The sequence below is a fragment of the Chenopodium quinoa genome, unplaced genomic scaffold, assembly GCF_001683475.1.
Source record: "Chenopodium quinoa cultivar QQ74 unplaced genomic scaffold, ASM168347v1, whole genome shotgun sequence".
NCBI classification, from domain to species: Eukaryota; Viridiplantae; Streptophyta; class Magnoliopsida; order Caryophyllales; family Amaranthaceae; genus Chenopodium; species Chenopodium quinoa.
In genome coordinates, this window is record NW_018743937.1 from 774,354 (window position 1) to 913,303 (window position 138,950).

Sequence of the window (138,950 nt, forward strand, 5' to 3'; positions counted from 1 at the left end):
AAATCATGATATAAAATATTTTCAAGACAATTAAATAAATTAAAATAAACCTTTAATTATAATAAATCTTTTTAAAATTAATAAAATACCATAAATAATTTATTTTGAATTATTTAAATACTTTATAAAATACAGATTTAAATTAAAATATGCATGTATAAAAATACGGGGTATTACAGGGGGTGGGTTGACTGGAAATGGAGGGCCAATATGGCCAATCGCTGGGGTGGGGAAGGGGTTGCTGGTAAGTAAGAGGGTGGTTGGGTGGTAAATTGGTGGTGGCCGGGGTTGTGGAAATTGAGAAAAAGGTGAAGGTGGGGTGAGGGTTGTCACCAGTAGGGGAAAGGTGATGGGCGCCGACCAGCAGAGGGTGGATGTTAGTCCTGGCCTAGGGTCAGCGGTGGCTACTGACTAGGTTAGTGGTGGTTTTTTTTTTAAAATAATTTTTTAAAAGTATTTTAATTAATTATTTAAGTAATTAATTAAATAATAATATTTAAAAGAACCAATAAGTGACGGCCACGTGGCACAATTAACCTTAATGATTTACAGAGTTAATGAAGTGTGTTATTAATTAAGGGCATATTGTGACATTTTCATGAAACTAAGAGCATGTTCACTTCATCTTAATTTCAGTTCAGTTCACTTCAGTTCAGCTCCAATCAGTTCATTTCAGTTCAATTTAGCTCTAATCTGTTCAGTTCAGTTCAGCTTCAATCAATTCTATTCAATTCAGTTCTGTTCAGTTTAGCTCCAATCAGTTTAGTTTAGTTTAGTTTAGTTCAGGCAGCTCCAATCAATTCATTAGTTCAGTTCAGCTAAGTTCAGTAAATGTGAACAGGAGCTAAATGGTATATGGTGAATTTGAAACATTTCGTGGAAATATGGTGAATAAAGGTTAAATTAAGGGTATATGATGAAAAAATCGTAAAATTAAACAATCACATTTTACTTGCACAAATTTAACAAACCCCTATTTAACTCATAAATTGCTACTAATTATAATTTTCTTTTGAGTGAGAGCGAGGTAGGGGTGTCTATTCGATTTTCGGTTTGGATTTTGGTTAAATCGAATCCGATCCGAAATAAAATTCGTTTTTAATTTTCAAATCCAATTTGATCCAATCCGAGTTACAATTCGGTTATTTGAATCCAATCCGAATATCTGAATTAAAATACATTGCAAATTTTTAAGGTCTAAAGTTATTATAAAAATAAAAAAGCAATTATAAATCTATACATTATTAATACAAGTATTGAAAACATAGTTTTACATAATTTATATTAATGTAATTATCAACATAATTTTACATGATTAATATAAACAATAAAAATTTGTAAAAGTATGGTTTCATATTTCGGTTAATTCGATTTTTTGGATCCAAACAAGATCAATCCGATCTAATTCGAAAATTCAAATTTTCAAAAAAATCAATTCGACCGATCCGATTAATAATTCGATTTGGATGGAATTGATTTCAATTTTTATCCGAATAATAGACACCCCTAGTAAGAGACTAGAAATTCAAATCTTAGCCCCTCGAATATGTTTAGCCAAGATTTGCCATGAGGTTGAACTCGAACTTGTAAATTGAAATAGCTGAGTGTGCATACAATTTAAGGAAGAGAAAAATTAAAGGGTGATTTTTGTAATAATATGAAGTATAGTTCTTACAAGTTAAGGTAAATGTAACCATTACCCAGTGGTGGATTTAAGATTTAACGAATAGTGTGTCACCAACGTGTATCAAATACATATAATTTTTTTTTTTACACAGTAAGGAGAACCTTGACCGAACCTTAACCCTCATGATTTTTTTGGTCCGGTATTTGCAGGTCTGATACTATAGAGTGAGGGGAAAAGGATAAGGGATTCCTTCCCTCAAAGTGCCTCTAGTGGGGATTGAACCCCTAACCTCAAGGTTTTAAGGTGCAAGTCTTACCGCTAGACCAAACTTAACTTGGTCCGACTACATATATATCAATTACAAAGGCATGGATAAAATTTATAAATTGAGACTTATAGCTCACAACTTTTCATACTTGTCTATCTTGATAACATCCAAGCTAATACTTCGTATCTAAAAACAAATTTGAAATATCCCACGAAAATTTGCTTTTTAATGATGTTTAAGTCTTAATATAAAGTAGATATATCAATGTAATTTTTTCTAACAATAAAAAAATTATTGAATCATTCAATCAATAGTATCAAATTAATAATACATTATATTTATTTATTTTTTGATACAAAATAATACATCATAATATATATTAATTACTGCAATCCCTTTAAAATAAATAAATATATAAATAAATTGGTGTTTCGGGGTTTTCTGATGTCCTGCGGGAGAGTTACAATTCCGAGACTGGAACCGGACGCCTGTACCTGCAAAACAAACGGATGCTCCGGATGATTGGAGATCCGCCTCCGACGGTCAAGTTAGTACTTGATTAAGGAGTAATTAATGCGGAAATTAAAGTGATTGGGTCTCTCTAGGTGAGAGTGTTTAATGTGTGTAATCTGCGTAATCTCCCTTAATGAGGATTAAGGGAGGTATTTATAACCTCGGGAAACGTGCCAATCTAGGTTTAGGTTAACCTTGGGCTGATTGGGCTTCCCTCGGAAGTTGGGCCTGGGTGGCCGACTTCTCCATTAGGCATGGAGTATGCCACGTGTCATGACATAATAGGTCCAAGGCGGACGAATAAGCGTGTGCCACGTGGCAAGCCCTGAGAGGTCCAACTGGGGAACACTTGGCAGGACCTGATTGGCCCACGTGGCGCACTCCGATTGGTGGAAGCAAAATCTCCTAATCATTTGCCCCTCACAGGTGGCACGTGACTGGTCACGTGTTACCTGTGACAGGTATCGCCCTGTAACAGGCGACGGCCTGCTACAGGTGTCACTCGGCGAGAGGCCGAGAGATTCTCCCGCCAAAATTTTGAATTCTGGAAGTGACCCTTCGCCTTCTCACTTCCCCTATATAAAGGAGTGTTGACTTCGGTCATTTTCACACTTGAAAACTTTGTGAGAGAACATTCAGACCCCTGAACTTGCTCTGACATTTTGGACCCTTTCTGCCTACTGCCTGCTCTGACAAGCCGACTGCAAAGGATTTTCAGAACTTCATCAATCGTCACTCGTTCAGGTAACCGTCGGTTCTCTTACTCTTAATTTTCTCTTTACTTTATTCTTTTTTGAAATGGCACCACGGAAGCACACGACACGACCTAGGTTAGTGATCAGCCGGTCACCGGGGACGGCTGAATCTAGGACTAGGAGTGCCGCCTGCCCTTTTCTGGACCCATCTTTGCCCTTTATACAAAGTCCGACTGTATCTGTGTCTATGCAGAGCATGATGGCCAGAACAAAAAAGACTGCCAGGATCTCAAACTCAGACGGCTCCTCCCACAGGGTGCCGATTAGTGAAACATCTGACCAGGCGCCAGATGTGGAAGTGAAACAAAGCGGCTTGAAAGCCGGCAGTTCTGAGGGAGGAGTCAAAGTGACCCCTTCCCATTTTACAGTTGACAATTCTAAATTCTCTCCTACTCCATTTAAAGGAGAGGAGGCGGGCCCCTCCGGGAGAGGGGAGGAGTCGTCCTCTTCGGACTCGTAAAAGGACGATTCCGAGTCTAGCTCTTCTGGCCATGCTTCTCTGACACAGAAGAGAAAAACAGTCGCCTACAAGAGGCGAGGCTTTATCACGCAGTTGAGAAGGGGGACGATTGGGCGGAGCCATCCGCCTCTCACCGAGACCAAAATACCCCCTACTACTTCACGGTACCTCGGGGCCGGATCACAGCCATGCAAGAGAAAGTGGAGAGCTTTATCGCAAACCACACAATGGGCCCCGGCTTTTTAGTGTTCGTGCCGGATCCAGAAGACACAGTCGTATGGCCGGCTGGTACCAGTTATGATGGCGCCTGCTTTGGCTGCTACGAGGCGGCCATCAAGGTTGGGCTGCGCTTCCCACTACATCCGGCTGTTCAGCGGATCTTGGATGGGTATGAGTTGGGGTTATGGCAGTTAGCCCCGAACTCCTGGGTCAACGTACTCGGCTATGTGGCCGGGTGCGAACTACACGGGGTGGAGCCGAACTTCGAGGCTTTCACCCACATGAACTACCTCAGCCGGACCCCTAAGGCAGGCGGTACCGGCTGGTATCAATTGACGAGCCACAGGGGCTACCTCATGACGAGAGGTAAAGCAAACAAATGGAAGGACTGGCGGAGCACCTTCCTTATCATTGAGAGTTCAGACACAGAGCTGAACAAGCGCTTCAATAGGTGGAACATGAATCCGCCCCTTCTTGCAGGCGGCCGCAGCATGTCGCCTGTTCCCCCCAAGGCTAAGAAAGAGATCCTAGACAAAGGACTCTTCAAAGTAGAGTCGAAGGTGAACTCTACTTCAGGGATACGAGAGCAAGTACCCCTGCACTGCGTCCCGAGCTTCAAATGGCCTCAGCAGTCGGTGCTCAAGAGGTAGCCGGCCTGTCGACTACTCTGTTGTTCCATGCATTTCTTGTTATGACTTTTATTAACTTTGCTATTTGTTTTTGCAGCGGACGCCATGAGCAAAATTACCGCCTCCAAGACTGCGGCGGCCATGTTGCGGGCCTCCATCATGCAACAGTCTTCAACTGACTCCCCCAACAAGGGGGCACCCTTGGTGGGCTTCGAACCTTTCACCCTCTTTTTGGAGTTGTGTTTATGCATATACTGACTCTTTTCTTCTTTTTTAGACGGGCGCTCCAAGAGCTTCTTCTTCCCAACAGCCGGACCCCAAGGCCCGGAGGACGACTGTTGCGAGCTCTCCTGGTTCTGCCAGGAAACATGCGGCGGCTGAGAAACAGCCGGCCACTTCCTCTAAAACTCCAGCTGGGCCGCCTAGAAGTATAAAGTTGTCCTTGTAAATTTTAGACTTGCTCCCTTTTTTACTAGGTCTAATCCGTTTGTTTATGCTTGATGCAGCCGGCCCTCAGGAGCCTGACTTGGTAGAGGTGGCCAAGTCTATGATCAAGGCCGTCCCTCCAGCTGAAAGGGAGGCGGTCAGGGGTGTCGGCACCCTTGACCTAGACGGGATTGCAGGGGTCCTTGCTGAGGTATACTTAGCATATTTTTGAGTATTTGAATTCCAGGACGCCTGTTTTCTTTTTTGTTTGGAAACTGACGCCTGTTCCCCTTTTTACTTAGGCCCTGCTCCGAGTGAACGGCCTTCGCAAGCCGCTTGACCGGAAGAACAAAGAGGTAAAGGCTGCAAAAGCTATGGCCGCCTCTGACTTTGATAAGGCAATGTTTCAAATTGCCCAAAATGAAGTTATGACCATTGATATTCTTTATTATCAGGCGCAGGCTACCGCCGCTATTCGGGCTCAGTTAGAGGCGGCCCAGAAGAGGAATGGCGAGCTGGAGGCGACCATCAACAACCTCAAGGCCGAGCTGAGACCTCTTCGCCACAAGATGTCCTCATACGAAGCCTTGGAGAAATCCTTGGCCAACGTAAAGGAACGCCTGGTGACCCAGGAGAAGAGTCTTACTCAGGAGCTCTCGGAAAAGGCCGAGCAAGAAAAGAAAGATTTGGTCCGGGAGATGATGGAAGACTCTGCTCAAATCCAGCGCATGACTTGGGGCCGCCTCTTCCCCAATGCTGACTTTGCCTCATGGGAAAAAACGTACCGCCAGTGTTCTAACACATATAATCAAGAGATCCTGGCGGCTGCTGAGGAAGAGGCACTGGAGGAGGAGGAGCAGCCGGTGGTGGCGCTTGTGCCGCTTGGGGGTAATACATCACAGAAGGATGCAGCTGAAGCCGAGTCCAGCAAAAAGAGTGCTGACCAGGCGGCAGCTGCTAATATTGAAGATCTGCCCCCTTCATAAGCTTTATGTCTTCTTTCCACGGCCTGCGTGCCGTTTGTTTGTATTTACCCGGACAGGGGGCCGGGGCTCTGAATATTTTGCCGGTCTTTAATGACCGGCTTCTTTTTAATGAATATTTTTGTTTTGCTTCAAATTTGTTTAAGTATTACATATTCTGATATCTAATTGTACACTATACCGACTGTTTTACATGGCCGATAGTTGCAGACAGGTACGGATAGTTAGTCACGCCGCCTATGCCCCTGGACGACTGGTTGTCTGTTTCCAGGCTAGACGATCAGTCGGCCATTTATCCAATCGGTATTCGAACCATTTTAAAGACTGGATCCCCTTTAGGCAGGCGGTCCTGTCATTTGTAAAATTAACCAAGTAGGAAAGTTGTTTCCTACTTGTCATGTTTTTAGGCTAGAGACTTTTGGCCGTCTAGGCCGACTGTTTCCCGCCATATTTAATCTAGTGTGAACAGGTGCTGTATGAACACATTTTTAGTTTCATACTAAATTTTTAAGGAGTGACCAAGTAAACATGATTGTTACCTAGTCTCCAAGTAACTGAGTAGTAGAGGTATCAAGCGGTGGGTACCGGTTGTTCCCCTTTATTCGCCAATGTTTGTTGGCTTTTAACTCATAGGTTGTTAACCTAGCAGGAGTAGTGGTTGAGAGCCCCTGTTTGCTAAAAACAGGCAGACGACTCATACCTTTTAGGCTCCATACTAAGTTTGAGAGAGTGACTATAAGTTAACTTTGGTGTTACTTAGTCGCCGTCACTCTTGCTTGAGTAGTAAAGGTACCAGGCGGCGGAGGCCGGCTGAACCTTTTGATTCGCCAATGTTTGTTGGCTATTAACTCAAGAGGTACCCCCTGCATTTATCCCAAGTAATACAGGCGGTCATTTGACTCAGATGCCAACTGCTACCACTGGTTTGGTTAGTGATAGAGTTATCCTTGTCTCAAAAACGGCTACGTGGTTGCCCTTGGGGACAGTCGTATAGGTGCCGTGTAATTAGTTTATAGAGCAATGTTCCACCCAAAAGGGAGCTGCTCTCTGCGACGAATTTCATCCGGAGGGATGCCGCCGGACGCCTGCTATGATGTTGGGACAGGTCGAATTAGTTTAAAGATTGGATCAGTTGGCTTGGCGCCTGGACTGATCATTCGGCTTGTGGAATTGGTTAGTTCTTGGTGAACGTCGGTGCTAAGTAAGAGGAGGGTAGCCGACTGTTTAGGCACAGGGTCGGCCAGGCCCTGATCATTTTTAGCTAAGTATAAGGGGGGTGGCTGTGTGCTTTGGAACCAGTCGACCCTCTTCTATGGAGAGTAGCCGACTATATATCCAGACGGCATGCCCCTATGGTGATAGAGTAAAATATTCAATGGAGAGTAGCCGACTGTAAAGGTACAAGCGGCATGCCCCTTTGAAGATAGAGTAAAATACTCAAAGGAGAGTAGCCGACTGTAAAGGTACAGACGGCATGCCCCTCTGAAGATAGAGTAAAATACTCAATGGATAGTAGCCGACTATAAAGGTACAGACGGCATGCCCCTCTGATGATAAAGTGAAATACTCAATGGAGAGTAGGCGACTGTAAATGTATAGGCGGCCTGCCCCTCTTAAGTAAGAATAAAAATTAAACATGGAGAGTAGCCGACTGTTTGTCAGTAGGCATGCCCCTCTTAAGTAAAAATGAAAACTGAGTATGGAGAGTAGCCGACTGTTTGTTAGTAGGCGTGCTCCTCTTAGTACAAAATTGAATATTAAGTATGCAAACTTTTATTAAGTAGCCCTTGACTATTTATATCATTCAAAAGAAATATTTCTTAAGATTATCTGCATTCCAAGTTCGAGGCAACGGTTAGCCGTCTGGTGTTTCCAGACGGTAGGTACCGTCCCTGACCTCTTCACAGATTCGGTAGGGTCCTTCCCAGTTGGGAGTTAGTTTGCCAGACTCATTAGCCCTTCCAACTGCTTCCATTTTTCTAAGTACAAAGTCCCCCACTTTGAGTGGACGCGTGTGTACTTTTTTGTTGTATGATCTAGTCATTCTCAGGCGGTAAATTTCATGGCGCAAGACAGCATTGCCCCTCCTTTCAGGAAGTGAGTCTAATGCCAGGCGCGTGGCTTCCCAGTTTGCCTCTTCGTCATAAAGCATTACTCGAAGAGTCGGCTCGTAGTGTTCTATTGGAAGAACAGCTTCCGCACCATAAGTTAGGAGGAATGGAGTTTCTCCAGTCGCTCCTTTTTCAGTCGTCCTAATGGCCCAGAGAACATGTGGTAATTCATCCGCCCATAGGCCGCCTGCTCGTTCAATCTTTTTCTTGAGACCGTCTGAGATGATTTTATTAAAGGCTTCTACCTGGCCGTTTGCTTGTGGACGGCCGACAGATGCAAAGTAGTGTGCAATTCCTTGGTCACCCAACCAGCTTTTGAGAACAGGCGTCTCAAATTGGGGACCATTATAAAAAACCATAGACATGGGAACCCCGAACCGAGTGATGACATTTTTCCAAATGAATGAAATTACATCCTTCGTCTTGATTCCCTTTACAGCCTCCGCCTCTACCCATTTAGTGAAGTAGTCGACGGCAACAAGTATGTACCTCCTTCCGCTTGTAGCAGGCGTATATGGACCCAGAATATCCATGCCCCACTTAGCAAACGGTAGTGGGCTATGAATGGTAGTGAGGTCAGTAGACGGACGGTGAATTAGTTTGCCAAACCTTTAGCACTTGTCACATTTTTTCACCATCTCCATTGCATCTGCTTTTAAAGTAGGCCAAAAGTAGCCCTGCCGCCTTGCCCGTTGAGCAAGCGTCCTACCGCCTATATGGGAAGCACAGTAACCAGAGTGAAGATCGTCTAGTATCTCTCGTCCCTTTTCTGGAGTAACACACTTTAAGAAGGGATGAAGGTACCCCCTTTTGTGAAGTTCTCCCTTTATTATTTCAAAACTGGTTGCTCGTTTTTTCAGTGCTGCCGCCTGTTGATGATCATCCGGCAGGGTACCGTTTGTCAGATATGCCCTGATTGGATCCATCCAGCTTGAGCTTCTGTCTAGGATTCCAATAGGGTCTTCCTCGATGCTTCTCTTCTCCATTACTTCCCAAAAAACAGTTCGAGGACTATAACAGGAGGCGGATGATGCTAATTTTGAAAGTGCATCCGCCTGGTTGTTTTCTGATCTCGGCACTTGGGTCAGATGGAAATCCTCAAGGGAGCCGACTGCTTGTCGGACCTCCTGTAAATACTTGATCATGGCCGGATGGGTTGCTTCGTATTCGCCATTGTACTGACTCACTATCAATTGTGAATCGGAACAGGCGTCTATTTTTCTTGCCCCTGCCGCCTTGCACATGCGGATTCCGGCTAGTAAAGCTTCATATTCTGCCTCATCGTTTGAGGCCTGAAAACTGAAGCGTAGAGCATACTCGTACCTGTCGCCCTCTGGTGACTGACATATGACGTCTGCTCCACAACCATTTGAAGTAGAGCTTCCGTCCACATATACCTTCCAGACTTGGTCTGGAACTTGAGAGTCAGGAGGACGAGTCATCTCAACAATAAAGTCAGCAAAGGCTTGCCCCTTCACTGCTTTTCTAGGCTCGAAGGTAACTTCGAGGCTCTGTATTTCTATGGCCCATTTGATCATTCGTCCTGACGACTCCATGATGGTCAGTGGCCGCTTGATAGGTTGGTCTGTATACACGACGACTGCATGTGCCAAAAGTAGGGCTTCAATTTTTTAACAGCCATGAAGAGTGCAAGACCAAATTTCTCCACTAAGGGATATCTCAACTCGGCATTTTTCAGTACATGACTGACAAAGTAGACCGGGAGCTAACAGCCGTCTCTTTCAGCAAGGAGAACAGCGCTTAACGCATGATCAGAGACGGCCAGGTACATGTAGAGTACTTCTTTGGGCAAAGGGCTGACCAGCCTCGGCAAGGAATGCAAGTGAACTTTCAATTTCTGGAAGGCCGCCTCAGCATCCGGCCCCCATTCAAACCTTGCCTTTTTCTTAATTGCCTGGAAAAAGTATAGGCATTTGTCGCCTGATCGGCTTAGAAATCTTCCCAAGGCCGCCATACAACCTGTTAACTTCTGAACCTCTCAGATGGTACGAGGCGACTGCATGTCGATGACCGCCTGCACCTTCTCAGGGTTCGCCTCTATTCCTCTCTGATTGATAAGGAATCCGAGAAATTTCCCAGACTCAACTCCAAAGACACATTTCTTGGGATTGAACATGACATGGTGCCGCCTGAGTGTGGCGAAAGTTTCTCGGAGGTCCGACAGATGATCTTTCTGAAGTTTAGACTTGACAATCATATCATCAATATATGCCTCGACATTTCTCCCAATCTGATAAAAGAACACAGTGTTTATCATTCGCTGGAAAGTGGCCAGGGCATTCTTAAGACCAAACGGCATGACCGTGTAACAGTATAATCCCTGATCAGTGACGAAGGCCGTCTTCTCCTGATCTTTCTTCCATAAAGGAATTTGATGGAAACCAGAGTAGGCGTCCATAAAGCTCATCAAAGCATGGTCGGCTGTTGAGTCGACCAGGTTATCAATTTTAGGCAGAGGGTAACTGTCTTTGGGGCACGCCTTGTTTAAGTCTGTGTAGTCTACACACATTCGCCAGGTGCCATTCGGCTTTTTAACAAGCACCACATTTGCAACCCAGTCTGGGAAGTAACATTGCCGAATGAACCCTGCATCAAGTAATTTTTTAACTTCGGCGGCTGCCGCCTGACTTCTTTCTTCGCCATGGTTCCGCTTCTTCTGCCGTACCGGCTTCTTTTTCGGATCCACGGACAGTTTATGTACCGCCAGATAAGGACTAATGCCTGGAAATTCATGGACTTCGAATGCAAAGATGTCCTTGTATTCTTTCAATAGTTTGTGAAAGTCGTCACCCAGGTCCCTTAGAGCAGTCGTCCCAACCTTGATTGTTCTGTCAGGACGCGAGTCATCTAACATCAGGTCCGTATGCTCACCAGCTGGCTGAGGGCGGAATTCATCCGACCGCTCCTCTGCCAATGATTGCTATTTTCTGTCTTTTCTTGCGGCCCCTGTCTGGGATGCCTTTCTCTTCTTGTCGCCTGCTTCTTGAACAGGCGCACTCTCCTTGACATTGTCAAGGTCTATTTTTCCACCGCTCGACATAGTGGCCATAACAGTGGGCTTGACATCCGAGAGATAGCACTCTCGGGCCATCCTCTGATCTCCCCTTAGGGACCCGACTGTTCCATTATCCCTCTCAAACTTGAGCAACATAAAAGATGGGATTATAACAGCCTTGGAATTATTCAGGGTTGGTCGTCCCAGAATCATGTTGTAGGTCGAGAGTTCTTCTACTACCAAGAACCGGACTACCATGTGTCGTCCTTCCCCTTTTTCACCCAGGCGGATGGGTAAATCCACTCGTCCCACTGGGTGGACGACTCCTCCTCCAAACCCTACTAAAGGGTGGGATGCCGGATGTATGCAATCAGTCTGATATTTTAGTTTCGACAGACATTTGCCACTGATGAGATCTGAGGAGCTTCCGGTATCTATGAGGATTCGGCCAACTCTCTGGTTGGCCACTTTACATTCAATAACGATAGGATCGTCATGCGGCCCTCTTACCCCTCCTAGATCTTCTTTAGTGATGACAATCTCAGGAAATGAATATTTGGAGGGCCGTTCTTGGTGAACGGAATTTACATCTAACCGTCTGATATTGTCTTTGTTGCCCCTAATAGTGGGGCCGCCTCCTGAGAAGCCGCCTGCAATGGTGTAGACGACTGCATCATCTGTATCGGAGCTGTCGGCCTGTTGATTCTTTTTTGCCGATTGCTTTTTCGAGGAAGTGTTCCCCGTAGATTTCTTGACATAAGTGTCAAGATCACCTTGCTCAGCCAGACGGTCCAGATACCGCATGAGACTGATGCATTCATTGGTGTGATGACCAACATCTTCATGATAATCACAGAATTTTTCTTGGTTCCGGTTGTTTGCAGAACCCTTCATGGGGACCGGCTTCTCAATTGAGATCCGTCCCTTGATTTCTTTTAGGATAAATTGGCTATCCTTGTTAAACGCATACTTTGGGGAGTATGGTTTGAATTCTTTTTTCTTTTTCTGGGCCGGCTGTTTAGAGGAATCAGCCGCCCAGACCTCTTTTCTCTTCTCGTCTTTGTTTGACGACTGTTTCTGTCGTCCTTCTCTTTTGTCGGACCTTCTCCCGTCTGACTGTTTTACCGTACTACAAAGATCAGTCGCCTGTATATAAGCTTCCGCTTCAATCAAGGCCTCTTGAAGAGTCGCCACCCTCTTTTGGACCAAATCAAATTTGAAGGTCGACCCGTCTTTGAGACCTCTGAAAAAGTCAGTATAGGCTACTTCATCCGGTAACCCTTGAATCTGTATTCTCATCAGGTTAAACCGCCTGATGTAAGAACGAAGCCCCTCCTTCTCGCCCTGCTGAATTGTTCCTAAATCAAGGGTCGTCTTCTTCGCAGGGATGTTCATGGCGAAGTTGGAGGTGAATAAGTAAGCAAGCGTCTTGAAGTTATTTACACAACCAGTCGGCAGGTTGCCGAACCATTGTTGTGCGATTCCTTTGAGAGTCGCTGGGAAACACTTGCACCAAGTGGGATCATCCAACCCTTGAAGGTACATCAGGTTGGTGAATGCCATCAGATGGTCTTCTGGGTTAGTAGTGCCGTCATAGGCGCCTACTAATACATTTTTCACTTTGGCCGGCTGAGCGGCTTCAATAATTTCCTTGGAGAAGGCCGACGGCTGTTCACCAAGTCTAAGCAACCGTAGCTGCCAGTCCATAGGTTGGACATTTTTTGCTGCATGTCCACCAAACGGAGGTGGCTGTAAAAAATATTGTTGTTGCGGTACAAACGGTAAAATTGGTACCGCCTGGTCGCTATGAAAGTCGGACTGACGGGAGGTGCCGCCTGACTGACTCTCATGATACGACTAAGTATGCCTCATCGAGGAATTTCGCAGACTGTCTTGGAAGTATGAAGTAGAGGCCGACTCTGACAATCGGTCACTCTTCTTCTGCTCTAGCAGTAGCCGAGCGTCTATGTATGTTTTCCTCGACCCGACCGCCTGAATATGACGAACAGGTTTCCTATTTCTTGGAGTAGGAAAACGGTATTTTGTGAAATCAAGGGCAGGTGGCTCCCACTTCCTAGATTTAGGATGAGGGGTCGCCTCTCGCCCTTGAACTGGCTTCCTCTTCCGTGAAGTGGAGGGTTTCTTAGCCGACTGCTCCTTGTCCAGAGCAGGCGGCTTCTTGTTGATCAACTCTTGAATTTCTCCCTTGAAGTCCCTCATGAAGGTCATGAGTTCGTTCCTTGTGATGGGAGCAGACCCATCAGTCGGCTGCTGCCGAACAGGCGGTGCGCCTGCTGGCTCGCTTCCAGTTTGAAGATGTTCCCGTTCCCTCCTTTCGGTATGACGGGTACGTCAGGCCCTTAGGGTCCCGTCTGAAGCTGTGTGAGCTTCAACTTCAAATTCATTCTCAGTATCGTAGTCCGACTGAACTAGAGGGTCGTCCAGGGGACGTCTCTCTTCAGGAGCCGGTACAAACGTGGATGCCATCTCAGAAGTACTCTCCCCACAGACGGCGCCAAAATGTTTCGGGGTTTTCTGATGTCCTGCGGGAGAGTTACAATTCCGAGACTGGAACCGGACGCCTGTACCTGCAAAACAAACGGATGCTCCGGATGATTGGAGATCCGCCTCCGACGGTCAAGTTAGTAATTGATTAAGGAGTAATTAATGCGGAAATTAAAGTGATTGGGTCTCTCTAGGTGAGAGAGTTTAATGTGTGTAATCTGCGTAATCTCCCTTAATGAGGATTAAGGGAGGTATTTATAACCTCGGGAAACGTGCCAATCTAGGTTTAGGTTAACCTTGGGCTGATTGGGCTTCCCTCGGAAGTTGGGCCTGGGTGGCCGACTTCTCCATTAGGCATGGAGTATGCCACGTGTCATGACATAATAGGTCCAAGGCGGACGAATAAGCGTGTGCCACGTGGCAAGCCCTGAGAGGTCCAACTGGGGAACACTTGGCAGGACCTGATTGGCCCACGTGGCGCATTCCGATTGGTGGGAGCAAAATCCCCTAATCAATTGGGATGGGTAGTTATTGTCCTTAATCCTTATTGATGTTTTTTTAAAATAATTAAATAATATAGTGGGATAGGTACTTGGGTAGTTATTGGTCTGTAAAAGTAAAACTAAATAAATAAATAAATAAAAAACTAAAAATTTGAGATTTGAGTTTTGGGGATTTGAAGGACTGTGGTGAATTGATTCTGCAATCATAAAAAAGTAACAACAACAAAAAAAAAATTATAAGCTTTGATCTATTTAAGTTTTTATATAGCATAATATATAATATGTTTGTTGCGTTTGATTTGTTTATTCCCTCATCATCATGCTTATTAGATTTGTTTTTGAAATTTGGCTTTATGAAGATGATATTTGTTGGTCAATTAAATTAGCGGTTTAACAACTTGAGTCGGGTCAATCCGGGTTAATGTCGTAACTTATGCAGGTCGAGTTTATATACGTAACATGTAATAGGAGATGTGAAAGTTATTAGAAATAATGGAGAAGTGGATATTATTAAAAAAAATGGAGAAGTGGAAGTTATTATATTGAAGGTTATAGAAAAAATGAAATAAAAAATAAAATAAAATAAATTTAAAAAAAAACCAATGCATGAGATTTGAGAATCTGGCTTTTGGAGGATTGTAGTTAACTGACTCTGCAATTATATACTACGTAAAAGATTGGTGAATGGCATGAAGAGAGAGAGAGAGAGAGTTGTTTATTATAAAGAGATAGTTTGGGAATTGAAAATATTTTTGGCATTTTGTGAGTGTGGTAGGGACCAAGATAAAAAGATACTCCAAAAAAAATAAATTGATTGGTAATTTAATATGTATGTTGATATTGATATTTTCGATTTTAATATACTGGAGGTATAAACGGATAAATAATTTTTACAAAAAAATACACTGTGTCCAATGACTCATTATGACCACAAGTGGGTCTGCTTCTGGATTACCAGGGGAAAGATATTTGATACAAAGTAATCAATTTTTTGTATATAAAAATTGCATGTTTAATTGCTATACAAGTATGCATCTACTAGTTAATTTTGATAGCTGCATTAGATTTTTTTTTATTATTATTTTTATTTTTTTTAACACCAGCTGCATTAGATGTTAGTTTTAACTAGTTAGGTCATACTCACTTAATGACCAAAAAATCTAGGTCATGGACTAATAGTTTATCTCTCTTTCCATTCATCCATGACCAAGTCACATGACTAACAATGACCATTGACCAATGACTACCAATAGTTGCCCAATATAACTTTGGTCATGATAGGTAATAGTAAATAACAATTTCTCTCTCTTTCCCATTTCCTTCTAATAGTATTTTGCCACTCGTCAACTATTATACTCATGATCATCGAAGCTTTGTCTTGGTCATTCCAATGACCGGGTCATCACCATCTCTCCCCCCTTATTTTTTTCTTCTAATTTTTTAATACCAAAAGTTCTTTATCTCTTCTCATAACCAGGTCATTGGTCATCTAGTGGGCTCCCTCTTATTTGTATTTGTTGTTGCGTACAAAAGTGTTCGACATTAAATTAATAATTTCATTTGAATACTATTAGTTGATCATATTCATAAAAGGAAGTGTGATGATTAAATTAGCACAAGTTTAAATAGAGAGCGTGATGATTAATTTAGAACAACGAATTACCTTAGGTAGTGTTTGGATACAAGGATTTAATTTAAAATGGTTAATTTTAAATCTAGAATTGCAAATATTTACATTCAATTTCAAAATTTCTAATTAGGAAAAATTGAGATGTATAAATCCTGAATTTGCTTTGCTGTTTGGAGATAATTAGTATTTCATCTTCTAAATTGTAAATTTACAATCAAATTTTATAGAACCAAGTCAACTACTTTAACAAAATAATTAACCAAACTGGGGTTTTTGGGCTGATATTTGGTGTGCTACTAATATCATTGTCCTGTTAGTTTTTGAACCAAATCATATTTCTAATACTGATGTTACTATGTTTTTTCTAGAAAATAATGCTTGAAATGTTCCCCTTTTACTTTAGTCCTCCACTCCTCCCTCAAGACCTTGTCCATATTGTCAAAGGAATCCCCCTCCCTTCTTCCCTTGATCCTAATGAACCATGTTGGTGTTTGTCTAAAAATGGTCAATTTACTGCCAAATTAGCCACTTGGTTGGCCCACAATTCTATTTCGTCTTCTACTAAATGAAAATTCTACTAGATATGTAATTTAGACATTCCACCCAGAGCTGTCAAAAACTGACCCGACTCGAGAACTCGACCTGAATCGGCATTGATCTGAACCTGATCTGTACCCAAACAATGGGGTGAAACTAGTGACTTATAACCCGACCTAAATCGACCTGATGTTAATCGACAACCGATTTGATCCAATTTTTTATGACCTAAACTCGAACCTCGCACCCGATCTGATAGTAACTATCAATCGATTTAATCCGACCCAACAACAATCCGAACCCGAATTAGTACCCGACCCAATTAGAGCCTGAAATTGAACCCGATCTGAATTTGACTCGAATTGAACCCAACCTATACCCGTATAGGTAAACGACCTGGAATAATCTTAACCAAAATTGACCCGACCTGAACTTGAACCTGATATGAGGCTAGATTGACCCGACATAACCTGATCCCAATTCAACTCAAAACCTGATTTGACCCGACCCGAACCTGACTTGAATATCCAAATTGACAGCTCTAATTCCACCCAATAATAAAAGTTGTTTATAAGAAATCTTTCTGAATAGTCTCCCTATTAGACAATCCTTAGTCTCCCGAAATATTAATGTCCCTTCTTGTTGTGCGTTTTATCATGTGCATTTTTAGTTTCAACATCACTTATACCATCTATGCCTTTTCTTTATAAATCTTTGGTCTTCTGCTTATGTTCGTATTTATTGGGTAGGTCTAATCCCATCTTCTACTACGATCCTAGATTTTTTTTCGGTCTCTCAAGCTTGCTTCTCCCCGCTCTCTACCTAAGATTGCCATCCTTTTTTGGAGTATTTATAAATGTCATAATGCTCTTATTAAAAAAATAAAATAAAAATTCTAAGACCAATATTAATGTATTTATATTCGTGCCTTTTCTCTATTTCAAGAATGACAGGCTCATTCTATTTTGGATGACATCCACCTTCCAACCAGTCGTCTCCTACTATTATATCTTGGTCCCCTCCAAGTGGGTTACTGTAAGCTCAGATCAATTTTGATGGTTTCGCCCTTATTAATTCAGCCTCTATTGGCATTGTTATTAGGGAACCATTTAGGGAATCATATTGCTAGTCATACTTATACTTTAGGCTCTTGCCCGACTTTTCTTATTGAAACCATTGTCCTTCGTAATGACCGACCTTCCTTTTGTTTTATTGAATGTGCTAATATAACAATTACTAATATTTTACAAGGTCAATATAACCTGCCCATGGTCCATGGAAGCTCTAGCTAATGACGGGTGACGTCAAGAGTATTTTGGGTTCTTTCTCAGTCTTCAAATCCCAGCATATCTACCTTGAAGGAAATCGAACGTCAAATTATGTTACCTCTCTTGAGTATTCTCCTCCGACGCACCAAATTATTAACTCTTTTATGGATAGCAAAGTTTCTTATTTTTTCTTTCTAGATAGATTAGGGCATAGTCATACGAGAAGACGTTCTTAATCTATTCCATGTATCTTACTTTAAAAAAAAAACAAAGATAATAGTAAAAAAATTCGCATAGCACAGATTGCTATACATAACGTGGTGGTCAAATACTAAGTTTTACACCGGGAGGTCCCAGGTTCAAACCCTAACCCCTACATTTCATTTTTATTTTCTTCATTCATTTCACTCCGCCTCTTAACCTCTCTCATTTCCGTCTCTTCCGCCGGAGAATTGTCGGAATTCCAGAATTCCGGTAGGAATTCAGCTGAACGATGAATCATGCAACACAGTTCAGTTCACAAAGCAGCCATGCATCCCGGAAGATGATGCTAGTAAAATGTCAGTATTTTTTACTTTTTTTAAAAAAAAAAATTATTTTGAAATTGTAGTTCACATTATACCAAAAAAACAAAAAAAAATAAAAAGTAAATCGGAATTTGATTTTGCGTTTACGTTTTGACTGAAATGCAGAGAAAGCGTCAAATTTTCGATGTTTTCGGCATCAGAAATCAGTAAAATTGCTGAAGTTGAAGTTTACCAAGGAGTTTATTATGATCAACTAAAAAGGCCGATTGCTAACGGTCTATTAGACCCCAAAATGGTGAAATTTCTTACTCTTTCATAAATTTCTGCTGATTTTGCTCTTTCTTTAGTAATTTACCATTGAATTCTTGGGTTCTAGGTTGTTGATTTTACGTTTTAGATTTCATTCTTCAAAATATAAGCATTAGGGCGGCAAAATATGTAAGGAAATGCAAGACGGAACAATCTTACTATAACTATACGTCTATACTGAGCATTTTTTTGTGTTTTTGCGTCGTACATAGGGCGAGGCAAAATATATTGGGTAATGATATATGTAGCCGTTAGGGTTGTAAATATTTTTTAGGCATGATAATATCCCATGTAGATTAGTATAATGGATGAATATTATTATGTATCTATTCCGCATTTTGCTTTTTATATATAGCCGCAAGGGGCTATGTATACCATTTTTATACTTCGTATTTAAAACCAATAAGTCAATAAGACATGAACAGTAAAGGTGCTAATGCTGACGTGTCATATACTTATACAAGCTATGGGTTTATTAGCGCTATTGTCCTCACTGTAAATAGATTTACCAATTAGTGGAATTATTTTGATATTGTTAGAAGTAAAATTAAGTAAATACCTTTTTAATACAAGTGTAACAACACACAACACACAACACAATTATCATAATGTGACTCAATTTTTTTTTTTGAAAATGTTTGACTCAATATAATGTGACTCAATATAATTTGAAGGAAAATTGCTACTAGAAGTGTAAAATTTAACCTTTGAAAAAATTCATTGGAAGTCGATTACAAAATATAATAGTGAAATTATAATTGACTTGATGCTAAAAAGGTTAATCATGATATAAGAATTCAATATTTTAAAGTGTCATATTTCAAGATGTCACATTACAAATCTACAATTAGTCACGATAAATTATACAAGTATAAAATAGTACTCAGCTGTGTTTAGCAACATTTTCTTGATATGATACTGAAAAACAGAGTGATAAAAAATATATAATGATATAACTCCATTATATTTTATGAAATTGGTAGGTTCATTTTGTCATTGTGTATTTAACACTCCCTCTAGTTCAATGAATAAGCTTCAACACAACCAAAATAAGAAGGTACATAAAGAACTGATTACACATTTAAGATTTAACCCATGTGATCATAAGGAACATCTTACTGATCTCGGAATTAGTATGAGGACTATGGAGTAGACTAGTAGAGGAGCCTCTTGATATGCTTGGCCATTTGTTTTTAAATTGTGTATGCTTTTCCAGTCATTACTTAATATGTTCTATGTTGTTAGGGGCCTACCAACAAAATGGCTGGTATTTGTGCAACATGTCATGCAAAATTCGAAAACTGTCAAGGTCATTATGGATATCTGACTCTTGCCCTTCCTGTTTTCAATATTGGATATATCGGTGCCATTCGAGATGTTTTGAGGTGTATTTGTAAGGTATCTTCTACGCTGTAATGCTGTATATCTCTATAGATTTGACTTCTGCTCTCAGGTTCTTGATTCTCCTTTTCACCCTTTTGTGCTTTGAAATCTAACAATTTTCAAATGGATCTTGCTGGAAAAGCATGCTAGTTTTTGGCAAGTTGAAATAATGCTGTGCTTGCAGGCTGCCTCTTGTGCATTAGGGAGTTTTTGCTCAGAGTATTAGGATTGATGCCAGTTGACCTACATGCATACTGTAGTATTCCGTCCTAGAATTGGTGTATTACTGCAGTATGCTAAGTTTACAAACAGCATAACTTTCAGGATATTAATGTATGATGTCTATATCATGTCAAATGGGGAGAATCATTATGCTTTCATCAGAGGAGTGTAGTCGAGGAGAATGAAAGATTATGGGAGTTTTATGGCATAGAATTTGTTGGGATAAGTTGTATTGAGGGGAAAAATTGAGAAAGTAAAAATACAAATGTAAATAGTTAATTCGTGATTGTTGGTTAAATGTATAGCTTTTTTTTTTTTTTTTTCCTGGCCGTGCTACTTCTTGACGTCTAAATTCAAAATTTTATGATCTATCTCCTAGAGCTTCTTCTCTTCAAACCTCAAGTGAATTCATTGTTCTTTTTAAAATCTTTTTGCTACATCCTGACTTTTAAAATCAAAATTTTATGAACTGTTTTCTAGAGCTTATTCTCTTTACCCATTAGTGAGTTCATAGTGTTTTTTTTTTTTTTTTTTTTTTTTTTTTTTTTTTTTTTTTTTAAATTTTTCAAGAAGAAGTATGAACGGGAATTACTCATTAGCAAGATGATAAAATTTATTTCAGCTCTTTGTGTGTGTGAGCGCATGCGCATGTGATAATGTAGTCACGATGATGGTCCAGCAAGATATACAGAGAAATATGTTATTATAGTTTTCTTGTTCGTCTCTGTACGTAAATCTTTATTTGATTCCTTGTCATGCATTTCATATCAAATTTATATACTTGTTCTTTTTCTGTCAGTCTTGTTCACGTATTCTGCTACCTGAGAAAGATCGTCTAGAATATTTGAAAAAGAAGAGGAAAGCTGATGTATTGCACAAAATTGATATGAAGAAAAAGATTATGAAGAGGTTTTCCAACTTAAAAAAAATAAATTGCTCCAGATGCGGACATGTGAATGGTATGATCCTTCATCCCTAGCTTGTAAAAGAGTGGATACACTTCTGTCTATTTGTGTACGTTTAATATCTGTATCTTTGTCTCCCTCCCCCTGCTTTTCCCTCTTTGTACATTGGTCTTTTGCAGTCTTAATTGTTTGTGAAGTAGCAACTACTGTGACCGACCAAACAGATACTGAGAAAATTATCTTCTGAAAGGGATTTTTTCCCCATTATACTCTTTTACACCCGAAGAAAATGTATAATATGCTTCCTGGATTCTTGGAAACATTTTTTTTTAGGATATACTATGTAATCTTGTTACCTCCTCAAGGTAACATTCGACTAGTTAAAGGCTTCCGATTGCACTTTCTTAGATATTTTAAACAAGCCCTCATTTCCTTCCTCTCTATACACCCCCCCCCCTCGAACTCACGAAGATATTTAAAGTTCTTCTAACTTGCTTAGATATTTTACACAAGCCCCCCATTCCCTTCCTCCCCCTCCTCCCCAGTCCCCACATACACATACAAACTCACCAAGATATTTAAAGTTCTCCCAAATGTAGGTTTTGGCTCTGAAACATCTCATTTGACTTTTGACACTGTCCCCAAATTGGGATATGTTATATTCCAGTCGGAAAAAAAAAGTCATTGGTACGAAAGTCCCATCAAGAGCAGTTTTGTAATTTAGGGTTCTCGGTAGAAAATACACAACACCTTAAAAAAATGAATTATGTTCCTTGGTTTTTCTAAGTCTAGAGCTAGCATAGCACTCTAAGCAAGCCTAGATTAGTTTAGCATATGAATAGCTACTTAGTAATTTACTGAAGGTATTAATCAGGTCTAATCTCCAACTGTGATTCAAGGCAGAGTCAATAATTTATCTAAGTACTCTTGTTGTGCAGCCTGCTTTATTCAATGTTAATTTTTGTAAAACTTCTTTTGTATTAAATCTGCAATCTGGTAATCAAAGGTCTTAACTCATAAAAGACTAATTATCCACAAAGGCATACCCCTAAAGCACATTCGACCCTTAGAAGATAGGGTGCTGTTTGCTTTTTTGCGTTCACAAATGGGTGTTTCGTTTCTACACCTTTTGCAATATGATTATTATTATCTGTTACTTGTTTTAAGTGTTGATGGATAGATGATATCTTTTTCTATGGGGAAGGTTCACTAATAGTTTCCAGCTAATTTTATATTTTTCAGGAAAAGTGACGAAGGGTGCTTCACCATTGGCGGTAGTTCATTGTTCCCAAAATCAGAATAGTGTTGATGAAGGCAGAGAAACATCCATTTGTAATATTATACATCCACATGATGCACTCTTCTTATTCAACCAAATGTTGGATCAGGTGAAATCTTGTCTTTATGTGCCTGACACATTTTGTCTCGTATATGTATATATGCTAATATAATTTTAGGTATTTGGTTTTTGGAAGTTTACTTGGTTTAGGAAACTAGTTATTTATTTCTTACGAAGTGGTTATGTTGCCTTATTCTAGGGTGCACAGAGCCATAGATTCTTTAGTCTTTTGATTAAGCTCCAAGTTTTCGAGTTAGTATATACAAGCTTTATCCGAAATGAAAGAATGTTTTGATAATATGTTGCTGCTTCCATTTATCTTTGGAGTGATTGACCTTCTGACTTTCCATGACATTTATTGAAAAGTAAAAGAGAACACATACTTGCACTCATCTGAGAGCTGACTTTTAGGGTAATCAACTGAATTTAATTGAATTAGAAAGTAGTATACTAACTGTGAAACAAAGGGTGAGGACTGCAATAAATCAATTTAATTTCTTAGAGTCTTTTTGATGAATAAAGGTTTCAAACTTGTTCTAAATTATGTATGTATATTTTTTAAAAAAAAAAAAACTTGCAGGACTGTGAGCTACTCTGTCTTGCTGATAGACCAGAGAAGCTTATATTTACCAACATATTAGTTCCTCCAGTGGCCATTCGTCCTTCCATTTTTGTGGATGGAGGAACTTTAAGGTTGGATCTATGGATTTATATATTTGTTACAATGCCTTTTTCTGCCGTTAATTTTTGTTTCTCCCATAATTTTTGGACAAGGGGTCCCTTCTGCAGTCAAGTAGCATTTCAATTCAGGCTTATTTATACAGTTAACCTGCATTATCAACCCTTGCAGCAATGAAAATCCCATTACTGAGAGGCTAAAGAGAATTATTCAAGCAAATGCTTGCCTTCGTCAGACAATGGAAGATTCATATGACGGCCTTCGTTTTCTGGTGAGATAATTGTAATTTTTTTTAAAATGCTCTTCTTAGAATTAGGCTGTTATTTTGACGAGGATCAGTTCTCCATGTTCAGGATCTGAATTGTATTGTAACTAATACTATGAAATAGGTACATGAAGGCATAAAGCCTTTCATTATGAGCTTCAATGACTTTAAGTAGCTAATGGTTACAAACAAATAAAAAGAGTTTCATTGAACTTGGCCTGGCCATATTCCAATTTTGTTGCTGTAGCTATCTAAATTTTATGATCAAAGCCTATGTACAATAATGTTTTTTGAAGCTAGATTCAGAAAAAAGTTTTTTTTTTTTTTTTTTTTTTTTTTTTTTTTTTTGGTATTGTGATTGGAAACAAATGGTTGGACATTTCAGGGAAGAACTTCTAGCAGGAAGACGTAGTGGGACAGAGTGGGTTCTCTTGCCTCTTTGTAGTTTTTTCCTATGGAAATGTGTTTCCTGGCTTATGTCAGTGATACTTAGATACTCTGGAATGCTTTATAGTTTGTTAATTTTTCATTCCAGAGAAATCCTGGCCTTCTTATGCTTATATATATATATATATATATATATATATATATCCTTTGATTTCCTAAAACATAAAGCTGCTTATGTAAAGCACAAAATTTACTACTCAATACAAAGCTTCTGACATTTGGATGATAGAAATATTCATCTTAATTGTCTCTTGTATTCTTGTCATCTCCCAAAAATTAAAAAACTTAATTCTGCTAAAAATGGACAGCAATGCAATGAATTCTGCTAAAAATGGGGGGCTTAATTATCTCACTAAGACATGCTTCCATGTAGCAATATGGTGCATGTAGCAAGATTTGGATTGGGAGAAAAGAGGGAAGGGGGTAGGGGGGAGGGGAGGGTAGGGAGGGTGATATTCTAAATGTTTGTACGATGTTTTAAAGCTGCTAAGACATTTTTTTTTCTTAACTCTTAGTTTATAGGGAAACTGATGTCTTAGCTACTTTACCCGAAACAAGCAATAAAGGACTATTTAGTAAAATTGTAATTGGAAAACTTTCCGTTACTTTTGATGTTGAAAAATTACCTTAGTGATAGTTTTGTGATTTATTAATCAAGGTGTTCTGCAATTTTAGTTTAAAATTTAATTTTGGTGGAAGAAATGGGTTTATCATTTCCAGGGAAGTAGGGAACTGGTCATGTAAGCATGTTGGCATATCTGAATTTGTACTGATTAAATTTTGTTCAGGATGACTGGAATTATCTTCAAGTTGAAGTTGCTCAATACATAAACAGCGATGTTCGTGTTGCTTCACTACAATCTACAAAACCATTGTCTGGGTTTGTTCAACGCTTAAAAGGAAAACAAGGACGTTTTCTTGAAAACCTGTCAGGGAAGCGTGTTGAGTTCACTGGAAGGACTGTCATATCTCCTGATCCTAATCTGAAAATTACAGAGGTCTAGATCTTTTTTTTTTTATATATAACTTCTACTTTGCAGCTAGTTGTTGATTCTTTATTAATTTTTATGTGATACAAACTAGACAAAAATGACAATTGTTTCTTGCAGGTTGCAGTTCCACAACTAATGGCAACAATCTTGACTTATCCCGAGCTTGTCAACCATCACAACATAGAAAAATTGAAGCAGTGTGTGCGAAATGGGCCAAAGAAGAATCCAGGTGCAAAGTTTGTAGTAGAATCCAATGGTGATAAGAGGTAAGCATTTCTGAAAACCATGCAAATTGTATAAACTGTAATTGGATTTGGAATATCCTAGTGACTGGTGAGGTTGTCTGCGCTTCCATGCAGGGATTTGTCATTTGGTAATAGAAAAAGAATAGCTGATGGACTGAATTTTGGTGACATAGTTCACCGTTTCTTGGAAGATGGTGATGTTCTTCTTTTTAACAGGCAACCAAGTTTGCATCGGATGTCTATGATGTGCCATAGGGTGAAGGCTAATTTCTAACTTTTTTTTTAAAAAAAATTATGTAATAAATGCCCAATAATCCCGTATTGATTCATAAATGGAATGTTTGTAGGCTAGAATAATGCCATGGAAAACGTTGAGATTCAATGAATCTGTTTGCAATCCTTACAATGCTGATTTTGATGGTGACGAGATGAATATTCATATCCCACAAAATGAAGAGGCTAGAGCAGAGGCTTTAACGTTGATGGCGGTAAACTTGATTTCCAATATTATACACTGTTTATCACTAACCTGTAAGGCATATGCCCCATAAGTAGATTCTTCTTGAATTAAGTTGTGAATGAAATATCAAATTCCTCATGATTTTAGCAGTCTCAAATTGAATTTTTTTAATTTTTTTTATATTATTATTATTATTATTTTTTTTTTTGAACAATGACACTTCTTCTGTTCTTGATAATTTGACTCACTTTTTGTTTTGGTTTGTTTTACAAAGTTTGACTCACTTTTTGTTAGGTCAATTGACCATATTGGTATAAAAGTTAACACCATTATGACAGATTGGTATAAAAGTTATTGTCGGCGACATATTGGTATAAAAATTAACATGTGGCGACATATTGGTATATAAGTCAACAAATTGCTACATTTACCCCTATTTTCTCGTCGGAGGATATGCGTATGATACACGCGCTTAATTTTAGTGCTAATAACTATTATTTGACATTTTGTTTATTTTTTTTTTTTTACTTTTCTCTACTTTTTATATTAATTTTAAAAAATTATGAAGTAAAAATCCAAAAAAAAAAAAGTTGAAAGCCCAAAAGTGATGAGAAAGAAGCTAGGGGAAAACGAATAGGAAAGCTTGAGCAAAGGGATTTAAGCTTGAATGTATTGAGGGCATTGGTCATTGAAGCATCACAAGGGTAGATTCTTTTTTTTTTTTTTTATTATATTTTCTTTGGGGTTTTATCGTTTGATTGATTTATCAAAAAGTTATTGTATTGGAAGGGAAGAGGGAAAAATTATTATTTGGTGCTGAATAAGTATATTATGATAATAAATAAGATTGCAAAAGTAATTAAAACAAATTTTTGAAGTATACAACACGCTCTTTCATCCGAAGAAAAAATAGGGGTAAATGTCACAATTTGTTAATTTATATACCAATATGTCGCCACATGTTAATTTTTATACCAATATGTCGCCGGCAATAACTTATATACCAATATGTCATAAGGGTGTTAACTTATATACCAATATGGTCAATTGGCCCCATATTAATACTTTACCCCCCACCCCCTTACTCCACAATATTTACATCTTTTTGATCACTCCCTCTTACTTTATTCACCTATCTTTTAGTCCCACCCACTATTTTATTCGATCTCTCTTACTTTATCCACCTTATTCTTACACCATTTCACCCTTTTTAAACTTTTATTCTTACATCCTACATGCTGTTTTGTTTCTTTTATATTATTCATTAAATGCAGTCAAGAATATTTTATTTTGACTGTTATGAATAGTAAGTGGCCAAACTTTCAGGAATGGTGCTAGTATATTATGTGGGCATGGGCGCATAGCAGAAAATGGGCAGTTTGCTATTAATGCATTATTTTTATAAAATTTAATTGCAGGTGCAAAACAATCTATGCACTCCTAAAAATGGAACTATTTTAGTTGCTTCGACTCAAGACTTTTTGACGTCGTCATTTCTCATTACAAGGAAGTATACATTTTATGATCGTGCAGCGTTTTCTCTTATTTGCACCTACATGGGAGATGGAATGGATGTGATTGATTTGCCAACACCAGCATTGATCAAGGTTTGGTTTTGATTTTTTATTCACATAATTTGCTGTCATATTTGTTTGGAGGTTGAAAGCAATGGCTATTTAATGAGGTTGAAGTTCTTAATTTTCCGAGGGCCTTATAATGAAGGTGTAAAAAGAAAAAGAAAATAGGTCCACTTGTAAGTCGTAAGTCTTGTAACCCTTGTGGAACAGGATTTTTGGGAAGCGAGCCTAAGGCTATTGAGATGATCAATTCTAAGGCTGAGTTTGTGCCCATAAAGAGCAGCCTGTGTTCTAATAGTAAGCTGAGGAAGGAGTTTAGAAAAGGCTCTGCTTAATTCTCTACCAACTATATTAATGCCAGCCTTTCTTAGTTCATTGTCTCCATGTTTCTTTTTCTTTAATTAATAGTTGCTAGCCTCCAAAAAAGCATGTTTAGTCAAACAAAAAGGAGACACTTTCATGGCTTTCTGTTTAGGTGTTCAATTCCCCGTGAGATGCTATATGGGGCATTTTGATAATTTCTCCCAGAAGTCCAAGCTCTCAAATATTATTGCAAAATGTTTAAAATTTACTGGCCATTCTGAATTATATTATGAGATTTGCTGGGTTTTTCCTTCACAAAAGAGCTATCAAGATTATAGTTGATCACTTGATTGACTATGTTGCGGGATATTTTGACTCTGATATTTTTCTGAATCTTTCTATCTTTTTTGTGGTAATTGAAACGGTTAATCATGCTTTAATTATTCTTCACCGTGCTTATTGATTTAAATCTTGTGTTTCTGTTGCAGCCAATTGAGCTCTGGACTGGTAAACAGCTATTTGATGTTTTGCTGTGCCCACATGTGCAAATGAAAGTATTTGTTAATCTTACTGTAAAAGAGAAGATTTATTCCAGAGTTGAAGACAGAAAGACGGGTATTAGAGAGGAAACCATGTGTCCGAATGATGGTTTTGTTTATTTTCGCAATAGTGAGCTGATATCTGGACAATTAGGAAAAGCTACCTTAGGTGAGTATATAGTTTTTCTTCACTTTTTTTTTGATAATTTATTTATTATATTATGATAGTTCGTGTTTAGTCCTCGTTATTTTGTTTATATATGACCTCTCTAGGTGGGAGTCTATATGGAGGCATGAACGTAACGTTGATGTTGCAAACCATGAGGATTTGTTTTTAAATTTAAGTATCTTTGGGTTGATGATCTTTTGTGGTTTAGCCACTATTTGGTGTTTGTATTTGTCATCCATTTGCAACAAAGTTGAAAGTCTATGATAGACAAGTTATCAACTTCATAGACCAAGTCAAATGTCTTGGTGTTTTGCTGAATGGTCCTATTTTGCATTACTCAGTTATCTTTCAGATTGAAGGTCTCGTTGGAAACAATGTCTATGCAGTTGTAGAATCACACTGTATATCTAAACTCCGTATGACTGTATCCCACCACTTTTATGTTGTAGGTATCAAAGTCACGATAAATGGTGCCTTAGAGTTAGAGATAGATGATATCTCAACATTTTCAAATAAATGCTACACTTCCTGATTTTGGATGCTTTAAATAATTTACACATATATTGTTTTGGCTTGTGGTTTATGTAAATCTCTATCCTTATCACATGTACCCTTTTTTTATTTTTATTTTTATGTCTCTCTCTTTATTTCTCTCATCATCACATGAGTTTCCTTCATGTTTGTGCCATTGCCTATGGTGGCAGTTTCTGTAACTTTGCTTCTTTTGGAGCTTGGCTTAGGGATTGGGCTATTTGTTACTGTATGTTCCATTGGTCTTGATCACATTACTTTGAAGCCTTTCTTTAATTTTAAAGAGGTCACTCTTGTTTCTATTTGAACTCTTATGTAAGAATCCGTCTCTAAATCCCCTTATCTTTTTATTATTATGCTCTTACATGAATAATCAAGCCGTTTATTGAAATTGTCAGGGAATGGTAATAAAGTTGGTCTTTTCTCTGTTCTTCTTCGGGATTATAATGCATATGCTGCTGCAGCTTGCATGAATCATCTGGCAAAATTAAGGCTAGTACTATTCTTTCATTTTATTATCTAGCAGATGATGGATTGTGTTCATTTTCATCATTTCAGATTTTCAAGTAATATGCATTTAAATGTGCACAATTTCGACAACTGAATGATTCTACCTCCATTACCAATAGTGGGTATCACTTCGAAGAAAATGAAAGAAAATTATGTATCACGCTTTTTAATATAACTTCATTATAGATGAAATCTGGAAATTAATGGAATAGTGAAAAAATGCTAGTGTGAGGCTAAATAGCCCATAGTAGGTATAAAAGATGATATAATCATCCGTTTTGACGTATAACCCATAATCCCATATCATGTATGAGTAGCTGGTAGTCTTAATAAGAAAATATATGAAAAAGGAAAAATAATCCTCTGATTACTATTGCTTTCCACACCCTCTATATATTTCAAAGATGACTCTCATTCCCCTTCCCTGCATTCCACCAGCTTTTGCTCCAAGGCAATATTCCCACTATCATCTCAAGCTGCCTTTTTCATTTTTTTTGTCCATATGTTGCATAAGTCAGTCTAAAGGGTATTGTGGGCTGGGTGGTAGTTCTTACTAAATCTTATATTACAGTACATGCAAATAAGCTAATACATAAATCCTAGACAAATCAGACAAATTTTTATGATCTGATCAAACTAAATTAAATAGTTTTAACAATAATAATTTTGGTATAGGTCTAATGCCGTAATCATTATTTATTAATCTATTTTTGGATTAGGATAGTGAAAACAATTCTTGTCTAGTGAAAATAAGCATGGCTTGATTTTATAATTTTTACTTATTTAGCATCATCTTTGCTGTTATTGTCATTTCTGTCATCCTATTCAATCTCTTCATGTGCTTGGATATTTGTTCTCATTGTGTAAGGTCTCAACAAGCATCTTCTAGTTCTGCCTAAATGTAATATTCTGTTATTTTCTTCCCGACAGTGCTAGGTGGATTGGTAATCATGGGTTTTCGATCGGCATTGATGATGTCCAACCTGGAAAAAATCTGACTCACCGGAAGGAAGGCATTATATCAAATGGAGAATGTGATAAGCTAATAAAGTCCTTCAGTGAGGGAAAGCTGTCTCTCATGCCTGGCTTTGATGCTGCACAAACTCTAGAGGCTAAAATAACAGGAGAATTAAATAGCATGCGTGAAGCAGCGGGAAAGGTAATGCTCCCTCCCCCCCCCCCCCCCCAATTACATACACAGGCAGAGCGAAACGTGAACGTATTCATATTTAGTAATCACTAGTCAATACACGTTACCATAGATAACCTCACCTCTTCAAAAAAGAAGAGAAACCCTCTCATGTACTGTTGCATCCACCTAGCTCATAATATTAGTGCTTAAGCCCTCTCATGTTTCTCACATCTAATTCTTACGCTTGGTAACTTCCTGTCGATTGGCTACAATAAGAACAATGGTTAGCAATATTCTCCTATGGTCTGTAATAGGATTTCATACATGTTGAAAGCTGGGTAAACATGTACAAAGCCTTTTCTGGATCCAGTTGATACCATTATATTCTGAAGACATAATTTTCACGAGATATCTAATTCTATCATCTCTTTTTATCTTCACCTTTTTTGGAAGGAGAGAGTAAAGCAAGTGATCAAGATTGCTTATTTTCTAATGATTTAGGAAGCACTTCAAGCTGATTATTTTTATATTTTTGTGGTATCTAGGTTTGTATGGAAGAGCTTCACTGGAGGAACAGTTCCTTGATAATGTCACAATGTGGTTCAAAAGGTTCACCAATCAACATTAGCCAAATGGTTGCCTGTGTTGGTCAGCAAGCAGTTGGAGACCGTCGAGCTCCAGATGGCTTCATTGAATGCAGTCTGCCACATTTTCATAGAAAATCCAAGGCCCCTGAGGTATGTTTAAGTTTATCTTGTTGTTCAGTTCATCTTGAACTTTTGCTCTTTGCATTGTTTTTGCAATGTTACATGGTTTGAGGATCATGAGAAAAAGTTTGTACGCATTTATGTTGTCATCCCTTTTGTTCTCTTTTTTTTTTTTCTTTTTTTGATGTAGTTTCTTGTTATCTTCAAGAGAAAAGTAGGGACGATGCACGGAGTTATATGGTTTGAGGACATGTGTTTGAAAAAATATTGTACATATATTGTTATCCTCTATCTTTCAATATAGTCTTTTGTTCTCTTCAAGTGAATGCAAAAAGGATACATGTAGTTGGTCCATGCTATTTTGAAACAAGTGAAAAGCTGGGGTTCCTAAACATTCTTATGTCTAAGGAAAAGAGTGTGGGGTTTGGAGACAATAAAAAAAATACTTAAAAAATTGTAGATGCCTGAACCAATATGAAAAACCATGTCACTTATGTTGATCTGTTTGATAGAGGTAGAAAATCATTGTGACCTATTTGGGAAAGTTATTCTCAAATTTAGGATTTAAGTGTAGACACCTCAAATATGGGATTTATAATGCCAAGATTTCCTTGTTTTTCTTCAAACTTGTATACTACATATGAAGCACTTCTTACCATTTTATTTTAAAACCTCAATGTGCTAGATTATTGTAACGATAGTGCATTTTGTTTCATATATGATAATCTTTTTTTCATCTAATTTATATACAGGCTAAGGGATTTGTTGCGAATTCATTTTACACTGGCTTGACAGCTACTGAATTCTTTTTCCATACAATGGGAGGACGAGAAGGTCTTGTAGATACAGCTGTATGTCCTTTCTGGTTTATATGGTTTTTTCCCAATATATTTTTTTGGATGTTATCTTTGAAGCTTTCAGTTTAATTTTGTTTTTCCCAAGGGAAGTGATGTTTGTGGGTTTAGGTCTATTAGTTTATTCTATGCTTAAGTAACCATACTGCTGTTTTTTGGTTTATTTCTAAGATGACTAATGAGAGCCATTGTTTCTCAAGCCTAACGCATGGTCTATTCAAATGCCATATATACCAGTATACCACTATCTTAGCAACCCTAAGGAGACTTCTGGGAAATAAAAAATAATACAAAGAAAAAACCCTCAAAGTAACTCCTGTTTGGGGTGAACTTTGTAAGGGGTGAAATTATGCAGCCTGATCTACATATTTACAGAGCGGTTTGTTGGCTATAGCCATTACCCATGGAATGGCAAAGCAGCAGTTGAGACCATGAATCCAGAAAGTAATTAAATTTACTACATCTAAACAGTAAGAGCTAGAGGAAAATTTATATAACATTTTTAGTAGTAGACACCATCAATTAAATAAGGCATACTGAGTTTATTGTAAAAGAATCAGTCTTGTTGAAAAACTCTAAGAAAAACAGATTTACTGTAATACATGAGAAATTCTTGATGACAGAGAGATATTTCTTACATAAGATATTTTTATCCTTTTTCAGTGTATCATACTCTTTTTCCTTGGGTGAAAGATGATTTTTTGATCACTTATAAGAATTAGCTGTGGTGCATGATTAGCATTTTCATTTCTTTTAATCTTGTAAAATCTTCCAGTGCACTTATCACTTCATATCAATGGCATTTATTTATGCTGATGCCTAGTTATTTGGAAAATTTCACAGGTTAAAACTGCTACAACTGGTTATATGTCTCGTAGACTGATTAAATGCTTAGAGGACCTAGTTGTTCAATATGACATGACTGTACGAAATTCTAGTGGATTTGTCATTCAATTTTTGTATGGTGATGATGGAATGGATCCGTCTCAAATGGAAGGAAATGAAGGGTTTCCTCTGGATTTTGAGAGATTGCACTTGAAAGTGGAGGTATGCTCTTTGGCTTCAGCTTAGATATCTGAATTTTCATTCTAATTTATTGATATTTGGTGACAGTTCCCTAATCTGCCAATTTTATACAGGCTACTTGTCCTGCTGGAAGAAGTGAAAAATTATCTCCTTCAGAAATTTCTGAAATTATAAATAAAAGGCTTTCAAAAGATGATGTGACTTCTTACGGTGCTGGGTCTGATGCCTTTAAGAAGAAGTTGTTGGAGTTCTTCGAAAAACTGGGCCAAAGAAGGTGCTGTGTATCTATAAAGCAGCTAAAGGTATTTTTTCTAATAATTTAAAACAAATAAATTCGGTAATCAAACAGTGTATCTATAGAGGATGAAAAGCCCTACAAGGGGAAGGGGGATCACTTAAAGGATATATTCCACAGAGTAGCAGTTGATGAGAAACAAGATAGACTACTTTAGTATTCTATACCACAGTCCACATCCACATACAAATGCTTTTACTGCTATTACTACTATCCTGAATTACATCATCATTAACTGAATTTTTCTTATAAGCTGGCCCCATGGATCTCATCCATGCACGTTCTCTTTTACTCTCCTTGTTCATTGTGCAAATTGCCAATATATATATATATATATATTTTTTTTTTTTCTTTTTATATCTAATTTAGTTCATTAGTTATTTATTTATTACTATAATTTTTATTGGGGTGACTTTATTTATACACAAATTTAGGTAACAATGGTTTAAGATTAATCATTTTGATTTTGGAAAAGCAAGGGTGAAGTTTTTTATGAGAGGGAGGGATTATACTGTTTCAAAAAAATACTAATACTGAATTGTATCCCGTAGGTAGTTCCCACATCCATCTCAATGTAGTCATTGCTGATATACTCATATTTAACATGATCCAACCTGAACACCCAACATTCAGACTCTATAATAATATTTGTATGATGGCCATCTTTTAGAATTATCCTTTTGATCTTAGTCCTTAGAGGTAAGTTATGGTTGGCAAATGTCTTCAATTCTTTGTAAAATCAATCTAAAGAGCTTAACATACTCAGTTTGGGTAACTCCTTACCATCTAATTTACTACATTTTTGCTTGGTCCCCTCTCAATTCTAATGACACTTTGGTGTACCTAGCTTTACTTGTAACTTTTTTCTATATTGATTCAACAACCATTAACTCCAAGCATAATAACCTCCGCCAATAGGATATCCGTGGTATCTTATACTGAATTAGCAGTTTCACTAGTCTAAAGCTACTGCAAAGAGGTAAGACTTAAAGCATGTCTTTGTGTTATCTAATTGTAAATTTGTATTAGCAAAATCCTACTTTACTCCTACTAGGTAATGTACCCAGTAAGGACTTAAAGCATGTCTGTGGTGTTATTTAATTGTATATTTGTATGAGCAAAATCCTACTTTACGCCTACAAGCGTATCATTATTGGTTATTGTTTATAGTTTGTAATCCCTTGCTCTACTCCTAACTTTGATAGTCAAAGTATATCCCTTATTATTAGCTAATGTACCCGGTCATATATTGTACCTACTACCTAGTCGTAGTTTTGTGATGTTTTTTACTCGAATCTTGTATTACAAATACTTTTGTATACTCATCTATATAATCAAGCTTTCTCATAACTCTGTCAACAATGATCTTAAAATTTGGATTTGCAGCTCGTTTGACGTATATAATTTGTCATAAACTACATTGCATTTTTACTTTTCTTTTCGAATGGAATTACTCTTGCCTTTAAAGAGTCAACTTGTAGTTTTTTTTTTTTTAATGAATTTGGGGATTGAAAAATCACCATTTGAAAACCTTTTAGGTTATTTAGCCATTTGTGTAGGATCAATGAATATTATGATCTTGGAAAGAACAGGTTATATAAAAGTGTGCTGCTAGGTGCATTAGTGCATAGGCCTCTATGGAAAGCATCTCATGGTGACATTCTTAGTACTATTGGCATTGGTCTCTTTCTATCCCATGTCTGACCTTAGGTAGGAATTTGCTATTTGGACTTGTTTGAGGAGTTTTGGGCAGAGGCCAGAGGAAACATTATTGCACCATCGGGCCTTTTTTTTTGTATAATAAATTTTATCAGTTTCAGATTTTATGAGACATGACATGTGTGATTGTTCCTTTCAATGGAATATATAAGTTTTGTGATTTTGTGTATAAAGGTGCAAGGATCAATGTTGGTGTTTGAACTAGAGTTAGCTAGTGTGTAGATTGCATACAACTTTATGCATTACCTTCACAGATAGAACATCATCCCGACTAGAATCAGGAATAATGCTTTTTGTATAAGCTGTTGTACTTTGTTTCATAAGGAAGAGGAATCCATTAATCAACTTAGACCCTTTTGTTGGTTTATTCTCTATTATTAGTCCTGTTTGGGATGAGTTCAATTGCAATTTTGTTTTGCATAGAATGTTCTTGGGACTTGGAAAAGAAGGATCAAAAGAGACTGACTTGAAGTGTAGAAAATGGTACCTGGAAAAGAAATAGAGCTATGGATTTTTGAGGGTTGACTGGTTTAGGCTATTTACATCATAGTTACATGTCCCCCCATCCCCCCCCCCTCTTTTTTTAGGCTACTGTACAGTTGTAGTAAAGTGTTAAATTTTGAGCAGCTCCTAGCATTTGATTTTTTAGATAAATCATCACATGAAACATTAGGCATGCGTTAAAATATAGTTAGATCTACGATTGTAGAATTTGCCCGTACAAGTACACAACAAATATGTATTATCCAATTTCCCTAAAAAATATGTAATATCCAGTTTCTTACTCTTCTATTTCTGGAATATGATTTCATGTGGAAATCTTTATAGTAATGCATATTGGCCTTCAAATGCAATAGTGCCATGTCTCTGTTATAGTCTAGGGAATTTGGAAAAGAAAATTGTGTTGCTGCCTTTCTTGTTTTTGTTTTTATAAGTGCCATTTCTATAAATTTTGTGTTGGCAGTTCCTTCTTTTTCTTGCATATTATGCAAAATACTTCTGTTGATCTTAGTACATTTGTGATTAGAAACACTGATCCTATATGTGGTTGTTGATCAATACAAAAGGTTTTCTTAGACAACTGTATCTCTCGCCTTCAATCAAAATGGATTGAATCTGGAACTGGAGTAGGAGCAATTGGAGCTCAAAGTATTGGGGAGCCAGGGACACAAATGACGTTAAAAACCTTTCATTTTGCTGGAGTTGCCAGCATGATGAGTATCCCTTGTTAATTTGTGCTTTTATTTTTCCCATATAGGTTGTCATCTACGTGCTTGTTCAAATCCTTAGTTACATGTATATATCACCCTTGGAGTTCCACGTATCAATGAAATTATAAATGCAAACAAAAAGATAAGCACTCCAATAATTATGGCAAAACTCAAGGATGAGAAAAGTATGGAGATCGCAAAGATTGTAAAAGGAAAAATTGAGAAGACAATGTTGGGTCAGGTATGGTTTATTCTAAATTTTAGTATGGATTTTGCCCGCTGTAATCTGTTCTTGTGCTTGAGTCTTACTGTTTAAGTGACCTACTTTTTTGAAGTTCTTCACCCACGTACAAGCATTTAAACATTCAAGTGTTTATCAACATGTCTGAGCCTTACATTACCATATCTCCACTTTTCTATAGCATCTATAGGGCTGTAGCTAAACTGCTGCCTTTCTGACAATTTCCTAAAATATATCAACTAAATGACTAATTGTTAAAATCTAAAGGAACTTTTAAACAGAGAATTTTATTTTAAACATGATGGATTTGGTTAGACTGTTGATTTCTATAGGATAATTTCTTAACTCTTACCAAAACTGGAAATGTAGGCAATATTTTCTTAACTTTACCAAAAGATAGCAGATCTACTATGGTGCTGGGCTGGAAGCCTGGAACGTGTTTCCTTTGGTGCCAAGTGATAAGCTCAAATTCAGCCAGAGAGAGATCTAGTACCAAGCCTTGACCATTATTCTTGTGATTATATCTTATTTCTATGAATCTGTTTCCTTCACTATTCTGATGCCTTTGTTACCACTTCAAATATACAATTATGTTGCTGATATGAAGGATATTAGATTGTTAGTTTTAACATGTTTTTTCAAAAGCATAGAACCTTATTCCTCTTCCCAAAAGTTCTACATCTCCATGCTTTGCTCCTGTCAAATGTTGCTGCAAAGGTTTTCTTGTATGGAAAGATCATGTGTTGTTGACCTTAAATCTGTATTCTATTTTTTGTTGTTTGATTACACTTGAAATTTTGCAGGTTTCCAAGAGTATAATGTTGGTAATGAAATATGATGGAGCATCTATAGTTATTAAACTCGATGCGGAGCAAATCAATTCTTCACAGCTGTTTATTGATGCTCGTATTGTTAAGGGCAAGATTTTAAAATCTCTGATAGCACCAAAGGATCACGAGATGGTGAAACAATTTACTTTTTCATCAATATGATGTATTGTTAATTGTTGGCATCTAATGTATAACTATGTGCAGGAAGTAAAAGTTGTTAATGATTATAAGCTGTCTGTCAAGCTTAAGGGTAAAGATATTAAAGGTGCATATTTTCCTCTCCACCAGTTGCAGAATAAGCTGCCCATGGTTATTGTTAAGGTGAGAATAAGAAGGATTACGGTTAGCTATTGCAATTTTTCTTTTTCTATTCTCCCGGCTTTTTGTTTTTCATTTTATGCTTACTGGATTAATTGTTTGAATTTACTAATGCCTTTTGTCTCCAGGGCATATCTACAGTTGAACGTGCAATTATTGCTGACGATGGAGGGAAAATTGGGAAGCTCAATTTGATTGTTGAAGGGTTGGTTTTTTCATTATCTACTGAACTATTTGTTTAGCTCCCCTCTCCCCAACTTTCTCTAAGAAATAACAGAAATGGAAAAAATATATATATACAGTAAACTAGTGAGAGGGAGTAAAAAAAAGAAATAACACATCAATGAGTTGGTCCAATGACAATTTCATTAGCATCAAGCTCAAAGGGGGGGGGGGGTGAGGTTAGTAATCTTAGTGGAAGAATGTGTAGAATTCTAGCTAGTCGGGAAGTAAAGAGGAGGAGTTTAATTTTCTGTATGTTTAAATCTGGAAATCTAGAATGATATAGAGCCTATACTTTCTTCTGTATTACAGTTTAGTAATTGCTTTTGGGTTACTTGAAGATCTTGCTTTAACAGTATAAAGCAGCGCCCTTCTTAATATTAATACTCTGCCTACTTTAACAGTATAAAGCAGCGCCCTTCTAGGATATACTCCACTGAATAGCTCAAATTCTCAATATCACCTAGACTTAAAGTGCATGCAAGAAAATTTAAAATGCAGTAGCTTTTCATTCGGATATGGTGATCAAGAAGTTCAGAGGACTCATCTGAAAGGAATAAAAAAAAAAAAAATCATATGGTTACTTTAGTGCAAAAAACTCATGGGAGGGGGTTCACCCCTCTGTGAGACCTAAAATCACCCCCCAATTGGGAGAATCCAAAAACAAGTCCTAAAATAAAAGTCATGAAATTTTGTTCTATCTAACCCAGAAAATGTCACTGAACTTTCCGTGTACTTTGATATGACAGAACTGGTCTCAGGGAGGTGATGGGAATTTGTGGAATCAAAGGGTGCAAGACAGAAAGCAATCATGTAATGGAAGTGCAACAAACACTTGGAATAGAAGCTGCAAGGAGCTGTATCATTAAAGAGATACATAAAGTTTTGAAAAGTAATGCAATGGATGTAGACACACGGCATATGATGCTTCTTGCTGATGCGATGACACTTAAGGTAATTCTTGCTTTCATTAATTTCAATGCAAGAATCTCAACTGCTGTGCAAATGTTGAAAAGGGATTATTATAATATTTTCACTTTCTTGGTATAGGGGAAGGTTTTGGGAGTTACAAGATATGGTATGGCAGAAATGAAAGAAAGTGTATTGACGTTGTCGTCATTTGAGAAGACAGACTTCCATCTTTTTAACGGTTCTGTACATGGGAGGAAGGATGAGATCAAAGGAGTAGGCGAACGTATCATCATGGGCATACCGGCACAGATTGGCACTGGAAGTATAAAAATTAGACAAAGGTATGTTTGCAAGCTCTCATTATGGTGTCTCTGTTCCTTTCTTTTTGGTGCATGGGATCTAATGAAATTTACAAATGGATTACACATCTGTTGACTGTTGGTATTGAAGCCAATACATGCATGAGTCCCACTTGTAAAGTAAAAAAATGAAAAAAAAAAAAAGTTGAAAAAAAAAAATCTTATTCTTAATTCTTTAAAGTCTATATTTGTATGGAGTGATTAAAAACCCCTTGACTCTTCATGGATATAATATCGACACCGCATCTCCTAAATCCTTGCTTTTCTACCCTTAAATTCTTCATATAATAATTGGATTGGTAATAAGTGTTTTCATTTCCTCTCTCTTTACCCTGGATTGATGATGAGTTCCTTCATTTCCTCCATTTACTCATTTGAAGTTTAGACTTACAAAAGTTTTGGTTTATAGTCTTATATATAAAGTGATTAATTTTGTTGTTGGGGATAATGGTTCATTAAGACATTTGAGTAATCATTTGATATTCTGAGGCCTTGTTTGGTTGCCCTTAATTTCCATAGGCACTTAAAATATCCATGAATTTTCTTTTGGCCATTTTGTTTGGTTGACATTAAACAGCAAAAATGGAGTAAGTCACAATTCATGGAAATTACAATATCCCACAAAACATGCGAATTATTTACCCAACCCACCCTTGATCGATCACAATTCTTAGGATTTACTTATTCCCAATGACAAACAAACACATTTGTGTAATTCCTATGAATTTTTTAAGGAAAGTAATTTCCCATGCATAAGAATTTCCCATAGGAATTTATTTCCCACATGAACCAAACGAGGCCTCAAAATTGGGTCTTTGTTTCATGCAAGTGGAAGTGGTTAAAAAAATATTACATTGAGGCAACATTGTTTATAATGGTAAAAATCCAAATGGCTTTTAGCCTAACACTTCTCACCACTGAGCCAACATATTTTACTTACTATTATTATTATTGCTATTATTGTAAAACAATAATCTTAGTAATAATATCATAGTAATTTGGTTTGTAGGGGGGTGTCCTGCAATTGCTCACTTTGTACATCCTTAAAGCACCCTGCAACCATGTGTTCAATGTAAATAAGCATATAAATGGCAAGTAGTTTTTTTCTTTTGTTGATTAGAGACATTTTGAAGCCATCTTTTAGTCGTTTGCCCTGATACCAGCATGATATTTGATGTCCTGAGCTTGAAGCCATCTTTTAGTCGTTTGCCCTGATACCGGCATGATATTTGATGTCCTGAGCTGTTTGATGTTCTGCATCTCAAAGTTGCGCCTAATTCTGCTCTCTTGCTCAGAGTGGATCTGCCGCCAACTCTCAGAAATGGAGCTGATCTGATAGTATCTTGAATGATCAATTTGGAGTTGAATAACTGATCATCTGACTTGTTGAGAGGTAGGCAGGTAGCAATACAGGGATTCTACTTATTTGTTGTCTATAAAACTTTGGTTCTTAAGAGTTGTAAATACACGTTTTGCTAGTGTACTTTCATGCAGGAATTTTGATATACTCTTTCCTGTTCGTACGACTGTGTTTCTGAATATAATAATAGTGAAAAATATACGAAGTATTATTTTTGTGATTTGTGTGGCAAGTGCATATAGATCTATCCGTATATTTCCTTTGTTCCCTTTAGTTCGAGGCTTGTTTTTTGTTTCTCAGAAGATTAAACTAGTAATATAACAGGAAAAACCGCTACTTTACCCTTATACCTTGTAAACCAGTGGTGGTTATATAGATGAATAACTTTGTCATTTGAGAGACAATTTGTTTCTCAAGTTGAGAAACTTGGAATTTCTCCTTTAGTTCTACTCATTTCCTTTCAGCACGTTTGTCGATATGCATTTTTTAATCGTTAAACTATTGTGTGGCCCAAACGTTGCCTTATGAATATTGAAATTGAGTTAGGTCTTGTATTTATATACGAGTATTAAATTTTTCGAGTCATTATTGGAAATTTGGTGATATTTTGAGGGGGAAAAAAAAGTACAACATAAATATGTGCATGTTCCAATACATAATACCATCCACACACAAAAGTTGTTGTAGATTTATTTGCATACACAATATGCGTGTCTCCTACCTTATATTTACATATACTAGTTGTGCCATCGCGCGCGATGCGCACGATAGCCCAATCCACACATATCGGATTGAGATAAATCGAAGGTTTCAAGGGATATGGATTAAGGAGTCCCGGTATTTGGTAAAATAGATTGGTGTGGTTGTTGTTATTTAACAAACTGGTAAGAAGAAATGTGTTAGAATTGATATGGAACGCAATCATTAGCGAAGTGGTTATTCGGTTAGATTATGATCGATTTTGTCTTCGGGTTATTTAATAACGAATAAAATTTGGTTCAGTAATTGAGTATTATCTTTTTAAAAATTTTAAATTTTTGTAAGTCGTGTCTTAAAATTGTTAACTTAGTAAAATTATAAAATTGTTTACATGATTTACACGTGTGTATAAATGTTGTGCATATAAGGAAGATAATGAGAAGCCATTTTTTATTTTTAGAATCTTTGATACAGAACGTATCTATGATATGGGACGCAATCATTAGGTAAATGGTTATCGAGTTGGATTATGTCCGATTTTGTCTTCGGGTTATCTAATACTGAATAAAATTTGGTTTAGTAATTGAGTATTATCTTTTTAAAAATTTTAAATTTTTGTAAGTCGTGTCTAAAAACCGATAACTCGGTAAAATTATAAAACTGTTTACACGATTGACAAGTGTGTATAAATGTTGTGCGTATAAGGAAGATTATGAAAAGCCATTTTCTATTTTCAGAATTTTTTAACGCACGTACTCTAAAGTTGTACTTTGGAAGTCTTAAGGTCTATATTCCTAAAGATTTTGTCATGATTGTTGAATTTCCTACTTGATTGATCAATTGAAGTACTTGGATTGCGTGGTCCATAAATTGTCTTCTGCCTCTCTTGTCTGCCTTTCATCCTCTTTTATTTCTTTCCTTTTTTCTTAAAAAAAATCTATTTTCTTTCTGTGCAACAATGGCTAGCACTGACAGCACCACCACTTCTGGAAGGGTATTTGCACCGCCAATTTGGAGATCCAATCAGTCAAAATCTCAGGAAGAGAATGTTGCAAGCTTTCGTGTGTATGTGACGGATATGACGAAGAAGATGAACAGTCACCTTGAATTTTTGGAAAAAGGAATTTCAAGAGTGGAGAAAGGGAAAAAAGAAAAAGGTGAATCAAGCAAGAAAAGAAAAAGAGGAGTTGAAAGGGATGACTGCGGAGAATGGCCAGTCATCATTGTTGACTCAGAGAGTGACAAAATGTAGGACAATCTGAAGGATGGAGGTGAGACAGAAGGGAAAGGGGAGGATGCTAAAGAAGAAAATGAGGCTGAAAAAGCTGCTGAGTAAAAAGCAGACGAGTCAGAAGAGGTGGAGGAGGATACTTCAGAAGAAGAGGATACGGAGGAAGATGAGGAGACTGATGAGAATGCTGAAAGCGATCTGAATTCCGATTCCGAAACTCGTAGTGAGGAAAAGAATGTTGTAGAGTCAGATGCATCATTCGAGTCAGAGAGTTATGACTACGACGATGATGATGATGATAGTGATGCAAAGTCTGACTCTGGAAATTATCATGAAGCAAATGAAGAAACAAGCAAAGACTCTTCCATGTTTGCTATGAAAATTCCTGATTAAAAATTGGCTGTGGAGAGTTAAACATTACTGGTGTTTTTTGTTTGTTGGTGGTGGGGTGTTTTTTGAATGAATTTTACAAGTCTTAAGTGATTTAAAGGCTATTAGGGGGTTTTCTTTGAATGATAGTCTATGGTAAGTCTATTAGGGGTCAGTGTTTTGTAAATGTAATAGGTAAATAAGTAAGTAGGCTGTAATAATATATTATCTAATAAATTCTGAAAGCATGATGTATTTTGAAATGTTGATGCTATTTCTTTACTTGCTTTAAATTTCTTGTTTATTATGTCAAAGATTATCTTCCCATTTAGTGTAAATTTGATCTTCCAACAAAAAATAAGAGCTGAAAATTGAATATATACCTAAACAAAAATTTGAAGTCATAAAGCATAATCAACAGTCTTAAAAAATTAAAGTTTGTATAAAGATGATTCTTAAAGCTCAATCAAACAATATAAAAGAAGAGGCGGAAGCTGAAATAACATAAATTCCAATATTTTGAGGTACCCTAATATAAGATTGAATTTAACACTAACCACAAGACTAAAATAAAAGTCACTAATTATAGCTTGCAAATAACTACTCTGTATATTAGTTATGTTTTTTGTTTTTTTTTTTTTTTTTTACAAAAGCAGTTATGTTGTTGTTAGCAAATGAAGAAATTGTCAAATCAAGGTAAAGCTAATTTTTGTTACCAATCAATATATAAAGATGACTAAAAACTTGAGTTAAACAGAACTCTTAATATGACTATGAAAATAGATTTATGATATTAAAATTATAATAGCAAGATTACTCATAATATAATGTAGGGAAATTCTGAACAGCATATCAAAGTAATTGATTTCAATAGTAATGAATTATGAACAGCATATCATAATCTTCAATATGACTAAGAATAAACTAACAATAATAATTACGAACAACAAAGAAGAAAAACACTTGAAGTTTTAACTAACCATAATAATATTTTGCATTATATTTACATAAAAAGCCTGAATTTATATGGCTACAATATTGCAGTAGTAGTAGTTGGTTTCTTCATAAGTACATAATGCATGATTAATTGTTGAAGTTTACCTAGTAACCAAGCTGTAAAAGCTAACTAATTACACCAACTCTCTAATTTTACAATGCATAAAAAGTGGTGTTACATAGGAACATGTACTGTGATGGAACTTGTTCCTATTCAAAACCACATTTGTCCAAATGGCTTAATGATAATGCATACTCGTTTAGCTGAGATTGCACTATCTACTAAGTGTTTGGGTTTAGTGAGTCCGACTCACCGCGGAAACAAACCCCGACCCGAGGAACCACTCGCAATAATTAAAATCATGAAGCATAAATAAATAATCACAAAGAAAAGATAATGAATCTTACCCTCAAAGCGAGCTTCTCCCAAAAACCGGGGCTCTTACTTGAAAGCTACGAGCACGTCAAGCGCCGCGCCTCCGACGGTATCCACCCACAAAAAGGGCGAACACAACTTTAAGGTCCGCTACCTTGGGGTTAGCAAGGTCCGACCAAAACCCGAGTGTTATATGAGTTTAAGAGTTTTCCCAAAATTATGGAATGCTCTTTTTAACTCCCACTCAAGCATCATTTCCAATGCCCCAAGTTGGGTATTTATAGGGAATGATGAGAGTATGAAAATCTCTCCCATCAATGTCGGACAATGAGATTTTCACATTTTATTTTAAAGCTAAAATAAAATTATTAAGCAAACTAGTAATAAATCAACAAGTGTCAAGCATACATGAGGGAGTAGGTGAGGACCACTTGGAGATGGGGACCAAACTTGCTCCCCACTCTCTCCCTCACCTTGCGCCACATGGCAACCCCACTTACTCCCATATTCCAAGCTTCCCCTTATTCATGGCCCTATGGCCCGAGCCAAGCCACGAGCCAAGCCCGAGCCCAGCCCGCACCTAGCCCGAGCCCAGCCCGCACCAGTTGCTGCTGTGGCGCGGCGCGGCTGCTGCTGTGCCTAGCCGTGGCTGCCAGCACGGTGCGCTAGCTCGTCTTGCCCCTAGCATTCGGATGCTCGGGGCACTCCGATGCTAGGGGTATTTTCGGGAATATGGTCGATTTATTATTATTTTGCGCGTCTCGTCTTTTATCATTTAGACTCGACTTCCGACGATCGGTTTCGACGCTCTAAGCTCGAATTACTAACGTCTAAATATTTAACACTCGGGCGACGAATTAATTTCTTCCGAGTTAATTCGTCGAGTTGGTTCGTATATTTTGCTTGGGTGTGACCCGAAGGGTTCAGTCAAGATTAAGCTGTAATATTAATTATATTAATATTACTGATCGGAAGCGGCCTCCACCCAGGCATTCCGATCACTTGACCTTACTGAATATATTAGCATTCTAATAATTTTGAACCCGCTATCAGAATAATACACTTGTTCGAAGGACACCATTCCTTTCAATCTCCCACTTGTCCTTCCGGACAAGTGTGCATTTAGTGTATAGCCCTTATCCTATGTCTCTTCATGTCTCTTCATGAACTACAGAGTAAGATTACTAGTCATCTCTGTTACGTCCAGAAGTGTTTCTCGAAATCCGAGTTTGACTGTTAATAAGCAGATGATTTCTAAAATCCATCTGAGCACGGCCATGCATTTTTCACAGTCTCGCTCTTCGAGAGGCCTTGTAAACAACAAGACATGTTCCCTATTGTTAGTAGGGGGACATTTCCAGTCTTGTAATGTAGCTTTTCTTACTAAGAGGACTCACCCACCCGATATCTGTCTTTATAATCCCCAGTTACGACATACGTTTGGCGGATACCAAAGCGGACCAGTACTCAAACAAGAGATCTCCCACTACTCATGGTCAAAGGAAAAGAGTTCCGATAGTAATAATGAGAAAATACTTATGACGATTTTTAAATCTCTTAAAGTATCCTCATAGGTCGATCCAGTATGGTTCTAAACCAATACCTGTGAAAATGATTTATATCCTCATAGCACAAGAAACGGTGCTACAAATCATACTACATACTAATCTCTGATGGTCATCAATCGTCCACAAAATATGACCTTGATTAGGGATAATTTTCGATTAAAATATTCAATGTTCACTTAATAGGTGTTTCTTTATCCAAGCCATTGACTTGATACCCTATTTTGAATATTTATTAAAATCGAATGATCTCATTATTTAATTCTAAACCACAATTAAATAGAGACGGAGTGATTTAAATTGCATGAAAATTTTAATTACTCCAAAACTGAATGGTTCATCATGGTGCTTTACATCAACATTGTTCAAAATTTGATTAAAACACTATAAAATGGAATTCAAAGCCAGTTCATGACATGCTTGATTCCCATTGCCTCAATGTGTTTGTTGTGCTTCACTTGAGGCAAAGGTTTAGTAAGTGGATCGGCTACATTGTCATCCGTTCCAACTTTGCAAATTCTGATTTCACCTTCTGACTTCCATTCTCGAATCATGTGAAATCGCCTCTAGACATGTTTGACCTTCTGATGTTCTCGCGGCTCTCTAGCCTGAGCAATAGCTCCATTTTTGTCACAATAGAGGTCTATTGGACCCTTGATGGAGGGTACAGCACCAAGTTCATCAATGAACTTGCGAATCCAAACTACCTCCTTGGCTGCCTCAGATGCTGCCAAGTACTCGGCTTCAGTTGAAGAATCAGCGGTTGTGCTTTGCTTTGCACTCTTCCAACTAAACGCTCCTCTATTGAGACAGAATATGTATCCTGATCGTGACTTGAAGTCGTCTCTGTCTGTCTGGAAGCTTGCGTCAGTATATCCCTCAACAACCAATTCATCTTTACCACCATAAACCAGGAATTTATCCTTGTTCCTTTTCAGGTACTTTAGAATATTCTTGGCCGCAGTCCAATGTGCCTCTCCTGGGTCTGATTGGTATCGGCTCGTAGCACTTAAGGCATACGATACATTAGGCCTAGTACATATCATGGCATACATGATCGATCCAATAAGCGAAGCATATGGAATTAGACTCATCCTTTCTCGCTCATCAGGTGTCTTTGGACACTGCTTCTTGCTTAAGGTTATGCCATGTGACATGGGTAGGTGCCCTCTCTTGGCTCCTTCCATTTGGAATCGAGCCAGTACCTTATCGATGTAAGTACTCTGACTCATTCCAATCATCCTTTTTTATCTATCCCTATAGATCTTGATGCCTAATATGTACTGAGCTTCTCCCAAGTCTTTCATTGAAAAACATTTCCCGAGCCAAGTCTTTACAGACTCTAGCAATGGAATGCTATTTCCAATGAGCAAAATGTCATCTACATATAAGACTAGGAAGGCGATGTCACTCCCACTAACCTTCTTGTAGACACAAGACTCATCTGGATTCTTGATAAAACCAAACTCACTGATGGCTTCATCAAATCACAGATTCCAACTTCTGCTTGCTTGCTTTAATCCATAAATGGACTTCTTAAGCTTGCATACCTTCTTAGGATTATTCTGGTCGACAAAACCTTCAGGCTGTGTCATATACACAGTTTCTTCCAAAATCCCATTGAGGAAGGCGGTTTTGACGTCCATCTGCCATACTTCATAATTGTAATATGCAGCAATCGCTAGAAGAATTCGAACGGACTTAAGCATAGCAACTGGAGAAAAGGTTTCATCATAATCAACGCCGTGAATTTGCCTGTAACCTTTTGCTACCAACCTTGCTTTGTAAATAAATACATTTCCATCTTTGTCGGTTTTCATCTTGAAAATCCATTTACATCCGATAGGTGTGTAACCTGCGGGTAAATCAACCAAGTCCCATACTTGATTTTCAAACATGGATTCCATTTTGTATTTCATGGCCTCTTGCCATTTTGCAGAGTCGGGGCTCGTCATAGCTTGCTTGTAGGTTGTCGTCTCATCTCCATCCACTACTAGGATGTCCTGATCTTCGGTTAATACAACACCAAGATATCTGTCAGGTTGAGATCTTGGCCGAGTCGACCTACGTAGGGTAATGGACTGAGCATTTGCATTGTCGGGTTGACTTTGCATATTTTGACTTTGACCAATGTCAACAGCTGCTTGGTAAGCACTTTGATTGTCAACTTGTCCTTGTTGCTCGTCCTCTCGAACTTCGTCGAGTTCGATTTTCCTCCCACTTGTCATTTTGGAGAGATGCTCCTTCTCCAAGAAGACACCATCACGAGCAACAAACACTTTGTTCTCGGATTTGTTGTAGAAGTAATACCCTTTGGTTTCTTTTGGATAACCCACAAAGTAAACCTTGTCAGATTTTGGATGAAGTTTGTCAGAGATGAGTTTCTTGACATATGCTTCGCATCCCCAAATCTTGAGAAAAGACAACCTTGGCGGTTTGCTTGTCCATAATTCATATGGAGTCTTTTCCACTGCTTTTGACGGAGCACGATTTAGAGTGAGTGCCGCAGTTAAAAGTGCATGTCCCCAGAAAGAGATTGGAAGTTCACTAAGACCCATAGTAGATCGGACCATGTCTAACAGGGTTCGATTCCTCCTTTCAGATACTCCATTCCATTGAGGAGTTCACGGAGGTGTCAACTCTAAAAGTATTCCATGTTCTTTCAGATGGTCATCGAACTCTTGGCTCAAATATTCGCCACCTCGATCCGATCAAAGCGCTTTGATTTTCTTGCCGAGTTGGTTTTCAAATTATTTCTGAAATTCTTTGAATTTATCAAACGATTCAGATTTGTGCGACATTAGATAGACATAACCATATCTACTAAAGTCGTCCGTGAAGGTTATGAAATACCGATAACCACTCCTTGCGGGTGTACTCATTGGTCCACATACATCGGTGTGTATTAGTCCCAACAAGTCACCGGCCCTTTCTCCTAACTTGGAAAATGGTTTCTTTATCATCTTGCCTAATAAACATCTTTTGGAATTCTCAAAGGATTCTAAATCAAATGAGTCAAGAATACCTTCTTGTAGAAGTTTCTTGATGCGTTTGATGTTAATGTGGCCAAGGTGACAATGCCACAAGTAAGTTTGACTAGATTGTGTAGACTTAGCTTTCTTTGCAGGATTATTAATGTTATAAATTTCCTTGTCTAGTGATAACACATAAATACCATTTTCTAAATGTGTCGTACCATATAAAACATTATCGAGATAAAATGAACATGATTGGTCTTTAACTCGAAATTCAAAACCTTTGGCGTCCAACGCCGAAATTGAAATGATGTTTTTGGTAATGTTGGGAACACAATAAAAATTGTCAAGTTCCAAAACTAGCCCCGTGGGCAAAGACAAACTAAGAGATCCTATGGAAATAGCACCAATCCTTGCTCCATTTCCTACCCGGAGCTCGATCTCTCCCTTCGCTAGCTTCCTAGTGTTCCTTAGTGCCTGTGAATTGGAACAAAGGTGTGAGCCACATCCGGTATCTAATACCCATGAAGCCGAGCTAGTGAAGTTAAAGTCTATAACGTAAATACCTGATGTAGAAGCAACAGTTCCGTTCTTCTTATCTTCCTTGAATTTGAGGCAGTGTCTCTTCCAATGTCCTTTCTTCTTGCAATAGAAGCATTCGGAATCAGACTTAGAAGATGCTACCTTTTTCTCCTTGTTGTCTTTGGTAGCTTTCGGCTTAGGCGGAAAGTTCTTCTTCCCTTTCCCCTTAAAGCCCTTCTTCCTTTTGCCTGCCCTTTTGAACGGCTTACCCTTCTTAACCATGAGCATATCATGCTTTCCCTCATCCTTGAGCGTCTGCTCAGCTTGCTTCAACATCCCATGAAGCTCGGTGAGGGTTTTCTCCATGCTATGAATGTTGTAGTTCATCTTGAACTGGTCATAGCCTTTGTGAAGGGAATGGAGAATGATGTCAATAGCCATTTCAATTGAATACCCCGCATCAAGCCTTCCCATGTTCTCAAATAATCCGATCATTTTGAGCACATGTGGGCTGACTGGCTCTCCTTTCTTGAGCTTAGTCTCAAGGATCTGCCTGTGGGTTTCAAACCTTTCAGTTCGAGCCTGCTCTTGAAACATATTCTGTAACTCAGAAATGATCTCATAGGCTGATTCCTTCTCGAAGAAGGTTTTCTGAAGTTCAGGACACATAGTGGCTACCATTACGCACTTGACATCCCGATCGGCTACTTGCCATCGGTTAAGGGCCGCTTGAGTTACATCCTCATTAGGAGCGTCGGGCATTTCCTCATCAAGGACATACTCTTTCTGTTCTTGCATAAGAACGATGCGCAAATTCCTTTGCCAATCAAGGAAATTGGTACCACTCAACTTCTCCTTGTCGAGAATTGAGCGCAATGAAAACTGATTGTTTGGGGTTGAAGACATGATTCTACAATTGAAAGAATTTTAATGAAAAATCATTCAAAAATACTTAAATAAGATTGAATTTTATTCATGCAAATTTTCAATACTTATTTAACGTCTTATTCACACGTAAAATTTGTCCCTGTTTTGTGAAAATAAGGCGATTCAAAGATCCGAAGAAACAAAGAGTGGTTAAGCATGCTTTGGCTTGTCTTAAACACTCAATCTTCTTGGGTAAGCATTTCCTTGCTAATGGCTCTAAGCCACTCTTGGTTAGATAATCGTCGCATCTAATGCGTCTTTGACGATGTATCTCTTTTGCCACGGTATGTGAGGACTCCTCACTCATACCGATGAGTTAAACCAAAACCAACGTGCACACCCGGTGTGCCTTATGCCCCTTGGAGAAGTGATGGCACCTCGCTTTGGCGTAGCCTACCATCACTCTCGTTCGGTTAGTAAGTGTTGTTTTGGAAAGGCAAGTTTGACTCAATATTATTAGGGACCTAGGATTTCTATGTTGGTTGATTTAAGTGAACTTAACTAATCATCGCAACATCAAGAAAACCTAAACATGCATCTAACGAATAATTCACACTTATATATATAAGCATAAAATATAAAGCGAAATTATAGATGCATATTGGCAACTAGCATGACCCCTTGAGATCTTCATATCTTCAAAAGGTCTTCATTTGCAATTCAAGGCTTTGTCTTCCAAGATACGCCGTCTTCAAGACTTAACCAAACTATGCAAAAACTAGTGTCTACAACTAGGAATAATCTAAATATTAAAGTACAAAAATACTTAACGGTGCGTAGACCGTATTTAGATTTACAAAAATACATAGCGGCACGTAGTCCGTATTTTCTATCCTAGTCAGGTCCCACTAGTTGCCATTTCATAAAACCTGTGAGAGAGAATATATATATTCCATTCATCCATTCACTATTTGTGAATGGCCCATGCAATTTACAAATTAAAACAAAGTGAAATGCATTTAAACAACGCGCGCACTAGTAACTAATCTAGGTGGTTAATTCGATTAACACGCCTAATTAAAACTAGTCAAAGTTGTTTAACCGATTATATAATTTACGTCATTAATAATTGAAGCTCCCACTAAATTCCGCATTTCCTTAATTAATCTAATTAATTAAGTCGGTAGCACCCAAACTTGTCAAAATGAAATTTTGCCAATGCCGCTCAAAACCGAGGCCTAGCCTCACAAAATTTTAATTAAAATAAACAAAATTAATTAAAATAAATAAAACGAAAAAATAAGCAATATTACGGCTAGTCACCTCACCGCACCAAGCATACGCACATGCCAAAAAAAAAACACGAACACACGACCCACGGCACACGCCCGCGAGCTGTTGCCACGGCACAGCCGCGCGTGGCTGCTGCCGCGCATGTGGCCGCAAGCAAGGCGGCGCTGCCACCTTGGCAGCCACATATGGGCTGCTATGCAGCCCGGCTCGCCAAGGTGATGCATTGCCTCGTTTTGCGTGCCACGGCCTCGGGATTTGATCCCTTTTCGGGAGACAACAATAATTAATTCTAAATTAATTTTAGAACTAATTTAGAGAGCAAAATAAAATTTTAAACAAGTCTAACTTAATAAAATTTTCAAAGTGTAAATAACCAAAATAATTCCAAGAACCATTCTTAATTAAATTGGTTTAGCTTGGTGCAACATAAAATTGAGGCAATTTCTCACTTTCAATTTAATCAATTTAAATTAAACTTGAGAATTTGACAAAGTAAAGGGAAGTTGGAAAAATATGAACTTTAATGCTCATAATGAAAATTCCAACATCTAATTTTTTTTTTTTTTGTGAATCCTTGAAAATTATATCTTCCAACATGAAGATAACCAAATTTCTAACACAAAAATCGAAACTTTATGTTTCCAATCAACTCAAAATGATTAAAACATCAAAGTTTTACACAAAATAACATGGAATTTAGTGGTTTTTAAAGTTTCAATCACTTATCACAAATAAAGATTGAATCTTTAACACTTAGGAAGTCTCAAAATAAAACTTTCACACTAAAAAGCAATTAGTTTGCAATTATGTGAAAATAAATCAACCTTTAAGCATCAAATACTACCAAGTAAGTGTGCTTTAAGGGGACATAAAAATGCAGAAAATAATGCAAATAATCAACCATATAATCAACAATTTATGCCATTAATTTCAAGGTTAGAAAAGACTTCAAATTTTTCGTTAAAAACGAAAAAACCCCTCGAAAAAGAAATTTCTGGTCAGAATTTGGCTAAAATCACAGTTCCCTTGGGATTAAAACCTTTCCAGAACACGTTTTCCACCCAAAATACACTAGTCTTGGGCGAAAATCTGGGATCTGGGCCAAACTCGACATTAAAAACGGGATTAAAATAAATAAAACCGAGCTACTAATCTAATTAGCAACTTAAACCAGAAAATTAAGCCAAAATAAACCTTGAAAAAAAACATGATTATAAAAATAAACGAGCGGGGCTCCGATACCGCTGTTGGGGTTTAGTGAGTCCGACTCACCGCGGAAACAAACCCCGACCCGAGGAACCACTCGCAATAATTAAAATCATAAAGCATAAATAAATAATCACAAAGAAAAGATAACGAATCTTACCCTCGAAGCGAGTTTTTCCCAAAAACCGGGGCTCTTACTTGAAAGCTACGAGCACGTCAAGCGCCGCGCCTCCGACGGTATCCACCCACAAAAAGGGCGAACACAACTTTAAGGTCCACTACCTTGGGGTTAGCAAGGTCTGACCAAAACCCGAGTGTTATATAAGTTTAAGAGTTTTCCCAAAATTATGGAATGCTCTTTTTAACTCCCACTCAAGCATCATTTCCAATGCCCCAAGTTGGGTATTTATAGGGAATGATGAGAGTATGAAAATCTCTCCCATCAATGCGGGACAATGAGATTTTCACATTTTATTTTAAAGCTAAAATAAAATTATTAAGCAAACTAGTAATAAATCAACAAGTGTCAAGCATACATGAGGGAGTAGGTGAGGACCACTTGGAGATGGGGACCAAACTTCCTCCCCACTCTCTCCCTCACCTTGCGCCACATGGCAACCCCACTTACTCCCATATTCCAATCTTCCCCTTATTCACGGCCCTATAGCCCGAGCCAAGCCACGAGCCAAGCCCGAGCCCGGCCCGAGCCCGGCTTAAGCCCAACCCGCACCAGCTGCTGCTGTGGCGCAGTGCGGCTGCGGCTGCTGCCGTGGCGCGGTGCGGCTGCTGTTGTGCTTAGCCGCGGCTGGCCGTGGCTGCCAGCACGGTGCGCTAGCTCGTCTTGCCCCTAGCATTCGGATGCTCGGGGCACTCCGATGCTAGGGGTATTTTTGGGAATATGGTCGATTTATTATTATTTTGCGCGTCTCGTCTTTTATCATTTAGACTCGACTTCCGACGATCGGTTTCGACGCTCTAAGCTCGAATTACCGACGTCTAAATATTTAATACTCGGGCGACGAATTAATTTCTTCCGAATTAATTCGTCGAGTTGGTTCGTATATTTTGCTTGGGTGTGACCCGAAGGGTTCAGTCAAGATTAATCTATAATATTAATTATATTAATATTACTGATCGGAAGCGGCCTCCACCTAGGCATTCCGATTACTTGACCTTACTGAATATATTAACTTTCTAATAATTTTGAACCCGCTATCAGAATAATACACTTGTTCGAAGGACACCATTCCTTTCACTAAGAAGTAGTTTAGGAGTACCTACTTCTGATGTAAGCCATAGGATGTAAAAGATATAAACACTAAAGCATAGCCGTTCTAAGATGGTAGTAACATGACCCAAAAAATTTAACCTTGAAGCCTAGCCGCAATGAGTAGATGTATTAGGAAACATTTAATAGATGAAGCTGTTACCCAACTGATCTGCCATATATATGGTTTATTGCTTCTTACATGTCTTCATCAGACTCATCATCTTGAAAGACGATGGCTCGACGCATGGTCTGCTTTTCCTGCTTAATGACTTGTGCTTTTCTGCAATACTTGCTTCTCCCTGGATGCTAACAGCTTTCCCTTTAAGAACAACACGAGCAATTTGTTCTGCTTCCTCAGGTTTGATGGGGATTGGAATTTTCTCTTGTGTTTCAATGATATCCTTTGCTGGTGTGGTAATGGCAGTTTCATTGTCAACATCAGACCTCTTTCTTTTGTGTCCAGAGTCTCCACTCTGAGATTGATGGTTTTGCTTAAAACTTTTGCATCAATTGATTTATTGGTAGCACTTGTGTCAGTATGAGCATGTGCAGCATCACCTATTGGTCTTGCAACTTTGGTTGTAGTTGCAGCAACATTAGCTGCAAGTGTACCAGGGTTGGCTGTGGAGCTGCTTCCTGCACCAGCATCTGTGTTGGTGTCTTCCATTACAACACCTTTCAGACCCCAGTGGAGAACCTTATTCTGCTCCAAAGCATTAGTAGGGCCAATCTTGATAAGAAAGTAAGTTGTTGCTAGTTTCGATGCAATTTCTCTAAACCTGTCGGTTTCTTCCTGTAATAGAAATAGTGTTGCCTTAGTCTCGAAAAGAATTGCATATGCTAGCAGGATTCGGAAGTGGTTAATTATTTACCAGTATCTTTATCTGATAAAGATCCTCAGCTGATACTCTAAGTAATGGAACGCAGTTTTCAGTAAATGCAGTAAGCTGCAGGGTCCCCGTTCCATCTGAAACATTGAAAGTGATTGTTGCTCTGCAAGAATTTATAAGTTAGTGCATGGTTGCTATGGTTATAGAAGCTTAACATTATAATAGTTTAGTAGTGAAGGTCTCCCTTTTTTTTTTACCGGTATGTGGCAGATACTTCATTTCGTCCACATGCTATGCAGTTAAAACTTTCCCCAACAATCAAGTGTGTGCGCTTCCCACAGTGAGAACATCCAATGTATGCCCTAAGCCTTTCAAATGCAAGATCTGGTGCTACAACTCTCAGATTTCTTGTGGAAGGGTTGTTGTTGCCTACATTATGATATAAGTGATTACATTATTGTGTGCACATGTCCTAGTTTCTTATGAAATTCAAAGTGTTTAAATGCAGAGAATGTTTACATTATGGAAACCACAAGGAATACATAAACATGCTGATTATCCAATGAAAATGATTTTTGTCAATACATGATTTCCAATTTAAAAGTGTTAATGTGTAATTCAAATATTCTAGTTCAAGGTTAGCTATGACATGCAATCTAATCTAAAGCCTCTATTACATTGACAGTGTAAAATCAAATGATTTTACAAGAACATTAATATGTATACCTTCTTTGTTCTGATGCGATCTATGGTTGTTAAAACTCTTTCAGTAGGTGGATTCCACGCAGCTGTAACTCTATTTTGCTGATCAATTAACACACATCGATGTTTCCTTGCCCTATTATTAAAACTTATTATTGAAAACATCATTATAAGATTTTAAATAACATTTTGAATCTAAAAAGGTCTGAATTGGTATACCACTCGACCAATGCAGATGCTTTTTCACCTTCAGGATCCCTGATTATCTCAGTAGACATGGTTGACTCAATCTGAAAGCTTGTAATTTTGAGATATTATTAAGTGCATATCATGTCATTGATAGTGTCTAAATTAAGGCTGTTAAGGCAAGAACATTGCAAGCTATATTATGACTTACCTTTGCAAGTGATAGGACGTAGGGCTGTTATTCCTATAACCTTGAAGAGGTCACTGTCCGATACCAGTGTTTCACATTCTGGTCCAGACAAATCATTCCATGTACAGACTTTCACTGGCTGATCAATGATGAATATTAGGATAAGTGACTGTGAAATATTCACTGTTATTTATCTAAATAGTAGATGCAATTACCTATGATCTATCACCATTAAGTCGCGTACAAAAGACTCCTTATTCAAAGTTGTAACAATCTTCCTTGGTTCTCTTGCTACATACAACACAATAACAAGTATATCTACAACAAAGAGTATATATATATATATATATATACATATATATATATATATATATACATATATATATATATATATATATATATATGTATACAGGGGAGGGATCATGTGAGAACCCACCCCTTAGGTGAGAACCCTCTTAAAATAAGAACCAATCTTACACCATCAATTTTGAGATTATGGATGGCTGAGATTAATTATCACTTTCCCATGCATTTTCTTGGGAACACGCATTTCAGTCATTAGTACATGTTTTTTACTTTTTTTTCCTTATTTTCTGCATTAAAACACCGATTTATGTACTATAAACCAAGAGATTCAGCCATTGAAGAGAGAGAAAATGGAAAATCTGGTTTCATTTTAATTTAGCCATTGAAGAGAGAGAAATGAAGGCAGATTTCAAATGAAAATTTCTCTCACATAAAGAAAGCTTTTGAAGCGATTTTTTTTTAATTTGATTATTATTTTGTGTAGAATAAGCATACAAAATTTCATAATTTTTGGAGTTCGTTTGATATTTTTTTGGGTAGGATTTTCGAAGTAGTGCAAAAAAGGAGCAAATCTGGAAAGACGGATTTCAAATGAAGATTTCTCTCTCATAAAAAACCCTTTTGAAGCGATTCTTTTTTGAATCTGCTTATTTTTTTTGTGTAAAATAAGCAAACAAAATTTCTGAATTTTTGGAGTTCGTTTGATATTTTTTTGGTAGAATTTTCGAAGTAGTGCAAAAAAAGAGCAAATCTGTATGTGGTACAATAGTTGAAAATTCTGGAACGACATATTTAAAATTCGAAAACTAGGGGCATATCATGTAATTGGAACACTAGTTCTTATATATGGAACAATATATAATATTTATGGGACAATAATTCATATTTCTGGAACAATATAAATTGTATTAACAATAACGGGCATATCATCCAATTGGAACAGTATTTATTACTTATTTTATTGTATTAAAGGAATAATTTTGAGATGTTTCAAAAGATGTTATTATTGTTTCAAAAAGACTTGTCGCTGTTTCAATTAAAAAATGTAATGTTACATTGAATTGTGTTGTCAACGTTAAGTTAAAATGTAGTTGAAGTGTACGTTAATGATGTTTCATAAAATATATTAAGTGTTTCAATTTATAATATTAATGTTTCATATATATTATTGCTTGTTTCATATAGTTGGACTATATATGAACTAGGTTTACTGTGATTTTTTATACCTTATTGATGTTTAAAAAAACATACCATATGTTTCATTTTATACTACTTATGTTCCATAAAATATATGTATTGTTTCATATACTAATGATATTGTTTTATACATAATATAATATTTCATTCGGATATTATTTATATTGTTCCGGAAATATGAACTATTGTCCCATAAAACAATATCATTAGTATATGAAATAATACATATATTTTATGGAACATTAGTAGTATAAAATGAAACATAAGGTATGTTTTTTGAAACATCAATAAGGTATAAGAAATCACAGTAAACCTTGTTCATATAGAGCCCAACTATATGAAACAAGCAATAATATATATGAAACATTAATATTATAAATTGAAACACTTGATATATTTTACGAAACATCATTAACGTACACCAATTACACGTAATGGATGGCTGAGATTAATTATCACTTTCCCATGCATTTTCTTGGGAACACGCATTTCAGTCATTGGTACATGCTTTTTAATTTTCTTGGGAACACGCATTTCAGTCATTGGTACATTTCACACATATGGTATGGAACAATGTATAATATTTATGAGACAATAGTTCAAATTTCTGGAACAATATAAATAATATTCGAATAAAATATTATATGAAACATCAATGATTTTTATGTATAAAACAATATCATTAGTATATGAAACAACACATATATTTTATGGAACATAAGCACTATAAAATGAAACATAAGGTATATTTTTTGAAACATCAGATAAGGTATAAGAAATCACAGTACACCTAGTTCATATAGAGCCCAACTGTATGAAACAAGCAATAATATATATGTTACATTAATATTATAAATTGAAACACTTGATATATTTTACGAAACATCATTAACGTACACCAATTACACATAATGGATGGCTGAGATTAATTATCACTTTCCCATGCATTTTCTTGGGAACACGCATTTCAGTCATTGGTACATGCTTTTTAATTTTCTTGGGAACACGTATTTCAGTCATTGGTACATTTCACACATATGGTATGGAACAATGTATAATATTTATGAGACAATAGTTCATATTTCTGGAACAATATAAATAATATTCGAATGAAATATTATGTGAAACATCAATGATTTTTATGTATAAAACAATATCATTAGTATATGAAACAATACATATATTTTATGGAACATAAGTAATATAAAATAAAACATAAGGTATGTTTTTTGAAACATTAATAAGGTATAAGAAATCACAGTAAACCTAGTTCATATAGAGCCCAACTATATGAAACAAGCAATAATATATATGAAACATTAATATTATAAATTGAAACACTTGATATATTTTACGAAACATCATTAACGCACACCAACTACACTTAATGGATGGCTGAGATTAATTATCAATTTCCCATGCATTTTCTTGGGAACACGCATTTCAGTCATTGGTACATGCTTTTTAATTTTCTTGGGAACATGCATTTCAGTCATTGATACATTTCACACATATGGTATGGAACAATGTATAATATTTATGAGAAAATAGTTCAAATTTCTGGAACAATATAAATAATATTCGAATAAAATATTATATGAAACATCAATGATTTTTATGTATAAAACAATATCATTAGTATATGAAACAACACATATATTTTATGGAACATAAGCACTATAAAATGAAACATAAGGTATATTTTTTGAAACATCAGATAAGGTATAAGAAATCACAGTACACCTAGTTCATATAGAGCCCAACTGTATGAAACAAGCAATAATATATATGTTACATTAATATTATAAATTGAAACACTTGATATATTTTACGAAACATCATTAACGACGTACACTTCAACTACATTTTAACGTAACGTGTTTCAATGCAATAAATAATAAAAAGCATGTAATAATGACAGCTTTTGGCAGATTTTGTGTCCCAATGCACAAAAATTAAAAAAAAAATACAAACAATCATTACAATTAATGAAGGTGACCCACGTGAATTTCCACTAATGAAACAATAAATCTGAACCATTCATCTAATAAAAATGAATGGTGTTAGATGAGATCTCATTTTAAAATGGTTCTCACCTAAACCATGGGTTCTCACATGATCCCATTTCTATGTATACATATATATATATATATATATATATATATATATATATATATATATATATATATATGTATACATATATATGTATATATATATATGTATACATATATATGTATATATATATGTATACATATATATATATATATATATATATATATATATATATATATATGGATTGAAAAAGCCGCTGAAATTTGTCGAATACCATGTCCAGCATCATCATTAGCAACTCTTGGAATAGAAGCAAGCGATTGGTACTTTGGAAAGATTATGTCTCCTTCAGGATCTAAGGATTGGATGACAGTTCTACTTCCTAATACCATCTGAAATGGAAGATCTGATTCTTCCTGCCTATATTGTGGATCAAGCGGTCTGTTCAAGGCATTTGCAATGTCGTAATTGCCTCTAAACAGAATCACATTTTCATATGCTTCAACTTGATCACCAAAGAGCGTGAGCTTCATGCAATTTTTCTATTATATTACATAAAACACTATAATAATATGAAATCATATATCTACACATAATGATTTATAGAAAACATTATTTACATTTGCATATGACATGTTTAGAATATACCTTGTCATCCTGTATTATTATATATTGGTATATGATCTTTTTTTCAGATTTTTGTGGCCGACCTTTTTCAGCAATATTGACCTTTACTTTATACGATTTACTTGATGCATCAAGTTCATTAAGAAACCTTTGTTGCGGTGCCATAACAGAATTGGTTATTTCAAAAAGACTAATTAGGCATAACAAATTGAAAGAAACAAAACTTTTTTACAACTCTACATAAGGATTAGTAATAGCCAAGTAAAAATGCATTTGGTATAGAGATTACTACAGAATAAGAACCAGCTTATGCATAACAATTGGCAGTCGTTACAAGATAAAATTGTATACAAGGATTGACGACATTAGCAATATTTACCAGAAAGATTAATCCGTGTTAATAATTAGAGAAATTGGATTTCTTAGCAATTCTGACAGTAATAATGCTCATATTTTACACAAAAGTTGATTTGTTTATAATAATTAGCTATAAACATCTCCCCCCCCCCCCCCCCTTTTTTGTTTCTGGTTATTATTGTATCTACTCTACAGGAAAGCAATTTAATACATTGATTATAAAACCTAACTCCTAGGTTCTTAGAATAATCTAGCCTTTAAAAATTTTCTTGCTTTTTAATAATGACAAAGAGGAGCTTAGCATTATTCATTTTGAAAGTAACACAGAAATGGTGGACAAATTGATAATAATATGTTTCATAGGCAATGCTATTTCAACACACTGACCATTTGTACTTAAATAATTAGTAATTCAATTCAATTCGGCAAGCATAATACAACAATTAAGCCAGTAATTCATGGAAAAACCCAGTTTGGTCATCACAATAATTAGATCAGTGCTAATGGGTAAAGACATGAATTTAATAAATTCAAATTTTAATTATAAAGGTATTTGTAGTATCATGGTAAATCAATTTACATATATCTAAATTAATTCATCCTATATACTACCATTTTCCATATTAATACAGAACTAATTTTCTATTGCAAATTTTAGAATTTTAGGGTTTTGTAATAAACTAATTATTGTCTAAATACATGGTGCATGTAAATTTGGAATTCCAATTGATAAGTAACGATAACATTTTCGGTTAAAGCATAGGCAATATTAACAATGAAATCACATAAACAGCTTGTGTTCTGAAAAAAAAAATGCCTTTTTCCTACCTATAGTATCCAGTGTTCTAAAATAAATGCTATCATGTTTATAAATGTGTAGATTGATATTTAGTTAGCATAACATTTGATTCTCAATTTGACTATGAATTTCAAACAAGGAAATTGAAAAGTAAATAGAGTCTTCATACCTGACAGCAAACAGAGGCAAAGAATATGACAGGAACGTTGGTGTTGGACAATTGATTATACTACTGAGTTCCTTCTTTTTCCCTCTTTTTTTTTTAGATTAGATTATTACTCTAGCTTATGATGTTAATATGAGCCCAATTGTAGCAATGAATTTATAGAAGCTTAGCAAAATAATTGTATTCAAAGTTACTGTGTAGGTAAATAGTAGCCTGCTGTATTTTTTTGCTTAAAATCAACATTCCATACTCCTAGAGTGACTAATATGATACTCTATGAATGAGTAGTATGTACTTTAGCTTAATATTTTACTATGTACTTCTATATATTTTCTTTAGGCTATTTACATCCAAAAATTATATTTTAGAGTAAGTTACATGTAATCTATATTGTTTATGTGTTGCGTTTAAAAATACACAACTCATTATAAGCATACGTTAATTAGTAAATCTCAATTTATAATTCTAGTTGCCCTTAATTTAAAATTTACCATGTTTAAATGTATAAAATTTATGCTAATCATTTACACGTACTTCATGTTATTAGTTTATCGTAAAAATTGATATATCTTTATCGGACTATACAAACACAATCGAAAATTTTAAACTATGTTTGTACATGACCAGAAACTTGATAAAGTCATTTTTATTAAATTTTATTACAATTAACCAAATTGTATTTTTATTTGTTCAAGGGTACCTTAAAAGTTCATAGTCAAGTGATTTCCCTTAATTTACTCTCATTCACTTATATCGTCTTTTAAGAAAATCTTATAGATGTTTGTTAGTAGATTGCATTCCAGTGAAATTTGTTCTTTCTTTTCTTTCTATTTTTCTCTTTTTTATTTCTTTGAAAACCATGTAGCCTGATGTGAGCATACCACTTAGAAACTCTGTCACAACATTATTAGGTGAGACAATGTAGCATGGTTAGAACAAACCAATATTGTCATTGCTATACTAAAGTAATAGCTATGCACTTATAATATGAATGTCTTAAAACAGACACATATGTGTGTACATTTATCTATTACAAACAGCCACTCTTAATTTTTTTCAGCAAGTTGTTTGCTATTACATAAGAACAAAAGATCATCTTGTTTTGCCATTCTAGAATTGTAAATTGGTTGTTGTGCCACTACAAGTTAGATAAATAGTCCAGCTTGATTAATTTCAGAATCATCAACTTCTAGTTGTAACACTACAATTTGGATAAACACTCTAGCTTGAGAAATACATTACTGCAAAGCTGTAAATGAATCTAAGAAATTTGGCCAATAAGAAAAATAGTGTATTTTTTTTTCCTCACTTAACTCTGAAACTATAATAAGATTAGTAGCATACCCTCTTTTAAGCATGAATGTATGATAGCACATTGTAGGAAAATGTTTCTTTTTTAAAGGGAAAAAAGGGAAAAAAAAAAAAAAAAAAAACTAGGCTACAAATAGTATGGTAGTGTACCAGACAGGGCTTAGGATGGGAATGATTAGACTTATAACAGAATGAATGTTGGCAAAGGGAATAAATACCAGTAGTATGGTAAAATATAAGGAGTCAGTGCCTGATTGCCTGATTATATAGCTGACTAAGTGCAAGCAATCTAAGTATGTCACTATAATGGGAGCAGAAAGTGCAAAATAGAATATGTCAGAAAAATTCCCCTGAATTATTTATATGAATGATTCATTTATACCTGAAATTCATATATCAATTGAATCTGAAGTTTTATAAAGTGGTGAATAATGCCAAAACACATAAACCAGGTAGCCTTGAATGATTCTCCTATCATATCAGTAAAGATTCTGTTATTAATTGTTGTATCTACATACTATATAGTATATAATAAAGGGAATAATACTATAATTAGGACACAATAGAGGATATATTATGCATTACCTGCTGATGTGGCTATACAATCCCAGCCATTATGAGAATATGTCATAAGATATGACATTTTTAACCTCGCTAGAATGTTGTTGATCATCATGTGGTTCAGTGACTACACTAACATTAGCTGACTGTTGAGCCCGCGAAACTGCAGCGTACAACTGTCCATGTGAAAAGCATGATCAGGGGAGATAAATTGCAACCTTACTAAGTGTTTGTCCTTGTTCTTTGTTAATTGTCATTGCAAAACTAAGCTTCAAGGGAATCTGTTTTCGCTGAAATTGAAAAGGATATTCTGAAGACGCAGAAGGTCTTAAGTTTATTCTCGGTATTAACACATGATCTCCTTTGTTATGCCAAACATCAATCACACACTCAATGAGATTAGGAAAGAAGCACTTGCATAATAGTCATGTTCCATTGCACAGGCCTGATGATAGCAAAATGTTTCGCAGTAAAATCACTGGACTATTTACCTTTAGTACAAGCTCGTGAGGACTCATACCTCCAGGACAAAGCTTATTTATGAATTCAACAGGATAGATCGAGCAATTATCATCAATCACTGAATCATAGCTTCTATATATATGTGACTGCTTCTCCTGGAAATTTATCAATCAACACTGCATTTATAGCATCCACATCTTCATTCATTGGTGTTATTATAGCTCTTGTTGTAAAAATATCTTCATTAAACGGGGGTATATCCATTTCTGGAAAAGCAGCTGAAGTCAATTGCACATTTTGTGGTACAGCAGCATCACAAGGTTGGATAATTTTTTATGGCAATTCAACAAATGCATTTTCACTTTCTTGCAGCTGACCGTTTCTAAGAGCCAATAAAAAAGAAGCATATTTTGGATCATTCCTAGCTCGGATATTTTCTGTTAGCTTGAATTTCATTATCTTTGGCCACAAATTAGAACAAACTAAGCTGGCTACAACTGCTTCTCGTTGGGTTTTCCGTGGCACAACAGGAAAAACTTGCCTGAAATCTCCCCCAAATACAACAGTTTTGCCACCAAACAACAATTTCGGGTTGCATATATCCCTTAGCAACACATCAAGAGACTCTACATTCTCTTTTTTTTTGTCGTCGAGGCTTCATCCCAAATGATAAGCGTTGTTTCTCTGAGTAATGCAGCAAGGCTTCCTTGTTTAGGAACATTGTATGCAAGAGATTCATTTTATCTAGGCTTTTGTTTTGTAACATAATCCATGATGACATCAAATGCTTCTAATTGAGCCTGGTTCAATTTATCTCTACATTCTAAATACTGCTGTGGTATTTGAGCATTTAGTGCATCCTCAATATCTTTTGTCCTGTGTATCTCATCATCATCTGGTTCTACTAATTGGTATAATCCAAATACAGCAAGAGAGCTACCCATTGACTCTATAAACCATTCAAGCGACTTTACAGTAAGATGTTTTACCTTAGCTGGATTAGAGGCATGCTTGTGTCTAAAATCTTCAAACAAGAAACTATAGTATTACATCCATAAAGAAAGAGGGTCGCTAGATTGACAAAAGATGAGTATAGTAGCAAAAAGCTTGCGAATTGCATGAGGCATCTGAATGGAACAACCCTCCTGTAAACATCGATCAACTGAATCATCTTCCTCCAACAGTCCTAGTTTCAATGCAGCTTGTTGAAATGTGTTACATAAGTGGCCATTCACTGTTCGCAGTGCTTCAAATGATTTAGGACCCTTAACATTGTGAAGCAACAGCCTCAAAAAATATCTCTCACCTTCAGATGGTCCAACAAATGCCAATCTTCCAACGCAAATATTCTTGTTCCGTCTTTTCTTCCAACGCTTAGCTGATGCATCCCATACATAATGTTCACAAAATTCATTATACAACCAAATTGCTCCAAAACCTAGCTTAACATTCAACTGGAAAATTTTTGTTAGGCAAGTTCTTGAACGCTTATCATCTGACACCATTGATGTTAGCCACTCATGAGGCCTAACATTGATAGTCTGTGAGTTAGGTAGGTGTATAGGAAGAGGCAAAACCGGAGGATGCATCTCATACATATCAAGACCACATAACCGCCAAGCAGCTTCACAGGGAGAAACCCATCTACCATACTCGTAATCCCGTATTTTAAATATGTTATAAATGAAATTTAATTTATTTATATTATTATTTTGTATTTTTTCGTAATTTAATTTCAAAATATTCAAATTATTAATTAGGGTCAAAAATTATTTTGGTACAAATCATTTTATGACCCTTCATTCTATAATTTATTTCAATACAATTAAAGCTTAGTCCATTTCATTCATTTGGCCCATTAATTTTATGAGGCCCAATCTTTCTATTTACCCTACAACATTCTCCCCTATAAATACCTCATTAATCCCCAAAATTTTCCCGCACAAAAAGGTTAGTCTTATTTTCTCCTTTGTTTTATTAATTTGTATAATTATAATTATTGTTTTATTAGTTTTAATTTTATTGTTTGAAATTAATTTAATTAGTATCAAATTGTGTTTTGATGATTAAATTTGATAATTTCAGATTTTATAAATGTCATAGTTTTCAGGTTTTGTAAATTTTATAACCTATGGTTTTTAATTATTGAAAATCATGATTTTAGGGTTTTTATGAACAATTGATTTAGGGATTATATAGTAATGATGTTTTGAAATTTTGGTGATTATAACTAATGATTAGTTTAACTTAATTCCAGATTATTTTGAACATGTAAATTCGTGTTTTAATTTTTAGATTTCCGTTCGTTAATTTTAATCCCGGTCAGCAACTAAACTCATCCGATTTTGGTAAAAACAAAGTACAATTTTCCATGTAGAAACAACCTTCTCGTGGTCAAATTCAGCCTCTAAATATGATTTTCGGGCACCTTTTTATTTTCACGAAGTTTTTTTATACTTAAAATATTATCCTTGAGTTTGATTAATAAAATTAATTATTTTTAAAGTTAATTAAGCACAATATATGTTTTTATTGAAGTTTTAAGTTTTGGAAATAGTTTCTAAGTACTACTTTTGATGTTTTATAAAGAGGGTTTAATCACCCATTAAAAAGGGAGATTATTAGGGGTTTTTAAATAATTTTCAGATTTTTATTAAACTTTAAACTTGCTGTAATTTCATGTATAAGAGTGTATTTTAAGGTTTTTATGAAGAAAATTTAAAGAACTATATATAAGCCTTTAATTTTAACTAAAGGGAAGGTTTTAAAGTGTTGTTTGATTTGGATTTTGAAGGTTTTAAAGTAAGTTAGTATTGCTGTAAATTTGATTGATTGGGTATTGATTGTGATGTTATTGTTTGGTTTAGGAGAGGAGTTTATTGAAGGTGATTTCTAGATAGTAAAGTGGCATACCAATTCGTTTATTCAAGGTACGTACGAGTTACGAAACCTTGCCTTTAGATGCATGTTTAGGGATGTATCGAGAACTTAGTATGTATCATGTATAGGGATGAATGGGTTAAATTGTTTAGTTATACATTGTGAATTTTCGTATGACGTGCACTATTATTCTATATTGCAAGTATTGTTTATGCTCTAATTATGCAAGGTGCGCTTAGAGGCAAAGGTATGTGATTGGTGTAATGATTAATTTATTACTCATTCATGATTATGTAAACAGGATGAGTAAAGGAAGAATTCAAGTCTTATAAGACGAAGTTAAGGTTTTGGGGTGCCTTATGCACTCAAGGTGTTTATACACCGAGGTAGTTAAAGGAATAAATAATAAATGTTGTTTGTCACTAATAAATCAAGAATTGAAATTGGTAAATTGTTTTACTTGATTGATGTGTTATTTGATTGATTATATTATTTTGTATATGAGTCATCACCAATTCTAAACTTGTAAATCACGTAAATTGCAAGATGGATGAGCAATAAAACTCTAGATTTGTGCACATCTGAAGTAATGACAATCAGGGGTTGGGGTACACGGGGTATTAGCCTTGCACTTTTCTCGAGGCCGTCTGATCTACGAGTCTCTTATTTCAAATATTTTTCAAAACTAGGAGTTAGGTGAGATCTCATACTAACTACGGTCACGGAGTCGCGCCCGTGGTCGTTGGATATTGATGTTTCCGAAAGGAGGCATGGGATTTTTCTTTTATTGATGTTCCAAATGGAGCATGGATTGGACAACCTTGTCTATTGCATAATCCAATGAATAAAAATAATGATTTACCTATTATTAATTAATGGAGTCTTAGTAATATAAATAGTTGAGTCATGTGTCGAGTATATAAACTAATGATGCGTGATGATTGATTATTAGTAGCATGTTAGGGATTTCTTTTATGTTTTGCAGCTTGTATGTACTCAACTTTGCTGATTGCGTGCTTTGTGTGTCTTTCTTTGGTCATGGCTTCCGCCTTTCAATGACCCTGTGACGATCCAATCTTTACACTTGTAACATTGGGGAGCAGACTCATCACAGGTGTTTACATAGTTTGGACTTGCATCAAGGTGGTGGGATTTTGAGTGGAGAGTTGGTTATTGTTCGCGGTTTATTTCTTTTCATAAGTTTGAATTTATTTAACTCTGGTTTTATTTATTTGCTACTTTTGTTGGGTTTTAAATAAGGGCCTTAATGGTTCCAACTGGTAACACTTAATTTGGTTTCATTCGTTGGTTTTGAAACTTATTTATATAACTGAGTTAGTTTTTCCGCTGCTATTTTCTGATATAGCCTTAACGTTTGAACATGTGGCGGTGGAATGCCAGTAATTCTCTTGGATTTTGTTCAGGGTACTCAGAGGTTTTAAGAGAGAATTATTGGGGTGTTACAAGACTGATACTGCTGTATTTCATCATGAACAGGTATGTCATCTCCGGACTGCACAACATTAAAGGATATCTTATCATGCCCCTTATAGACATACATATAGGTACTAAACAGTACATTTAAATGGCAATTGAAGTAGGACAATTAATAGGGATTATATGGAATCACCCATCTATTATCCATAGGAGTTTTTCGAACAATGACAATCTCTTCTGAATTCTTCCTTCGATACATTGGATACCCATCTGAGTTATTTCTTATTTCATCAGAGAATTTCTTAGGATAACCATACTTGCAATGAACCAGGCTCTCTTTGTGTTTCATACAAGGACACTCTGGGTTGAGCTGACCACAAGGATCGTGCATCATATGCTTCAGCACAGTTTTCCTAAGATAATGACTGCTAACATGGGGTATTTCAGCACACATAAACTTGTCAAAGTCAGTAGGACACTTGATCTTATAGTCTGACTTTAAAATAATGGGGAAATGGGCATGAGGTAAGCCTCTTTTTTTAAACTCAATAACATAGATCAATGCAGCTACCTCTCCAAACACCTTTTTTTTCTTAATCAAGTGTTTCAAAGCAAGCACTTTTGCTCTAAAGACTCTTGCAACAATATCTGGTCTATTTTGTGCCTCTTCTCCTACAGCAAGCTGCTGCTTAATCTTACACCAATTAGCATTACTTGTCATTGTCACAAATAAATCTGGCTTCCCAAATCTCTGAACTAATGACATAGCGTTTAAATATCTCTTTTTAAGATCCCGAGGACCACCAATAAATGTTGGAGGTAAGATCACCCTACGACCAACATTTGCTGCACAATTTTCTCCAGATTCAATAGTGTCAAGTATTCCTTGATAAAGATTAGTTCTTATGGTTTGCTGATTTTTACGAAAAAATCCAAACGTGTATTTTCCACCTTAACATACATATCGACAATATACTGTTGGAAACACCTCCCTGCTCTAAGTATCATATTATTGGGACGACACTGAAGCTTGTACGCATAATATTCCCTAGCTGAAATTTTCCTATCAGATTTTGATGAACCTCCATTGGCACCTATACACAAAACAGAAATAAATAAGACAAGAAATATATAATCTCATTATATACCTTCAAGTGTTGCATTTCATGTATCGACCTTTCATTGGCCTAAGGTGATTCATCTCTTACTTAACATATAGCATTCCTATAAAAGGGCAACATCTAGTATTCTTATAAAAGTCACCAGTTGCAGAAGGCACTTACGTCTAGCCTCCTCTTCCAACAAATCCTCAGTGGAATGTACAATGCATGAAGAGAAAGGATCTGGCTGAGTCTGCAGCTGTTGTGTCCACCCTTAGACATTTTTTTAAGACCCTGAGTCCAACCACAGTCACCATACGGAAAAAGCAGTGGATATTGCAATAATGGATCGTAGCATCCATAATAATGCATAATCCTATGAGATGAGTTTTTTCCCCCTGTAACTAGAATGTGAAGACTTTCTGATTCACTTGAAGAAGTGTTCTCTGGCTAAATGACAACAACTTCATTAGTGGAAGGAGCATTATAAACGCGCTGATCTAGCACTGTTGTCTTAATCAGCATAATCTCTGTAGATTCAGTAATTGAAATGTCCTTTAATGATCGAAAAAATCTAGCATAGGGATTTAACTCGGTAACTTTCATAAGAACAGCCAAGACATCTTCCCTTAGTTTTGGGAAACAACACAGATGTTTTTCAGCCTCCACCTGACCATCATAGAAATAAAGCAGCATATATTTTGGCCCCTCATCCCCTGGAATTAAACTTGAAAGGTTATGATAAATTTGTACGTGCAACTTAAATACATAGATTCCCTTTTTTTTGGCATCCGTTTTGCCACCCAATGATGTGAAAGCAAACATGTTGTTATACAACCGTATATATCTTCTGAAGTGCTTTGCATCTTCATCCATAGAGGTGAAAATCCTCACCAATTTAGGAGGGTACTCATTTGTTGCAATCTTATCCTCACCATCACAGCAGCAGAAATGTAGTGTCTCAAAGGTAAACTTAAGCGCCCCACACTTGCAACACTAAGTAGGCTCGGGAAGCTGGTAAGCCTCTATAGGCAGTTTCTGGCCAATCAGAGCATCAGGGACCTCTAATTACCATAACCTATTTAGAAATATTCATATATGTACTCAAAATTTGAAAAGGAAATATTTATATAGACTAAGCAGAGGTCAATATCAACTTAGGCGAATATGTACTCATATAGAGTACATATATGAATATTTCAAATTTATGAGTACATATATGAATATCACCTTAGGCCAATATGTACTCATAAATTTGAAAAGCAAATATTCATATATGTACTCATAAATTTGAAAACCAAATATTTAGGCAAGACTGTAAAAGTGATATTAACTGCAATTACTTGTGATAGGATGCCTGGTATGAGGTATCTTTGCACGCTTAGCAGCAGGTCGTGTGTGAATCCTAAAAGAAGTAGTTCATATGATTGTAATCATTTCTTTTACTTGTGAATAACTTAGATCACTCACTTTACACGACTCAAAATTCAGAGAACGCTATCTACGATGCTGCATACTTTGTTTACATAATCCTAGATAAACATAGAACCTATACAGAGTTATTCAATTTCACAAAACGCATTAATTCTCATTAATGCCTAAACAACCGCAAACACTTAGATGAAGGACCAAAAAAATACTCATCTTAATTGCATATCCATGCTATACCTTTCTATTTCACTCTGAGTTTCAGTATGTAAATTCCTTAGACGTTTAGTGTTGTTCCCACCAGAAGATGATGGTTCTCGTAAAAATCGATCTACAGCACCATTTTTTCAAACAGAGGTTATAAAACACACTAGAATATCATTGCAGTAAATTAAAGACATATTACAGCACTTACTCATATCTGACTTAATATGCTGGTTTCATCTACTCAAAACCATAATTGTTCAGAACAGCTACTTTTAAGAATTCCCATGAAATAGATGACTGCAACAAAACAATCTCTTTATTTACTAAACAAATCAATAATAAAGCAATCAACACTAACTTAAGAAATCTTGAAAATACATTGTAAAATAACATAACATATATTATATAAAGGCAAATCGATTACCAAATCCATACAAAAATAGAACAAACTATATTATATAATTCAATATATAGTTAAATTTAGATGCATAATCCATATAAGCGAGGCAATTATAAAAGTCATTACATTACATAACTGGTTATATACTTAAACCTAGATTGATAGTTGTTACTCCCAACAGAGAGTGATACATAATTAATTATTACACATATCAAACACCATAGTCTACTAAAGTAATATAACATAATAACCAAGCAAAATAAGCCAAACAACACACATGCACCAACCATTTTTTCTAGCCCTACTCTTAAACCATCTAATCCTTAACAAACTTTGCACGCTTGAAACAGCCATCAAAATCCTCAGGCACTGGAAACACTGAGTGCATCTCACAATCAGCACCAGCCACAGGAGATGTCTCTGCATAAATGTGGCGCAGAAGACGCTTCTTAGGAGGCAGAACTGGTGGAATAGATACAGGCACCTGAAACTCTTGTCCAAGAGGAGTAAGACAATCTTGCTCGACAAGGACTGTAGAAGGTTCAAGCTGTTCTTTAATTCCAAGCACACGCTCCTTCACACTTATATAGCTCTCCCTTTCCAAGGTACACAAGACAGCATCAAACCTAGCCGTTGTTACCTTATAGTTAGCATCAACTATGACAAGATTAAAGACATCAGTGAGGTAGTCAACAGCCTTTCTAGCAAGGCTCTGCTTAGCTTCAGCCACTGTTGAGCTATAATCACTAAACAAGCATCGAAATCCTACGCCATCTCGATGAGGCATAATAGTGAACCATGAAGTGTACTTCTTGGCAGAATGCTCAATAGTCTCAATTGGAGTACACCTTATATCAACAGCTCTAAAGATAGCTCTTAGAATAACAACGAAGTCTACAACTATCTTCTTATGTTTGCTTCCAAGATTAGTAGGAATATCTTCATACATATTGATTTTGGGCTCTTCCCTCTCAATACGCTCAAGCTCCTCTTTCTTAAACCAAAACAACTGACCACAACGCTCATACATTTGCTTCCTTATATAAGTCACATCCTCAACAACTATGCCATACTTCTTCATAAGATCATAGACAGCCTTTCTAGTAGCCACCTCACAAGACTCTCTTACACTCTTAGTATACCCACCAATATAAACAGAAGCGATGGGACCACAGTTTGTCTTAATAACCACACAAGCAATGCTTCCAGGTTCATCAACAAATTGGTAATCTGGATCAAGGAAGTTCAAATAACTTGTAATCTGTTTTAAGAGAGGACGGAAAGGCATCACTACTTGTGTGGGTGGTAAATCCATCACCTGTAAATAGGGGGAAATTCTTAACTTAATTTCAAACAACAGCCATTACAATATAGCCCACACATGCAAAGAAAAAAACCATTTTCCTAGTAGCAACAATTAGCCTCTACACCACACATTACAAATAACTTATTTTTTGTACAAAAAGAGCAATAATTCGTTTGATCATCTTAAAAAAATGAGTAGCTCTCTTATTACGACTATCATCCAATTAAGCATATATCATAGCTATAACTATATATCCTATTGCTAGAAGGATTTACATAACCATACAGCAGCATACAAATACCAACAATTGTAAACTATAACCTAGGCAATGTATCCATCACTCTACATCATGAGTTCTAAATTGTAAACACAACTTCTTATTTCTCTACTTTCCCATCCCTCCTCCAAGCCCTCCCTTGCAACACACCAAACACACCCTCTTTACAACATGAATCACCCAACTGATCGAAAAATAGGAAACAAAGGCAATAACAAAATCACACATGAAGATTCTATATAATGACCACCTATTATACTCACCACATTACAGAATAAAGCACATAAAAATCACTCTCAAACCAGGAAAACGCACACAGAACATGCTACTAATATAAACCAAACAACAACACAAGCAAACACATCCCAAGGCATGTATCTCCATACCATATAAGCATATTTTAGTAAAGCTATGTGTAACTACCATGATATAAGCACCATAGACAAATAGAAAAAACCCAAGCAAAACATATACCATCAATAGGACCTTCTCTTGAATAAACATAACAAAAACAAAGAACATATCAATACAAGCTAAACACCTTCAATAACAACCAAGCAACAAAAGCAAACGCAAAATATCCATAACCACATAAGAGTAATGTATCATGCTATGTCCTTGTCATACTCCTGTAATGCATAGGAATATTCGATGTCATGGATAATCATATTTCCGGTATAGCAAATACTTGGTAGCTCTTGTATGACAGAGTCCATATAAAGGTTGTTGGTTAAGCAAAGACTACATTAAGAAGAATATAGCTTCCAAGTAATTCGCAATAGCTAAGTTATCTGATTAATTCCTGGCTAGAACTAAGGATTTGCTGTATATCTTTTCTATCAAGTCTGAGTGAAAGAAAACTACTAAACATTAAATTCCAAAACGCAAAGAACAACTTTTTTCAAAAAACAAGGCTACCTTATAAATATGAAAGCACCCAGAAACTTGACTCCCCCAAGAAAGAAAAAAAAAGAGCTAGCTAAACTCCTATATACTGAACTACTGAAGTAAATTAATAAGTAATACTCATAATAACACTAACACAAGAGACCATAGTACATATTCAAACCCATGTTTGGATGGTCAAATGACCAAAATAGTAACACATAACTTGACCCCCTAAAACAAGGAGGACTATATCACCATAAGCAAGCAACCTCACTGACTTCCCCCACTACCTTTAATTTCCCCCTCTCCCTTATATTTTTCCCTTTTTTTTGAACCAATAATAATCAGTTTAATAAAAAGGTATCCTGGTCTTTAAAAATAACAGATTTTAAAAATAAAATCCACCTAATCTCCTCCCCCTTTTTTTTCCTCAATAATAAATACATACAAAATCCCCCCCAAAAAATTTACTACCCACCATTTCTCTTATAATTAATTAATCTAATTTCCATAGTAGTAAACAAAAGGATATCCCACACATCTAACTAATCCAATTTCCCTAGTAAACACTAAAAAATGGACAGCTTCAAATAAAATTCTTAAACACCCTAAAATTTGATTATGAATTCGTTAAATAACATTTCGCTATAACTTTTACACAGATATAAATCAACAAAAACTAAATTGCCAAGCTGTTATTGTTAAAATTGCCAAATTAAATTGTTATGATATAAATCAATAGAAACTAAATTTCCAACTCTTATTGTTAAAATGTCCAGATTAAATCAAAACTAAATTACCAAACTCTTATATTGTTAAAATTGCCAAATTAAATTGCTATAATGGTAATTACTCCTTAATAAACCCCCGTAATCAACACGCTATATAATGCCAACGATATTCGCATTATAGTGCTAATTAATAGAACAAGAACATGTATCTATTATCAATGCTTGATTAATAAAACCAGAACATCAACAATTTGACTAATCTATACCCTATACAATACAACAGAATTAGATAGCAACTAATCTAGAAAAACTTTCAATCAACCAACATCTCTAATTTTTTTTTACATAATCGAATCCAACCTATAGAACATAACTAACATACATCCTAGCTTCTCTAAGCCTTCCAATTTAGCTTGTAAAGGAGCCACACGATCTTCATAGATGACACCATCCACACACAAATCAGAAGAGCTACTGAACCTGCAAAATTTACCCATAACACAAAGTCAAATACAAAAACAACAAAGAAGAGAGTACTTAAAAGAACATCAAAGTAAACGACAGAAGGAATAGAAAGAGGATGATATTCCCTCTTTTTTTTTAAAGGAAAAGGACAATAAAGTTATTTAGTAAAGGACGAAGGGTAAAGGCGTCATTACACCATTAATTTGGAATAGTAACACTTGTTGTGGCTTTTCAAAGGGTTATAGAAATGACTCGGGTATTACACGGGCCAAAAACTAGTTGACATATACTCGTAATATCACCTTTTCACCTACAAATACAAACAATTCAATTATAAAAAAAAAATTTTAAAAATCAAATTGTTTCACTAGTTGAGAGAAATAAATAAAATATTGTAAAAACCTTCCAAATAAGAAAATAATGAGGTTGGTAAATAAATAGAAATTGTAAAAATCGAAAGTAGGTAAGAGAATTGAATGAGAGAGAATATTAAATTAAATAAAATATAATTTATGTTAATAAACAAAATATTTTGAAGCAAGTATTTAAAAACGGTCAAAAATGAAATATGGAGGAAGTATCTAAAAACGAAGGGAATGCATGTAATAACGCGATTTATTATTCGGGTCAAAAACTAGTTGATGTATCATATCATATCACATAACTAATATATAAAGCTAAACTTTTAGCCAAATCACAAGGCAGCAACACTTGGCATTCCAACTTTTCGCCAAGTGTCGCCCCACGTTGGATAGATTTAAATAGACTTCGTAAGATAAAAAAAGTTAGTTTAGAATTCTATTTGGATAGAATTTTAGGATAAAATTGTTAGTTTAGAGTTTTATTTTCGATTAAATACCAATTTAAAATGTACAAATTGAAATACAATTTAATTAAGAAAAAAAAATGGAATCAGGCCAAACGTAGCTCTCTTGAGTATCCTACTCAAATAATTATGGGTTGTACTTCTTAAGTTGGTCAAGATTTGTCATGTTTGAGAGCTCATTGCCATCCATATTAGTCAGTTTTGCAGCACCTCCTGATTAGGATATTGCTCGCCATAAGCTACGTCAAAGAGCTACATTGCAGCAACACATAACTAGACAGTGAAAGGACACAAACACATGCAGATAGCATATTAGATTATAATTCTCAAAAATTATCATATAAATTTATTTTCTATATCATAATATGTTTTGCAGCGAAAGAAGTATTTAAAGTGTAAAACATATATATAACTAGGTTAGAGCCCATGCGATGCACGGTTTATATAAAAAAAAATTTTATAATTTGTACATTTTTTTTTAAAAAAAATGGATAAATATAAATAAAAATATGCACCTTTTACAAAATATCTATATTTTGAAAATTTTAGATTTTTATCAAAATTATGATATAATACCTGTTCAACTTTGCCTAATACATATTTTAATATAGGAGTGTAGGCGTCGTTCGATGTGCGCCTATGTTAAAGCATGTGTGAATATGCTTGGCACTCTTAGGAAGTGGAAATTGACGTATACAATTAGAGACAAGGAAAGTAGGGAGCCGCCAACAAGTTTTTAAGGAACTTGTAAACCGTTCACGGATCATAAAAGGCAACCACGACAAGGGACAACGATAGGCAACAACTATAATACCTCGTATTTTCATACGTATTTTCCTAATTAATTAATTAAGAATTATTTTATAAAAAGGGTATTTTAGTAAATTTATTATTTGGAGCCAAAATAATATTTGAACTTTGGCGCCAAAAGTATTTTGAAAACTAATCATTATTTTGGATAAGATTTATTATCCATTTATCCTATTTTAAAAACCGGATTATTTATATATTTCGGATATTTTAATTAAGGCAAAAGCTATATTTTATAGGTTCGAAAATCCCAATTAATTAGCTAATAATTTCGGATTTTCCTATGTGAAAATCTGATTTTTATTTAGTTAAATTATTTGGTGAATATTTGGTATTTTATTATTTAATTATTTATTACAATAAATATCATTTACACAATTAGTTTTAATTCCTTAAAACTAGCAAAATATATTCCTAAATACTAAATAGGAGGGCCGAAAATATGAGCTTAGGAAAGCTCAAAAATTTCGGCCATCCCATGAAGATTTTGGGAAAATATTTTGGTAATTTGTATTTTTAACTATCTTCTTAAAATCTCCTATTTTCCATAATTCTAATTCTCCATCTTTTTAATATCCAATCATTATATTTTCTTGCCATTCATTCTTCTTGATTATTCCCCAAGTAATTCCAATTTCCTTAATATTTTTCATGACATACATACCTTCCATATTCAATTATACACAATCCCTTCAAATATCAAAACTTTCCTTAAATCTTTGCCCACTTCTCCAATTAATCTCTTAAACCCTAATTACCATAATTTTTCCTACATTTTCCTACCATAATTCATGCTCATACTAGCCTATAAATACCCCTTCATACCTCTCACATTCTTCACACCAATTCTCTTCTTTTCTTCTCCTCGATTTTACACAAATCATCCCATTCATCTTTGAAGCCAATTTTCGGGCACTTGTGTTCATTTTTTGCGGTATTGACGTTTCATAAAAAGTTGTTTATCTCGAAAAATCCTTGAGGTTAGGCTCAAGAATCACCCAATTTAGAGCTATATCGAAGGAGTTATAGCCTCTTAAAGTTCTGCCTATTATTTCCTGCGCAAATCCAATTCTTTTCTTCTCCTTTTCTCTTATTCAATTATTATTATTATTATTATGAGAGATTAATATAAAATTATTATGAGTAGTTTTAATTATATAAAATCAGATTTTAATAATGTTCATGTTGAATTAATTTAAGAGGTTCATGTACATATAGTTGGGAGGGTTTAATTTAATTATTTGTGATTATTTGTTAACCTTATATTGATTAAGGTTATATTTATTTGTAGGGTGTTTTTGATCAAGCTACTTGAGAGTTCTTTTAAAGTGTTGTTGGCTAAGCGAAGATCAAGGTACGTTAGGTGGCTAGATACCTTGAAAGTGATCGATTTGAATAACATGTTTGAATGATTTATGTTGCTTGAATTAAATTGAATTGAATTATGACTTATGAATTAAAAGTATGTTTAAAGGATTGGTTTTAATAATTAAATTAGAGTATTGATTTTTATAACATGTTTTGATTAATTAATTTATTATTCATGTTTAAAAAGGATTGATTTTAAAAGCATGTTGAATTTATTAAAAGAAGTTTGAATTATTATTATTAAAGGTTGAATTATTGGATTTAAAAGAGGATTTATTGAATCATGGATTTATTATTATTTATGCTTTATAAGCATGTTGGTAATCCCACTATGCGGATTTGGTTTATTGATAAGGCCTTGGAATTTGCATGATCGGGTCTTTCCTCAATAATAGCCTTGTAACATAAGGAGACTAGCTTGGGGGTGTGCACACTTGGGAGAGGAATTAGTTTTAATATGAGGAATTGGTTTTTTTTAAATAATCGGAATTGGTTTTATTGATTATTGATATTGGAATTATTGAGAATTGGTTTTACACCATGAGTTTGGTATTATTGGATTATTTATTGGAAATTGGTTTTAAAGCATGTTTGTGAATAAATTGAGTTTAATTATCTTACACTTATCGTACTTAGCGTATTTTGCTAACTCGTACTTCTTATTTGCTTTGGTTCGTCCTGTTTACCGTAATGGTAAGTAGTGTTGCTTATTTTCAGGTTTGAGTCAATAAATGATGCATTGGAGTCCCGGGATTGGTTTTCACTAAATTAGGAATTTGTTCTTGTATCTATTTTGTGTACTCATAATATTGGTTACTATTATGGTTATTATTAATAAAGAAGAGTATTTGAGTTTCCGCTGCAAAATATTGTTATTTTTAATAAGTTGAATAGCCTTGCGTAATCACGCGGCGGTAATACGCCTAAGTCTATCTCTACGGTATAATTATACAGATAATACTAGTATTTCCGTAGAGGGAGATTTAAGGGTGTTACAACAACGATTGACCCGTGAAAGTTACACCCCATTCATAATCCATGAGATTACTAACTCCATATGGTTCGGAACCACGAAATTAAAGGAGGATTGGGGATGATGGTACGAAGTGAATCATGGAGTCACATTCGCCAGTATTGGCCTTTACTCGATTCTTATAGTGAAAAGTGATTCCTGCGATCTCAAAGGCATGCAAACAAATATTCAATTTGCTCCAAACTATTATTAGGCTAAATTGGTTGAATATTAATGCAACATATAATTCTAAAATATCGTGATCACTTGATTAAACAACAAGATTAAAAAGGAATCTAAACCGGCTGTCCAAATTATCTTATTAGGCGTGATTTTCAATTACATATTCCCTTTAAACATACAATATGGCGATCATAAAAATAATAATAGAATTAACATTAATATTGGAAGCAATTTAACAATAATAGTGTTAGTCAAAATCAAATAATAATAAACCTAATCATGATATTAGCAATATTAAAATAAAAATAAGTAATTAAATTAATTACTCACATTCCGCGTGTTCCTTTAAATTGCTACATCATGAATAAATTGTTAGTAACTTAAAAAAAAATAGAAATCAAATAGAAATTAAATTAAATAAATGCAGATTCAATTTGGTCCAAACCCTCAGTTATTTGTACCTTTCACGTCTTGGTTTAAGGACAGAACCTCGGGTTAAGTATGGACTCCTTGGAGTGCTTAAGGGAAGAATGGTGTAATTAGGAATATAGGTTTAAAGATTAGAATATGGGATAGAGAGAATATGATGATTTTTTGGTGTAAAAGAGAGAAGGATTTCATGCCCCGAACTGGAGAAATGAGGGTCTTATTTATAGGGAAATTGAGTAGAGAGAACACGCGGAACCCTAAAAAGATAAAAACCCTAAAAATTAACACCACGACATGGCAGAAAACACCGTGACACGGTGCCAGGCACCGTCAGACGGGGGAAAATCTCGTGACGCGGTGGACAACTGGAGTGACGGGAAATATTTAACCTACGAAAAGTGAAAACGCATGAAGGGTTTACGCGGAAAAGACACGAGAAAATTTCGTGACACGGCACACGTACCGTGACATGGCAGTGTTGTAGGCGTCGCTCAAAGTGCGCCTACGTTAAAAGCATGTGGTGAATATGCTTGGCACTCATAGGAAGTGGGAATTGACATTACGATTAGGGACAACGATTAGGGACAAAGAAAAGTAGGGAGCCGCCAACAAGTTTTTAAGGAACTTGTAAACCGTTCACGGATCATAAAAGGCAACCACGATAAAGGGACAACGATAGGCAACAACGATTGACCCGTGAAGGTTACACCCCATTCATAATCCGTGAGATTACTAACTCCATATGGTTCGGAACCACGAAAGGAGGATCGAGGATGATGGTACGAAGTGAGTCATGGAGTCACATTCGCCCGTATTGGCCTCTACTCGATTCTTATAATGAAAAGTGATTCCTGCGATCTCAAAGGCATACAAACAAAATATTCAATTTGCTCCAATCTATTATTAAGCTAAATTGGTTGAATATTAATGCAACATATAATTCTAAAATATTTGTGATCACTTGAAGTAAACAACAAGATTAAAAAGGAACCTAAACCGGTTGTCCAAATTATCTTATTAGGCGTGGTTTTCAATTACATATTCCCTTTAAAATGCAATATGGTGATCATAAATATAATATAATAAAATCAACATTAATATTGGAAGCAATTTAACAATAATAGCGTTAGTCAAATCAAATAATAATAAACCTAATCATGATACTAGCAATATTAAAATAAAATAAGAGTAATTAAATTAATTAATTACTCACATTCCGCGCGTTCCTTTAAATTGCTACATCATGAATAAATTGTTAGTAATTTCAATAAAAATATAAATCAAATGGAAATTAAATTAAATAAAAAGTAGAGTTGATTTGGTCCAAACCCTCAGTTATTTATACCTTTCACGCCTTGGTTTAAGGACGGAACCACGGGTTTAGTATAGATTCCTTGGAGTGTTTAGGGGAATTATTATGGAAGAATAAGGAGGGTAGAAATTAGGTTAAAGAGGGAGAAGAGAATGATTTTTGGTGTAAGGTGAGAGTGAATGATTATTGGTGCCCCGTACATAAGAAATGAGGGTCCTATTTATAGGGAAAATGTGCTGAGTGAGCACACGGAACCCTAAAATGATAAAAACCCTAAAAAAGTATCCCGCGACACGGAAAAGTGTACCGTGAAACGGGAAATCCCACCGTTAGACGGGAAACTTTCCCGTGACACGGTACAAATTTGCGTGACACGGGAAATATTTAGGTTACGGGAAGTGAAAACGCGTTTAGGGATTACGCGGAGAAAACACGGAGCAATCCCGTGGCACGGGATGTGCACCGTGACACGGGAAGAAATTCCGTGACACGGCATTGTCCACCGTGGAACAGTGCAGTATGCCGTGTCACGGTGTAAAAAGTACGCGGAAATTACACGGAATATTCCCGTGTCACGGAATGGGCACCGTGTCACGGAATGGGCACCGTGACACGGGAAATTGCACCGTGACACGGTGCAAAATCCCTTGACACGGGGGAAAATTGAGCAAAATTACAAAAATGGTCACCGTGTCACGGGAATATACGTGACACGTCAGCTTTTGCCGCGTCGCGGCATTTTTGCTGCTGCGCGGTAATTTCAGTTTTTTACCCGTTTTTAAAATAATCATAACTTTTGATCCGTAACTCGGAATAAGGCATATAGTATATCATTGGAAAGCTTATCAAGTCTACTTTCCAACACAATTAGAATCAAGTCAAAATGATATGTATATTTTAATATATGGTCGTTTTAGTGGAAGGGTGTCGGTTTTAGGCCGAGTTTAGTGTTTTGCTCATATCTTTTTCGTTATAGCTCGGAATTGGGCTTATGGTATATGTTTGGAAAGCTTATTTAAAGGCCTATCCAACAAAATAATAATTGGATCAAAATTGTATAGCCATAAAATCAGTTTCTCTCAGTTTTGCGATGTGGACACGAAAAGTGGAAAATAGGTTATGGTTTAGGGAAATGATGAGCTAGAAATTGGATTGGTTCATGAAATATGTTGGATAGAACATGGATTTAAGCACTCCAAAGATTAAATACTCAACCCGACCAATAATGGCGGTGAAAGGTGTTCATCAACGGGTTTGGTTTTGGGGAGACATTTTTAGGTGTCTACAAGTGTCCACCGTGGCACGGTACAGTACACCATGTCACAGTATGGGAATGCGCGGAAATAGGTACCGTGTCATGGCAACAGGTACCGTGCCACGGTGGAATTTGACGCGAAAAAGCTTCAAAAATGGCACCGTGACACGATGTACAGTACCGTGTCACGACATTAGGCACCGTCAGACAGGGGATGGCACCGTCAGACGGGGCACACTCCCGTGACACGTTGCTTTTGCACTGTGCGCGGTGATTCCAGTTTTTTACCCGTTTTTAAAATCATCATAACTTTTGATCCGTTAATCGGAATAAAGCATATAATATATCATTGGAAAGCTTATCAAGTCTACTTTCCAACCCAATTCGAATCCGGTCAAAATGATTTGTAGATTTTAATATATGGCCTTTTTAATAGAAGGCTGTCGGCTTTGGGCCGAGTTTAGTGTTTTGCTCATATCTTTTTCGTTATAGCTCAGAATTAGGCTTATGATATATGGTTGGAAAGCTTAATTCAAGGACTATCCAAAAAGATAATAATTGGATCAAAATTGTATATCCCTAAAATCAATTTCTCTCGGTTTTGCGATGTGGACACGAAAAGAATTATTTTGGGTTTAAAGGCACGAAAAGAGGAAAATAAGTTATGGTTTGGGGAAATTGGATAGGAGTTGGGTTGGTTTTATGAAATGGAAATATGGGTTTCAGCACTTCAAGATTAAATACTCAACCCGACCAATAATGGCGGTGAAAGGTTGTTCATCATCGGGTTTGGTTTTGGGGAGACATTTTTAGGTGTCTACAAGGAGTCTATTTATTAGTGTACAACTTAAAATTATTTCATTTTGTAAGGATAAATTGATAGGTTGTATTTGTAATATAGAAGCTTCAATTATTTAAATTTCAAAATCTACTAAATATAATAGCTCAAAAAAAATGACATCATCATGCATTTAGGCAGGAAATTTTTTATTATGGGAGTGACATATGGACAGTGATGACATCAGCAAAGTTTTGTTTTAGTAATAATTAATAGATTAAAATAATATACTTCACAATCTAATAGTACTATGTAGACTTGTCAATTATGGTCGGGTCATGAATCATCTTGGATTGGTTCATTTCAGGTTACGAGTTAAGAAATATTCAACCTTTGCCCAAAGTTTTGGGTTCGGGTCAACCCAATGGGTTTTGAACATTTATTTTATTTAATTTATTTTTTGTTAATTTTTTTTAATGTATTAAATCGAACATTACTACATAACAAATCGTCACAAAAGCACATTAATTCGTAACTAATTTTGTATCAATGATATATTTTTAAATTTGACATAAAGATTAAAAATTTATCTAAAAATTCAATAAACAACCCGTACATCGCACGGGGCGTAAAACTAGTACTGGTATATAGTACCTTTTTCACCTACAAGCAACTCCCTCCATTTTTATATACTTGCTCCACTTTTCATTTGCGGCCGTTTTTAAATACTAGCTCCATTTCTTTATTTGGAAAGCTTAAACAATATTTAATTAATTTATCTCACCTAATGGTCCCAACATATATTATCTCTCCACCAATTCTCTCCACAATTTTTTATTCTTCCACTAACCCCACTAGCTCCATATTTTATTACTTTCACTAATTTCTCCTAAAATTCCGCAAGGAGAAATGAAGCAAGTATTTAAAAACGGAGGGAGTAAGTATAAACAAAACCTTGAAGTATAAAAAAAATACTCCGTAAATAAATAAAAATAAAATAAAAAAATAAAATGAATTGTTTCACTCTTCCCCCTCTCTCTCCTCCCCGGTGTGCTGTAAATTCGCATAAATATTTAACAAATATAAATATTCACCGCAAAACTATTTATTTCACTTCTTCTTCCTCCTCCATTTTTGCATTCTTCAATCTCCAGAAATTTAAACTCACCACTTCTTCCCTCTCTTTTGCTTCTCTTTCTTCAGGTAACACCCTTTTTTTAATTTTTTTATTATTATGGATATCATTTTCTTTTTCCCCTCTTTGTTGATTATTCTATGTTGCATTTTGTTTCTTGGCACAATTTTTTATATTATTTTTAACATTAACAATAAATTTATGTCATTGGTCAATAATCCACTGTTCTGGGTCTTTCATTTTCGGCTCCATTAATTTCTTGCTAATATTATTATTATTATTATTATTTTTTTTAAAATCTAATTTTTTTAAGAATTTGATTTCAAGTCTTAATTTCATCTTTTGCGACTTTGATCAACTAGTTTAATTATTGTCCACATTCTTTATTAATTAGAATCGCTTATACGAATATGTTAATGGGCTTTATTTTTTAATTTGATATAAATAATAAAGTATTAAAAAAAAACTCAGTTGATTATTTCTTGAAAATTATTTTACTGAATTTTCAGGAAAGTTATTGAAAATTTGTTGGTGTACAATGAATTTGGAAATGGGAATATTCGGATATTCCTATATGGATTTTGGCTGTTATATTGGCTTGGAATGAAGGGCTCTAATGTTTGATTGAAGATATGAAGTATAATATATAAATAATTAAATCGATGGGATAATGTTAATTTCTGTTGCTACTTGATGATAGTGACATAAATTTCTGTAAAGTATTGGTTGGTTTGTAGTTTATTCGGAAATGACATTAAAGTCGTTCATTTCATGCTTGTTATGTGGGATATTAGGCAGTGTTGGTAGTTGGTATTCCTATTTGTAAAATCAGTCTGGACTACTCGAAAAGAGAAGGCGAGTTTGAATTATCGGTCTGATCAGTATTACACTTCTTAGTGTGGGACAACTTACATGTGCGATGCGCACACATATTATTCTTACTGAGTGTAGGACAATTTACATTTGGAGTCTTAATACTTTAGCTTACCTTTTAGCTTCATTTAGTGGGTATATTAATACTGTGATAAACAATGTGCAAGGCCAAAGGTCATGCAGGTAATGACAATAAAGTATTTTATGATGAGACCATCAAGTTGATAATTGTTTATTGTGTGGTGGTGAAAGTGATTCATCAAAAATAGAAAGTGATTGTGATTTTTTATTTTTTATTTTGGCTGATTACATTGAGCAGTTGGGTTTGAATGCTTATTTCACAGTATCGTTTGTTGAGCAGCTATTAAAAGGGTTTTTTCGTGCTCTGTAGTACCGGGTATTGAGCTGTAGTAATCTTGATATTGTTTTAATCTTGTCCCAGATATGGATACTTCTGCTGGTCAAGGACTCTACCCGCTGCACCACTGCAAAACTCTTCATTTGGTGTGTTAAACTTTTATTCTTTCCTTTTATTTTCTTGTATTTCTCTCCTTAGGTATGAGAAGATTTGTATGAGGAGATTTAAATGGGCTGATTCTTGTATTTGATGAATGGATGTATGATTATTACAGGTAAGGCATGCACAAGGATATCATAATGTTGCAGGAGAGAAAGATGTTAAGGCATACTTATCCTATGACTATCTTGATGCTAGCCTAACTTCTCGTGGATGGGAGCAGGTTGCATATCGAACTTATTAATGTTCTTCTTTCACCCCTTATCTATGCTGTTAAATACTAAATAAAATTTAAACATCATGGTATGAAATTGTTTTTTTTTTTTAATTAATATTTTTCCCCTTTGGCGTAACAGGTGGATAATTTGCGGAAACATGTCCAAGGAAGTGGACTATCCAAGAAAATTGATTTAGTAATCACATCTCCTTTGACAAGGTATGCATCTACTAAAATTTGAAAGTTAATTATGTTCAATTCCGTGTACTTTTTCATGTAAGCTTTGAGAATTTGCTTGTAACGTTACTGTAATACTGTGCTAAATATCTCTGTTAATGAGCCAATTTTGATGAGGGTGTGAGCATCTTTGCAAAATTGTCTTTAGCTTCATACATTAGTTAATGAGAACAGGGACAATCCATACCCTATGTGATAAGCTGGTTTTTATCTGATGGAATCCCAAAGGGACTTGCCTTCATCCTTTCCTGAGGTGCAGTACTACTGCAAAGGGTAAGAGAATGTAGATAAGCGTAAGAAAAGGAGGGACAGAGCTACGGACTGCATTCTCTCAAGATTTCATGAAATCATGAATACATAAATTACAAAAGTGAAGTGTCCAATGAGTTTGATTTTTTATTTATCATTCACGGTTACCAGTTCAATAATCATACTCCAAATTTATCTTGAGTCCTGTCTCACAGGCTCTTGCGATTCTTTGTAGGACCATACAAACTGCAGTAGGAGTTTTTGGAGGTGGTAGCTATAATGATGGTGTAGATGTTGCACCCTTGATGGTGGCAGACGCAGGGAACAGTGGCCGACCTGCAATTTCAAGCTTTGGCTGCCCTCCTTTTCTAGCAGTTGAATCTTGTCGAGAACACTTGGTATGTCATCTAATCCTTAGGTGGAAGAATTATTGCTGAATTAAAAAAGTTTCGTGCACAAAATTTTATATATCTCTTTATTATTTTATATTTTGACAAGATGTGGCATTTAAACTGAGATGACACCAGGGCTTACAGGATATTAAACATCACCCTTTGCTCCCCTTTGGATATATGATTCCAGATTGTTAATTGTGGTTAGCTAAACTTTTATATGTCATCAAATAAGTTCTTGTATCTTACTATCCTACTCTTAAATGGGTGGTGAAGTTTAAAAAGGTTAAACTTTTGCAGCTTCAAAGTATCGTTTTTTGAAGCTTTGAAATAAGAATTGATTTGCAGAACTGATAAAATATTATCTAACTTCCTAGGAATTCTAGCTTTTTGTTTAATAAAGTAAAAAAGAATATCAATTCTCTTTGCATCAGAATAACTAAACCCATACACATTATTTTAAATATGTGCTAAAAATTGGTGGGTTGTTGAAAGTTATATGAAGAGTCTTTATATAAAAGTTAACGGAGTTTCTAAATTATATACAATTGATAGATAAGCAAGCCAATATAGTCTCTGATTCAATCACAAAAGACTTAGATAAATCAAAGCTTCTTAGATTCAAACCGTGTTGATACTACAATTCAGTAGTTAAATTGATAAATTATCACCGCTATTAGTAGGCTATGTAGTTTGTAGATCACTAAAAACTTATTATCTTGCAAAGATAAATCAACCCTAATAAACTTGTATCGCTAGATCAATTTATACACTTGAGACCGCTAAGATGAGCTGCACACTCCTAGTATTCTCAAGTTATTTGCTCCAAACAACAATCATTGTCTATCATAATTCCATCACCCGAAAACTATAACTATGATCACAATCACAAATAGTTAAATTGTATGAACAAACAAAAAAATTGTAAATAACTTAAGAGGTCCGTTTGCCTGTTTGAGAACTAGAATTTCATTTGAAATTCTAGATATGACCCAATTATCTTGTTTGCAAGTACTTAGAATTTAGAAGTGGATTTGGCTCAAACCCAACCCTCTAAGCAACTATATCCATTTTAATGAATTTGAAATCCGAGAAAATATGTCATTTTAAAATCTTGAAAATTTCCTTTTTTTTTAATGCTACTCTTTTACTCTCCTTTTCTCTCTCTCTTATCCACTACCATTAATGGAAGAGAAAATTCCTTGAAAAAATCACTATTATGTGATTGTCTTGTGATTATGCTCGATTTTTTTTTTTTTTTTTTTTGCCTTCATGTGTCTCTCATTCCTTTGTCATACTTATTCCTCTTGAATGATAATCTATTTCTTCTATCCTCCATTAAATCTTGAAGCTAATTGTTCAAACTTAGTCAAGTGTAAATAATAGCACGTCTTCTGATTACCTTGAAGAAAAATTGAGATCATTGATATTGGCCTCAACGATGACAATGAAGATGACGAGAAGTCTTGAGGAGAGAGCAATAAAATTAGGGTTAAAAAATCAAAACTCAAACTTGGTGTTGAACAACACCTATTCAACATTTTAATTAATTTGGGTGAAGAAATAACATTGTTTCATACTTAGCTTAGGGAGTATGAAAAAATTTAAATGTTTTTAACTCGAGAATTTTAATTGCATATTTCTCCCAAACATTTTAGCGGAATTGGAAATTCTTGAATCTAGATTCTAGTATTTTTAAAACATGATATTTGGAATTGAATCCCAGAATTAAAATCTAGAACTAAATTCTTTCATTTCAAATGAATTCAAGGTTTCCAAACCTTACCTAAAGTTCTTTCATGTGAACTAAAATGAACCTTAGATAATACTTATTCCGTCCTAAATTGCTCGCAACGTTTTGACTTTTTGAACTATTCACCTCACTATGACTTTTTTTTTTTTTGCATGTATACAAAATGAAATTTAGTATGTAACTTGTTGGGTCTATCCTAATATATATTATCCAAATAAAAATCCTCTATAGTTTTTACTAATAAAAAATTAAAGATGATGGTCAACGTTGTCTCCAGTCAAAATGTCCTTAGTACTTCTTTTGTTTTTAAATACTTTGCTCTATTTTTCCATGCACGGAGTTTTAGGAGAATATGGAGAAAGTAATAAAATATGGAAGCTGTGGGGTAGGTAGAAGACTAAAAAATTGTAAAAAGTAAAAGTATGAAGAGAATGGAGGAGAGAGAATATGAAATTAATATATGATTTATGTTGGGTCCACTAGGTGAGAGAAATGAATTAAATATTGTAAAAGCTTTTTAAATAAGGAAATTAAACAAGTATTTAAATATGACCGGAAATGGAAAGTAGAGCAAGTATTTAAAGACGGAGGGAGTATGTTGGGACATAAGGAATATATACGTACAAGAAAGAATCAAGATATAATAACGAGGACTATATAATAAAAAGTAAGGAAGGAATAAATTCATTGATTAGATACACTCTAATGTAGGCTTTGCCTCATCCATCATCGTTGCTTGTGTCTCCTTCAATTACTTTTCAGTCTCATTGTCTCATATTAAACTCAAATCATATGTCCAATCTCAAAAATTTATTTATTTGTGTATTATGGGCTTGTTTCTCGAGGAAATGGGACATTTTATTATCGAAATACCCAAACAAAAACATGACCAGAAAGAGATTAAATTTCCCTACTAATTTTCTCATCCTATTCGAATTAATCATGGATCTTTTGCTTTCAGGAATCATCTTCTAATGGGAGTTAAGTTAGGATGTAGCAACATTGGATGGTAATGTCCAAGAGTGAGGGTTATTAAGTGTTTTAAGTTGATCCTACTTAGGAATGGATGTATTGACCAAAATATGACTTATGTTAGGGGTTTTTGCTTGAATTAATATACCTTTATGGGGTTTCAAAAAAAAAAAAAAAAAAAAAAAAAAAAAAAAAAAAAAAACCTTTATGGTTTAAGGACATATTCTATTGGATAACTATTAGGCTTATTAGGAAGAGGATCTTATTATTGGGAAAGTAGCCAAGTTACATATGTTTGAGATCATGTTTGGGAACATATTATAGAATGAAACTACTCTTTCCTTCTCTTAAAAACGTGCTTATATTTGTACTAGGGGGTCTAAAATGTTTTGTTTATTTTGATGTGCTATATTTTGACGTCCTTTTTCTTTCTTTTTTGTACTATTGATGCCTTTTGACCTTAAATTTCCCACCACACTTTTTCTCTCTCTTCATTAATTCCCAACTAATTATTCTTTCTTTCTCTCTATCTTTCTCTTCAACCCCACATGCGCAATTGTATTTTCAATTATGGGATTTAAGGAGTCTCTAATTTTCTTAATTCTCGTGATAAAACTCAAGCAGACACGTAATTAAGAGACAAAGGGAGTATAAGTGAAGATGTTGAAGGAAATTTGAAGTGGCAGACATCAAAAATAAAGCGAGGGATATTTGATGATATTGATTTGAGCATGTAGGGGTAGACTAAAAGATGCATTGGTGATAAAAGTAGAGAGTTTCTTTGTGGAAGCTGATGGAAACCAAAGATGACTCGTGTGGAGGGTGTTAGATATGATATTTTGGGCTTACAAGAACACATAGCACATGATATTAAGGCATGATGTGAGGGGATCTTGGTTGATAAGTACATGGGATAATACTTTGGTTCATGTTTTGACCCCATCTTGGGATCAAGACTGATATTGTTGTTTTATTTTGCTATTAGAGTTCCTTGTTCATTGTTGAAGATAGAAGGAATAATGAAATGGATGTTCAATTCCTTACTGAGTTGCTCCTCGCTAATATCTTCTTATCTTTTCATTATCTAGCCTCCATGTTGGACTTAGATAAAAATGGGGTGTGAACTCCTTAGTTGACATTTATCCTTCTTTCTGGAGAAGGGCCAAGAATCAGTTGGCCTGTGCTTATTCACATGTGATGCTTGCAAAAGACTTTTAGTTGGGATGCTACATTGTATGCTATTTTCTGTTGTAAACAGCTACGACATAGATAAAGTAAAATAGTAAAACTAACACAAAATAATTCTGCAAATAAAGAGACATAACTTAATAATATACAGCAAAATCCCAAAATAATAATTCTATTTACCAAAAAAAAAAAAAAAAAAAATCACACAATAATAAATATATTATAACTGCAAGACTAAACTTTGGGAATAAATATATAGTAATCCTTCTGATTTGATGACCATCTGCTATAAGCTTTAAACATAGATAACTTGTGGTTTAAACATGCTTCTCAATGCCTAAGAATCTGAGATTGATATGATTGCTGTTTTAGAGCAATTTACATTTGTTTTGAGGTTTACTTGTAGGGGTTTGTGGGACTCACAATGTTTACTAGGTTCTCTTGTTTACATGGTTGAACTGTAAATCATATAAAAGTTAATGTATGTTGTAGGCTCTCTTATAGGAGGAGTTAATCCCAGAATTTGCCATTTGACAGCAGAATGCCACTATAAAACTTTAGTGCCTCATTCTTTGCTTGTTACTAATATGATTGTGCTTCTCTGTGCAATCTATGATGACTTATGCTCCCTATTTTTGTTTGCAGGGAGTCCATCCATGTGACAAGAGGAGGACTAAGAGCGAATACGAAACTCTCTTTCCTGCAATTGATTTCTCATTGGTAAGTTCGAAAGTAAATTCTTTTCCTACCGAGGTTTTGGTTATGATTATATGAGAATCAACTGCTTGTTTGTATTTTCTTATATGATTATGGTACAACTCCCTACTTTCGTGCATGCTATTTTTCTTTAATGCGAAATATCTGAACTTTAGATTGAAAATGAAGACATATTGTGGAAGGAGGATGTAAGGGAAACAGATGAAGAACTTGCAGAAAGAGGAATGAAGTTCTTGAAATGGTATTGTTTGCTCATGATTTTATAAAACTGGTGACTCTGCTTTACTTAACATATTAATTACTATCTCATCTGTGATTAAGGCTATGGACCCGGAGTGAGAAGGAGATTGCTATTGTCAGCCATAGTGGCTTTTTGTTTCACACACTCAGTGCTTTTGGAAATGATTGTCATCAAGTGGTGAAAGATGAAATTTGTACACAGTAAGTGCTGTACTGCCTCCCCAAACTGTTTGATGATGTACTTTAAATTTTGTATAGCTTAGAGAAAATTTGTTATATTTGACCTTCTAGCTTAGAAACTAAACAATTTCGAAACTACTTGTAATTCATACTCACTTTGTTTCAGAATAATTAACACAATAAACTTGGCGCATATGCCAATGCATTAGTTTGACCATAAATGTATATAATATACATGTTAGTGAAAAATATAAAAAAAAATTTAATATTATGATACTTTATTTAAGCACTTATTCAACAAAGTATTTCATGATAAAATTTGTTTTAATACGTTACAAAAAAATCATTCTAGGACGGAGAGAGTAACTTGTTATTGTATTATACGGTGGATTGATTACTTTTTACAAATTCAAGATATAGCTTATACTTGCCATGCAAATTATGAATTCTTTCTTACAATGACCGAAAACTGACATTGGTAACAAATAGGTTCACAGCATTACCTTTTGTAAAATTGATACAAGTCCTGATTTTTCTTGAAAACCTTGTGGGCATATTGCTTATCCCCGCATTGTAACTGCATTTCCATCTAGTCACCAAGTTTCTATATTCTGCTAAATTAGATTTTAGTTTGTTATGGTCAACAGCTGAATTTTCTTCCTGATATTTTCAGCTTTGCTAACTGTGAACTGCGCTCAATGGTTTTCGTGGACAAAAGGTGGGTCTATATTAACATTTGTTTGAGCATTGTTCCACAACAACCCTTCAACTCATTGTGTTTATGGTTACGTTATATCTTTTGCAGTATGGCGAGTTCTGATTCATCAGAGACAAACTTCCCTGGTAAAATTCCAAATGGACCAGATCTTCCTAGTGATGCTGCAGATGAGAAGCTCACATAAAAGTAAATCCAAAGTCAATACAACACTATATATGATTTGTTGACAGGAAGAACTGTCTAGTTTGCTTGATTGATTGAATATTGATCACCAACACTTAATCTTCCCTTCATTTTTAGATTTGAAACTGTGGCAAGTAGCCAAGTAATACTCAGTATTCTGGAACCTTTTCAGCTGGAGTACTGGAGGTCTGAAGCATATAGTCACCGAAATTCGGTTATAATGAATAATTACAGAATTGTAATCAACCCAGCAAACTGGGTATAAAAACAGGTTATATTCTTTGTCATGATCTGACATCGTGACATATTTGGAACATTTTTTTTAATGTGTAATTTGCCTTAACAATTACTAGAACTTGATTTTTCATCTTCTCTTACAATTTTGAAAGTGAGTGTCCACGCTTTCACCACTGCCGATGAAGCGCCATGTTTTCTTATCAAATAAGCTAATAATCGCGATAGTGATTTTATTAATGAAACCTCAACTGATGCACATTAGACCTTTAAATATTATGAAGTACTATCATTGGCGCCATTATATTGAGAAAATGAGAATCAATAATCATTCAAGTAAGCACGATTTTGTATAATTGGTTAAAGTGTACTAAAATGATTGGAAATTGGAATAGCATAGCATCTACGTAGTAGTACGGAGTAACATGGTAATAGAAGGTAGTGCGGCGCCATGCCTAAGCAAGACATCAGACATGCTTGAAACTTGAAATCGTCCACTTTTAGTTTTTTTTTTAAAAAAATATTTGAGCACTTGTATACTTTTATCATTGATTTCGGACTAGTTTAGACAGCATCAAGACAACAATCTATTATGAGTTATTGAGAGTGAAGGATATCTCAAGTGATTAGAACTTTCTCTTGATTTTAGAATATCCTAGGATCGTTTCTTACCCCGCCCTTGTGGCTCTTTAAACAACAACAAATAAATAAATAAATTAATTAATTAATAAATAAAACGTAGATGTTAGAATACATATTTTGTTATATACGGACACCCTCCATGTTTTTACGTGAGCTAATTATTTAAAGAGGTCAATTTGCATATCTAAAGTAGACTAGTAGACTTAGGGCGTGTTCTCTTACGTTGAAATTCAGTTCAGTTCAGTTCAGTTCAGCTCAGTTCAGTTCAGCTGAGTTCAGTCAATGAGAACAATTTCATGTGTTTGATTTCACTTTTAGAATTTTAAACAATTATGTGAATGTTACTCAAAATTAAGTTGTCTTTATTAATGGATTGGGAGGGACGAATCCATTATGAAACACATGAATTCAATGTTAGGATTAATTCCTAGAATATACTTAATCCTCATATTAAATTAATCGGTAAAACATAATTGCGGAAGCGCACTTGATTCCGTGTCAATTGATCGTGCCCCTTCTTGATTACGCGTCTTCTAGCAGATACACACGCTAGGGTTTCTCTCTATTGATGGGATATAACTGAGAGTCTATTGTGTGTACTACTAGGGACCATAACCCTAGATGTCTATTTATATATATAGACACCCTTCCCTAATTTGCCCATCATGCATTAGAAAAGATCCGACGGTCTCTACACATAAAACTAAACCCATACTCTATAAAAGACGTAACAAGCCCAATAATAATAATAACTTAAATGGATCACTTGAATTTTGGGCTAAACTACATGACAACGTATAAAGACAATCATTACCGTATAGTCCACATACATTATTATTGTATTTAGGTTCATAAATTTTTAACAGGTGAGTGGGGGGGGGGGAATTTTAAGATGCACCATGGTGCACCTAGAAATAGGTGCACCACGCCTATACTTTTGAACAATTAGTAAAAAAAATCTAAACAATTGCAAATTTTGAACATGTAGTAGAAACTTCTGAACATCGCAAATTTTGAACATTTAGTAAAACAATCTGAACAATCGCAATGCAGCACACTTATAATTTTGAACTTTTAGTAAAAAAATATGAACAATAACAAATTTTGAACATATAGTAAAAAAATCTGAACAATCGCAAATTTTGAATTATTACGAGTCAGACAAATTTTGAGCTAACTCGTAATAATTCAATAGTTTTGTAATATAAACTGAACATTTAATGTATACAAAATGAACATTTCTTAATAAAATATGAACATAAAAATTGCATGTTTATGTTCAATTATTGTGACGTGTTCATAATTTTGTACTAAATATTCATTTTTTGCAAAATGTTCAATTTTTTTTTTATTAAATGTTCAAAAGTATATTCGTGGTGCACCTATTTCTAGGTGCACCATGGTGCACATAATACTAATTGGAGTTGGGGTGACAATTTGGGTAATTGGGTCGGGTTCGCTGAGAACGGGTTAGGTCTATTTTAAAATTGAGTCATGCTAAACTATTATCTCCAAATGAGTCAAAATCAAAATCGGATTTTTTTCAAGGTTAAATTGGATACGATAAGAGAGATCAGTTTTTAACACCTTTACAAGTGGTTTAATTGAAACCATTCTCGTGATTATAACTTGTAGTTCAATATTTCAAAACAGGGAACATGGCATTATTCTTATGATTCTGAGTCATCTATCTTTAGATTCTTATGTTCTAAATTCATACTTCAATACTTCAAAAGTGAGGAACATGACTAAACCTGGGCACCGTGCCGGGCCGGGCCGCCGCGGGCCGTGCCTGGCGGGCCACGGGCTGGTTCGTGCCGTGCCCGTCGTGCCGGCGGGCCCAGGATTTCGTGCCGTGCCGTGCCGGCCATTTTCACAGGCCAGCCCACGGCACGACACGGCCCTCGTGCCTGGCGGGCTAGTGCCGTGCCGGCCACGTGCCGGCCTGCGGGCTGGCAGCGGGCTGGTGCAGTTTTCAAATAATTTTTTTTTTTTTTTTTTTTTTATATGACAACATTATAAATTAATAAGTTTATAATGTATATAAGTTATAAAATTATAATTATAAGTTTTATAAGGTTATAACTTATAAGTTTATAACTTATAAGTTATAAGTTTTTAAGTTATGAATTTTATAATTATAAGTTGAATATTTATGTTTTATAATTTGTATATTCAATATTTATATTTATATATTTACTTTATACTATTACTTTAAAATTTAATGTTTATAATTTATTAGTAATTGGTATAATTTTATTTTTTTTTAATATGAATTTACAAATTGTAACAAAACGGGGAAAAAAGGCAAATTGGACTTTGGATGTGAATAATGCGTACTTTATATTATTATTACTTGAGTTGAGAAAATTGTACAATGATAAAAATGATAAAAATCATACAATGATGGTATTAAACAAAAATTGGAAAATGATAAAATTGATATTTTTAAAATCGTACAATATACAATAATTGTCTATTCTTCTTCTCCTTCTTCTTGCTCGTCTTCGTCTTCGCCTTCTCCTTCAAGGTCATCGGCTAGTTGCATAGATTGGGAACTAGCCGAACCCGAACCGGAAGCGGAGGTTCCTTCTTCGTTGTCGTTGTGGTCGTAAGAACGGTCTTGTGAGCGATTTTCCGCATCCAACCAATCTTTGAAACACACGCACATTTCTAGTGTTTCAGGTTTTAGACTTGTTCTTCTATCGTCTAAAACCCTTCCGGATGCGCTGAAAGCTCGTTCGGAGGCGACGGAGGAAACTTGGATAGCAAGAATGTCTCGTGCCATTGCCGCCAAAGTTGGATGCTTCGAGCTTTGTTGTTTCCACCATGCAAGGAGGTCGAGGCTGTTTATCTCATCGTCGTCCATGCCTTTGGTGAAGTCGTAACTCAGGTACATCTGCAACTCCGAGACGTCGCTTTGCGTTCTCCTGATTGATGAATCACCTGAAAACCTTGAAATCAAGTTAGTAGCTTGTGAAAATAAATGTTTGGCCTTCTTACTTACGTTTTTGGATGGTTGGGAAGGCCCTGAGCGAGGAACGGTGCCATATTTGGCTTCATAGACTCTATATAAAGCAAAAAACTGATCCTTCACATTAGTCTTATAGTTTTCTACATCATCGTCAAGAAACATGCATTGAAAGTAAATGTCAACTAACATAAATGTGTTTTCATACTTTTGCCTAGGATCTAATATGGAAGCAAAAATATAAATCAAAGGAATCTCACTATAATATTTACGCCACTTTTTTTCCATTGCTGGAAGATACTGATCATAATCACTTTGATGGCGATGATCAGCGAAAAGTTGGGCGAGTAAGCATGCATTAGAAAGAAAGTTTTGAGCACAAGGATTGTAAACAGTAGAAAAACAATACGTCATGTTATATAATAACTGTAAAAATTGCATATATATTTCACAGTTATTCCAATCATCATCATACAAAGCATTTTGTGGAAAATTTTGGTTGTAAAATAATGTTAACGGGCCCTTGTACTCAATTGCCTTTGTTAACATGTCATAGGTGGAATTCCACCTAGTTGGGCAATCGGTTCTAATTTTTATTACCCTTATCTTTTGTTGTTTTAGAAAACTCTTCCATTCTTGGTATCTCATGTTAGAGCTATTAATAGACATAATAGCATCTCTGATTTTGCTGTAGTATGGGCCAATTGCCCGAACTCCATCCTGTACACATAAGTTAAGTACATGGCAAACACATCTAGTATGAAGAGCTTCACCGTCTAATAGTACATCGGTTAAGTTTTGTTTGATAAGATTAGCTGTGTATGTCATAGAGGTTGCATTATCAAAAGTCATAGACATCATTTTATCTCGAAGGTTGTATTCGTCTATTGCTTGCATTAAATGGTGAGCAATGTTAATGCCGGTGTGTGGGTATTCCAGCATTTTGAAATGTATTATTCTTTTTTGTAACATCCATTGATCATCTACCCAATGGCAAGTCACACATAAATAGTGATATTTATAACCACTATCCCAAGAATCGGCTGTTAAAGATACTCTACAGTTAAGGTTACTCAATTCGGCTTGTAACCGGACTTTGTACTCTAGGAAATTTTTCATTGCGGCGGAACGAACGGTTTTCCTAGAGATTCTTTTATGTTAGGGTTGTAGTGCTTTGTTAATGTAGGTGTTGAATGCGTCACTTTCCGAGAAAAGAAAAGGTTGTTCGGCGTGTACTATCATTTTTCCTAGTTCATCCCTATCCCTCTCATAGTTGTATGTAAAGCCGTATGGATGGAATTGGGAAATTTTGGGCTGGGTTTGATCACTAGCTGGTTTTGCACAAGCTTTCATGTGTCTAGATAAGTGTCCCGTCCCGTTTTTGGTAACTGCCGTGAATACACTATTACATGTTTTACATTTTGCCCATTGTTCACCATCTTTACTTAGGACAAAATAACGCCATACCTCACTCCTTCGGTTTTTCAAAAGTAGCATCTCAGTTTCGGTTAACCATTCATGATGTGTGTGATGGTTAGTAGTGGGACTAGTGGGACTGGCAGTAGAAGGGGTAGAACCGGAGGGAATTCGGGTACTTTCTTGGCTACCTTGGCTAGAACAATAGTTTTGTTGATCACCGATATAATTAGGTGGAAATTGGTATGGTGGTAATGGAAATTGGTTTAGTGGTGGTGCTGGAAATCCCGACGTATTATATGGCTCATAGCCCGGGGGGAAGTAAATGGGGTCATTGGGTTGACTCGTAATTTGGGAGCTCGTTGTATTTGGTGGTTCCCTAGAACTACTACTACGGATAAGTCGGCCTTTCCCCCTAGACCTAGATGATGGGTTGTTCGATGCCATAATTAACAATTAATTTTTTAATAAAAAGTGGTTAACTATAATAATAATAATTAATAACAACAATTTTAACAATAAAAATATCAATAATATTAATTAATAACAACAACTATAACAATAACAATAACAACAAAAATAAATAATAACAACAATTGTAACAATAATAATAATTAATAACAACAACAATAACAATTAACAACAATAATAATTAAACAAGATTATTCTAATAATAACAATAAAACAATAATAAATTTAAGATTAGTTTAGATCTTACAACCGTGCTTCAACGCTCCACTAATTACGATTACGAACTTTTTAATTTTTTCCGATATTAGGAAAATAATTAGAGAATTTAAGAGAATAATTAGAGAGTTTAAGAAAATAAGGATTATTAGAGATTTAGAGAATATAAGAGATAAGAAGAAGAGATTGTGATTTTGTGATTTGGGAATGAAATGGAGGTGAGTATTTATAGAATTTTTGGGGAGCAAATTGGCAAAAAACTAGTCGTTTTTTAGCCATTTTTTTGGCTTATTAAGGAGCTAGAATAAACGGTAACATTACCGTTGGCCCGCGGGCCGTGCCTACGGGCCGGCACGGCGGGCCAGCACGGCGGGCCATGCCCGTGCTCGTGCCGGGCCGTGCCTGGGAATTCTCAACCCTGTCCGTAGCACGGCCCGTGGCACGGGAGTTGAACTTCGTGCCGTGCCGTGCTTGAATTCGGGCCGTGCCGGGCGGCACGCGGGCCAACCCGGCCCGTGCCCAGGTTTAAACATGACTTTATTCTTATGATCTTGAGTCGTCTTCTTTGGATTCTTAAGTTCAAACTCTACCCCTTGTGGATATGAATATAACTAGGGATGTCAATGGGGCGGGGCGGGGCGGATGTTGGCCTTCCCATCCCCATCCCCACCTAATATTTTCATCCCCATCCCTGCGGCAAGTCCAATTTTCATCCCCATCCCCACCCCACCGAGTACAACTCCAAAACCATCCCCGCCCCATCCCCCACTTAGATATCCATCCCCACCTAATCCCCACCAAAGACCCGCCTAATCCCCACCCAAGATCCGCCTAATTAATATCCGTATCTCAAATACACAATCTTACATAATTAATACGAATTATAAAATAAAACATTCTATACACATTTTTGTGTTATAATATAAGTGTCGTACAAAGTATTATAATTAATATTGTATTTCATATGATTATTTTATAAATAGAATAAAAGTATGTAATTTTACTTTAAAAGATATATAGAGGTGGGTATGAGGTGGGGATGAGATGGGTACGAAGTGGGGCGGGGGGCGGATACAACTTAAAATCCACCCCCGCCCCATCACCCATAGCGGGTATGGTTTTTATCCCCATCCCCATCCCCGCCCCACCACCCGCCAAACCGAGACCCATCCCCGCCCCAATGGGCGCGGGGATGGGGCAGGTCTCCTATTTGATCCGCCCCACTGACATCCCTAAATATAACCAACCTCCGCTCTCAAATAGTTACACATTTTAACTTTCACGCTTGTTAATGTATAGTTTTAATCACTTTTACCTCCAATCATGGATAAACAAAGAAAATAAAATTAATAATGTGAATATATTAATGGAGAAAAATCTAGCTAGATTTCACAAAACTAAATTTTACCTATTATATAAATCAACAAAAGTGGAGAAAGTAAATAGTGCAAATTTTGTGTTAGAAATTTGATGTGTTTGATTTCACTTTATGTTAGAATTTTAAACAATAATGCAATTGTGTGAATCATACCCAAATTTAAGTTGTCTTTACTCTTTATTAATGGATTGGTAGGGACAAATCCACTATGAAACAGATGAGTTCAATTCAATGAATTTGTCAATATGGGATTCTTAGGGACAAATGCACTCTTTAACAGGTGAGTTGTAATCCCCCGTATTTTTAAATATGTTATAAATGAAATTTAATTTTATTCATAATATCATTCTGTATTTTTTCGTAATTTAATTTCAAAATATTCAAATTATTAATTAGGATCAAAAATTATTTTGGTACAAATCATTTTATGAACCTTCATTCTATAATTTATTTCAATACAACTAAAGCTTAGTCCATTTCAATAATTTGGCCCATTAATTTTATGAGGCCCAATCTTTCTATTAACCCTACAACATTCTCTCCTATAAATACCCCATTAATCCCCAAAATTTTCCCACACGTTAGTCTTATTTTCTCCTTTGTTTTATTAATTTGTAGAATTATAATTATTGATTTATGGGTTTTGATTTTATTGTTTGAAATTAATTTAATTAGTATCAAATTGTATTTTGATGATTAAACTTTATAATTTCAGATTTTATAAATGTCATAATTTTCAGATTTTGTAAATTTTATAACCTAGGGTTTTTTAATTATTGAAAATCATGATTTTAGGGTTTTTATGAACAATTGATTTAGGGCTTTTATAGTAATGATATTTTGAAATTTTGGTGATTATAACTAATGATTAGTTTAACTTAATTCCAGATTATTTTGAACACTTAAATTCGTGTTTTAATTTTTAGATTTCCGTTCGTTAATATTAATCCCGTTTTAATCCCGATCAGGTTCTGAACTCATCCGATTTTGATGAAAAAGTAGTGTTTTTCATGTGGAAACAACGTTTTAAGAAAGAATCACTACCTTTTGTAGTGCGCACCACCCTCTCGTGGCCAAATTCAGCCTCTAAATATGATTTTCGGGCAGTTTTTTTATTTTAACGAAATTTTTTTATACTTAAAATATTATCCTTGAGTTTGATTGATAAAATTAATTATGTTTAAAGTTAATTAAGCATAAATATATATGTTTTTATTGAAGTTTAAGTGTTGAAAATAGTTTCTAAGTACTACTTTTGATGTTTTATAAATAGGGTTTAATCACCCGATTATAAGGGAGATTATTAGGGGTTTTTAAATGATTTTAAGATTTTTATTAACCTTTAAACTTGCTGTAATTTCATGTATGAGAGTGTATTTTAAGGTTTTTATGAAGAAAATTTAAAGAACTATATATAAGCCTTTAAGTTTAACTAAAGGGAAGGTTTTAAAGTGTTGTTTGATTTGGATTTTGAAGGTTTTAAAGTTAGTTAGTATTGCTGTAAATTTGATTGATTGGGTATTGATTGAGATGTTATTATTTGGTTTAGGAGAGGAGTTTATTGAAGGTGATTTCTAGTTAGTAAAGTGGCATACCAATTCGTTTATTCAAGGTACGTACAAGTTACGAAACCTTGCTTGTAGGTGCATGTTTAAGGACGGATCGAGAACTTAGTATCATGTATAGGATTGACTGGGTTAAATTGTTTGGTTATACATTGTGAATTTCATATGATGTGCACTATTTTATATTGCAAGTATTATTTGTGCTCTAATTATGCAAGGTGCGCTTAGAGGCAAAGGTATGTGATTGGTGCAAATATTAATTTATTACTCATTCATGATTATGCAAACAGGATGAGTAAAGGAAGAATTTAAGTCTTATAAGACGAGGTTAAGGTTTTGGGGTGCCTTATGCACTCAAGGTGTATATACACCGAGGTAGTAAAGGAATAATTAATAAATGATGTTTGTCACTAATAAATCAAGAATTTAAATTGGGAATTTGCCATGTTTGGTTGAATTGTGTTTGGAATGTTTGTAATGTATATGAGTAATAAATCTTGTATTGTAATGTATATGAGTCATCACCAAATCTAAACCTGTAAATCACGTAAAGTGCAAGATGGATGAGTAATAAAACTCTGGATTGGTGCACATCTGGAGTAATGACAATCAGGGGTTGGGGTACATGGGGTATTAGCCGTGTACTTTTATCGAGGCCGTCTGATCTACAAGTCTCCTATTTCAAATATTATTTTTTTAAAACTAGGAGTTAGGTGAGATCTCATACTAACTACAGTCACGGAGTCGCGCCCGTGGTCGTTGGATTTTTATTGATGTTTCCGAAAGGAGGCATGGGGTTTTTCTTTTATTGATGTTCCAAATGGGACATGGGTTGGACAACCTTGTTTATTGCTAAATCCAATTAAATAAATAAATGAGTTAGTTAATATTAACTAGTGAAGTCTTAATAAATCTGATGGTTGAGTCATGTGCTAAGTCTATAATTTATTGATGCTTATGCTTGATTATTAGTAGCATGTTAGGTATTTCTTAATTTATTTCGCAGCTTGTATGTACTCAACTTTGCTGATTGTGTGCTTTATATGTCTTTATTTGGTCATGGCCTTCGCCTTTCAATGACCCTGTGACGATCCAATTTTTACACATGTAATATAGGGGAGCAGATTAACCACAGGTTCTTACACACGCAACATTCGCATCAGGGTTGTGGGATTTTGAGTGGAGAGTTGGTTATTATTCGCAGTTTATTTCTTTTCATAAGTTTGAATTTATTTAAACTCTGGTTTTTATTTATTTACTACTTTTGTGGGGTTTTGAATAAGGGCCTTAATGGTTCCAAGTTGTATGATTTAATTTGGTTTTGGTTATTGGTTTTGAAACTTATTTATAACTGAATTAGTTTTTCCGCTGCTATTTTCTGATAAAGCCTTAACATTTGAACACGTGGCGGTAGCACGCCAGTAATTCTCTTGGAATTGTTCAGGTTATTCACAGGTTTTTAAGAGAGAATTATTGGGGTGTTACATGAGTAAAGGTGTCAATTCAAGTATTTAGGCCGGGTTTGATGAGATCGGGTTGGCTATATTTTAAAGTTGACTTATGTTAAATTATTGTGTCCATATAAGTCAAAATTGAAATCAGAAGGGTCTGATCGGATTTGGTTACTCCCTCCGTGTTTTTTTTTAAGTGATACACTTTGATCGGCACATAGTTTTAGGCAATTTAATTGACTTAAATAAAATAAGAGGTAAGTGGGGTAGTGGAGTATTAAAAAATTGTTAAAGAAAGATAGTGGGGTTAATAGTTTATTGAAAAGTAATAAATGTGAGAGAAAAGATATAATAAAAAAGTAGTAGTGGGTCTGGGTGAAGACCATGAGAGGAGAGAGATATAATATTTTAATATATTTTTTTGCCAAAAAAGGGAGTGTATCACTTAAAAAAACACGAAGGGAGTAATAAAGTCAGTTTTTAACAACTCTACAAGTGAGTTTAATTGAAACATTTCTCATAATTACTCTTACCGTGTTTAAATAAATGAAACGTTTCTCATGTGTATGTTTGCCAATGCTAAACTTTCACTGAAAATATCTTTAATTATCAATAATTTAAAATTTATAGCATTAGTCAAATTGAATTAGATGAATAGTGCAAAAAGTCAAAACATTTCATTTATTTAGACATATAGAGAATATAATTTATACTTCAACAATTTCAAAACAAGGAGCATGACTTTATTCTTATGATCTTGAGTCATCATCTTTAGATTCCTAAGTTCTAAATACATACTTCAATACTTCAAAATGAGGAATATGACTTTATTCTTAGATCTTGAGTCATCTTCTTTAGAGAGTGGGGAAAGTTTATGTTCTTAAGTTATAATGGTTTGACTTTCATGCTTGTCAATGAATAATTTTAATCATTTTTTTTCTCTAATTACAGATTTTATTAAAAAAAAAAAACATTAATATTGTGAAACTGTCAATTGAAATGAATCCATTTCAATCCACATAACTCTATATTGCCTAATATATAAATCAACAAAGGTAGTACAAATGGAAGAATATAATAGTGCAAATTTTCAAACATTGCAACTAAAACCAAACAAAGGAATATAATTTTTTTTTTTTTTTTTTAATTTAGCTTCGTAAGTTGTAACAATCTAATTTTACCATAGTGGGTAAGAATAATATTTTTTTTTCGATAGAAAGTACACAAGCAAATAATGTAAGCAAAAATTGATCCCAAGTTTAAAGTACCACCCCTCAAATTTTTAATCAAGTAACCTAATTAAGTAATTGATCATCCACATTGTGTATAAATAATGTAATAACCTATATGATGAGTAAATAGATTTGTGCTTAAGGCCCAAGTCTTTTAGAACATTGCACTACCCTTTTTTCTTGCGTCAAACCAACTTGCACACCTACGAACAATCTACAGATTACTCTTATTCTTTAATTCATTGATTAACGCTACATGAAGTTAAATGTGTATATATATAAATAAAACTATTATTACAACAGAGTATTAAATAAAAAGAAATATTTAAATCGGATATGTCATCTTCTCCATCCATCACTCGCTTTTTATCCATTTAAATCAATTTATTGTCCGTTTATTCAAGCCACATGAATCAAAACATGGATTCAGCAGAAGTTCGAAAGGTTGACCTATAAACTTTTAAAAAAATCGGGTGTACAATAATTATTGTATATCCACTATAAAAATAGACTAAATTGATCAAAAGTTACCCCTAAAATAAATAAAAGTTACCCTAATATGCATAAAAGTAATCAAATACAAATAAAAATTATTAGTAAAGAATCACATTTTAAATGACTAAAAATCAATTATTTGTGATTAAATGTAATTAAATTACCATTATATAACTTTTCTTATTGTCTATTTATATAAAAATTGTATTATGTTAAAAGTTACCCCAAAAAAAGCAAAAAGTTATCCTAAAATTAGGTAAAAGTTATCCTTATACTGCTCGATGTACAATAAAATTAGTGTAAACCGGGTGTATACAAAAGTTTTTGATCAAATTAATGTACATATTTCAGTAACGTTTAGCCGTAATTTAAACAGTGTGGTTCTAAAGAAGAAACTCCAAAAAAAAATAAAAAATAAAAAAACCGTCAATTCTGACCTTTAAATTAAATTAACCATTATTTAAGTAGCCCCCGCCATTTCAACTTCCCTTTGTCTTTGCCTCTCTTCTCTCCCTCTTCTGATAACTTGGTAAGTGGCAATCTTCTATTTTTTCTCTCTCTCTCTCTCTCTTTTTATTTATTTATTTATTTATTTATTTATTTTTGGAAGTTGTTTTTGCTACCACTGTTTCCTCTATTATTTGATGAACATGTTTTATTTTCCTTTCTTTGAAAATTTTGCTGCAAATATATACTTGCTTGTGATTTCAATTGTTTAATTTTAAACTGAAACTTAAAATTAACTGATCAATGGATTTTTTTGATAATATACTTCCACAATTGAGTAGCTAATGTGTTTTAGAGTTAAATATTAATATTTAATTGTAATTAATTACTCGTACTTCACAATTGCACTAGTAACGACTTATATGCCTGATTTTTTTTTTTTTTTGTAATTTTTTTTTATTTTGTGTGTGTGAGAGAGAATGATTTAGTTTAAGATCTCTTGATATTTTTTTTGCGTAATTGGTCTTCAAATTTCTAAATCATTCTAATAATTTTTGGTATAATTCATTTGCTATCGGATTATATTATTATTCACGTACTTTACTTTGATTAGTTTTAATGATTTAGAGCTAGAAGCCTAAAAAGACATCTAATCATACTATCAATTTTTTTGTACAATTTTAGTTCATGATAAATGCTGCGTAAGTGCGTAAGTATATTAGTGATTGCAATAATGTATTGAGAAACATGAAATGAAAGTGTTAGCAAGTAAAAAGAAAATGAGGAAGTATTACCTTCCATTCTGTTTTGCTACTCCATCTTAGTTTACTTTCCCCATTTTTTTAAAGTACGATTTCTAAATGGAGGTCCCACATTTTTCTACCCATTTTTTTATCTCTTATTTTTATATTTGTATAAATAAATCCCGAAAAAATGGTTATGGTGCAAGTAAATTGGGGGCGAAAGGAATATTAAATTTTATTGTATGTATTTAATTTATTATTTTATAGGTTACAATGCAACAGAAGTTACTTCATGATCTTAATTAGCTGTATTTTTTATTCAAGTTGATGTAGTTGTGAGATCTACGGAATTACGGAAGTACTTTACTTCCTGATTGGGAATTTGACTTTGTTCAGTATTTCAATTAAAAAATTGATTGGGGGTCTTAAACACGATCTAATTAGGATATTCTTTGTGTTATCAGAATAATTTTAGTTTTAATATGTTATACTATAATCATGTGAAAAGAGCTGGGAATATGGTAGCCCATTTCGTGGCACAACAGGATACTGCAATGAACTCTGATCGTGTTTGATTGGACTCGTTCCTCTAAAGTATTATCATTCAGGCGGAATTGGATTTGAATTATAAAAAAATTCCAATGGTTTTTCCTCCACGTAGAAATATTTAAAAATTAATTAGGGTCTTAAACAATTGCAACTACAATACAGTTAGCTGCTGTTAATCTCACTGTTTCTGATGTCACATTATTTAAAAAAAAAATGAATGCAGTGAATATGACTTGGCATTGTCTATATGCTGTCCATTTTCGAGGAACTTCAAGTTGTTGCCTATATATAGTTTTTTGTTGCATTGTACCTGATCGTAGTCAGTATTATTGTTAACCTCGACTTGAATTTCTTAATTTCTTGTTCTTAGATATGGAGACTGTGCCTAGCTCGAGTTTGTACCCATTGCACCGATGTAAAATTCTCCATCTGGTTTGTCTCTACAAGCTTAACTTGCAGTGGTTTCGATCTCTATCATTTTGTTGTACTACTTTTTTAAATGTACTTGTATATAAAAGGTTTTTATCATATTACTATAGGTTAGGCATGCAGAAGGAATTCACAATGTTGCAGGTGCAGAGAAGTACAAAACATCTCCGGAACTACTTGATCCTCGCCTCTCACCACTTGGATGGGAACAGGTATTTTGTGTTTTGTGTCTTGATTCTTTAAAACTAGTATATTATCTATGGGACAGTATTTGGAGTTAAGTTGGGATATTGTTCTGTCATAGGTTGAGAATCTCCAAAAACATGTTCATGCTTGTGGGCTACTGGAGAGGATCGAGCTAGTCATCACCTCTCCTATGTTAAGGTATCTATCTGGTTTTTAACACAGATCTTTTCTGAAAGTTCAAGCTGTTGATGGTCACTATTGTTGCACATGTAAAGCAATGTATTGTTGATTAAGATACCAGGCTTTGTTTGGAGTGGTAGATAATTTCCCTAATATTTCATAGGTTAATTATCAGTAATTAAGGAAGTATCATTGTTTAGAATTACACTAGATCACTCCTTATACTATATCCTTATTCCCTAATATTCAATCTACTGTGATGTTTATGTTCTCTTGTATGGAGTATCTTTACATCTAAAGTCTGTAAATTTTCCACTTTCGACCATTTCTGGAGTTCATAAGTGTTTTTCTTTTCTCCTTGTTAGTTGAAAAAGTTATGAGTGATGGGATGATTCTCTCGTCATTGATATGTTTTTCTTCCTCTTGCTGTCCTGTAGATGCTAGGTGTTCTGTTTTCTAATTATTCTGATGCTTAATTGTTTTTGTAGGACAATGCAAACTGCAGCCATAGTCTTTGGTGGGGATAATCATAAGAATGGGAATGGTGCATCCCCTTTAATGTTGGAAAATGGGAAAAATGACCATGCTACAGTATCAAGTCTTAACTGCCCGCCCTTTTTGGCACATGAGCTTTGTCGAGAACGCCTGGTAAATCCCTTCTTTGATCTACTGGACAGTATGATGATGGATTGTTTCACTTCTGTTGGGAAAAGTCCATCTAATGGTATCTCTGAACCTTAAATCTAGTTACTAGCTAGAAACACATACTTATCTTTCTTGATAATGCTTCACAGATTGAGGGTATGTGATGAAAGTGAGTTTGTATGAGCCTGTGTGTCTATTGTTTAACTTGTACCACAATGCATCTGATTTGTGAAGCTTTGATACAGGGAGTGAATACGTGTGATAAGAGGGGAAGCATTAGTGAGTATAAGAGTCTATTTCCGGCAATTGATTTTTCCTTGGTAAGCACACTAGCTTTCTTTCTGACTTTTTGTTAACTCTATTGTTCCTAGTTGCTCACATTATCATCTTTCCAGTATAATCTACAGTATGCAGGCCTATACATACATTAAAAAGGCGATACAACTCTATATTGAAAAGATACACATATACAAAGTATAAACCTTATATGTGGAGTTTATACACATATGAAGTATAAACCATTATGTGGAGTTTATGCTCTTTCAAGTTAACAGCTGGAGAGAATATGGATGTTTAACTTCAGTTTTCCTATGTATTCAGATTGAAAGTGACGAAGACATCTTATGGAAAGAAGATGTCCGGGAGTCAGATGAGGAGGTTTCAGCTCGAGGAATGAAGTTCATGAAATGGTATGCAACCACTAAGCTAAATCTTTAACCAATTCACTGTCGAAGCAACCAGTACTTTTATGATTTATTAGAAATTTGCAAAGGAACCACAATCCCACTTCAGAATTTAATTATTTGTATGATATTTCTCCAGCTTGTCTTGGCTGATCAAGCCTGATCCGAGAGAATCTGGGGTAGCTCTCTTGGTAAGCTAGGCTCATGCCCTGTCTTTTGCCTTGGTTTCCAGCAATTTAATAAGCCTATATCTAGATTGGGTTATAGGGGTGGTGGAGGGAAATAATTTACCTTCCAAAACTAAAATGGAAGAGACATTTGTTATGTCGACGTTCTGAATAGAACAAACTCATATGCTATTTTCATATGCCCATAAAAAATTGTCACCTTCTCTAATATAATGGTTATGATTAGATTTCAACATACCACCATTGAAATTAGATGAGGAAAGGATGATCGTAAACTATTGCTATTCTTAATTATGGCCGTTTTGGACAATGAGACAACTAATTCTAGATAAATGGAGTAAATTTCATCTTATCATGATTTTGAGGAACTTACAACTATGTAGAATTAGTGCTCTACTTTTTCATAATCAATGCGCTATATGCTATTTCTTTCTCTGCTTTAACTGATTTTGCCCACAAGTTTGACTGATGTAATCCCAAAGGATGTATTTTGGTTTTTTATTGGAGTATATAACTTGTATAAGTTGGCTCTGAATCCACAATGTTTCCGGCAGGTTGTGGACTAGGGAAGAGAAGGAGATTGCGATTGTTACTCACAGTGCATTTTTATTTCAAACGTTGCCCAAGTTTGTGTACAATTGCCACCCATCAACAAAGAATGAGATTTGCAAATTGTAAGTGCTGCGTCTTCCTGTAGTTAAGAGCTTCAAGTACAAGCAAACTTTCACTAGTCCTAGTTTAGACAACTCTGGGATTAGGTTATTTACTTTATTTGTTCTTTTACTGATTTTGGTACCCAAAATTTGTGCAGCTTTGCAAACTCTGAACTGCGATCGGTAGTGATGGTGGACAAAAGGTGAGAATGCTTCATTTTCTTAACTAGGGGTCATAATGAGCTTTCCCTACACTCGAGTTAGGCTTGATTGAGCTTGATTTGAGTTTGAGGTTAACTGGAGACTTTAACAGAACAAAAATTGGTTCGAATAGTTTAGGAGCATTTATATAAATTATAGAATATACAATATTATGTAAATTAGCTATTTTGTTTTATAGTTATCTCTAGATATTAACATTTAAAACATGAATTTCATAAACTGAGGAAGGAGCTAAACCTGCATTTCAGAGTTTGATTAGCTTGATCAAACTCGACTACTGTTTTAGTTAGTGTGATTCACCTTAACCCTTTAAGAAGAATCTGTAAACAATTATCACCGTCCAATGTTTGTAATTACATAATATGTTCATCTGCAGTTTGAATGTAGTAGATGCTGCACAAACAACTCAGTCTGGAACCGGAAGGATTCCTTTTGCACTCGACTTACTCAGCGAAGTAGCGAATGCAAAAAGAGAATCCAATGACAATCATCATCAACAAATGGGGGTAACTGAGCAGAAAAAGAATCGTCATTGCTACTGTTTCATTGATTTATATATACGAAGTAAATGATAGTGATTGGGTTCTACTTCACTTAGAATTATTTATCCTCGCATGATATGATTTGGTTCGTATAGAATTAGCAATGCTATATATATGTAAAATTATAAAATAAACCTCAAAAAACAGTGTAGTTTCTTATATCTTGTGCAATATATGTTTTCTTAATTGCTAGAGTTTTTCGTCGTTTTTCTTTTTTTTTTTTTAACAATTTCAACATGTACAAGTAATATATTATCTTATGTGAATACATAGGATTTCACAAATGTCATACTTGTTCAACTTAATGAATCTGAAGATTCTTTTTTTTTTTCTTTTTAAGCCATACAAGTGATGCATGCTATTGTCAACTTGATCTTGTAATGCTACGTTAAATCCTTAACGGTGAGTTTGGATTGAAGAAAATGGAGGGAAAGGAAGGGAAGGAAAATGGAGAGATAAGGTATCTTTCATTTGGATAACTTATCATTCTTCCCTCCCGTCCTCTTCTCCTCCCTCCCCTTCTTTTCCTTCCCCTTTCTTTATCCAAACACACCGTTAAGTGATACATTGATACTCCCTCTGCAACATCTTATAGAATGTTGCAACAAAAACATTCCAGAAGAAAGAACATCAACAAAATGGAATAACAAAACCTAAACATGCGCTTTGTTTGGATAGGAAATCAGGAAGGAAAGGAAAGGGAGGGATAAAAGAGGAAGGGAAGAGAGAAGAAAGGGAGGGGGAGGTTATGCTTATTAAAGAGAGAGGGATACCTCCCTCTCCTTTCCCTTCCTTCCCCCAATCCTTTACCCAAACAATAGAGTTTGTCCCCCTCTCTTTCTCTTCCTTTATTTTCCTTCTATTTTCTTCTATCCAAACAAGGTGTAAAAGTGCAGGTAGTCAGTCATGACCTGATATCCAAAAAAGGGTGATTCGCCACAGTGAACTAGAACAATTATTGTAGAAATCTTCAAACAAATCCTATCATAAACCAATATACATAACTAAGTTGTTTTTCTCTATTTGCTGTAAGTTAATTAAATTTGCAGGGTCACTATATTGGACGATGTGAAATAAAAAGAAAACTACAATGAAACCAACTAATGGTCTTCTACAAAACAACTTATCACTACTGGTAAACACATATCTTCAATTAAAACTCCTTGCATAGAATACTGAACCCAGCATAATTGCAATGAGCAGAATGAAACCAGCAACCAAGGCATTAACATTTTTGGCGATTGATTTTTTGGGATCACTTTGCGATTTCTTGCTTTGGCTTACAATATGAGCAGTACCTGATATTTGATAAGAGGGGGCCACTACATTCCAGAATGGTTTGGCAGTCAAATTTGGCAGTTCATTCTCTGGTTGTAAGAATGTTGAGGCGCCTTCAGGAGCTTCCATCGACAACAACTCAAACAAGTGATCACTAAGGGCCTGTAAACAATAGTTTATCTAAACATCAAGATACGAAAATGGTGCAAAACATGTGCATAGTTTTTACTTTTGATAAAGAGAAAGGGGAAAAAAAAAAAAAAAAAAAAAAGAAGAAGAAAGTGATTATAAACTTAATTTGGGAGCTAACTGCACAAGTTAAAAATAAAAATAGCTTATATAACAGGGTACTCACACACTTTCTACACTTTTGAGAGCCAAGTGCACAAGTTTAACGAAATTACAGCAGAGCATAAAAGTGCAGGTAGTATAAAAGTATTCACCTGCTTTCTTTTCCAATAACATCCCACAGTTAAATGACAAGTCATGCATCTTTAACAAGGTCAATTTTTTTCTAAGTAAACCCTTGGGCTCAAATTGGCAAGCGTCACAAGCAGCTAATTTTCCACTTCAAACTCAAATCCAGCTAACTTATGATGTTCAATTCTATTAAGCAAACACTTCAATCAGGTCTTTTTATTTTAAGCTAAACTTCCAATGAACTTTCAACTGTCTATATTAGCAAACTTGTTGACTCCAACAAGTGAATATAGCTTCCCAAATTAAGACAGCTATTCAACTTCCATAAGCTTTTAACTAAACAATTTTCAACTGCTTCTCTAGCTAGCTTACCCTTCATAGTTGAGATTATTCTAAGATAACCCAAAGTTTGGATTAATATGGGAACACCGCTGATAGTTGATATTAATCATGTGAATTTTTCCTATTAATGCCTAGAATGAAAATAAAATCATAAGGGAGTAGTCTATTCCCTCCCCTCCCCCAGGGTAAACTTTCAGTGGCTTTATATGGTGGTTTGCCAGGTGGTGAATTAGATTTAATGTGGTCCTTAAGTTGGTTTGCAGGAAAGTGGTGGAGATTGCGGTGGTATAGCCAGTGAGGATGTGTTTGTTGTCATGCAAGAGGCTTGAAAGATATCAGAGGGAGATTTTTATCTGAAGAACATTGCGAAACTTCAAGGATGTGAAACAATGTCCTTCAAATAATTCCTAGAAAACTTTCCCAAATAACTTTTACTCTCTTTATTAAGTCAATGGAAACCAGATATGCCCTTAGCAGAAACCTTTTACCATTTTCAAAATTAAAACAATGAAATTGGAAAGAATATGTTGCAGACTTGCTGTGATGCAGGTGCATGTGATAAATCATTGAAAAGTAGGGAGGATAAGATTAAGGAAGAGGACATGGAGGGGAGAATACCGAGAAGGATTAGGTTAAGGAAGTAACATGGTGGGAAGATTACAGGGAAGGAGAAGAAGAAAGAAGACCATAAGCATTATTATCCTTTAGTGCACTATTTTTCCTTACAATTTCTCACACCTTTTTTCCTTTCCTTTTTTTTTTTTCCCCTCAAGAACTTCCTTTTCTAGCACACCTGTTAGGTGGTGGAGTAAGCATTGTTAGAGAGGGTCGTTAATGGCTGTGGCAGGGTGGGCAGGTTTTGAGGTGGTCACTTTTTGTGGATGGTACCATACTACCATGTATGGTAGATGTCAGTGGTCAATGACAATTGAGTTAATGGGCCAGAGAAAAGATGGCGGCGGGGAAGCCTAATAGCACCGGGCTGGGTGATGTTTGTGTCATAATATGTCGATGGTTGGGAAATTTCAGTAGTGGTGGCACTGAAAGACATGTCAGTGATGTCACTCTGTCACAATGGAGTAGGAGTTATGGTGGACAAGTGACTGAAGTTTTTTAATATTTTGAGGAATGTTAAGATGAAATAAACCAGCTAAACACCATAAAAAGAAAACATAATTGGATTACCTTTCCCATTTCCTAAAATCCCATAAGCAAACTTCCCTTAATGTTTAATGATTTTCATCAATTTTTATTAACGTAACAGTTTTTTCAACGAGTTTTTATAATTAAGTTCACAGGTTAATAAGTATATAATAACACGGGGCCATTTGTGTTTTACTTTTTTTTTCTGTTTACCCAATATAACAGACAAATTTAGGATTTCCAATGAGAATATCCCGAAATTTTATCAGGAGACAAGTTCAGTTCCTTCTAACAATGGTTTGCCTCAGCTTTTCTGCCAGGATTTACAATAACATTTAACAAGCAATTTTCAACAAGTTATGCCACACAGCACTGATACACTAATTATATATTTCAGAATAGTATGCATGATTACCCTCTTCCAATTCTTTTTTCCAGCAAATAAAATAAGAAAAGAAAAGAAAAAGTAACAGGATATTTGGCATATGAAACATAAACCACAAACCTCAAAGCTTTCAGCTGGCAAAAGATAATCACAAACGAAAGTGCCTGCCAGCCAAGGTATGAATACTCTCCGCGGAAATGTCAGCATGCATTGCTTTCTGCATCCATACAAAAAAATTATTTTATACAAATTAAAGATAAAAGGATGGTCATGTCAAACATGACTCCACCCCAAGTAACACATTCCATCAAACTTCTGTCGATTCAACATAAATAATGCAATAACCAGGTCTAAGCACACACAAGCCTTACATTATGCTAATTGCAGATTGCTTTGAAAAGATCAATAAAAATACTTTTAAAAGGGAATAGTGACAATAGAGTGAAAAAGAAAGCATGTAGATCTGTTACTACAGATACAAAGGGTTTGTTTTTTAGGGGATAGGAGGGAGGGGATACAAAGTGGGGCATTAAAATTGTAGAAGGCAATCAACAAAAAAAGCAATTATGATATTTATGACAAACCAAGTGGTATTAACTACTTCCTCCTTTCTTTTGTACTAGCAACACTTCTACAGCGCACACTAGTCACATACTCCAGAACTGCATTTCGTGATTTATACTTACAGAAAAACAATGTCTACTTCATTACATGTAAAATTTATAATTTTTACTAATGCGTGATTAAAGATATTAACGGTTAAAATTATTGTTCATTGGCAAACGTGAAAGCAAAAATGTTAAAATCTATCTTAAAAGAGAGAGGAAGTTTTATGCACTTTGATGCTCAATCAGAATAGATTAGATTTTTATTTTTATTTTTTTCTATCTAACTCACCCACAATGGAAAAACTGCTGTGTCAAGAATTACCTCAAGGGCTGCTGGATGATCTGGTTGATAGAGTCCATTTTGGATGTCTTTATATATGTTTCAGAACCATTTTCAGAAGCAGTAGCAGTTTCCCTATCAGCCTCGTCAGTAATCATATCCAATCTGGTTCTCAAGCTCATGATGATATCTTCCTACATCAAACAAATATTCGTGTAGAATTGAAAATGGTAAGAAGAGAGCCAGTAACAGGACAAAAGAATCTAAAACCTACTACAGGATAGTGATGATATAGTTCTTGCTTATTGATTTTCATAATAGTATACATCATTAAAGCCATGCCTTTGTCATATCAGATTCTACTAGTATCATAAGTATACGGAACAAAATGTCCCTGGTTATTCAAGATATTGAGACAAGAAACTTATACACAATAACAAAATTCCAAAGTACATCCTATTTGAAAATACCTTAATATCAGCCACTGCTTGTGAAATAGGTTCTTTTGAGTTCAGATATGAATATGAGCACACTGTTCCCGAAAAAACAAGGATACCAACAACATTATTTTGGCTGCTGGCTTCACACACAACCACAAAAAAAAAAACAACATATTCAGAATTTATGCAAAATTAATAGTAATTGCAAGATTGAGAATTATATCAGCACCTTCTGATGATGTGTCTTTCATAAAAGGAAAAAGAATTTCAACTTCATGCACACCACCAGATGCACATGACCCATCCGTGATTACATCAACCTATCAAAGAATCAAAGATAGCATGATGAGAAGCTCCAAAATATATATGTCATAATGTATACATAAGAATACGAAAAGGTAATGCCATAAGGCCCATAATCATAGACAACACGGTCTTCAATGCTCCAACATAATAATAAGGTTTCTGTATGCATGCCAAAGATAAAACTCAATCTAGGGGACATACATTTGTATTTCCTCTGTTATTTGCAGTTTTAAAAAACTATTGAAGAATGTGAGGGTGTGTAAGATGAAGCAGGATAAAGTAAGAGAATGTAAAAAGGTGGGTTTGTATAAGAAAAAAGTGAAAAAATTAAGAGAGAGGGAATGATAATGTGTAATTATTGTGGGGATGAAGGGGTAAGATAGCAAAAGGGTAAGCCAAAAATAAAATAAAGCAAATTGGGTAGAACAAAAAAGAACAGACGGAGTATATAAAAGGAGTATTGCAAAAACCATCATACTATTAAACAAGATTACATGGGAAAGGGTTTGATACGTGGTATGAAATAGATATACGGAACGCTACGCATGGTGAATCCAGTACAATTGAGTATGAAATAAAAAAATATATAATAATATGGTTGAATTTTTATCAACAGTTTTTTTTTGGAAAATGAAATAAATATATTTCTAGTAGTGTATTATATGGGCGTGTATGTGGTTTGTTTTAGAAAAAACAGTATATCTCCTACGATTGTTATTAGTCGACATCTTTTGACTCTTAACTTCATTCACAAACTTTAATTAGACTAGTTTTTGTGATTTATAGTTATTATAAAACATAATAATATGGGATTTTGTTTGAATTGTCTTAATGTATCATTCATCAATACCATCTTTCTGTAAAGAAAAAAAAAAACAAATAGTTGATAATTAGAAATATTAATCATTAAACTTGTGGCTTTTGGAGAGGGTGGAGTGGGCATTTTGGGATGGGTACAGCGACTTCAAGATGGTGCGGTGAGGTTTCGGGGAGGGTTGATTTAGTTATGAGTGGTTCGGATGGTGTTTACGGGGTTGAGATGGGATCGGCGAGGGATTTAGGTAGTCATGGTGTGGGAAAGAGGTGGATGTCGAGATGTGTTGGTGTTGTGGGTAATGTAGATGGTGGCGGTGGTGGTGGTGGGGTCGTAATTTAATCATTCCCACTATCTCTCTCTTAACCTTAATGAGAAGCCCTTCAATTTATTAATTAAGCATTAAGATTTTTTGCCTAGAAATTTGTACAATCAACACACACACACACCGCACACGCACACGCACACGCGCCCGCCCGCCTGCCCGCACACACACACACACACACACAATTGCTACTTATGAAGGTATAAAAACCCTCATGAAAGATGTAATTAATATTAATAGAGAAGAGTGAGATGGAAGTTTTATTAGTAGAAACCTTACCAAATCACCATCAACGATTGCTTTTGCTCCTTTTAACTCCTTGACATGATTTGAAATCCCATCAAGTAAGACATCATTCATCAATTTGGCTTTTGACATATTTTCATGAGTAAATGGCAATCTGATAATGGTTATAACAAAATTTAAACACCATAAGTATATGCTAATGCCTAAAAAATTAGTTTGAGAAAAACCACAAGTTAATTCTGCAAAATAAATTATAGGAATGGTCTTCAACAAGAATGATAAATTATGGTATTATTTGGTTGACATGAGAATTATATTGCCATAGGCATTTGTATCTCATCGAATTAAAAACCCACATAAAATTTCCTAAGAATTGGCTAAAGTTGTTTGATTGTTAACTTGTTATGAAAGCATTTTGCAAATAATGCGAATGTTAAAAATTCCATAAATTTACACTTCCTACATTTTCAGTTTTTATGGTCAACCAAATAAATCCTATATTAAAATTCACATGAATTTTCAATTCCCCGATTTTTTTTTTATTTTTTGTTTTTTGGCAGCCAAACAATACCTAAATTGCAAGTAGTTCCTAAAGTCTGGAATCAAGGCATTATGGGACCGTCATTATTACAAGAAAACACTCGAGTTTTTTTGAACTGGGTGGTCAAATTCAACCTCCAGACTCAAAGAAGCCGTGATAAGACAACTCAGACTAAATTCCCATCTATGATTTTAGCTTGTGTACGGTTGTTTGACATGGTGGTGCTTTGCAATGACCAATGAAAAAGATTATTCGATGGGGGAGAAGTAATTGTAGCTGGTGGCAGCTTAGTTTTAAAAAGCGCAAGGCGCACCAAGGCGCAAATGGTCCTTGCAGCTTAGGCGTGAGGCGCAAGGCGAAGGCGCGCACCTTCTGTATGCAAGGCGCATGTATTTATATATTTATTTCAATTATTTTTTACTTTGATAGTACTTAATACCAATTAAAAAGATTCATAATAAATTAAGTAATGATATATTTAAAGTTAAGGTAGTCTGAATTTGAAAAAATGTCCATCATTCTTCAATTTATAACTTAAATCTTAGTTATTTTCCTTGAGGCGCAAAGGCGCGCCTTACCAAAGGCACTTTGAGGCGCACGAGGCGCGCGCCTTCCATAGGTGACTGAGCCTCACCTAGCTAAAGCCCATTTCCTAGAGCCTGGGAGTGAGGCGTGCCTAGGCAGTAGGGGAAAGCTAGCAATATTGTGGTAGGGGGGGGGGGTAATAGAGAGAGAATGAGTAGGAGAGCCAACGATACAGTACCAAGTGGACAACATGACCTACTACACAGGGGTCATGTGAATATTTTGAGAACATACCCCATGATTGAGACTCTACTAGAATAACCCATTGTTGCAATTATATGAGAAAATGGGTTATGGTTGGGGTCATAGTAATAAATTTGTGCTTATAATAAACCTTTTAGAATTAGTAATTAGTGGCCTTGTGGGCCTTTAATAATTATAAGAGGTCTCAGCCATTTTACTTACCACAAGTCCATATGATGCCAATTCTCTTTGCTTTAGAATTAGAAGACAAAAGCTTATCAGCCTCCTTCCCTAATTGATCTCTAATTCTTTACAAACATCTATTCACCTCAAGCCACCATTGGTGTGGCTTCTTATAGCAATGTGATTTAATGTAATATAGAAATTATGGTAATAATTGAGTGATAAGTCTTTAATGCAATAACTCAACGTTTTCCTAGCTAGATCAAAGTTTTCCTAATTGATCTCTATTTCTTTATTGCTAATCATAATAACTTAGCTAAAAATTTTATTTTCTTTACTTATGATACAAGTTCAAAATTAGAGTTACTATTTCTTTTTCCTGATAAAAAAAAGGACTTTAGTGAATGAATTAATTAGAAATCAAATTCTCCCAACCTGATTTTTTTTATAAGTCAGTGAACTGACTTTTGTATACAAAAACAGTAAAAAGGAAACCCTGGTTTAACTAGGAGATAAGCAAAGCAGAATACTTAGTACAATGAATTTAAAATAACAGATGGATAAAGGGAAAAATAATAAACATCCAACAATCACAAACAAACATGAGCCAAACTAATAATTATACAAAACATCTAGAGATATACCTCATACAAAAACTGTAGATGCACCGAAAAGTTTGGAGGGAATTTAGAACTTTTCCCAATTTAAAATCACAAGGTCGAAGGCTACTTGATGTTATATTTGAGGACACTGAGCAATTTCGACACGTCCACCTGCTTGAGTGATATGTCAATCTCATAACCTAAAAGTTTCAGACAAAAACAATCTAAAGGAGAAAAAAAAAATGGCAACAGGAAAAAAAAATAAAGTTACCTCCTAGGGCTATAAGATATGTGAAGAAGCAACATTTCATCAGAACCATTTTCCAATAAAGGAGCTGCATCTGCTACTCCTGTAACAGTCTGAATAAAAAAAATATCTAGTCAATTCATTCCATTGACTACACACAAAAGAAATATGGAGCTTAGGCACATAGAATTTTCAAATTCATAGCTCATTAATTTCTTTGTGCATAAAGAATGCCACCAGAAAAAGAATCTGAAAGAATCTAGGGTGGGAATACTATTATATGGCCAAAGATTACAATGATACGAAGTATCTAAACAAAATATGCAGAAGTACTAAGGTCCCATTTAATTCAACTTGTTTTGACTTATTTCACACCAATAAAGTTCATAAATATTCAGACAAAAGTTCACACAAAATACATTATTTTGTTCCAAACAAAATAAGTTTCCTCAGGCAAATTCACAATTTCACATACAAATAAGACAGCCTCAAAATAAAGTAATAAATTTTGAAGACAAAATATGTTCAAATGAGATTTGTTTAGATAGTTCAGCCAATCTACTAGCCTTCTACCTTCTCTCTCTCTTTTCTCACATACCTAGTTCTTTCTTGTTCGTCTTGGGGCTGCCACCAGCCTTTACGGCGGTAGTAAGCCCCTTTTCCTTTTCTTATTTTTAGCAAGATCTATAATTATTGTCACAATAAATCTCCATTATTGAATGTATCTTAACCCGTATTTGGGTTTAAGTTATCTTTTTTCAAAGTTTATGCAATGAGGTCAGATCTTGTCAGACCCTGCATAGAAGGTTTTTGCAAACAACGATATGGGAAAAAGTTTGAAAAAAGGATATGTAGGTTTGATCACATCAACAAAGATCATAGTTTTGCAAAATTAAAGTTTAATGTGATTTAATTTTGTGCGTAATTGTTAATCTTTGACTACTCTTATAAAATACAGGGTCTGGTCACATGACTGTTGATTGATAAATTAGTTTTAGTTTCACATATAAATGAGATCAAACTAGCAATAAAGCATTTCCAAGAGATTATTTAAACATTAGTTAAATTATAAAGAAAATAATAATAATAATCATATATCTATCTAATATATAAAGCTAAACTTTAAGCCAGGTCACAAGGCAGCGACACTTGACATTCTAACTTTTCGCCAAGTGTCGCGCCACGTTGGATATATTTAAATAGATTTCATAAGATAAAAAAGTTAGTTTAGATTTCTATTTGGATAGAATTTTAGGATAAAATTGTTAGTTTAGAGTTTATTTTCGATAAAATACCAATATTTCAGATGTACAAATTAAATTATAATTTTATTCAAAAAAATTATTAGATTATACTCCCTCCTTCCCATAATTACAGGCAAATAACTCTAAAAGTACGGTTTTTAAGGGGGATGGAAAAAGTAGAGGAATATTGTATGAAAAAAAAAAAAAGTGAAGAATGTTGTATGGGGATAAAAAAAAAAGTGGAGAATATTGTATAGAAAAATTAAAAAGTAAGTAATGATTGTTTGAGTATGTGTGTACTTTGTATGAAAAAGTGAAAAAGTAAGTAATGATTTTTTAGCTACGTGTGTAATTTGTATGAAAAAGCGAAAAAGTAAGTAATGATTAGGTGTTATTTTTAGTAATAGGAGAATATTTTAGGACACCCAAAATAGTATATTTGCCTTTAATTATGGGACGGAGGGAGTAATTCACAAAAATTATCATATAAACTTATTTTTAATATCATAATATTTTTTGCAGCGAAGGAAGTACGTAGTTCAAAGCGTAAAACATCCATTTATAATATATACCGGTTATAATCTAATATAATTTTATTACTATGTAGTTGTGTCAATTAGGGTCAGGTCATGAGTCATTTCAGGTTATGAGTCACGAAATGTTTAACCCTTGCCCAAAGTTTTGGGTTCGGGTCGGGTCAACCCAACGGACTTTGAACATTTATTTTATTTTATTTATTTTTTACTATTTTTTTTTTTTGATGTATTAAATCGAACATTTCCACCAATTCATATAGATAGCAAATCATCACAACAATACTTCAATTCCTAACTAATTTTGTATCAATGATATATCTTAAAATTTGACATATAAATTAAAAATTTATCTTAAAATTCAATAAACAACCCGGGCATCACACGGGTACAAAACTAATACTCCCTCCGTTCCAAATTACTTGCAACGTTTTGACTTTTTGCACTACTCACAAATCTCACTTTGACCATCTTTTTTAGCTATTACATGAAAGTCAATGTAATCATGTAAAATATTATTGGGTTTATTTTAATGTATAGTTTCTTAATATGAAATTTTTATAGACTTTATAAATATATAATAAAAGATATCGACGGTCAAACATGTGCATCGTCAAGCGTGTACAGTCAAAATGTTGCAAGTAAACTACTTGGGACAGAGGGAGTAGTAGTAGTAATAATAATAATAATTGTAAAAGTTGATATTATGAAACTAACAAAGCCCTACATAATTTCTTTTCTAAGGTAATAATATGGTCAAACAAGAGTGATGGAGGAAGTAATCATTTTTTCATTATTTACATATATCATTGCGATATTGTTTCCTTGTTTTATTTATTTTATTGATTTTATACACTTTTTGTAAATATTCTAAAGAAAGTAATCCACAATTTCCATATCATAACGGATTATGAAATTATTATAATCACAAAAAGTCCCAATTTCTATTCTGTAAATTAGGTTTTATATAAATAATCCTTTATGATACAGCTCCCTTCATAATCACAAAGGTTCTCAAAGAAAGAGAGAGCGACAAATAATAATTCAACCATTAACATTTCATATCTCACAAAGAAGAAAACTCCAATGGCTCGTACAAAGCAGACTCCACATAGATATTCATCATTAAAGGTTATAAAAAAGCAATTGAAAACCGCAGGTAAGTCTATTTCACGAGATGGCTTGATGATGCCCCATAGCAATCGGCCTCACAAAGTTGTTCCTCATGACAACCAAAAGTCTCGGGATGCTATTCGAAAAAATCCTTTCACAAAAACTGTATGTGAAATAGCAACGAAAGTTGGCACACAGTTAGAAGACCAAGCTATCTCTACTCTTCACATAGCATCAGAGAAATACCTTGTTGATCTCTTTGAAGCAGCTAAGTTGTGTGCAATTCCTGCTAAGCGTGTCACTGTCATACCAGACGACATATCTATGGCTAAAAAGATCTGGAGAGTACGTGAAAAAGGCTTATCCTCTAGAGAAAACTAGGGGATTCCAATCTAATGTCACAGATGTAGTATCTAGTCTGGACTAAATACTACAGCATGGAAAAACTAGATCAAACAATTGCTATTAGCCTAAATCTTTTTCCAATTATTGTGGTTTGTATTACTAAGTTATTGTCATTTGACTCATTATCTATGTTGTTTGGGAATGATAAGTTATACCCAATTATCAGAAATATAATGGTGATGAGATGATTAAATAATGACAATATTGAATATTCAATACATATTAATGTATGGATTCTAAAACTAATTCTCCGGTGTCCCAAAATTCTGAAGATTTGAGTAGATCGACGCTAAAATGAGGTATAAGAAAAAATATCATATAAAGTGATAATTAATAAATCAAGATTAGTAGAGAATGTTGAAGCCTAGCTGTATCCAAAGTGAAAATGCTATACACTTTTGGAGTTTAGTCCTGTATCTTCTCAATTTCTATGCCTTGGTCACAGAACAACACTATACCAAATTGAAATCAAAGCCAGAACACCACTCTACCCATTCATTTTTCCAACCTATGTGTAGTAGAAGTCAGATAAACATGTCGAACTTGAGTATGAATCAAACAATGAAATACAGTAATGGTTGATTTTTTCTTGATGTAACTGTTATAGACTAGTATTGCTGCTGCAAATATTGTAATTTGATTGTAAGATTAATAAGAAAGATTGAGTCTTTTTAAATGAAACTAGCAAAAGGTTACAGGATAAATGTAACTTTGGGCTATAACTCTTGGTGGTAGCTTGAGGCTACTAGTCTCACATTCAAAATGTCACTCAATTTCTGCCAAACATCCTAATGCTAGCCTGCTTCTCTTTTATACTCAAGCACTACCATAACCCTAACATTAGTGTATTTAGGCCCCATTATATTGAAGTATCTCAACTCTCAAGTCAATCATCCAGAAAAATGGTGACATTGATCAAGACGTGGTCCACAGGATTAAGTCGGGGTGGCTTAAATTGAGAGCAGTCACGGGAGTGTTATGTGACCGAAGCATTCCCTTCCCTTACAGTTGAAGGGTATGGTACAAAATGTAGGGCTTCTAAGAAGAAGCCCTTTATAATCCCGGGGATTACGGAAATGTACATGTTAAGGTGGATGTGCTGAATACTCTAAGAGATAAAATCAAAAATGAGGTTATTCGCAAGAAAGTAGTTGTGGCAAGCATTGCAGACAAACTAAAGGAAATTTGTCTCGTTAGTTTGGGCATGTAAGACGAGACCCGAGAGTTCACCGGTACGAGTCGTGGAAGAGTGGGACCATGGAGGGGTTAACAAGGGAGAGGGAGACCGAAAATGATTTGGCTGGAAGGAGTTAGGAAGAATATGAAGTATATGGATTTGTATGACAATGAGGCATTGGATCGTAAGGGATGGAAGAGGAAGATTTTTGTCAATAACTACATGGAATAATCAATTTGGTTCATGTCGCCCACCCCAATTATGGGATTAAGGCTTTGATTGATTGATTGAAGATTGGTCAAGGCCTACAATAATAATTAAAACCAATAAATGAAGCATTTGAAATATTATGTTTAACGCAGTCGGAAAGGTAGAAAGAAAAGCAAGCGCTAATCCTTCGCGAACAGACAGATTTACAAGCGATAAATCTGTTAAAATACTCCGGAATCCATCAGAAAAGAGTTAGAATATTATAAAAATGTCAAAAACTGAATATTAAAGACGGCTAAAACGTTTAAGTAGTCTAAACAAAAACCTAATGCGAAAATAAAATAAAAATAAAATCCGGAAAATGTTTAAACGCTATTTCCGGGCCTTAAACGAACTCGGATGGCTTAAAAAGCCTATCAGTGGTTGGACTCATTGGCCCGTTTCCATTTCCGAAAACATATTTTATTAAGCAATCTAACTCCGATAGCCCGACTAGTAGAAATCATTACCCTTAAAAACTGAAAATCAAGCTTTATGACGTTGCACTTCTTCGTCAAACCGAGAAGCTAACCTCTCTACGTCAATGTTATACCTTAAAATTTACAATTCCTAGCCCAAACCCATCACCCAAGCCATCTCTTCATAATTACAACGCAGAGCTCCTCCCTCAAACACTCTTTCTCTCCACTCCACCATCACACCACCAATCACTCGCCAGCATCAATACAAACACAAAAGTTGGTTGTGGTCCACTCATCAGTAATGACACAGACACAAGAATTGAACTTCTACTTTCTACTTTCTCTTGTTAAAATTTAAGAAAAAAGGAAGGACAAGCGTTGTTTGAAGACTTCCATCGGTAAGTCCTTCTGTCTCAATAAAGAAATAGTAATAAAACTATTAGTGATATAATCATGATGATCATTTACTAAATTCCTTTTGGATGTATGAAATCAGTTTTTTCTAGTGATGACTTCCCATTTGTAACTCACATTTCCGTTTTCTTCTTTTTTGAACATCAGTTACTTATTCCTCCAGAAAGCTGACTCTAAAAAAAACAATAAACTAATTAAATCTCCAGACACATGAATTACTACCATTGAGGTTAATCATTTAACAATCCACAATTGAATCCCAATAATGGAAGAACCTTGAGTTCCAAAATGCATCATAATATACGTTGACAAAATGGAAAATTTTATAGTTTATCAATTTACACAATAAATATGACAAAATACACCTGCTGATTCCACGACATTGATACTGTCATCCTACTGTGATTGTGAACACAACGCAACTTTTCTATGCCTGAAAAACCTCTTAGAGGTCATCATTATTCGTACACAATTGGTGTTAACTACTTTGACTATTCTCGATGCATATACAAGTTCCTAACTTCAATTTTGGTAAGAATATGAGGCGGAAAATTTTTGTTGCATTTTCAATGCTATGTCATTTGTTGATGTTATCGTAGGATAGGAGTGACAAGATATTTTGATGTATAATTTCTCACCAAGCCTATTTGAAGGATATGAATTGTCCCCTTGGTCTTTTAATTTAAATAATTTTTGGTCTTATCTATAACTAATGCATAGCTTGATTGACTAAAATATAATTTGGTCTTTAGCATTTTTTTCCTACTCAGCCATAACCATTATTACATAAAAACATTAACATGGTATACATGACCAACATCCCAAAATAGATGGTATACCTCTAATTAAATATCCCCATCAATGGGATGGTTGGTCACAAGATGAAGAATAGAAGCACTATTGTTTCAGAAATATATAATGTTCAATTGGTCATGAGGTGGTGTTATAGCCTGCAGTAGGAATCAATAACTATATACTAAAAGACACACCGGCAATGACACGTGTCATTTTCTGGTGTGTCCTTAGTTTTTTTTTGAATAAAATTTAATTAAAGAAACAAAATTTATTTACAAAAATAATTCTCTAATCTTATACGATATAATTACTTTAAATAAAAAAGATTTGACATATATTTTAGCTATTAAAAATTTCTTAACTTACAATGTGAATTCCTTTATTTTACTAATTTTCAACATCGTTTTATATCTAACATATCTTACAAAATCCTTTATTTTGCTCAAAATTTGTCAATATTTTTAGATTTTTTTTTTTGTTTTATAAAAACTGATTATAATGATAGTTTAATAATGATTATTAAAAATTACCGTGCATGTCACGGGAACTAACCTAGTATATTATTAAACTCACAACTTAGGCATTAACATGAAGACAAGCGACAAATATGTTTCTATTTGTGAAAATTTAAAGTTTCCACAGACATCAGGTTTGTACAGAGTCTACAGATCCATGCCTTTGCAAACATCAAAGATACAGCCTTAACACGAAGAGTAAGGTAGAAGCAATATATTTACCTGGCAAAGTACTAAAGTTGAATTCTTGAAGGAAGTTTCACCGACCCAGACATATATACCAACAACCTTAACACCACCTACCAGCAACCGAGAAACCTGCAATCAACAAAATCAACAACCTTGAATCCAGGTGAAGAGACAGAGAGAATTTTAAACTACTAGTATAGCTAAAGAAAAACTGTTTTGGATCCAAATTTATAGATGCGCAATGAATCCTAACGATAAGGCTTAGCTTCCATCAATATTTTCAAAGAGTGCCAAATCAGATATTAATACATACTTTTTTGTCTGATTCATAAATAAGTAATAGACATGAAAGTAAAGGAGGAGAATAAGAAATACAACAAGTTTGGGATTCCCATAATGTGAACCCTGATAGAAGCTATATAAATAACTAGCTCCCAGGACTTAGAGGTCTAGCACAGTGTACTGTGCATGGTTTAGGGTCTTATTGCACAGAATTGGTTCCTAATTGCTCCAAATGACTTCCTTTTGAGGCTTTCCCATCATGAGCCCCCAATTACCAACCTCTACATATAAAGTGGTAGATAGAACTTTTAGCAACTCAATCAATTAATCAACCAAAGCCCTAATCCCATAAAGGCCATAAGTGGGGTTCGCTACATGAACCAAAAATGATTATTCCGCGTAGTCATCGACAAGAATCTTCCTCCTTCATCCCTTACCATCCAATGCCAACTTTAAGCAATTCAAGTCCAACAAAAATAAAAAAATAAAACCCACGCAGCGCAGCAAGGACAAAATCTATGTAACCTCTTACCTAGACCCGGATATGAGGGATCCAATATTGGTATAGATCTTAATGTCTCATACGTCAATCCCGAAAATCAAGACAAGGGGGGGCCGTCTGATTTTTAGGACATGGTTACAGATGTGTATTTTATGCAAGAAAAATTCTTGGTTAATGAAGATTTATGCGGTGTCGCAACAAAGGTCAATTTTACACCTACAACAAATCTCGTTAAAATATGTTCTATTTCAAAATTATAATAGATTAAATGACCCCGCATGGAAATCTATATCAAACAACGGTATGAGATAGTATTCATCAATGTCTGATGTCATCGACAAGAATCACGATTTTGCCCGATTAAAATACTATTGATCCAATTTAATTTGTATTTGCTAGGCTTGATTTTTCTAGTAAATTTTGTATGACTTTTCTATTAATGAATAAATCTTACTTTGTTGAAAAATCCGTAGTTGGCAATAAATTTACAACACCGAAGAATCACTAAAACCAATCACCAAAAAAAAAAGAAAAAAGAAAACATAGCTCAATAGCCAAATAAAGTCCGATAATTATCAGAGGATTCTCAAACTAAAGACGATTTGAATACCATGCGATTTCACATTATTAGTAACACCAACCACCTACATCATCTCCCAAAATTCGCGAAAATCCAACAACAAAGTTCTAGCAGTCCGTTAACATTCCACACCATTAAAACCAAACTCAAATGCAATTCCCAAACAATGCACTACAAATGACATATTCTCCACTAGAAAACGCAATTCAACATCCAATAAAAACCAAATAATTATAACAGAATACACAAACTAAGGACATAATTCTATAATTCAAAGTTGAAATAACCTGACGAGCGTGCTCGGCGACCCATTCCTTATCGATCGAAAGTGACGAAGAATCAACAGAAGATTTGGGCTTGGAAACTTTCTTCTTGTCGGCAGCCCCTTTGAGAGGATCAATGATTGAACATGGAGGATCTCCCGCATCATTTGGGGGTGTTGGTACTAAATCAAAGATGAAACCTCGATCTAATTTTGAATTAAGCTTGCCAATTACTAACCCTACCTACAAAATCAAAATTAAATTGAAATTATACATTGAATTATAATGTGATGATGCCCTAAAATTGAGGGTTTTTTAGGAGAGAGATTAGAAAACCTGAGCAGGAATTGCAGATTGAGCAAGACGATCTTCGGCTAACTGAAGGCGGGTTTCTTCTCCGACTACAGCTTTCACCATTGTTGTTCGGATCAATTTTGATTTCTGGGCGAATATTATTAGTTGCCTAAACGGGAACTTATCAGTCTATGCGGTACGGTTCTTGCTGACTGGACATTTTTTTCCAGTTCACTGAGGCCTGTTCTTTTGAACTTCTGGGGCAAAGCAGAGCAGAATCAACCGAATAGAGCAGATTAAAATTCAGCACAACAGAGCAGATTAAATTTCAACATTATTATTAATATTATTATTAATGTTATTACTATTAATGTTGTTGTTATTATTATTATTATTTTAAGAAATTATTATTATTATTTTTTTTTTTTGAAACACTATTATTATTATTATTAATTAATTAATTAATTATTAGAATTAATATTATTAATTAATATTATTATTATTAAAATTATTATTAATTATTAAAAAATTTATTATTAATAATTATTAAAATTATTATTATTATTATCATTACTATTATTATTAATTATTAAAATTATTACTATTATTAATTAATTATTAAAATTATTTTTAATATTAATAATTATTATAATGATTCAAAATAATAAATTATTATCATCAATACAATATTAATTATTATTATTGAATATTAATTATTATTGTTGTTATTATTATTTATTATTTGAAAATTAAGCAGAGCAGAGCAAATTTCTTTTGAGTAGAGCAGAGTAGAGCAAATTTGATTTGAGCAGAGTAGGGCTCAGCACAGCAAAGCAAAGCAAAGTAGAGCAGCTCTAAAGAACGGGGCCTAAGTCTGTGTTGGGCTCGGGTCACCCAACGTAACAGGGCGCACGCACACTCCACTCCATACTAGTATTATATTGTTCGCTTTGGGCGTAGCCTGCACGTATTTGTTTTTGGGCACCTTTTCAAAAGACCTCATACTATTTGAAGTATGTACCCACTTATAGGGAAGTCTTCTCTTCCTTATTTCTTTCATGTGAGACTTAGAGCTTGTTTGGTTACCACAAATTCCATGGGCAATGAAAATTCCCATGAATTTCAATTTTCATGGGTTGTTTGGTTGCCTTGTAATTTGTAAAATGTAGGCAATGACATTTCCTTGGGAAATCAAAATAATTGTACGGTACAGGAAATTTCTCACCTTGTACCCCCTTGGTCAATTACACTTCCCACATGAATATTTTGAGTGAATTTACGGTTTTAGCCCTGAAATAATTAAAATGGCGCTGCTTTTTTTTCCATTTCTCTCCTTTTCCTGTAGCTTTTGTTTCTCTATCCAAATTCCGTTACTTTTCTAGTTGTAGGCTTTTTGGGTGTTGTGACTATTATCTCTCAATCTCTCATATCTCTCCATCTATTTTCTTCCATAATCTACCAGAGAACCAAATTATAGGAATGTAATTTTTTCTTCTTCCTTGACTTGTTTATCAATTTGATTTGTAAGAACTAGTATATCTAAAATTTCATTTTTCTAAACTTGTGTAAAGGATTTGATATAGAGGCTTGTCTAAATTGGTTTAGCAAGGGTTGAATTTTGCTTTCATTATTTCTCCGGAAATCTTGGTTCATGTAAGTAAAATGGGGGGAAATTCTCTTCGGTAGACCTCTAATAATAAACATTCTCAGTGGTCAAATGCAAAAAAAGTTATTATCCTTGGTGAACCATGTTTTAAAAAGTTTTATCAATGGTAACATTAAGCAAGGTAATTAGGCATTTCTTAACCATGGTTAACCATTCTAAGTAAAAAAAAGTTGTGATGCCTAAAATACCCTCATTTTAAAATTAATTAAAAAAATAAAAAATAAAAACCACCACCCTGCCACCACCTTCGCCACCATTCCCTCTCCCCCTCCCCCTCCTACACCAAAACCGACGCCGGCACCGGCGCCTAGCTCTACCTTCACTGGTGCGCCGACCTCCCCTGGTGACGCCCCGCCTCCCCCGCCCCCACCTCCTCTCTCTCCCCCCTTTTCGACCCTTCTTATTTTCCCCACCCAATTCCCACCGCCGATCACTCTAACCACCACAAAACCGGCGCCCTTCCCCGACGACCCCCCTCCCTTGTTCGCCGGCAAAAATCCCCCAACACACTAGAAAATACCCAAACCCGTTTAGGGTTTCGAAACCAAACCCAGGAAATGGGTTTCGGTTTTTTGGTGGTTTTGGGTAGATTTCAAGGGTTTGTGGTGGTTTTGTCGGGGAGGGGGTTCGTTGGGGAGGGGTGTTGGTTTTCGTGGTGGTTTTGGGTGTGATAAGGGCCCGACGAACGGTGGTGGGGGAACTGGGAAAGAGAGGAGGTGGGGCGGGTGGTGATCGATGGGGGAAATGGGAAAGGGAGGAGGAACGGGGTCGAGGTGGGGCGTCGCTGGCCGGAGGTGGTAGAGGACAGGCGTCGCCGACTGGAGGTGGGAAGGCAAGCCGGCTGGGGGTTAGCCACCGGCAGTGGTGCTGGTGGCTAGGTGAGGGTTTGGGTTTTTTTTTCCTTTAAAAAAATCTAAGAAGGGATTAACCATAGGGTCAAATTAGTCATTACATCATTAGTTAACTATAGTTACGCTTAAAATGGCTAATTACCTTGCTCAATGTTACCATTGATAAAACTTTTTAAAACATGGTTCACCAAGGATAATAACTTTTTTTGCATTTGACCACTGAGAATGTTTGTTATTAGAGGTTTACCAAAGAGAATTTCCCTAAAATGGGTGATATAAATTATGGGGTTCTTGAATTGACAAAAAAATTATTCCAATTTGATAACCTAGGTTTTTAACTTACCCCTTTTAATTTATCTTTTAGATTAATTCTGGTAAGAATAGCATATTTCTTAATTGGAATGGAGAGCATAGCATGGATAGAGCAGAAGGAATTATTTTTTTGCAATTTTCTGTATGATTTTGCATAATCACTAAGATAATGTTGTTTCTAGTAAAAAAAAATTAAAAACGTTTTCTGGGTTCAAATTTTGGTTTCTGGAATCTTCTAGATCTTGCTTCTTTAATTATCTGTGGGTTCAATTTTGTTAAATTTCATATATAGTTGGATGGAATTGGGGTTTAACGTTTTTGATTAGCATCTAGTATAATTGATGAACAAAGGGCTTAAATTTGTTTTGGGGGTATTAATCATGAGTCCATGATTCTGGAGATACTTTGGCTCAAATTATTTGTATTTCACTATGATTAATCACAATTTCACCATGATTCTTTATTGCTAAGGATATTAAATAGCCAGCTTTAGATATATATGAATTTGGTGTATGCTTGAACTTGGGCCCCTCCAAGGAGTATATACATTCTTTGTTTGCGTAAAAAAATGTAAGGATATATATTAAGGCATGGATTTAGGAGTAAATATTTGACTACTAGAGCATATCTTAAGAGTATAATATGAAGATATTGGTATATTGTTATTTGTGAGGTTATTGCTTGATTTTACAACTGATACTTCATACTACACAGCTAAACTTGATGAATGAATCCTATAGTGTATTTCATTTGTGCTTATTTCATTTTTGTTAATGATTTTTTACATATTTCCAATCAAATGCATTTGGAATATTGTCCATTTAAGGAGCTCTTTATATGAATGAATATATTTTTTCAACTTTCTATTTTATTTCATTGTAAATTGTAAAGTAGAATTAGTATACATTTGGTGATATAAGCTTATGAAGAGCATTGTTTATATATATTTGTCAACAATCATCAACTCCTCTCATTATTTTTGAATTTTGCTATAGATAAGATGTACAATATGCCATTATATCTTTGTCTTTCATATACTCGTATATATTTTCTAGGTACGATTAAGTTTAGATATTTAATACAACCTTCCTTTGATTCTTTTTAAAATTACTCTTATGCAACTAAGACTAATATTTATTTGTTACTCAGCTATGGCTCGTATGCCTTTAAGAAAACAGAAGAAGATTGCAACAACAGGTATTGTCATTTATAGGCAATTGATGATCATGTTAATGAAAATAATGGTTGATCTCGTGTATCTTCTTACTATTTTGAACGTTAAAATTCCAACGCCCGTAACCTACTTGATAATTTTATGGAGGAAAGGGTTTATGCTAGGATTTTCAATATTAGACCAATGATCCAAGGGAGTGATGTAGCATGTTTGTATAACCTTAGAATGGATAGAGTTTGCTTTTATAAGTTCTGTGAGATGCTTAAGGATGTTGGTAAATTGCAAGGAAATAGGAATTCAAGTTTGGAAGAAGTAGTTACTTTATTCCTTTTTACACTTTCTCATGATACCAAAAATCGAAGAACTCAATTATACTTTAGAAGGAGTGGGGAGACAATTTCAAGGCACTTCAACTTAGTTTTACAAGCTCTTCTTAGATGTCATCACCATATTCTATTCAAAAAACCAGAGCCAGTGACTGAAAATTGCCAAGATGACAGGTGGAAATGGTTCAAGGTAAGTTGCACGCAACTTATAGTAATTTTTTTTAACAAGTGCATACACATATATAAACTAAATTAATAAGTGAAAAATTATTGTAGAATTGTTTAGGTGCTTTGGATGGGACACATATCAATGTTCGTGTTGGAGACAAAGATAAAGTTAGATTCAGAAATAGAAAAGGAGAGATTTCTACTAATGTCCTAGGTGTGTGTACACGAGATATGAAATTTGTGTATGTGTTACCTGGGTGGGAGGGTTCAGCACATGACAATAGAGTTCTTCGTGATGCACTTTCTTGAAAAAATCCATTAAGAGTCCCTCAAGGTAATGCGAACATCTAATTTTTCATTAATAAGTAAATTAAATATAAAGATATGTTGAAGACTAAATGGATTAAAGACCTTTTTTTTCCTAGGTAACTACTACTTCTGTGATGCTGGATATATGAACTGTGAAGGATTTTTAACACCATTTAGGGGTCAAAGATATCATTTGAGTGTTTGGAAAAATGGTTCTCAACCACTATGTGCTGAAGAGTATTTTAACATGAAGCATTCTCAAGCAAGAAATGTCATAGAAAGATGTTTTGGATTGCTGAAAATGAGGTGGGGTATTCTACGAAACACAACTTGGTATCGTCGTAAGGTCGTATGTAGGATTATTTTGGGTTGTGCTTTGGTACATAACTTCATTCGAACCTATATGAATGTCGATCCTATGGAGCATTTGATTGAAAATTATATGCAAGAAGATGCTGGTGAAAGTATTGAGGTTATGGAGACTAGCACAGCATGGAATTCTTTTAGACATGACCTAGCAACTGAGATGTATGCCTCTTGGTTGCAATCTAGGGCTGATTAAGTAGTTGTCTTGATTTTAATAATCTACCCTCGTACAACTTGTATTACGAATTTTTTTGTAAGAATACTATTATTATTAGTTGTACCATGACATGATCATTGACAGGGTAAAGTCGTATCCCCTAATCAAAAGTAATTCCTAAATCCTCTAACTAATGTAGATAGGGAAGTAGGGTCGAATCCACAGAGAAACGAGTCTTTCTATTCCTAATTAACTAATATAATCTAGATTATGAGGTAACCAATATATATATTTGAATATGAAACTAAACTACAAAGATTAAGAACAAGGAGAAAGCAATGAATGAAAGGATCTAGGGCATAGGTTCACCAATAAATAATATTACAGGGTAAAACATAATAATCAATCATCAATGCATACATTAATCAGATCATAAAAGGCTTTCGCTACGTATTACAATCACACAATTAATTTACCGGCATTAAATCTCATCTTTCGAATCTCGACTTAACCATTTATAAATTAACCTGCCTATTGAAACTAGACCTAAACATTAATTATCATATGTCGAATCTCGAATCAATATTGTTAAACTCATGCATAAAAGATCTGCGCAAATCTAGTCACAGAGCATTAAATCAATTAATCAATAGGAAATTAATCTAGCATTGACAATTAACAACAATAAGTTACCCCTTCATATTATTTATGGATCTCCATAAACCCTAGAAATAGAACTACTCACACATAATAAAAACTAAACTAATCAAAGCAATAAAACAAGACATGATCAAAGGAATAAAATAAACAACTAAGATTAAGAGAAGAGAAATCGTTACCAAATAAATCTGAAATTAAGAATAGATTAAGAACAAAGTATAAGAGAGTGAAAACTAATCTAAAAGTTAAGTAGAGAGAGAAAATCTAAGAAAGAATTAAGAAAGAGTAAAAGAAGGTAAAGAAAGGTTAAGAAAAGGTGCTAAACTTGTTTTACGGAAAAGGTATTTATACTCCGTAAGAATCCTAAACTAAAACAAACTTAAACGACGCTAATCGTCTCCTAACAATAACACGCGCTCGATCGGGCGAGGCACCGCCCGATCGGGCGCGCCTTTTTGCTCATCAGGTTCGTTTCTCGCGCCCGGTCGGGCGCGTCTCCGGGCGCCGACCTTTGCTTCCCTCGCCCGGCCGGGCGCGCCTCCGGGCGCCAGCCTCTTTGGCCGGGCGGCTCTCTTGGGCCACTCATTAGACTACGATTGGGCTCCAATTTTTCGGGCCAATCTGGGTTTCCTCTTCGGGTCTTGAATACTCGGTCCAAATGCCCCGGTATCACATATACCGAGCCCTTAATCACCGGTTCGATGGCTCTAACCGGCCCTGGGCTATAAAAACTAGTCGTATGCTCGTAATTGCTCCATAATATATCGGAAAAATGCTCCAAAAGTGCAAATCCCTACAAAAGTCAACCAAAACTACGAAAACACTAGAAAACACCAATTAGTAATAAAAGTGGCTCTAAAGAGCCAAAAACACTACTAATTATGACCAAGGGACGGGGGTAAAATACTATATAAAATAGACACATCAATCATACCAGAGCATGGTCAATTTTGTGAACAATTTTATGAATTATATATATATCTACTGTTTTTGTTTTTATGATATTTGATTTATTATTTTGAATGAGTTTTGCATACTTGCTAACTATGAAGTTATAGATGTCATTACTTATTATATACTTAAAGATCACAAATATTTTGTATGTCTCCTATAATATGTGTGCTGGACAGAGTACATGCTTTCAAATGAGTCAGTGTACTGGTCAAGGGAGCTTCAAGCAAAGTGCTGGAAGCAACTCTACCAGAAACCTGTCAAGATCGTCATTACATGAGGATCGTGCACTTGTTAATGCCCTGAATGATCTAGTCAATCTTGGTGGATGGAAAACTGACAACGGCCAATTTTTTAAATGGTGCTTATGCTAAGCTTGAAGCTCTTATGAAAGGAAAACTCCCTGGTTGTGACAAAAAAGCTAAGCCTCATACTGAGTCTCAAGTTAAGCTTTTGAGAAAGCAATACGATGCTATTATTGAAATGCTTAGCCCTAGTGCAAGTGGACTTGGGTGGAATGATGAGGGAAAGTTTGTCACATGCCCACAAACTGTTTGGGATGAATGGATTAAGGTAATATTAGAACTAATGTCCTATATTGTTTGTCTAATTCTTTAAAAAAATAATTTGACGAATGAACTTTGTTTTATCATTCTACTTGGCAGAGCCATAAGAATGCTGCAGGGTTACGGAACAAACCTTTTCCACTTTATGATGACCTAGGAAAGATTTTTGGCAAAGACAGAGCAGTGGGAAATGAAGCTGAAAGTGTGTTTGATGTGCTTGAGGAGATGGAGCAAGAAAAGAGAGGTGGAGAAGAACAAGAACTCCACTGTAATGAAGAGGAACCTAGTCCAACTTCTGAATGACCATCAGCAACACGATCTACTACCAAGACAAAGAGAGCAAGGACGAAAACCATTGAAGCCTTAAAAGACTTTTCGACCAAGCTTGCAAAAATTAGTGAAGTGATGGAAGGTGCAAGTGAACATATTGGTCGTCTTGCTTGTTGTTTTCAACATGAGTCTAATGCTGCAGAGAGAAGAGTGAAAGTGACAAGTGAAATCATGAAAATGGAGGGATTATCTCCAAATGAGGTTCTTACAGTCTCAAAGAAGATTGCTCTTAATCCTCTTGAAGTCGATTTCTTTTTCAGCCTTCCAGACGACTACAAATATGCTTATGTCCAAGTTTTGATGATTCCCAATTAAAAGAATTTTTGCAAGTATACTATGAAGAAGGGACTAGTACATAAAAGGATCATATGAGCTCTGTTAATTAGCAGGACTATTATTGTTACTTTTTGTGATGATACAGTACTATACGACACCAATATATGTGTCGGCTAATTTACTATTGTTGTTATGCTGGTTATAATATTTTGTGCAACTTACTATGATTTAAAATAGCAAGATTAAATGTAAATTTTTTGTAATGCTCGTAACGTGACATTTTATGGCTTTCATCAGGTTAACTCTTTTGTAAAGTATAATGTATCTTTTGTAAGGGAAGGAAGAAACAATACTTCATGACTCATCTTTTTAATTTGATATTGATGATTTTAGGTTGAAAAGTGATGTTTATTTTTACGCTTATGTGGACTAGTGGAGCATTTAGTTTCCATATGATTAAGTTTTGATACAGTGGATTAGATCAGTGGAGCATGAAGCTACCATGAATTTAAAAAAAATATATAAAAAAATAAAAAAAAAATTCCCAAACAAGATAGGAGAAGTTGCCATGAATGAATGATAAAAGGTAGTTAAGTTTGTTAAAATACATGGGAAATGTAGCAAGTGAACCAAACAAGATAGGGGAAGTAAAATCCTAGGAAGTTAAAATTTCCAAGTATCAACCAAACAACTTTAAGCCAATTCCTAGGAATTTCACGTAGTAATTAAATTCCCATGTATTACAAATTCCTTTGGGAAATAACTTCCCATTGCAACCAAACAAGCTCTTAGGATAAACTACCCCAATAGTCTAGATATACCAAATATACTTTGTTCACTTCATAATTTTTTTTTATTGACGGGGTTAACTTCGTAATTTCATATGTTGGATTTACTTGCTAATTTTGTGGGCTTTATTGAATTCCGGTGAAACAATATATGCGGTTAATCTTTATGTAATTAAGTGGGATAGTGTGTATGGAATTAATCAAGTGACATATGAAAGGGTTATAAAGGTGAATAGTGAATTTGATGTTGTCATTAAATTTGAGTTTAATATAACACATACACCTTCATCAACAATAGTGTCATTGGCATACAAAAGGTTGCACAAACCACTATCGAAAGTACGAATACATTTGTAGTACTTAGTTCAGTGTTCCATGGTGTCTTCTTTGGTGGGCAAAAAACCAACTAGAGACGTAACATAGGATATAAAGAGAGTTATCTGAACCATAGGCAATTAGGCACCATCATCAGTATTTTCTTCAATGCGGTTGTTTTCCAGTTGAAGTGAATATTCAAGTGAAACAATGGATCGAACGACATACATGAAAATTATTGGTAACATGATCTAACTTTGAAGAGAAATACAGATTTAATATGAAGAATGTTGAGAAGAGCAGAGAAATAAAGCAGGGAAAGTTTCAGTCTTTTTCTATTTCATTCTTGTTCTGAAATCATCACTGCGTACATCACAATTATTCCCTTTATATACATCAGCACACCAATCCCTAGGAGGATTACCCTAATACACGGAAAAGGACAGATGGCTGTCTCAACCAGTCAAAGGAAAAATAACAGAAGAAAACAAATTAAAGGAAAAATAAGGAGCAGAAAAGAAAGAAAAATAACTAAGAAGAAAGATAACCCCCTTTCATCACTCCCCCTCAAGCTAGGTGTGAGAGAATCGAACACCAAGCTTGGGAAGTAAGAGCTGCTGTTGAGAAATAGTGAATGTCTTGGTGAATATGTCAGCCAATTGCTCTCCTGAAGGGGTGTATTGAGTTTTGATGCAACCTTCATTAATTTTGTCTCTAATGAAGTGACAATCAACTTCAATGTGTTTAGTCCTTTCGTGGTGGACTGGATTGGCAGCTATGGATAATGCTGCCTTGTTGTCACAATTCAAAATTACAGGACCAAGATTCTTCAGCCCCAAATCTTTCAACAATTGAGTGAGCGGAGGATTTAGCAATTGTTGTTTGCTTCTTGGATTTCCATGAGATCGCTGAGGAGCCTAGTAGGACACAGAACCCAGTTGTTGATCTTCTTGACATAGGACACCCTGCCCAGTTGTTGTCAGTATAAGCTGTGAGGAGAGCAGCAGATTTAGAAGCTAATAAGACTCCTTGTCCAGGAGCATAATTGATATATCTGAGCACCCTTTTTGCAGCTTGCATGTGACTTGTAGTCGGTTTGTGCATAAACTGACTTAAAATATGAACAACATAGGCTATGTCTGATCTGGTAATGGTCAAGTATATGAGTTTCCCCACTAATCTTTGGTACTCAGTTGGTTCTGATAAAGGATCCCCCAGCTCTGGTGTCAATTTTGTGTGAGCTTCCATAGGTACTCTAACAACCCTAGATTTATGCATACCATATTCCTTTATCAAGTCATGAGCATACTTCTTTTGAGATAGAAAAATACCTTGTTCTGTTCTGTCAGCTTCTATGCCCAGAAAATACCTAAGAGCTCCCATGTCTTTCATGTGGAAGGTGGATGAAAGAAAGGCTTTAACCTTTTGTATTGATGTATGATCATTCCCTGCTATCAGAAGGTCATCGACATAGACTAAGACAATCACCAAACTCTCCCCCTCACTTCGAGTAAATAAAGAGTAATCTATTTTGGATTGAATAAATCCATAGTCTTTCAAGACTGTGGATAGTTTAAAGAACCATTTCCTGGGTGCCTGCTTCAAGCCATACAGTGATTTCTTCAATTTGCACACTAGTTGCTTCTTGTTTGTGCTCTGGTGCTTCACAATGCTGTTTACATGAACCCTACTATTCCATCCTGTGTAGCCTACTGTGAGAGTCATGTACACATCTTCAATGAGATCTCCATGTAAAAAGGCATTTTTGACATCCATTTGGCATACTTCCCAATTCTCCATAGCAGCTACAGCTAGAATTGATCTTACAGTTGTCATCTTAGCAACTGGAGCAAACGTTTCCTCATAGTCTATTCCATATCTCTGTCTGCACCCCAATATCACAAGTCTAGCTTTATTTCTTTCAACACTTCCATCTGGGTTGTACTTTGTCTTATACAACCATTTGCACCCCATGGCCTTTTTTCCACTTGGTAACTCAGCCATCTCCCATGTGTCATTGCTTTCCAGTGCTTGCAACTCCTCATTCATGGCAGCAACCCATTTTTCATTTTTAACTGCTTCTTTAAAATGCACAGGGTCTTGAATCTTCTCAGCTTGGCTCAAATAAGCAACAAATTCAGGTCTCACCGGTGTCATTACAAAGTTCACCACTGGAGCAGCATTCACTTCAGCTTCTCTTCTTTGTGTTTTTCTTCTCTTCACACCCACTCTGCGATCATATCCCATCAGCCACTTTGGTGATCTATGTGGCCTGGTTGATCTTCTTAAATGAGTTTCAGGAGGGGTTTGCTGAGTATCATGATGAGACTCTTAAGTGTATGTAGGTTAATCTGGAGTGTCTGGAATTGTTTCAGTGATGATTTCTTTATATTGTTGAGCATCAGGATCTTCTGTCTCATGATTCAAAACTGGATCATTTTCAGTTTCCTCATCATAAACCGATATTTGATCCATA

At 35.1% G+C, this 138,950-nt stretch overlaps 7 protein-coding genes across 12 annotated transcripts; 4 read left to right on the forward strand and 3 right to left on the reverse strand.

Moving 5' to 3' along the window:
* Positions 1 to 18,161: 18,161 nt before the first annotated feature.
* On the forward strand, positions 18,162 to 40,255 carry LOC110688687 (DNA-directed RNA polymerase III subunit 1-like). The gene is made up of 25 exons (XM_021865425.1): positions 18,162 to 18,272; positions 19,532 to 19,684; positions 20,691 to 20,850; positions 22,039 to 22,184; positions 22,716 to 22,828; positions 22,986 to 23,085; positions 24,315 to 24,524; positions 24,636 to 24,784; positions 24,878 to 25,019; positions 25,111 to 25,251; positions 26,642 to 26,830; positions 27,592 to 27,811; positions 28,741 to 28,834; positions 29,783 to 30,011; positions 30,530 to 30,721; positions 31,444 to 31,542; positions 32,389 to 32,592; positions 32,685 to 32,873; positions 35,653 to 35,800; positions 35,886 to 36,037; positions 36,841 to 36,999; positions 37,072 to 37,188; positions 37,314 to 37,390; positions 38,157 to 38,361; positions 38,458 to 40,255. Exons 1-25 carry the CDS (start codon positions 18,162 to 18,164, stop codon positions 38,752 to 38,754), a joined length of 3,996 nt encoding a protein of 1,331 aa, XP_021721117.1. The 3' UTR covers positions 38,755 to 40,255.
* A 1,440-nt stretch (positions 40,256 to 41,695) lies between these two features.
* LOC110688765 (YTH domain-containing protein 1-like) lies at positions 41,696 to 42,361 on the forward strand. Its single transcript, XM_021865528.1, has 2 exons — positions 41,696 to 41,894; positions 42,081 to 42,361. Exons 1-2 carry the CDS (start codon positions 41,696 to 41,698, stop codon positions 42,359 to 42,361), a joined length of 480 nt encoding a protein of 159 aa, XP_021721220.1.
* Positions 42,362 to 62,744: 20,383 nt separating this feature from the next.
* LOC110688766 lies at positions 62,745 to 64,097 on the reverse strand. The gene is made up of 6 exons (XM_021865529.1): positions 63,985 to 64,097; positions 63,531 to 63,808; positions 63,301 to 63,431; positions 63,080 to 63,136; positions 62,910 to 62,981; positions 62,745 to 62,867 (listed from the first exon to the last, which is right to left on the reverse strand). The coding sequence occupies exons 1-6, from the start codon at positions 64,095 to 64,097 to the stop codon at positions 62,745 to 62,747; spliced, it is 774 nt and encodes a 257-aa protein (XP_021721221.1).
* A 102-nt stretch (positions 64,098 to 64,199) lies between these two features.
* Positions 64,200 to 69,446, reverse strand: LOC110688767. Its single transcript, XM_021865530.1, has 6 exons — positions 69,036 to 69,446; positions 68,754 to 68,829; positions 68,409 to 68,564; positions 67,664 to 68,316; positions 67,509 to 67,579; positions 64,200 to 64,797 (listed from the first exon to the last, which is right to left on the reverse strand). Exons 1-6 carry the CDS (start codon positions 69,444 to 69,446, stop codon positions 64,200 to 64,202), a joined length of 1,965 nt encoding a protein of 654 aa, XP_021721222.1.
* Positions 69,447 to 83,219: 13,773 nt separating this feature from the next.
* LOC110688688 (phosphoglycerate mutase-like protein 1) lies at positions 83,220 to 92,181 on the forward strand. Of its 3 annotated transcripts, XM_021865427.1 has the most exons (11): positions 83,220 to 83,448; positions 84,696 to 84,757; positions 84,886 to 84,993; positions 85,127 to 85,206; positions 85,709 to 85,871; positions 90,424 to 90,498; positions 90,651 to 90,736; positions 90,817 to 90,936; positions 91,589 to 91,633; positions 91,721 to 91,819; positions 91,934 to 92,181. In XM_021865427.1, exons 1-10 carry the CDS (start codon positions 83,256 to 83,258, stop codon positions 91,815 to 91,817), a joined length of 1,029 nt encoding a protein of 342 aa, XP_021721119.1. In that variant the 5' UTR covers positions 83,220 to 83,255; the 3' UTR covers positions 91,818 to 91,819; positions 91,934 to 92,181. The 3 variants fall into 3 exon arrangements, with proteins under 3 accessions (XP_021721119.1, XP_021721118.1, XP_021721120.1); XM_021865426.1 differs by having other exon boundaries at positions 91,721 to 92,181; XM_021865428.1 differs by lacking the exon at positions 83,220 to 83,448 and adding an exon at positions 84,397 to 84,436 and having other exon boundaries at positions 91,721 to 92,181.
* An 11,866-nt stretch (positions 92,182 to 104,047) lies between these two features.
* On the forward strand, positions 104,048 to 109,680 carry LOC110688690 (phosphoglycerate mutase-like protein 1). Of its 3 annotated transcripts, none has more exons than XM_021865431.1 (10): positions 104,048 to 104,416; positions 105,997 to 106,058; positions 106,166 to 106,267; positions 106,360 to 106,439; positions 106,910 to 107,069; positions 107,312 to 107,386; positions 107,667 to 107,755; positions 108,492 to 108,611; positions 108,749 to 108,793; positions 109,189 to 109,680. In XM_021865431.1, the coding sequence occupies exons 2-10, from the start codon at positions 105,999 to 106,001 to the stop codon at positions 109,382 to 109,384; spliced, it is 927 nt and encodes a 308-aa protein (XP_021721123.1). In that variant the 5' UTR covers positions 104,048 to 104,416; positions 105,997 to 105,998; the 3' UTR covers positions 109,385 to 109,680. The 3 variants fall into 3 exon arrangements, 2 of the variants coding, with proteins under 2 accessions (XP_021721123.1, XP_021721124.1); XR_002504627.1 differs by lacking the exon at positions 109,189 to 109,680 and adding an exon at positions 107,889 to 107,940 and having other exon boundaries at positions 104,050 to 104,416; XM_021865432.1 differs by lacking the exon at positions 104,048 to 104,416 and having other exon boundaries at positions 104,790 to 106,058.
* A 565-nt stretch (positions 109,681 to 110,245) lies between these two features.
* LOC110688689 (protein odr-4 homolog) lies at positions 110,246 to 127,432 on the reverse strand. 2 transcript variants are annotated; one of them, XM_021865430.1, is made up of 11 exons: positions 127,302 to 127,432; positions 126,990 to 127,208; positions 125,372 to 125,467; positions 118,307 to 118,395; positions 118,078 to 118,206; positions 115,975 to 116,095; positions 114,480 to 114,570; positions 114,281 to 114,390; positions 113,853 to 114,004; positions 113,043 to 113,139; positions 110,246 to 110,794 (listed from the first exon to the last, which is right to left on the reverse strand). In XM_021865430.1, exons 1-11 carry the CDS (start codon positions 127,380 to 127,382, stop codon positions 110,504 to 110,506), a joined length of 1,476 nt encoding a protein of 491 aa, XP_021721122.1. In that variant the 5' UTR covers positions 127,383 to 127,432; the 3' UTR covers positions 110,246 to 110,503. The 2 variants fall into 2 exon arrangements, with proteins under 2 accessions (XP_021721122.1, XP_021721121.1); XM_021865429.1 differs by having other exon boundaries at positions 118,078 to 118,209.
* Between the last annotated feature and the right edge of the window lie 11,518 nt (positions 127,433 to 138,950).

Bases quoted from the DNA above. Each gene is read 5' to 3' on its own strand.
- LOC110688765 (XM_021865528.1), top strand. From the start codon at position 41,696: ATGGCTAGCACTGACAGCACCACCACTTCTGGAAGGGTATTTGCACCG. The intron at 41,895-42,080 runs GTGAATCAAGCA...AGTAAAAAGCAG, and splicing joins GAAAGGGAAAAAAGAAAAAG to ACGAGTCAGAAGAGGTGGAG.
- LOC110688689 (XM_021865429.1), bottom strand. From the start codon at position 127,382: ATGGTGAAAGCTGTAGTCGGAGAAGAAACCCGCCTTCAGTTAGCCGAA. The intron at 118,396-125,371 runs GTAAATATATTG...TTTTTTATTCAG, and splicing joins CAACTTTAGTACTTTGCCAG to ACTGTTACAGGAGTAGCAGA. The intron at 110,795-113,042 runs GTTTGTGGTTTA...TATTGTTTACAG, and splicing joins TGCCAGCTGAAAGCTTTGAG to GCCCTTAGTGATCACTTGTT.
- LOC110688687 (XM_021865425.1), top strand. From the start codon at position 18,162: ATGTTTTCGGCATCAGAAATCAGTAAAATTGCTGAAGTTGAAGTTTAC. The intron at 23,086-24,314 runs GTGAGATAATTG...AATTTTGTTCAG, and splicing joins ATGACGGCCTTCGTTTTCTG to GATGACTGGAATTATCTTCA. The intron at 24,785-24,877 runs GTAAGCATTTCT...GCTTCCATGCAG, and splicing joins GAATCCAATGGTGATAAGAG to GGATTTGTCATTTGGTAATA.
- LOC110688690 (XM_021865431.1), top strand. From the start codon at position 105,999: ATGGAGACTGTGCCTAGCTCGAGTTTGTACCCATTGCACCGATGTAAA. The intron at 107,756-108,491 runs GTATGCAACCAC...TGTTTCCGGCAG, and splicing joins GGAATGAAGTTCATGAAATG to GTTGTGGACTAGGGAAGAGA. The intron at 108,612-108,748 runs GTAAGTGCTGCG...AAATTTGTGCAG, and splicing joins AAGAATGAGATTTGCAAATT to CTTTGCAAACTCTGAACTGC.
- LOC110688766 (XM_021865529.1), bottom strand. From the start codon at position 64,097: ATGGGTAGCTCTCTTGCTGTATTTGGATTATACCAATTAGTAGAACCA. The intron at 63,809-63,984 runs GTATTTAGAATG...TTTGGGATGAAG, and splicing joins AATGCTCAAATACCACAGCA to CCTCGACGACAAAAAAAAAG. The intron at 62,868-62,909 runs GTTGCAATTTAT...TCACATGGACAG, and splicing joins AAGGACAAACACTTAGTAAG to TTGTACGCTGCAGTTTCGCG.
- LOC110688688 (XM_021865426.1), top strand. From the start codon at position 83,256: ATGAATTGTTTCACTCTTCCCCCTCTCTCTCCTCCCCGGTGTGCTGTA. The intron at 90,499-90,650 runs GTAAGTTCGAAA...TCTGAACTTTAG, and splicing joins CTGCAATTGATTTCTCATTG to ATTGAAAATGAAGACATATT. The intron at 91,634-91,720 runs GTGGGTCTATAT...TATCTTTTGCAG, and splicing joins ATGGTTTTCGTGGACAAAAG to TATGGCGAGTTCTGATTCAT.
- LOC110688767 (XM_021865530.1), bottom strand. From the start codon at position 69,446: ATGGATGAAGATGCAAAGCACTTCAGAAGATATATACGGTTGTATAAC. The intron at 68,565-68,753 runs GTAAGTGCCTTC...TTTTGTGTATAG, and splicing joins GTTGGAAGAGGAGGCTAGAC to GTGCCAATGGAGGTTCATCA. The intron at 67,580-67,663 runs GTGATTCCATAT...TATGTCTATAAG, and splicing joins CTCCTATGGATAATAGATGG to GGGCATGATAAGATATCCTT.